General features: G+C 37.6%; 1 protein-coding gene across 1 annotated transcript; it reads right to left on the reverse strand.

Annotated features, from left to right (window-relative positions):
- Positions 1-26,533: 26,533 nt before the first annotated feature.
- Positions 26,534-93,321, reverse strand: LOC149192295 (uncharacterized). The gene is made up of 3 exons (XM_089404532.1): positions 92,389-93,321; positions 27,170-27,307; positions 26,534-27,079 (listed from the first exon to the last, which is right to left on the reverse strand). Exons 1-3 carry the CDS (start codon positions 92,966-92,968, stop codon positions 26,829-26,831), a joined length of 969 nt encoding a protein of 322 aa, XP_089260658.1. The 5' UTR covers positions 92,969-93,321; the 3' UTR covers positions 26,534-26,828.
- Positions 93,322-144,179: the final 50,858 nt, after the last annotated feature.

Raw genomic sequence — 144,179 nt, forward strand, 5'->3', positions numbered from 1 at the left:
TGATTTTCATCGTAAAGAATCCTTATATGATCATATAACTAGAATGGAACATGGATTTATGAGTCCTTAGTATACATCATATCAATGAGTTTGGAACAATCCTTGAAAGTCTTGTTTGTAAATGAAGGTTCGGGGGTTGTTATCTCCTTAAATGGATCAAATCTCATTTTTATAAATCAAGTGTTTTGACCAAATCTTTCTTTTTATACTACTTACACATTAATACCATGAGGGATTGCATTAATTCATTAGTATTGAACTATAAGCATAAGGTTTATCTTTCATGAAATATAATTGAAACTTTGGTAGAACTAGCTAGTCACAATCACAATCATGCATGAGACCTTCCTTTATCACCATACTACCTAAGAGATAGGAACTTATATTTTCTTGGGTGGGGCATGTTGGTATCTCTATCGGGGCTATAGATGCTCACTGGTAGTGGAGCAAGACTAGTGGCGCCAAATTAAAACCTAGTGTGTAATCCTCCCACTACTTCTATTTTAGGTAACTTCTGATGGGGTATGTTGACATCTCTGTCAAGGCTATGAACTCTCACTAGAAGCAGATAAGGGTCAGTAGTATTAGATTAAGTCCAGCGTGTAATCTTCCCATCCTGTAAAAGCACATATTTCTTAAAATAAAAGAAGGCCTCTAACACAAAGACTAAACAAGAATTTAGAAAGTTCCTTATCTCAGGATAGTGGATGACTCCGTCGGGACTATGGACGCTCATTGGAAACAGAGTGACTCCAATTATGGAAACTCATGTTATTCCAACGAAAAGGGAACCAAATCTCTCACGACTAGTCTCCTTAGTTTCAGTAAAACCTTATTCAAGAATGAAAGTCATTCTTATGAATCTTAATTAGTACTATGACTTATGCAATTTCTTAATCATTAATTGTAAGCATGTATGACTTATATATGATGTCGAAATGCTTACGAAGTGAGACATGTACCATCTATGATCAATGCCCCCTAATCATTGTCATAGTTACCCCAATACACTGAATATACAAACAAATGTCTTATATGTATGAATAATTATTGAACTCGTAAACCTTTAGGTACAAGGACCATCCTCGTCCTGATCCGAGTGATATATTGAACATGATGAGAATGTAGTCCTATCAAACTTACAAAAAAAATAATTACAGAAACATTTTAATTATAAGTTATAATTGTTATTATGTTAATAATTTAAAAATAAAAAACTAAATATAAAAATATTAAATAATTATAAATTAATTAAATATAAATAAAAAATAATATATATATATATATATAAAAATAAAATAAACTAAATCAAATAATTAAAAAACAAATATAATTAAATAAATAGTAAACAAATTAAAATTAATAAAAAAATTAAAGAAATAAAAAACATTAAATAACTAATCTGCCCTAACTAACCTTATAACAAAGAGGACATAAAGAGGGAATTAATATAGTTTTATGCTACCTCCTTTCCATAAAAACATTGGTCGGAATGTAACTAATCCAAACATGTGGTCGAATATAATATGTCTTTTTTAAATACTCTATGCCCCAATGGGATTATAACCATGCACTTTATTCATGTGTGACTCATCGAATCCAGCAAAACAATTCAACCAACCACCATATTTCGACCCAACGGCCATGCCATCGGGCCTAATTAAAAAGTTAACTATTGAGTGGGTTCCCACCCCATACCAACTCAAATCGTCTAATTAAAAAGTTTCAATGGTGAAGATATTTCAGGTTCTCTCTTCCATGGCCTACTGTATGAATTTTGTTCTACAAATTTTTAGCAAAAGTTTAAATATATATATATATATATATGCTATTTGAAATTTATCTTTATAATATATATTATTTCATATAATATAAAAGTTTATGTATATGTATAAAACTAAAAATTAATATATATGATATGTTAATAAATTTTTGAGAAGTTTATAAAGAGGTGAAGGTTTATTTAATCGTGATTTCATTTATGTTTGAACTGACTTTATTTATGTAGGCTTCAAAGAATTGTTGGAGAAATATTTTGAGCGGAATTTAATTGAAAAGATGGAATATATATTTTATTTAGTCAAATAATTATTATCAATGTAATTTTATTTGGTAGTTATGAGAATTAAATAGGAAATTAATTCTCATCAACATAAAAGAAGAAGGAAGCACTCATTTAAGAGGTTCTTGGAAGATAGATTGGAGAATGGCAGGATGGAGGTGAAGTCTTATTTTTTACAGCCATAATGCACTTGTTGCAGTGGCTCTTCGCATTGTGACTGTGAGGTTTCATTAGTAATATCATGATTTATTTCATTTCATTTTATTTCATGTCTTCCTTTTTCTTTAAAGTCTATAATTGTTGGTAGAATCATTCAAGGTTGTTGATTTAACTTAATTATACAACAATATTGAATGCATAATTGATTTAAATGTCTCTGAATACTTGATATTCAAGGTTTTGGATCATATTTGAGTTTATTTGTTGCGAGTTGAAATTCTAATGATACATGTTATCTAGGGTTACTTGCACATTGAACTTGAATTCTATAAATACAAGTTGTTTATTTCATTTCTCTTTTAATTCTTGTTCTTCATTGTATTTATTTCATTGGCTCATGTGATTGATTGGGAATAGTTTGACTTGATCAGAATTCTTTAATCTTGCACACATAAATCTGATTAAATATTTCTCCAATATTTATTATTTATAAATAATTAAATCATTTATTCTAATTATCATGTTACAGGGTAAATTGATAGTGATACTTGATATCATATTGTTTTAACTACACATTTCAGCTATTTGCTTTTAAGTCAGTTTGTTTTAATTTCTTTTTTTTCCCTTTTATTTTTTAATTTTAATTATCACTAACCCTTGTCATGTGTGAATTGTGATATATTATTTTAACTTCATTTGTCATAAATGATATTTTATTTAATGAGTTTCATACATTATGTTTCTACCACCTATATTTCCCCAAAACCTTATTTTATTTAAAACACTCTCATATTATTAACTTAACCCTATCTATTTGCCTTAATATAATATTTCTTTAATTAAAACTATTACCAAGGAATACCCATGGTGGTGAAAGGGAGGCCAGCCCTTGTCACCTAAATCAGGAGGATTCTTTGAATCCTTAGTAAATATCTTCTGGGGTTGTTCTCAGTTACCGGAACAATCTAAGAACCAACACCTTATCTAAATGATAAATCAAAACCTAAGCCACATTTTGTTCTATTTCCTCATACAAAACCAGGCTTCAAATCTAGTAGCTATCAGCACTAAGTAATGTCATAATTTTCTTTGTGATTTAATTTATAGGTGGATTCAATTGACTACTCCAAGGAGAATTGAAATATCGAGGGTGTGTTCATACAGCATACCTCGAGTCGTGCATGGTAGTCCTTTCCTTCTCTAAATGATAAAGAAAACCTTATCCACATTCTCTTATACTTCCTCATAAAAATATTTCCAATCTAGTAGTTAAAAGTATTGAGAAATATCATAGTTTTCCTTGCAATGGTTTCACATTTCTACAATGTTCAATGGGAATTCATTACATGTTTTTTATTGCACTTTAGGAAATATACTACCAAATCATTTGCAGCTTCCCCTTGCTTATTTTTTACTCAAAGAGTATTGAAGTGGCTACCAACGAATGTAATATGTTTTTCATGTATTTTAGTATATTTCAAATTTTGACCTTTGTTAATCTAGATGTTGTCTTAGATATCTGTGTAGTAATACATCTAATTTCATTGTTCTTTTTAGTAGCAACTCTTGAGTATTTTTTGCAAACTTCCCTTGTCTCATCATAATTGCATTTGGAAACATCTCTATATGCAATGAAATTTTTGGCTTCCATAAACTCATCCCTTACTCTTCTCAAGATAATTATTATAATAGAATCTTAGTCTATTGTGCAATTAAATGATCTCTTCTAACTAGGATGAAAACCCTCAAAATATTCCTCTAACAATTCATATTCTCCTTGACTAATTTGGATTAGTTCATCTTTTGAATCTCTTAATTTGCAATGTTCTTGATATTTTTTATAAATATATCCTTCATGGTTTCCCATGTATGAATATTATGTCCGTCGAGGCCCATGAACCACATGAAGGCTTTTTCCTTTGAAGTGGAAGGGAATAGTCTCATCTTTTGAGCATCATCTTTATAGTCATAGGTCTCGCAAAGGACTTTAAATTCAAAGAGGAAAGTTTCTAGTTCTATAGTGACCATTACATGAAATGGGAAATACTATTTAGATTGATGATTTTCATTCTTACTCACTTCTGTATTTCTAGGATAAGAAAAACAAACGTCTCTTATTCTTCTTCAACTCTTCATTTCTCTCTTCCCTCTACTAATTCTTCAACAATAATGAACAAAGAGGAAATTTTGAAATATGGAGATGAAGAAACTTCCCAATCATCAAATTCTTCATAATTTTGGTCTTGGTTCTCCTATCTAATAATTAATTTAGGACTCCATTCTTGTTATTACCTCACACTTCTTGTTGAATTTGCACTTTGGTTATAAAATTTTGGTAAAAGGCTTCCTAATGTATCCCCACTATGATGCATGTACTATTCTCAAAAACAACTTATTAAACATGGAAAAGAATACCAAATTCCAAAAGGAAGCTCTTGGGAATCTTGGTTCCTTCTCGCTTTCACAATGGGATCCCCATTCTTAGTATTTCCCCAATAATGGTGTCAAACAGTGGTGAGGTAAAATATTATTGCAATAATGGATGATAAATATTAGGTAATCACACTTAGATCGTCACCATGGAAGACATAGTACTATACAAACTTTATGAAACCTTTAAGTATAGATAAAAGCTATGGAATGAGATTTATATCTCGATAAAATCCCTCAACTTGAAACTTTAATAGGAAAATGTTCTACATAAAATTTTATATCATAGTGTCTTCCTCTAAGTCTTTTAATGTTAAATTTTTGTGAATGGTAGCAACGGCTCTAGCAAGGTCTTCAAAGAATGTGTCATATTTTTCATCCTTAATCCACAATAGTTATGTAGCTTCTAGGAATGCTTTGATTTGGGGATAAAATGTTGATTTTGTGTGGAACTTCTCTTATAAATTGTCTTTTCCCCTATTCTGTAAGCATCTCCAATATCCAGTCAACGCCTTCCAAGAATCAAAGTGTAGCTTTCTAATCCTGATTTTGTTTGCAATTTGTTGGATATTCCCACGAGTCTATTTAGGCAATGACATTTTCTAGCATTGCATTTAGCTTGATAGTGGAAATATTATCCATTTGAAGAACAAAATGGGTTTCTCTTAAGAGTTCGTAGAGCTCTAATCTTTTGAATATATCCTTTTACATGACATGTATGGTTTCTCTTAGGTCAATTAAGGTGTTTGTTATCAATGTATTAGCAGCATGAATACTATAATCAAGTTTCCTTGATTACAACATTTAAGAATAAGTACTTTCCAAGCATTAGATCAACAAGCTATCCCACGACATGGATGGTTTGTGGATCCTTCACATTTCTTCCTTGTTTCTTCAAGAATAATAATCTTATGGCTTTGCAATGAATTGGCACATCCTTAATGGCTTGGATCAAGGAATTTGACACATACATTTTTAATATTTTCTAGAAAGTCAAATTTTGGGTAGGTCATAGGTTGAGGTTGGTTTAATACTTTTGGAAAATGTGGGTTGTCTTTTAAATTTTGTGTTACATGCTTATGAGTGGAATGCTACATATGAGCTTCAAGAATCTCTAATTTCTCTTCATCAATGGGTTCAATAATGAATGGTCATCATTATAGTCTAAGAATTTTATAGAATGGATATTGTGAGTTACAGTCTCATTATTACCTATTTTTTTATTATACCTTGGGTTTCATGTAGGTTGAGTAGGTCACTAAGGAAATCTAGGGTGCTAGAGAGTGTTGGTTGGATAAGGAGATGGAAACAATGATTGTTTTTAGGAGTTGGTTTCCAACCTTGTTTTCTCTATCCAAGGTTGCTATTGAACATGCCATTGGTTTTTTCATGATTTCTAATAAGGGAAGTGCAATGGTTATTAGTTCTGGAAATTTAGATACTTCCAATGTTATTGAGGGGGAAATGCGTTTAGACAAAGTTGAGAATACCAATTTGTAGGTGGATGCAATTGACTACTCCAAATAGAATTAAAACATTGAGAATGGTGTTCATGTCATGTATTCAATCATTTGTGGTAGTCCTTCCCTTATCTAGTTGATAAATCAAACAATATTCCACATTTTTTTTGCTCCTTTACACAAAGCATTCAAACTTGTCAGTTGTGGACAATGAGTAATGTAATAATTTTCCTTGTTAATGCTATAGATTTATACATTGTTCTTGAGTAGTCATAATGAGCATTCTTTTCAGTGCTCTTTGGGAAAAAAATTGGTAAATCCTTCTCAGTGTCCTCTTTCTTCTTTTTGGTTTGAAAAATATCAAATTAGATTTCCAATCAACATAAAGTGTCTATTTTCATATTCTCCAATAGATTTTTAATTTCTACTATTGTTAATCAAATTGTGATCTTAGAAGCTTGTGCAATGGTTGCTCTTATTCTTTTGTTATTTTTAGTAGCAACTTTTGAGCAGTTTTCGTAAACTTCTCTTATCTCATTATAGTTGAATTTGGAAGTATTTCTAGATGTAATCAAGTTTAGGGGTTCCATACACTTATCTCTTACTACTCTCAAGAGAATCATTTCAATAGAATCTTTGTCTCTTGTGCAATTAACAAATCTCTTGTAACTAAAATAAAATATCTCAACATAGTTTTATAAAGATTCATCATTTCCATAAGTCATTTAGAATATTTCATCTCTTGAATCTCTTAATTTGCAATATTTTTGGTATTTCTTTAATAAGAGATCATTCATTGTTTCCCATGTATGAATGGTGTTTCCATTAAGGTCCATGAACCACCTAAGGGTTGCTACCTTCAAAGTGGAATGAAACAATCTTAGATTTTGAGTATCATTCTTGTAGTCATAGGTATTGCAAATAATTTCAAATTCAAAGAGAAAAGTGTCCAAGTCTTTAGTGACCATTCCATGAAAATGAGAAAGAGTAGTTGGATTGATGTTTTTCATTTTTACTTGCTCATCTATTTTCAAGATAGGAAACTCAAAAATATCTTGTTATTTTTAACTCTTCCTTTCACTTTTCCCTCTACTCCCTATTCATCCTTAATGAACAAAGAGGGAAATTTAAAAGATGAGTATGAAGAAATATCTCAATCATCAAAATTTCCAACACTTCCATCTAATACATCAGCACTTTGGTTTGGACTTTCTTGATTAGATATTAACTCAAGTCTCCTTTAAATATGGTTTGGACTTTATTGATTAGATATTAACTCAAGTCTCCTTTAAATATGATTAATTGATGCTACAAATATCTTATAATTAAACAGCATTACTAAAAACAAAGTGAAATGTAAAAGCTTTGAAGCTATAGAAAGGAGCTAGACATTGAAATATAAGTTTGATGCTTAAAAATAAACCTATTCTATAGTGCATTCACAACAAAAATTTCCTTTTGAACCATAGGTTTATGGTGTGTTCATAAATGAATCAATCACGTTAACAAAAATATTCTAATTACAAAAATGAAAAACCACACCATAAATTACACATGAAATGCAAAATAAAACTTAGGGTGCACTCACTAGCAAAGTCTCCACCTTTCCAAGCAAACTTAGTATGAGGAGGACTAGTAAATCCTTTCTCTATAGTTTAAACTAATTCAAAAGAATGTATAATTCTATTTCATCAAAAAATCAATATTAGAAACTATAATATGTAGATCAGTAATCCTAATTATAAGAAAAGTTCAAAACCTATAATTTTTATACAACAATTGAGTTGCATACAATTATATTTTTTCAAAGTGCGCCTTGTATTCACGTTCATGAATTCCATGCTAAGCGCTATAGTTTTATCTCTAAATTCATTTTTTTCTTCCTTATTAGTAGGGATGGCTCATCTAAGAACAAAATTTAGGCTTGCATAATCCTTCTTGGGTGCATAAATAAGTCAAATCTATTAGAGAGCCCTAAGGAATAGCTTAGTTGATCGAGTTCTTGTTGCAAAGTGCCTCGCTTAACGGTAGGTCACAGGGTCAAATCTCCTCGATGCCATTGTGGTTAGGCCTTGCTAGTTTGGCCGACGGGTAGATTCCTTTGGGTTGATCTACCTGGATTTTCTCATGGATGTATCAGCCACTCAGCATCCATGAACCACCCTTAAAAAATTCAAATCTATTAGAGAGCCCATGGCACCACTCCTTTTCTCAGTCTATTGCATTAAACAAGTTGTTATAAAGTGTGTATCTATCTCCCAGACTTTTGAGCTAGATAAGTTGGTCTATTAGAGCATCCATGGTGCCACTCTTCTGCCAAAAATTGGCAATCTTAAAGACTACAATGATAAAGGTTATTGAATCGTGAGAAATGAAAAAAATTATCAACCAAGGGAATCATAGAATTGTGAAGTATTATGCAAAGTTTTTGCAACCTTCAATTGTAGATAAGAGTTATGTTGTATTCTATTCTCTTTAAAGAATAAAAACTATATGAATTGTGTGCAACGACCTACCACAAATAGTTAGAACCTTATAGCAGAAACTTTCCAAGCATATAATTCGTTATGGCATACTAGTTGATGCTAGAAAACATTGCATCTCTCTTAGAATTAAATAATGTTGTTGAAGTAAAGTGAAATGCAAAAGTTTCAATGCTGCCAAAATGGAACTAGATAATGAAAGATAAATTCAACGCTGGAAAATAAGCCTATTCTATAGCACATTGAATCACAACCACCAATCACTTGAAAACCATATGGAAAATGAATTAACCACATTAAAAAAAAATATTCTAGCTACAAAAATGAAAATATCCACACCATAAATTATCCTTACAATTGAATACAACTATGAAGGTGTGTTCACAAATAACCTTCTTGAGTGGACCTTACCTAAGAAGGATTAGTAAGTCCTTTCTCTACAACTTGAATAAATTTAGACGAATGGTAGTCTTTTGTTTCATCAAAAAATCATAATTACAAACTCTAATCTACAACTCTCTAACTCTAAATATAATAAAGCTTTAAAACCTTAAATTTTATACCCGAACTAGGTTGTAGATGAGAATATTCATACTACTAGAGCCTTGGATTCCTCCTAAGGAATTCCATGATAAGCATTACAATATTACTGCTAAATTCACCATTTTCATCCTTATTATTAAAGGCAGATTGTTGAGGCACATGATCCCAGGGTGCATAATCCCTATTTGGCATTGAAACAAGTAATTTGTTAGAGAGTTCATGGCACCACTCTTCCATTTGCTCTATTACATTAGACAAGTTGCTATAAAGTATGCAACCACGTCCCTCCTTATTGAGTTAAAACAAGTGGTCTACTATACAATCTGTTGCCATTGTTTTCCTTTTTTTATTGCTTTAGAGGGGTTATTGTAGAATGCATGATCGTCTCTTCCTTTCTTTGGTTGGATTATTATGGATCGCATCTTTACAACCCACATTGCTTCCTTATTCAGATATCTAGGACAAGCCAATTGATGCCCTATTTTTTTTCCAACAAAGCATTTTCATCCTCATTGCATTGATGCTTATGTATCAATGCATACTTAGAAGGAAAACGGTCGTTGCTTCCCCTTTCTCCTAGTTATTATTAGGATGAGTGGCAAAGGAAAAACCAAGTTTGAAAAACAAACAACTAACTTTTTCCCCACAACCATAGGGGTTAAAGTTGCAAAACAAAAATCATTAGTAAGCACATCATACTTGTTAACAATAGGAAATTCAAGAATTTTCACATAATAATCTCAGAAAATGTGGCCAAAAAAAAACATTTCATTCTATTAATTAGCACACTATCATTAGCTACATAATCAATTAGTTTAGTAGATATCAGGTTGAATAAAGAATAAACTACAAGGTTTTGGTGGGTAATTAGGGACACAAAAACAAATATAATTTTGTCTAATTCAAGAACCCATCACCCTCTTACTCTTGAAGCATCTTGAAGAGTGTTTTGTCATAAATTATATGCCCCAATATCCATATACCATCCAACGCCTAACATGGTGTTAGAAGAAAAAATAAGAGACCATGGAAAAGGAAATCTCAAGATGGAATAATCCTTCATCCACTTCTGCTCCAATTCTAGTTGCAACCTACTTTTTCTTGGTCTTTCCCTTCTTCACCAAACACTAGCTAGCAATAATGTCCCAATGTCCCAATTGGTGCCACCTAAAACATTTCAACTTACTTAAATCTCTCTTTCCAAGATGTGAACCTTCATTATTACCCTTCTTGTATCATTTCTTGCTTCCCTTCTTCATCCTCTTAATGAAAGATACTTCCTATACTTCTTCTTATTGCACTAATTAAGGTTCCAACCTAATCTCTTTTTGCACCAAGTCATCCCAAAGGTTCATAAAATTTGGCAACTTCTCATGAGCACAGAGAACCATGGACAAAAAGCATCTAGGAAGGAACAAGTTCATTCCAAGCAATGGACACCAACTCCTTGTCTTCCACCAACTTCTCTATGATATCCAACTAATCTCTCAACTCTATGATTTTGGCTAGATAGCTCACCACTAAATTTGTCTTTCTCATGTAGATAATTAAAAGCTTATTTCACAAGAGAATCTATCTAGCGACATATTAACTTTAAAATAAACCAACCAAAGTTTTAAACATCTTTCCAATTCATTTGTACACAATGCCTCACCAAAGGCATGAAATCATACATCATTTCATATGGAGTCTTGTTCACAAGAGCATGATAGGGACATTTATTTCTCAAATATATTACACATAAAATTAGATTAGCCCAAGACATCAACTTCACATTCTTGAAAAATAGCATGGAAGATATCATATTCAAGAGTGTCATGTTCATTCTTTTTTTTGCACTATTTTACTAATGATTGTATGTACCATTAGTTTGATGCTTAATACCATGTTGAGAAAGATAGCTTTCAAACTCATTAAAAGTCTATCCCCTTCCATTATTAGTATGAAGAGCGCCAATATGAGATTATGCTTCATTTCTAATCCATACATGAAAATTTTTAAATGTTTCAAAATGATTGAGTTTTATGTTTCAACAAATAAACCTAACACATCTTGGTGTAATCATAAATATAAGTCATGATATATTTATGTCTAAAACTAGATGCAATGGGAATGCAGCCACATAAATTAGAGGGCATCAATTCTAGATTTTTATATGTTCTTGAAGTAGGATGGTGAAAAGGATACAAAAAACAAATTATCATGAAGCATATCATACTCATTAGCAGTAGGGAAATCCAAGCATTTTCATGCAACAATCTCATAAAATGCATTCAAAATAAATAAATAAAAATGGGAGTTTGTGAGTCCAAGCAACTTTTTGAACTTCTTAGACTTTTCTCTTTCGAGCACTTTGGTAAATATTGTTGGGTAATTTAATTGTTGATTAAATTACTTCATTAAATTATCGACCAGGGTTTGTGTACTTGTGAAGTGTATGTGCACAATATATGCTAGGATTTTGTTTTTAATCAAAAGATCAAATCTAAATACAAATTGTAAATCTAATCTATTCAAGACTAATTCTTATTAAGTGTACACACATGTTCTTTCTATAAGACTTTTTGAATTGAGATAAACTTGAAAACAACCTATGCTAGAATGCAAGTAATCAAAGCAAATTATTCTAAGAGCAGGAATTGAAAAGTTATTCTATTGAGCAGAATTAAAAATCTATGCTATTGAACTGAATTGAAGGCTATTCTATTAAACAAAATTGAAAGTCTATGTTATTGAACTTGAAATAAATTTATTCTATTTTACTAGAAATGAAACTACTTTAAGTGCTTTGAAATCAATTTTATTCTAAAAATGCATAAGGAAATCTAACTATGAAGCAGAACTGAAACTAACTTGAAAGGCAGTGATTAAATCGAAAAGAAGTGATCTAAATTGAAAGTATTTACAGATTACTAGTGTCTGAGACTTTAATGAGAACCAATCCAAGCATTACATTAAATCTGAGACTAAGCGAGGAATTTAAATAAGAAAACTAATAAAAGAAATGTTTTTGGTGTTTTTATTTTTAATGTTGAGCACCCAACCTGTTGCAATCAAACTTCAATGAGTAATCTATGTATGAAAACAAAGCATCATCCAAAGTAAAAGGTATCTAACTAATTGAAAACTCGATCAAAATAACTACCAAAGGAAGAATGAAATCAAACAATACTATACTATCTCACAACTCGTCAGGGGGGCCTCCTGGTGGGTGTGAGGCGTTAAAACTCAAATCAACAAATCATATCACCAACACATTCGTATAGGAACATAGTAATTGCATTTACTGGAAATAAAGTCTCAGAGAGTAATAATAATTACAGAGCTAAAATTTTATTGTCTTTGCTTCAGATCGAAGCAATTTATATTATTCTAACCAAAAACTCCTCAAGAAATTAATGTCGGGAGGCAGTTCTTCAATTGACACTTAAGTTTCCTAATTAGAACAGAAAATATATTCTTCGTGATTTGCTACGAGAACAAAAAATCATGAAGGTTCTCAATTAACACGTCATCAACTTCATATCTTAAATCGTGCTCGCTTGGTTCCACTCTCGCTTGATGATGACACTGTCTACCTTGAAACTCTGCTTGAGAATAGACTTTTATAACTAGAGTTTACTTTTGAGTTGACCAACCAGATTCTCAAATTCTATAGTCTTCTAAGTAAGCATGATAGGTGTGTATCCTTATACTTGACATTTGGTACTCATCTATGTATCTCGTTCGTCTTCAAATTATCTGAAATATGTTCAACCTTGGATCTAGCTGTAGAAACACTAGTTAGCTACGGAATGTGCACTTTTCAGTATTCATAGTGATGTTTTAATTAATTTTCACAATGAAATCATAGACTATGAGCTATGAATGAATGATACCTTATATTATGATTGAGCATGAGCTGGATGACCTTATAGCTTGTAAATGTAGCAAAAACATATATGGAATAAGTGAAAAGAAAGGGAAAAAGGGTGTCAAAATGAGGACAATTCGGGGATCTAACAAAGTTGTCTACAATTTGCTAACTTGTGGAACAATGTATCAGAATGGTCTTGGCCTCTACATGATGTCAAATCGTGTGTTATTGCATGTGATGTGCTTTGTTCAATCATGGAATCTATGATTCTTAGCCAACTTGATTGCAAAAGTGTTGTCAACCAAAAGTGGATTAGTATTCACCTATTGCTCCTGTAAATCCTCTAATATCTACTTAAGCCACACTATCTACATTTTTCATTCCCTTCTTTTCATGTTACATTCAATTTTTTTTTTAATGGAGTAGAGAGAGAATTACAATCAACCATTCCAAAATTTAGTCAACAACTCTCCAATGTAATTTTTTCGGAGATGAATATATACCTTAGATTCTAAGTTACTTCAATACCCAAGCAGTAGTGAAGATGCCCCATGTATGTCATCTCAAAATCCTTCTTTATTTGTTTCTTTATGGATGTAAGATATGCTTCGTTATTCCCTATTACCAAATATCCTCTACATAAACCACAAGATATACAACAATGTTTCCAATTTTCTTTGGCAAACAAAGTTGCATCTTCAAGAATAAAGTGCTTGAATTGATTTCTGAAATATGTTCAATTAGCTTTTCATACCATGCACAAGGTGTTTTCTTTAGGTGATACAAATACTTAATGATTTTGCATACCTTATGTTCTTGACCCTTCACAACAAATACTTTTAGTCGAGACATGTAGACATTCTCCTTCAAATCTCCATTCAAAAGAGTTATCTTCAGATCCATGTGATCAATCTTCCACCTATTTTGTATTTCCAAAACTAAGAAAACATGACCAATATCCCATTTTGCTACAAGGGAAAATTCCCCTCATAGTCAAGAGTTATTTCTATGCATATATTTTTGACATAAACATCTCCTTATGCTTGTCAAGTGAGCCATAAGATTTGTACTTTTTTTGTAGATCTACTTGTATCCAATTGGTTTGGTTAGAAATAGAGGATCCACCAACTTCCATGTCCCATTCTTGACAAGAGCATCACACTATTTTTGCGTAGCTTCTTTCCACTCATCATGAGAAACACCTTCTTCAAAAAAAAATGGTTCAAAGTTAGTAGATAAATTCAATATACAATCATATGAAACTTCAAGATCATTAAGATCACTTGAATTTGAATCATCAACATCACCTTTGTCGTCTTGTCTTACCAAACTACTAGTTCTTGTCTTACCAAACTACTAGTTCTTGTCTTTCCAACCTCATTAAGACAAACACTTTCAAGTGTCCTCATGACCCACTTTGGAAATTTCTATGATGGTCTAAGTTGCTCAACTAATTAAGATGGTGTTGCACTCCCATCAAAATTCAACATTTCAATCCACTCAATCACATCATCCATTTGAACCTCGTGGTTTGATGAAGTGGTTGGATTTTCTACATGAGGGGGAGATGGCACTTCAAAAAGAGATTCCAAATATTGATCCAAGATAAGGATCCCTCGTTCAATTTGTGGGATCTCATTATCAAACTCATATTATGTGTTTACATAGGTAAATATATCAAAATTATCAAGTTGCATCACAATAGCCTTGTCATTTTTAGTGGATTCAAGAAAAAATCGCATCTCTAGGAAGAATGGACTTTTCATCTACCCCATCATAAATATGATATGTTTTGGTGGTATTTGAGTACTCCAAGAAGACGCACTTTCAACTCCTTGCACATATTTCATTTATTTTCTCAGGAATTAAAACATGATAAGTGGAATCAATAACCCTGAAATACCTTACTAAAGGAATGTGGTCATATCACATATCATAAGGAGTATTGTTCCCAAGAGCATGAAATGGACTTCTATTTCTCAAATATATTAGACACAAAACTACAGTATCCCACTACATTAACTTCACATTCTTGAAAAATAGCATGGAATGTACCATATTCGTATGTCCTATTCATTCTTTATGCTACACCATCATGCTAAAGATTGTATGGAATAATGGTTTGACACTTAATCCTAGAAAATATAACTTTAAAACTCATTAGAAGTACATTCTCCTGTATTATCAATAAATAAAAGTTTCAACACAAAATTGTGCTTGATTTTTAAATCACAAAATTCTTGAGATTTGTGATTTAAAAAATAAACCCAACACATCTTGGTGTAATCATTAATAAAATTCATGGCATGTTTATTACATAAGCATATGCAACAGGAATGCGGCCACACAAATCAATGTGTGAACTATAGCCTTATACATGCTCTCGAAATGGAATTGTGTAAAGGATGTTTGCTATGTTTACCAAAGATACATAAATCACATTGTTTCAAATTCCTTGGAATGATAGGCAAACTAGAAACGCCATTTTTCTTCAATATATGAAGACTATCGTAATTGATGTGCCTAAATCTTGCATGCCATAGGAGACTAGATGACAATGTACCTTCAGCATGGTAAGAGGTGCACAATTATGTTCTCATGCAAATGTTCCTTTCAGTGTCAAAAATTTCCCATCCTCACATACTATCATGACAACCATGTTATTGAAATACCTCCTTATTTCAACTTTTTTGTCAAACATGTGAACAATATCAGCTCTCTAACAAATGTGTACAAGAGACAATAAGATCCTCCATGACTCAAGAAGATAGAGAACATCATGTGAAAGAAAATATAGGAATCCATGAAATTTGTATATGATGGTGCCATATCCTATGGATTTGAGAGAGGATATATTTACAAAGTATACTTCACCCTCTAGATTGTCATTCAATTTCTCAAAGAAATCACTTTAAAAATCCATGTGGCAAGTAGAATGAGTGTCAAACAACCATGCATCTCTCCAACAAGAAAATGAAGTTTTAAATAAATATTGGTTTACACCAATATTGTAATAAGCGATAACAAAATGAGTGGATTCAATATCTTTATCTTTTATTTTCCTTTTTTCCTATTTTCTTTTATCTTCTCCCATGGGATCCTACATGTCATTACATCATGTTCTTGCCACAACTATCACAATGAAGATTAGATATTTCACCTTGATTATGCCTACTCACCTTCCTCTGAGATACTTATTTCCATTCCATGTCCTCTCTTACTACCTTCTCCTCTTTTCCCTTTTTGACCAAAGCAAAATCTCTTCGGTGAGATGAAATTTTTCTTCTTGTAAGGTTTCTCACATTCAACAACTTTCTCCACCAAAAGCTCAAAATTGAGGGACTTAAATTGGCCACTAGCTTGAAATGATTCAAGATAGTGAGAATATATGGGGTAGAGGGCTTTGATGAAGTCCGCGAGAGCAATGTCTATCCCCACAATAGCAACATCAATGTTGCGCATGATGACTTTAATTTTGGATGTTAAGGCCATGGGATCATGAACCTTCAACTCTAGGGTGAAGAGCTCCATTCGCATTTAACTCCAATTATGAATGGGAATCATATAAATATTTCAATTTCTTCAAATAACCCCAAGAATCTTTGATATATCTAACGTGATGACTCAAGTATTCATTTATAAAAGCAACAAACAAGCATATGATTCCTTATATTTATTTTTCCATATTGCAATCTATTTATCTATTGTAGGTTTGGCATCACAAATGTCATCCCAAGGATCATTGAAGATTAGAATATGCTTGATCTTTCTTAACTATTCTAGATAATTTTATTTTCCACTCAACACCACACCAACAATTGAGACAATAAAATACATTTTCATAAACAAAATCACTTCAAAAACATAAGCAATGCCAAATACACATCTTTTCTTAAGAAAAAGTTACAAAGTTGACCTCCTTTATACAAATAAGAAATCAATAGATTTTTTCCACCCACTGCTACTACTTACCACAACATCCTCCTCCTTCCAAAGATAAAATAAAAAGTGTTATAAGGTGGATGGAGAATGTGGAGGAGCTAAGATGGGTCAACTTTGAAGATCATTGCATGAACGTTATCAACATTGTAGCTAGGCAATTACAAACATTGCTCAAGCTACTATATAGTTTAGATGCACTAAACCACCAGGAAGCATCAGCCATGGAAATTTTTTATTAGATGGGCAATGAAACTCCTTATGGCCAATAAGATAATAAGAACTTGGTGTTAGACCGCAATTGTGTTCATGAGATTATAAATTAGGCACTCATTTATGGGAGTCCAATAGATATTTGCTCCAAAATGCACTCTTTTAGCATTTTGTATTTTCCAACACTATTATATCTCCAAGATCACACATTAACTCAACAAATTAGGGTTTCCATGAAGCAATGGATAGTTGGAAAAGTGATAGGTGGATTAGGATTTCTCTACTAATGCAAGCACTATCACTTTGACATCCATGAGTTGTCCATTCCATCTCTTGAGCAAATTGATCATCCCTCTCATCAACAACATAATGTAGAAATTTTGAATAATGTGACACTTATTCACAGAGATTATCCTAATTATACACTATTTCGGAATACATGCATAATACATATCCTCCTCTATGTTGATCATCAATTTAGCAGCATTAAAAACAATGAAACATCAATCGCATGCGCACATTAACACAATATGTAACCCGGAGAAAGCATACAACTGAGAACCCCACACTATCTATATATTATATTGATTGAGAACATGTAACAATACATAGTACAATATTCCTCACAAGTACTCGGTACTATCTCCACCTGTTACACACAAAACTAGCTCAGATCTGAATCAATCACAGGTTCAAATCTCCTCCACTGCTTTGCCTGCCTCCACTGCACAATCCTGCAAGAGAATAATGATGAATGGTTGAAGCAAACTCGTATTTCCTTGGCTAAACCATGCAATCCTCATTGGCATTACTCAATCCCACTGATTGTGCAAGATCTCATGCACAACTATAGTCACAACTGATAGCAATCTCAACCTCTAACACCTGTCTCCACTGAATTGTCCATGCACTGAGTTAACTGATGTATTATTTAGTTGCTTTATGAGTTAATAATTAGTGAATTAATTAATAAGTAATTCACATCACGCATCACTAATGTATTCTGCAGTTAGACTAAATACAACTAGTTTAACCAAGTCAAACTGAACACAACTCCAACAACTCGACAATCAACTCAACCACTTGAGTTCTAATTGAAGTCCACCATACAATAGCTCAACTGACCCACAAGAAAAGCGTATTTCCTTATGACAGCTGCATGTGCCACATCTGTAGCTCAAATTGAAGTGCTCCAAGAGGATAAGATAATGTTTATAGTCCAAATATTATTATGAGCTAATAATATTCGACTGTTCTATTTTTAGCCTGGCAGTCTAAAAATAGAATCCGCCCATATGTCTAAAAATAGAAGTCCATCTATTTTTACCAACATGACCAATCATCCACAAATAGCATCCTGCAACTCATAGACCATGATCCATATGTCTAAAAATATACATAGTCTAAAAATAGACTTTGCGCCAAAAATGGCCTGCGGGCCCACTTAGTGAAGGCGACTCATTTCCACTAAGCTCCATCATCTTGTTGCATTTTCAACACTCCCTCTCAACAAGATATGGATTATCTGCAACCCCTATCCTGCAACTCTGGAATGTTCTGCATGCAACACATTTTCCCGGTCCACTTGCTCCAACAACAGTTAGAACAAAAACACTCCCAACTGACCACTTTGTTGGGCTAGGAACATACTCTAATGCTAAAGCTCTACCTGCTGCTGACAAGTGCTCCCTCTCTGACATCTACGCTACTGCAACATCTCCATGCATCTCGCACCATTGCACACTTCTCTGTGCCACCTAGCACTGTGCAAAACACTTGTGCCTCTCGCATTGTTGCAGCCTGCTAGCTATGCGTTGTCCTGGGATTCCCTACACTGTCGCTCTCTCTGCCGCTCCATTCGCATCTGTCTCTACCCAATCAATCAGTTCCTGCTACTCCACATCGGGGCTCCCGTAGCAAGGTCTCATCCAAGAGGTTGGGTACCTCAAGGATCCTGCCCCTCCTCCTTGGGACGATCACTCTATATCGCCCCACCTCCTACCTGGAGGTATGGTTGCATGTGATCCCTCAGCCCAACTGGCTCGAAGTTTCCCCCTACTGGAGGTCTCTGCATGAGTAGATGTCTCTACTCGATCTCCTCTCAGCTTCCCTTGTTGTGGCTGTTCCACAACCTCCTGAAGCTGCTACACCAATTGTGGCTCCTCCACAATCGTCTGAGACTTCTTCTGGCTCTGCATGTTGAGAGGTAATATACGCTCCCTCTCAACCACCAAATCTCCATCAGTTGCCTCGCTACTCAAGGCTTTGTATGCAACTTGAACCTCAAGAGCATACAGGTTCTTGACCCGTGAACCAATCTGCTTCACCTGTCTAGTGATGATGTGTCTAAGGAAAACCTTTCCCTTACTGAAGACTACATCATAGCCTCTGTCTTCCAACATCGCGATCGACACCAAGTTTCTCTTCAGTCCTGGTATATACTTGACATTGGTCAAGGTAAGGCGAGCTCCATGCTCCCTCTGAAAAATAACCGTGCCTACACCTGAGACATTATACTTCTCATCATTACCCATCCCTATGAGTATCTGGAGATCTTTCTCCTCCGAAGTACTGAACAAAATCTTGTCACCTGTCATGTGGAAAGAAGCTTCACTGTCAAGAAACCAACCACTTCCCACCATGGATGAAACCATGCATGCGAAGAGTGTAAAATCCAACTCAAATTGTGAAGCAAGTTCCTCACCTTCAGATCCTTCCCCGGATCCCTTCGTGGATTTCTTCTTTGGGCAATTAGTAGCATAATGGCCCAACTCATGACAACGAAAGCATCTCACCTTCGACTTGTCAACCTTCTTCCCATCATTGGAAGAACTGGATTCGGAAAGAGAACCATGCTCCTTCCCCTTCTTCACCTTACTCGCTAAGGTACAATTCTCCTCATCATGCATGGATGAAGAACTATCTCTGGTGCTCCGTCTGATCTCCTCTTGCACAAGATCTGACCAAAGTCTCTCCCATCCTAGAAATTTCTCCCGGCCATTGACAGAGTCCTGATAGGAATGCCAACTCTTCGGAACACCAAGGAGAGCCAAGCTCACCAAGTCCTCATCATCAACAGTCACCCCCACACTTCCCAGCTCATCCCGGCATTAGGTGAATTTCGTGAAATACCTGGGCATACTGTCTCCATTCTCACACTTAATGTTTCTGAGTTTATCCTTGAGCGCCAGCTTCCTCTGATCGCTCTTGCTTTGGAATAGATCTGTCAACGCTTTCCACATCAAGTATGGAGAAGCCTTTCCATGCAGGCTAGACACAATGTGATCCTTCACACCCTCCAACAAAATCCTTCGACACTTTGTTGTCTTCTTTTGCCAAACCACAGCTTCAGCAGCATCAGTAAGCTTTGGGACCTCAGCCTCTATGAACTCCTTCAGCCCATTATCATCTAACACCGCCTCCATCCTGTCTTTCCATGCAATATAATTTGAGTTGCCTTCAAGAGCATACTCCAATCGCAATCCGTTGAAAGACATTTCAACTTTGACACCAAGAAAACACTGCTGCAAATTCGAATTCCACCAGCTCAAAACTCAACCGCTTTTGATCTAAAAGTCGTGAGAACAAAGTATTTCTCGTACAGAGATTGACTGTATGGGTTTTTACCGGATATCTCACCTTCCAAAAGAAGGATGAATCCAGAGGCTACCTGAAGAAATAAAATGTAAACACTTTCTGAATAATAGATATGATGATCAACTCTGCTCTGAAACCATGTAGAAATTTTGAATAATGTGACACTTATTCACAGAGATTATCCTGATTATACACTATTGCGAAATATATGCATAATACATAACCTCCTCTACATTGATCATCAATTTAGCAGCATTAAAAACAATGAAACATCAATCGCATGCGCACATTAACACAGTATGTAACCCGGGGAAAGCATACAGCTGAAAACCCCACACTACCTGTATATTATATTGATTGATAACATGTAACAATACATAGTACAATACTCCTCACAAGTACTCAGTACTATCTCCACCTGTTACACACAAAACTAGCTCATATCTGAATCAATCACAGGTTCAAATCTCCTCCACTGCTTTGCATGCCTCCACTGCGCAATCCTGCAAGAGAATAATGATGAATCGCTGAAGCAAACTCGTATTTCCTTGGCTAAACCACGCAATCCTCATTGGCATTACTCAATCCCACTGATTGTGCAAGATCGCATGCACAACTATAGTCACAACTGACAGCAATCTCAACCTCTAACACCTGTCTCCACTGAACTGTCCATGCACTGAGTTAACTAATGTATTCTTTAGTTGCTTTATGAGTTAATAATTAGTGAATTAATTAATAATTAATTCACATCACTCATCACTAGTGTATTCTGCAGTTAGACTAAATACAACTAGTTTAACCAAGTCAAACTGAACACAACTCCATCAACTCCACAATCAACTCCACCAAAACTCAACCACTTGAGTTCTAACTGAAGTCCACCATGCAATAGCTCAACTGACCCACAAGAAAAGTGTATTTCCTTCTGACAGTTGCATGTGCCACATCTGTAGCTCAAACTGAAGTGCTCCAAGAGGATAAGATAATTTTTATAGTCCAAATATTATTATGAGCTAATAATATTCGACTGTTCTATTTTTAGCCTGGCAGTCTAAAAATAGAATCCGCCCATATGTCTAAAAATAGAAGTCCATCTATTTTTACCAACATGACCAATCATCCACAAATAGCATCCTGCAACTCATAGATCATGATCCATATGTCTAAAAATAGACTTTGCGCCAAAAATAGCCTGTGGGCCCACTTAGTGAAGGCGACTCCTTTCCACTAAGCTCCATCATCTTGTTGCATTTTCAACACATAAGACCATGCCTAGGAAAGAACAAGAACGAGAACAAGAATGAGGTTTACCCCAATGTCCATGTAATGTTTGTGAAAGAAAGCTTTCTAGATTTTTATATTATGCATACCCTAAGAAGTGTCATTTCAAATTTCATGTAATGTGTGCAATTCTTGCTAACAAGGTAAAACATCTTTGGCATTCACAACACAAGCTTCAACTATAGTATTCTCTAGAAATTTTAAATGTCCTACATGTGATGTATTCAAGGACATTGTACTCCTACGTAGTAGAGTTATAAATGTGACAATGATTATGACTTCTTTTTACACATTTCGTGTGCTAGATTACCTTTAGATATGTTTGAAGAGATGAGAATATCAATTCTAGTTAAAACTCACCAGCGCCAAGTTCAATTTGGGTCATTTGCAAACAAATATTAGTGCAAGGCCACATGAAGGAGAAGGGAGCAACAAACAAACTAGTGAGAAAGCAAGCAACAATCAAGCAATATCATGGAGTTATCTAAAAACACCAAGACTATGATACCATTGATAGGTCTTGAATAACTCCAAGCTTGAATGAATTTTATTAATATAAGCCACATATAAATACATTTGGATATGATTCTTGGTTTCATCTTCCAAAAGGTTAACAACTATTCCTATTCACTTATGACTCTTCATATTTCTCCTAAATGAATAATAATAATAATTTGTAATACACCATTATCCCCAGGGTTAAGTATCCAACAAATGGAAGTGATTAAAGAGGTTCAATCAATAAGAATGAAGTCAACTCATGAATTTGAAACTATGGAGTAAGCATCTTCCATGAATGATGGTATTGTATCTTCTAACTTACAAAACGTCTATGTGAAACCACCTTTAGGGGGTTCGATTGAGCTCAAGAATAAGGAAAAAAATGTCAAGATTGAATATTCTTTACATCCTTAGTTTTTGTCTTGTCATACTTTCATTTCATTTTTGTTTTTCCTTAAAACTAGTTGTTGCGTTTATGCCTATTTTTATGTTTTCTCGTCAATTGTAGGGAGGAACATTTACCAAATCTTATGAATTATTTTTTAGTATTGGTAGAAGGTAGCCTCTATTTTTATTATGAATAAGAAGTTATGATTTATTTACTATTATTTTAAAATATAAATCCTTTTTTTCGAGGAAAAACAAAATCAAGCTCTCAAAATCCCATAACTAGGGAAAACATAAAATATCCTAACCACCAACTCCTCATAACCACAATCATTACTACACTAGAGAGAACCTACACTTGCATCACAGTAGTGTAGAATGTCTCCTTTTCTCTAGGTTTTCATATGCCACATAATATTAATCTTCTTCTCTTACAAGAGTTGCAAGAAAAGATGTTCCTTTTGTCCCTATAGGGTTTATCACACCCCCTACTTCTTTGTCTTCCTAGGGTAAGACTAACCTTAGACATTCTTTTGAACTTCATCTTAGAAGATAGTGCCCCAGACAAAGAGAGAAAATACACATGAAAAAGAGTATATAAAAGAGGAACTAGTGCAGTCCACTCTAACATCTCTAGCACAAGTGTGTGTAATCAATAAATGAATGGAAATATTCTCTCCTCCCTCTATTTATATGAAAAGGGTAAATCAAGTCCACAAGTAACTAATAAATAGATCCACATGTGAAGCACTCTATCTACAAGTGGCACGTGTCAAGCTCTAAGGTAAGGATGTCCAACTAGCAAAGATCCAAGATTGAATGATCTTCAAGAGGGATCCCATGATCCACCTTTACAAGCCTCCAAATCTTCAATGCTCCTCCCAGTCCATGAGCTCATTTGAGGCCACCCCACCTACATGATCACCCCTCAATTTAAGTACAAGCTTCCATTCAAGTAAACAAGTATCCCCATGCCACCTTTGGCCCTCTTCTAAGATGTACAATGTTCCTACAATGCAAGCCACCCATTCTCCATGTATGTCACTCTCCAAGCAAGCCATCCACTCTCCCCATGCACATCATGAAGCATGTTATCATGTTGTCTAGATCTCCAATGTTCCAAGGAAGAATGTTGCAGAATCATCCATACAACCTTTCGTGATCAATGTGCACACCATCTCCCATGTATACGTCCATCATGGTACAAGCAAGGGTCAAACCATGCACCTCATATTACATGAAGCAACCTCAAGTTTGATGTCAATGACAATTGGAGTAACCTTAAAAGATTAAATAATAATCTTAAGCAAAATTCTACCAATTGAAATAGCATCACCATATGTTAATTTTTCAAAGGGAAACAAAAATCAAACTTCAAAAAAAAAAGTGACAACCAATTAACTTGATGTCATCATGCATCCACCTTTTATATTCTCTATACATGTGTTCCTAATAAAAAATTCTTATACCCCTTGTTAAGTAAACAAGCCACTGAATTTGTTGTTAATCATAAATATGCATGCCATTAGAGGGGAAACATAAATTTGTGATTAAAACCTAAATCTAACCTTGTGTGGTTCATTTGGAAAATGTGATATGAAATGACATGATGTTGTTCGCTGCGAGAGTATAAGAGAAAAGATTATTTTAAGAGATGAAGCTATGGCCATTTTACAATATAGGGATTCCTTTGATTGACTAAGTTAGTATCGACATTGATGGGATAGATGTCAACAACTCTAAATTAGTGAGTACTCTATAGAAGCACCTTTTGACACTACTACCATAAGAGCCACATTTTATCAAGGATATAAGAACATTAAAAATGGTAGAGACACTCCAGGTCATAATAATTTTTAGAACCCCATTGTAATATATAAACAAGTAATCTTTGGGACCTTATTGTAACATATAAATAACTAGAAGTCACATTTATGTGAAAGGATTTAATAAGTTTTGCAAATGTGTTAATGACAGTTTCATATAGACCCAAATATATGGTAAAGAGAGAAGGTAAAGAAAACCATAATTTCTACAAATCCTTGAAACAGGTAGGAAAAAACTGAATAAAAACTAATTATCTTGTGGTAGCAATCCTTGATAAGGATAATGAAAGTCAAACTGAAATCAATGATTTTTTCAAACCCTTTTTCTTTGTTCACCAAATCTCTATCTACCAAAATTCTATTTCATTAGTTGAAATATTGTCTACTTCATCGACATATATAAAAAATAAACATGTTTCATTAGTGAAAATCTTGTCTACTTGTATAATATGTTAAAGGATTTGGATTCTTATTACTATGATTATCATTGAGTGTAAGGCTTCAAGTCTCTATCTACCAAAATTATATTTCATTAGTTGAGATATTGTCTACTTTATACAAATATATAATAAATATAATCCTATTTCATCAGTGGAAATCTTGCCTAATTCAATTTATGTATATATAAAATAAAAATGTGCATGTGTGCTAGTTAAAAGGTTTAGATTCTTATTACTTTTTATTATCATTTTTATTAGTTTTACTCTAGAAAATTCATAAACATTTTCTTGTAAATTCTTATAAAAGATGAAGCATAATATGTTGGACTCACAATTAACATTAAACCAAAACCCAAAGGCATTAGTTTTCACTACAATTGCTAGAGTTAGGATCCACAAGAGGTGATTAATCTATATCACGAAACACACGGGAAGTGTTGAACCCAATGTCCAACAATCTCCCTTAGCGCAAGTTGAGCGAGTTTCGAATTCGAGACATGTCGCTCTAATACCACTTGTTGGACTCACGATTGTTGTTAGACCAAAACCAGAGGCATTAGTTTTCACTACAATTGCCAAAGTTAGGATCCATGAGAAACAATTAGTCCATATCGCGAAACACAGAAGCACTGAACCCAGTGTCCAACATAATATCCCCTAACAATCTCTTACCTAAAAACTTTTGTAGAAGATATGATCATAGATTTTTATAGTAGTAAAAACATTTTCAACAATCTCCTACCTAAAATTTTTTTTATAGAGAATATGATGATAGGTTTTTACAGCCGAAGAAACATTTTTTTTTGGACATCATTAATTCTTTAGGGCATTCCAGTTTTTATTGTTGAGCATCAAAAATGGTACTATAGAGCATTGCACAACATATTGGTCACATACCACCTAACGCAACACATCTTTTTCTACTGAAATACTTTTCTAAATAAACTAAATCAAACTCATTATTTTTCTTCAGTTGCACATGAACAAATAACTTCAAGAAAATCATTCAGTACGTCGGAGACCAGAGTTCCATGGTGCTAGCCTGTAAGAGCGAGCATAGCGGCACATATTGGCCAAATACAAGCTGACACCTTTTTTTCCCAAATATTTTTCTAAATAAACTAAATCCAACCCATTCTTTTTCTTGAGTTGTAAATGAACAAATAACTTCAAACAAAACATCCAGTATGACGAAGACCAAAGTTCCTTGGTGCTAGCCTGCAAGTATAAATTCATGAACTAGACGATTCCTAGAGGACATTGTTGCAATTTGGCAAGTGGATAAAAAATGTAGAAAGGAAACAATCAATGTAATTTGTCACAACAACTATTAAGACGTGTATGATGCCAATGGAATCAAAAAAAAAAAAAACATGACAATGCATGCTTTCCTTCTGAATCTAGATTACATACCTCTCCTAACAAAATAGTCCAAGTTCTTGCCATCTTGCGCATGGAAAGAGAGTATTCATGAATGAAATTTATTTGTGTTTGGGATCTAAAACTCAAATGGCAAGGTTTCAATGTCCTGATTGAACAGGACGGCAAGCCGTTACATTGATGGAAATAACCAGGAAGAGAAGAAAAGCAAACTTAATATACAGGCACAATTACAATTAAGATTCGTGCTAAACTTCAGAGGAGTTAGTTATTCTTTTTCCGATTGCTGTGATGTCTCATCCTGCCATGTTGCTTGCCATTGCTGATCATAAAAAGTTGATTCCTTTATTAGCTGCTTTACTGTCTCCAAATCTTCATTCTTTCGAATCAATAGAACTCCAACAACTGTAACAAATAATAAAAGTTTGCCGAAAAAACTGCTCGTTTGATCCACAATTCCAACCCCAGTCAAGCTATCAATGAAATAAGCCATGAAGAATCCTATCATTGCTGCACGACCTGCACCATGGAAACCAAGTCACAAAGAGTACCAAAGTATAGATAAATGAATTAGACCAATGTTAACGTCAGAGAAAAAATGGCACATACCATTCAGCAGTTCTGCCTGTGGCAAATGGAACCTCTTAACCCATGCCCACCATGGTACTATAGAAGTATCAAAGACAACAGGTTCCTTGTTGCTAGATGATTCAGGGTTATCTTCTAGCCATTTCCTCCTGCGCACCTCTATTAAACAGATACAGAAAAATAGTTCAAATCAGAACACACTACCAAAATCAGCACTAAGCCTTAAATGAACTGGAAATTAATTTCCAGTTCAACATCAAAACCAATCATAATTTAACATTACCAATGTGCATAGCTTGTAGAAATGTTATTAGCCACAGAAAATTGCAGAACTCTTTCATTTTCTAATGTCCAATGTAAACTTGTGTTCTTTTTATCACATTCTCATTTTTAATGGTACAACCTCTTGTCCTTTGTCCCCTGTGCTTGCTTACTAAGGCTTCCTCCTCTCTTCTCTGTGTGGCCTGTGTGCATGATAATAACCGAAATAACAGTAGAATGACCATATCTTGTGGCATCATGGAATAACTTCTAAAGTCCCCTTCCCTTCCTTTCTACAACTACCACAGGTTCCATTCTCAGGGCATTCCTATATGGAATCTACCTGAGCAATCCCAAAAATGACCCCAGTCCCAAGAGTTTAGATCTCACTGTTGCCAAAAATGGATGGCTTACGTCATAGATTGCATAATCATTACAGTCCATTGTAGGAAGATTACATGATTAATATTAGGCCAAATACTATATAATCAAGGCCATAATGATACAAAATATTGAAATCGAATATCAGGAGCTGATTGTTACAATAAAATACATAGGGTGTATACACATTTATACACCTGATTGAATAAGAATGACTAATAAATCATAACCTTCTAGTAATCACTAATAACTAGTACAACTGTCTAAATTAAATGGCTGATAAATGCCAATAGCCATTATAATATTTATGTGCCATGTGTAACACTGAGAATTTGTAATGTCAGTACAGGACTGGAGGTCAAAAAATGGTTGGAAACCCTTGATGCCATTCACTTGTGTATACGACAAAGAATATTCTCACACTATTAAATCTACTCCATCCATAATTTTTTATTTTTTAAAGAATGGAAATTCTAGAAGGCTTATTCCAAAGTCGATCACGCCTATCAGTGTGAAAATATGAAATTACGAACATATTAGGTACATAACATATCTTCACTTGTTAAAATGTTTTGACCTTGTCTCTTGAAATAGTCTTGCACACCACACCTGATGAGACTCAAACAACAGCTATCGTAATTCCCATCTCCATCTCGGTGAACCAATTCTCAAGTTTAAATGCCTCTGCCTGCAGCTTCAGCAGGTCCCATATTTCATATCTAATCTGAGGCATTCTTTCAACTTGAGTTAGAGGAAAACTTCCTAAATAACGGAGCTCCAACGAAAACCAATCACTTATTAGTGAGGCACAACCTCCTCCTCTCCTTAAAAATTGATTCCGGTAATATCGGAGAATCATGCTAATTAATTCTTGAATGTCATCAAAGTTGCCCCCAGATTTTTGACACCAGTGCTGCAAAGAGTGCAATAAAATCGCATAAATATTGCTGTATCACAATTTTTTTCAGCTGGGCGATATTTTCTTTCTTAACCAGAATGAGAATTTTCATATTTATATTAAAGTCTGTTCCTGGCTCGCAGCAAATACTTCAGGTATTACATGTCGGTATCAACAAAATTTCAGTATGTTCCCTCCTCTCTAAGAGCATTACTATCTTTTTCTGAGGGACATGATTGGTTTTGTAGATGAACACCTTACAAATTTGCCACAACAAAAAGTAAAATTTACATAACATTCAGCTACTGATTTATAATATAATCTCTCATAACAATGAACTTGCCCAAGTCTTGGGCAGGTTCATTTAAATCAGAACAATTGACTGTGGTTGGATTGCCTGAACTGGTCATATCCTGTGCATTATTCCTGTGCATTATAGGGCCGCTGTTCATAGACTTTATGAAGAAGTGAAAGTGGGTTTTGTAGATGAACACCTTACAAATTTGCCCCACCAAAAAGAAAAATTTACATAACATTCAGCTACTGATTTATAATATAATCTCTCATAACAATGAACTTGCCCAAGTCTTGGGCAGGTTCACTTAAATCAGAACAATTGACTGTGGTTGGATTGCCTGAACTGGTCATATCCTGTGCATTATAGGGCCGCTGTTCATAGACTTTATGAAGAAGTGAAAGTCAAAATTAGAACCTCAGCAGGTATTTCAGAAAGCTTTAGAAGTGACATTGGAGTCCAGCAAGGTTGCCCTCTACCCCCTACTCTTTTTGGTCTATATATTGATAAATTGGAAGAGTGGCTAGATCTGCAAGGTGGAGATGGTGTTCAGTTGGGGAATTTTCTGATAAAGCTTCTTTGATATGCTGATAATATTGTATTGATTTCTAAATCGGCCCATGGATTGTAAATGCACTTATATGCCCTTGAGCATTTTTGTAGAGCAGTGGGGATGCAAGTCAATACTAGCAAGACCAAAATAATGATTTTCTCTAATAAAAGGAAGCAGAGCCAGCATACTTTCTTCTTTGAAGACAACATTCTTGAAGAAGTAAATGAGTACAAGTACCTTGGGATTGATTTCAACAACAAACTCAATTGGGAGGACTGCAGAAAGAAGAGAATTTTAGGAGGGTGGAAAGCATTATATGCTCTTCAAAACAGATGTAGAGAGGCAGAGTTATGGGATTGGAAAACGATTAAAGTGTTTTTTTGGACTCCTAGTTTGTCCAGTGATGTTATATGGGTGTGAATTGTGAGCTAGCAGCACTCCCGTCTCAAAATGGAAACAAATTGAGAAAATCCAAAAATTCTTGATCATGAGCAAGTTCAAAATAAAAAGTTCAGTATATTATGAGATAATGTTGAGTGAAATAGGAGCAACTCCCATTGAAGCAATTGCTATGGTGAAGCTCATAACATATCTAAAAAGAAATGAGCAAATGAGAGTAAGTAGATGGCCTAATGTTATCTTCAATGAAGACATGAGTGAAAGAAAGAAAACATGGATGAAACAAAACTACACATGGATGCAAAAATGGAATATCTACCTCAATGTCTGTCTCACAAATAGCAAGGAGCTAAAAGATTTTGTTATGGAGAAGTTTCATAAAAAGGTATGGGGAAAAGAGTAGGGTAGAAAGAAGAAATATTACATTGAGGAATTCAACCCTACGTGTGATCTATAACAAAAAGAGTTCATTGGAGCTAGCATTTCGTGGAGGGCAAAGGTTCTTACTGCTCAATTAAGGACCAACTCACATCAACTTCGGTGTGAAACAGGACGGTGGGCCTAAAGAAGCTTGGGAAGAATGGGTGTGTACATTTTGCATGTCTGGGGCTGTGGAATCGGAAAAACATTTCATTTTGGAATGTGATGCATTCAAAGACATCAGAGAAAGTTATGAGAACATGTTAGCAATTAGCATCAATTTCGTGGCATTGTCTTTTTAGCGAGGGGATTGTTGGAAGGTTGGGCCAGCTCATCATCAATTTGAATTGAAAAAGGATTGAATTGAAAAAAGCGAAAAACAGGGAACTAATGGTCTCATAGACTATTTTTAGTCTCGTGGATCTTAAAATATCATTTCATATCATTCATGCTGAGGGTTAGGCTGTTTACCAAATCTTTGAACTCTTATATCTGCTGCCAAAGTGCATTCACTTCATCTTCATTTTTCTCTAATTTTTCTTTCACCTCTTGAAGATTATCCATAAGACAAGAAGTAGATGTTATATGCTCATTGTGCTTCAATTTTAACTTAAAGACATCTAATCGCAGTGAGTCCAGCCTCTTTGCAAACCGAGCAATACTGCCTTATGATTACAACCTATAGATGTCTCACTCTTGAAACCAACAGCTCTGTGAATGTCAAGGGGGTTTGTGTATATGTTAATTTGGCAGCTCAGGGACAAATTCCCTCCTTTGGACAGCCTTCCTCATCCAGAGAAGACCCTCTTTGCCCTTGGAAGAATTTAATTTTGTCAAGGAAAAATATTTTTTAAATGAAAACCCACAAGAACACAAAAATACAGGTCGGCCTAAAGTCAAAATTGGGTCTCCAGAGAAGCATATAAATACACATCAAGGCAACCTCATTTGGACATCACATCAACACATCTTCTCTTCTCTCTCCTCTTGTGATTGGTTCATACAGGTCTGCAATCAAGGAAGCCAAGCTCACACGTGGGAAGGAAAGAAGGGCAATCTGAAATTTCTGCATTGACTTTTGTTTGGGCAAGCTGTTGACCAAGTTGGACCTTGCTATTTTACTCACTTTGACTTGGAAAATTTCGATCTTGGGAGACCGTGCTTTTCTGTGGAGGAGCTGAAATTTTCTGGGCTACTTTGAATGCTGCTGACCGTTGACTTTGACCACAGAAATCTGAAGTTGACTGCAGGGTTTTTCTCTCCTTCGACCAAGTTGTTTTGGGGCTGCTTTGACTTGACTTTGACCAGCAAAAGAGGCCGAATTTCTGCTGCCGAGATCAAACCTTTTGGAGGCTCTTTGACTGCTGAACATTGACTGGTTAGGGCATCATTTGCTGCTGTTGGCTTTGACCAGATTTGACTTTTGGGCTCATTTCTTGTATATTAGTTAGTGAGTTGTTGGATAAATCAAAGGAGTGACTTTGACTCATTTGCTGATGATTTGGAACATTGTATCTCTCTGCTGAACATTTGATAACAATCTAATAGAAGAAGAATTTGAAAGGGTTTCCCCCTTGTGGGGTTTTTCCCTAGTCTTTGACCAAATCTTGTGCCTCATGTCATTGATCTTGATTGTCTTTTATTGCATCTAGGATTTTACTTTTCTATCTACAATTGCTCATTGTTATTGGAAGATGACATTTGTTTAAAAATGATTGTTAATTGAAGAAAGAACTGGGCTAAGTGATTGTAATAGCATAGAACAATAGAAAATTGACATGGAGTCAAAGTTGAGGTGAAGACAAGCCCAAGAAGACAAGAGACCAAAGCAATCATCTTTGGAAGAAGCTAAAGGAGCCTATTTGACTTGGTCAAGATGTCCACCTCTTACTTAGAGGATTATGAGTTGGGTGACTCATCAAATTTTGTTGCTTGGAAGACCAAGTTGGAAGTATTATTGGATGAAAATGATGCCTTGGAATATGTGGAAGGCAAAGTACCTAATCCACCGGAAAATGCTCCCATTGCTGCCAAGTGCAAGTATAAGAAAGGTGAGATCAAAACCAAGAAAATTCTTATTGATTCCTTGAAAAATCATTTGCTTACATATGTTGGAAAATTGAAGAAATCGAAGAAGTCTAAGGACATCTATGATAAGTTGGTTGAGATGTATGAGGTCAACAATTTGAATCGTATCCTCGCCTTGAAGAATCAACTCAAGGACATGAAGATGAACAAAAGGAGAATTTGTACAATCCTATGTCATTAGGATATACCAACTAAGGGATCAATTGCATACTGTTGGTGAGCCTATATCTGATAGAGAGCTAGTGTTAGTCACTTTTCAAGGCCTTCCTCTTGTTTGGAAAACTTTCATCACTACTCTAAGCAACAATGACAAATTTTCGATATTTGACGAGCTCGTTGGCAAGTGCACTCAAGAAGAAATCAAGATGATATCTAGAGGTAGGATTCAAAAGCATGAAGAAGGAGAGCCCTCTATATTTGTTGCTCAAGACAAGAAAAGGAAAAGAAGAGGAGGTCCATCTAACTCAAGGAAGCCAGCGTCTAAGGACTCCCAAAGAAGATTTAAGAAGGACAAAGTTAAGTGTTTCAAGTGCCATAGGTATGGAAACTTTACTAGAGATTGCCCGGAAAATGAAAATGTTCCAAGGTCCAATAACAACAACAATCGTGGCTTCAACAACAGCAGGTCCAATGATAGAAGAAGAGGAGATGATAGAAGGAGAGGCGATGATAGAAGAAGAAGAAATGCTCTTGATCATCGAGAAGAAGACCATCATCCTCAAAAGAGGTCAAAGAACTCCAGGTATGAAAATAATGGAGTTGCTACTCAAGCTAAATATATTCTCATTTCTACTTTTTCTAGTTCTTCTCCTCCGAATTCGTGTGATGGTTGGTAAATAGTGGGGCCTCTAAGAAAATTCTTTGGATACCGTGAAGTCCCTCAAATCTAGTTGAGAGGGACGCAAATCTAAAGATCATCCTTGGAGACAACTCCTCTTATCCAGTGAAGGGCTTTGGTTCTGTTAAGTTTCATTTGGACTCTAGGGAATCTGTTCTTCTTCATGATGTTATGTATGTTCTGGGACAAAAGAAGAACCTACTATCTATATCTGCCTTGGAAGACGGAGGGATGAGAGTAGCCTTCATAAGAGGAAAGGTCCTCACCTGGCCTATGGAATCTCGCATGAGGTATGATTTTACCTTGGGATCTAGAATTGAAGGACTCTATAGAGTCAATGGAATACCACTGTGAGCAATGGTCCACGATATCAATGATCAAAGTGAGCTATGGCACCGAAGGTTAGAACATCTACATTATGAAGCCCTGCCTAAAGTAAGAGAGATGGTTTCTAGGATGCCTAATGTTTAATCTAGCCATGATGGAGTATTTCCAAGATGTGCCAATGGAAAGAAGTCAAGGTGACCATTCCCCTTTAGCAAAACCAAGACCAATGATATTCTACAACTCATTCATTCTGACCTATGTGGACCCATGCATGTGTACTCCCTTGGTGGCTACCACTACTATATAATCTTTATTGATGACTTCTCTAAGAAAACATTGATATTCTATTTGAAACACAAGGACGAAGCATTTGACATATTCAAAGATTTCAAAAGCATTGATAGAGAATCAAACAGGGAAGAGAATCAAAGTTTTCAGGTCCAACAATGGTGGAGAATATACTTCAAATGAGTTCATTGACTTTGCAAGAAGGTTGGAATCAAGAAGAAGACTATTGTACTATATAAACCTGAGCAAAATGGTGTGGTTGAAAGAAAGAATAGCTCCATCATGGAAGTTATCCAAGCTATGTTGCATGATCAAAAATTGTCGAAGTTCCTTTGGGGAGAAGCTACAAATACAACAGTCTATGTTCAAAACACGATTCCTCATCAAGCCCTGGGTGACAAGACTCTCGAAGAAGCGTTCATTGGCGTGAAGCCTGATGTTGGTCATTTGAGAGTTTTTGGCTGCCCCATATGCTTTTATGTGCCAAAGGACAAGAGGAACAAGCTAGAAGCCACCGGAAAGAAAGGTGTGTTTGTTGGATATTGTGAAAATTCTAAAGCCTTTAGAATATGTGTCTGGTCAAAGAAAAATTGAGTTTAGCAGGAATGTAACTTTTGATGAAGATGTTGCCCTTGGACAAACAAGGGGACTTCCTATGCCTCCTCCCGTTGAGAAGGATGATGACATGGACATACTAGAAGGTCCTTCTATGCTGGAATCTAAGAAGGATATTGTTGATAATCCCATGGAGCCTATGGACCCTTTGGATGCTCCTCCATGTGATCCCCCTGCCAGGAAGAGACCACTTTGTCTTCAAGATACTTTACAAAATGCTAAAAGACATGTCGCTGCCAGAGGAACCCTTAGAGAAAGCAAGAAGCCATATTGATACCAGGGATATGTTGCAGCTATGAGCTCCATCATACAGGTTGAGCCTCCCACTTTAGAAGAAGCAATGAAAGAGAGGTTTGGAAGGATGTTATGGCCAAAGAGTATAAATCCATTATGAAGAATGATGTGTAAGATATTGTTCCAAGACCCAAAGGAAAGTTTGTTGTGACTTCAAAATGGCTATACAAGTTCAAGCATGGAGTTGATAGAAGTATTGAGAAATAGGCGAGATTCGTGGCTAGAGGTTTCTCCCAAAAAGAGGGAGAAGACTATGATGACATCTTTGCACCTGTTGCCCACTACACCACTATTTGATCAGTTGTTGCCCTTGCTGCCAGTCAAGGATGGACACTTCACCAGATGCGATGTGAAGACTGCATTTATTCATGGCATACTATAGGAGGAAGTATATGTTGAGCAACCATAGGGCTTTCAAGTACATGACAGGAAGACTTACATTTGCAGGTTGAAGAAGGCACTATATGGTTTGAAGCAAACCCCCAAAGCCTGGTATGCATGTATTGATAGTTACCTGGTGAAGCTTGGATTCACAAGAAGCAATGCTAACCCAAACTTATACTTCAAAGTGGTCCAAGGTATGCCTTTGATGTTGGTTGTATATGTTGACGATTTATTCTTGATAGGTAGTGATCCTTTAATGCTCGAGTGTAAGAGGGAGCTGGCCTCTGAATTCGAAATGAAAGATCTTGGTTCGATGCATTACTTCCTGGCTAAGTCACCTAACACGAGGATTCAGGATTCGTAGGATTCGGGATTCGTAGTGTCGGATTCGGACACGTTGACCCCCCGGAACAGGACACGTAGTATTCGTTATATATTATTTTATTAAAATATATATATTAAAAATTAGATATTTCTTACACAAATTTTAATTAATGATACAAATTTATTGATTTCAAACATAGATCTTCATCTATAGCATGCATAGTACATACAAAATTCAAATACATGTCAGTGGTCACATAAATCATGATTCATAATTCATAAATGAAAGACAACTTACAACTACAAGATAGTAAGATAAACACACTGACAACTGTAGTTTTCTCATTAAGTCATCAAATCAAAATGTGTTACATAGGTAGTGCTGGTGCAATGCCAATGGCAAATAGAAATAGAAAATATAAAACAAATACAGGTATACAAGCCTCAAGGCAACAATCCTCATCATCAGCATCAGAATCAGCATCAATGTCCTCATCATCATGGTCCCCACTGCTCTCCTTTGCATCCTCCTCCTCCCCTGTATCCATAGTCGCCTCTGCATCTGCTGGTGTGGACGATGACCCCTCTAAGTCATCAAATCTAACAGGCTCTAGCACTGGATCATTGAGATCCATATTGGCCAATGCCAACTCAACACTGGTGTCCAGACCCATATCATCAGGAAAGACATCCCACATCTTTGTCTTTCCCCTCAACCACTCTTCCCTCTGCCTGTAAATAAGATGAAGGTTGGTGTGCACATACACCATTGTCTCTGCCCTGGACTGCTCAAACCTGCTCTTCTTCACACTATATAAATTCCCATATGTGCTCCAATTCCTCTCGCAACATGAGGATGAAGTCACCCGAGAGAGGAGCCTCATGGCTAACTGCTGAAGAGGAGAGCTTGTTGTCCCATGATTTGCCCACCAAGAATAGGGCTTCTTAGCCCCATGTCTCTAATCACATCATAACCTCCAAATCGACCACTGCCAGTGGAAAACTCTGCAAAGGCATCCTCCACCTCATCAAGCAATGCACTATCCTGAAAAATCCGCCTGAATGCCTCTTTCCTCCCCTGTGAGATTTCACCATCCATGTGAGGAGGGAATCTGCGGGAAGGTCCACCATTCAGCCACTCATGGCTGTAGTATTTGGGGTTCAATGAGTGAGCCAAACAATGTAAAGGTGTACAATTCTTGTCCCATCTGCTGACAAGAATATTCTGTATAGTATCACAGAAGGCCTCTGGTGATGTCTCATACTCGGGGCACTCACTCTGTAGAATAATGCTCCTCACAGACTCAATCATGGAATCCCATCCCTCATAAACCTCTCCTAGGATGGGTTTGTCTGTATCTGCAAATCGAAGCAAAGAAATGATAGGGTCCATGATCCGAATAATTAGATCTACCCTCTCCCACCAAGCATCATCTAGCACTGTGTCCTTCACTCTTTTAGAGGCTACCTGATCTGTCTTTCTCCAAAAAGACCAAAACTCAGAAATAACCATGGACCCAAGAGCGGTCTTGACCTCCCTCAACCTCTTCAACATCATGAATGAAGAGGCAAATCGTGTATCAGCAATCTTCAACAATGATAGATTGGTGTACTCCTTGTAGATAGTGAGGGCATTTGTATGATTTTGCACAAAGTTACGGATATGTCGTGCATCCTCAATAATGTTACCAATCCAAAGCACATCAGAAGCAATGGATTTCAGTGCTAAGTTCAATGAATGGACAATGCAAGGTGTTCAAAACACTTGTGGATATTTAGCTTCCACAATCATGCCAGCAGCCTTGCAAACAGGTGCATTATCTGTAATGATTTGCACATAAGAATTAACACCTACATCTTCAATAACTTTAATAAATAACTCACCAATAAATTGTGCATCCTTGTATTCTCCAAGTGTATCCACTGCTTTCATGAAAACTGGACCAGTCAAGGAAGACACCATGAAGTTGATGATTGGGTGTCGTGTTGGATTTGTCCATCCATCAGAAACAATTCTAACCGCAGATGTTGGCCATGATGCTACAATAGGCTCAAGCATTTTTTGCACCTCTTTTTTTGCCTTCGTCAACAATGTGGTTCTCAGCTTCTCTGACCCAGGAGCCACATACCCTGATGGAGCCCCTTGAGTTAGAACTCGGCACATCTCAATAAATAGAGGTGAGCGTGCAACATTAAATGATATGAAGTTTTGATAGAAGAAGGCAATGGTGAGATCAAGCTCTTCCCGTCTCTTTTTTTGGAAAATCTTGTCCATTGGACCAAGTGCAATTGCTCTTCTTTTTGCTGATTGTCCCCCAATAAAACTCTCAAATGGAAATTTGGTGGTGGCTTTCCTCAAAAATGGAAGGGGGTCTTCATTCTTGGGTTTTCTTGATTTTGAAGCCACATTTTCCATACCAACAATGGACTCCTTTTCCAATTCTTTTCTCTTTTGTAAAGGAACAACTTTACAAGCTCCAATCCCACAACCCGGTAAAGCCAACAAATGTGCTTTCACACAGAAATATGTGATTTTGAAAGCAATGTGACAAAAGTTGCATCTCCATTGCACATTGCCTCCTCCCTTCCCCTTGGTGCTTGTCCCATCCTCTCTTGTGACATATTTCCACAATGGATATTTATCAATGTTGTCTCTAGGTCCTCCTCTTCCCTCAACATTACCTGCAGCAAACTATGATGATATTGGGGGAGGAGGGGCATCTCCAATGGAGACATTCTTGCCCTTCCTTTGCCCCCTAACTGCTGCCATTGATTGAGCCATGAATACTGTAAAAGAAATGAACAAAACATGCACAAATTTGTAAACAAAAAATCATATACAAACTGCTGTAATAGAATAAGAAATGCAAAAAAATGGAGCTGAAATGCACTTACCTAGTGCTTGAATCTCCTTGCCGAACACTCTACTCCCTTAGCTCCTTGCTCCAAACCCTTATCTCCTTGCAAACAGCTCAAACAATGCAGATACAAATGACAAACAGCATGAAAGAATAGAAGAAATGCATCCTTTTTAACCCGCGGCAGTTACTTTTCTGGGATACGAATCCTAAAATCGGGATTCGCTGGCCATGCACGGGATTCGTACAGGATTCGTACGAATCCTAATAGGACACATCGAATCCGATTTTAGGGTGCAATTTTCAAGAGAATCGTATCGGACACGCGGGATTCGGGTTCGCCAGGCTATATGAACGAATCTGGTTACTTAGCTTCCTGGGATTCGAAGTGTGGCAAAAGCCCAGAGAGATTTTCCTCTCTCAAGGAAAATATGTTGTGAAACTGTTGGAAAGATTTGGAATGGTAGAATGCAAGTCCCTAGCCACACCGATGGAAATGAACTTCAAGAAGTTATGTGGAGATGTTGTTGGACCTGACTTGGTGAACCCCTCTGAGTATCGACAATTGATTGGGGCATTGATGTTCCTTGTGAACACCCGTCCAAACATATATTTTGCAGATAACACTTTGAGTCAGTTCATGATTGAGCCTCTTCATGCACACTAGATTGTTGCCAAGCATGCGCTAAGATATTTGCATGGGCCGATTACCTTGGTCTAAGATATATCGCCGAAGATGTGAGATTTCATGGGTACACTAATGCTCACTAGGCTAGAAATGTTATTGACAGGAAGAGCACATCAGGGTGCTACTTTAGTTTGGGGTCTACCATGATATCTTGGTTGAGCAAGAAACAAAAATTTGTAGCTTTGAGCACCGTCGAGGCAAAGTATATTGTTGTTAGCATGGATAGCTGTGAGGCAGTATGGTTGAGGAAGCTCTTTGGAGAATTGTTTGAACAATTCCTAGATACGATGGTGATATATTGCGACAACAAGAGTGGGATCCGATTAGGAGAGAATCTCGTGTTTCATGACAAGTCCAAGCACATTAAGATCAGGGATCATTATATAGGAGGCATGGTGCAAAGAGGAATTGTGAGACTCCATCATATTTTGACCGACGAGCAAATAGAAAACATACTCACCAAGGCTTTGCCGAAAGGGAAGTTCTTGGTCTTTAGAGAGCAGCTTGGACTGATGAATATGACCCTCTTGGGTAAGGGTCCCGGCTAATAAAGGATGCTGAGGTATGCTCTTCCCCCCTGTTTAAGCTCCCAGGGTGAGAAATCGAGCCATTAGAGCTCCTGGGGTTGAGGGACTTAAGCAAGTTGGGCTATCCTTCCTATTGTCACCACAGGTTATTTGTGATCCTTGTCATTTATGACAAGTTGGGCTATCCTCCCCTACCATAGAAAGAGTATACTCCATTTCGCATCCTACCCACAAATAGGGTTTGTTGGGATTATCCTTCCCATTTGGCCAATGGGCAAGAAGACTTGGGCGTTTATGATCCTTACCACTGGTAAGTTGGGCTATCCTCCCCAAGTGATAGGATGCACGTGTTCTACCACTTGATTCTTAAGGGTCAAGGTGGGAAGATCAGCAGGCAATAGGATTTGTGATCTTTGTCTCTCTTGACAAGTTGGGTTATCCTGCCTATTGCCCTTGGATAGAGGTTGGTAGCTTCAACTTCCCTATGATGTCAAATTCTTCTTCTTTTGATCCGAGAGTGTTCAATAGATGCGCAGAGACGGCATTTGACTTGATGATGACGAGACATTTCAGTCGGAAATTTCCCCCTAGCTGAGAGGGAGTGTTAATTTGGCAGCTCAGGGACATTCCCTCGTTTGGACAGCCTTCCTCATCCAGAAAAGACCCTCTTTGCCCTTGGAAGAATTTAATTTGGTCAAGGAAAAATATTATTTTTAATGGAAAACCCACAAGTACACAAAAGTACAGGTCGGCCTAAAGTCAAAATTGGGTCTCCAAAGAAGCATATAGATACACATCAAGGCAACCGCATTTGGACACCACATCAACACGTCTTCTCTTCTTTCTCCTCTTGTGATTGGTTCATACAGGGCTGCAATCAAGGAAGTTGAGCTCACACGTGCTAAGGAAAAAAGGGCAATCTGAAAATTTTGCGTTGACTTTTGTTTGGGCAAGCCATTGCCCAAGTTTGACCTTGCATTTTGACTCAATTTGACTTGGAAAATTTCAATCTTGGGAGGCCGTGTTTTTCTATTTAGGAGCCAAAAAAATTTGACCTACTTTGTCTGCTGTTGACCGTTGACTTTGACCACAGAAATCTGAAGTTGACAGTGGGGTTTTTATCTCTTTTGACCAAGTTGTTTGGGGTTGTTTTGACTTGACTTTGAACAGCAAAAGAGGCTGAATTTCAGCTGCCAAGATTGAACCTTTTGGAGGCTCTTTCACTGCTAAAGGTTGACTGGTTAGGGCATCATTTGTTGTTGTTAACTGTTATTGACTTTGACCAGATTTGACTTTTGGGCTCATATCTTGGATATTAGTTAGTGAATTGTTGGATAAGTCAAAGGATTAACTTTGACTCATTTGTTGATGATTTGGAACATTGTATCTCTCTGCTGAACATTTGATGACAATCTAATAGAAGAAGAATTTGAAAGGGTTTTCTCCTTTGTGGGGTTTTTCCCTGGTCTTTGACCAAATCTTGTGTCTCGTCATTGATCTTGACTGTCTTCTATTGCATCTTGGATTTATTGTTCTATCTACAATTGCTCATCATTATTGGAAGATAAAATTTGTTTAAAAGTGATTGCTAATTGAAGAAAGAATTGGCCTGAGTGATTGTAATAGCATATAACAGTGCAAAATTAACACTGTAACCGAGGCCCTCTATTGTGTTTAACAAACTGAGAAAAGGCAATTGAATCCCAGAAATATCCAAAAATTTTATTTCAAATCTCTTAGTGATTTTGAACTGGTCACAAGTTCCCCTGTTTATTACAAAACACTGGTTAAGGTTAACGGCAAGAACACACCAAAACACAGTAGTTGCAGAGTGAGAATTCCAACCACAATTCTCCACAAAAACAGACAGAATTGACCAATTTTCAAATTGTTTAAAACTCCTATCACCCAACAAGAGACTCACAATAATTTTCCTACACCGCTTCCAACCAGAATTCCAGAATTCACCACAATGATAGACAGGACATTCCCATATACAAACTCCAGCACACATCAATCGCTAAACAAAGCACTGGGGTCGCAACATGAAGGTACTCTATATGTTATTTAAATAAAATTTGCCAATTTTTCGCACTAAACTTTACAGTATGCAAACCCAATTAAGAACCAATCACCAACCTAGAATGAGTGCTCTCTATGCTTCAGTTGAACCAGGATTCAAGGCAGAGGAGAATTGCATGACTCCCACTAGTCACAACTAAATCCTTTCCTTGTTTCAAAAAGAAAATGTATTCCCTCCCTCCAAAAATCACAACTTAGAGAGGAAACTTGCCAATTCTTGGAGTGTTCACTACTCCTCGCTTCCATTATGATTTGCTCTCGGTAATCATGTATAGAGATGGGTGGCGACAAGATTGACATGAGGCATCCCTTCACAAAAGTACCACACTCACTGACAAGCCATTCACCATTACTATCCATAAGTGGCAAACAATGCAGATTGATATCAGCCCATTAGAGCATGATCTAAGAATTGAAGAACTTTGTACTTGTTTGCATAGAAAGGATGTCCATTTTGTACTCCTCAGCTTGTGAAAGGATATTGATATGAATGTTGGGTTTGTTTGCATGTGATAACTTCAATGAGGTGGCCACGTTGTTCCAAGGGCCCCCTATATAATTTTTGAATAAAAATTCTTTTCGGATTAAAAATAAATAAATCCATCATCTTATTAGGTATTAGAGAGGGCCTCATATTGCCATTTACTTTTAAATCCCCCATTTGCAATTTACACCCTTCATTGGCACAAAGATTTGCTTCTTTATTAAGGTCTCTTAGGACATGAAATAATGCTAAGAAGGGGATTGCTTTTGCAAGTTTTTTTATTCTCCTTGTAAGGTTTTCTATAGATTTATCCTTCAAGAAGGAGCCCTTGACCATAAGCTAAGGAATTAGGAGAGAATCTCACAAAACAGTGAGTGAATTGGCATGATTTTCCTTAGCCAGCAAAAGACCTTGATAGAGTCCATAGCATTTTGCCCGATTATGCATCAGGTGGCTTAATCCCCATGAATACTCTAGAACATTAACTTCCTCGAGATCATCAAGAACCCCTCCCCTTCTTTCCACCCCTAGCTGGGCAATATTATCAGCCAAAAAAAATGGCGATTTTTAGTTGGCCGAAAAAGTCATGTAAATATCATTAACATCGCGATTTTATGCAACACAACAAGAACCGCCACACTGTACCTAGGTCCGGATTTAAGTGATTTCTTTTTGCAAATAGAGAACACGAGTTTGCGAGTAGAGGAGGATGGGAACACCAATTATTTTGGCCAATCACATGATCTTTTGCAGTGGGGATCAATTTCCATCAACAATGGGTGCACTTGCAGGTATGGGCATCAATTTCCAGCCTATATTTTGGTTTTCTTTTTTTAATATTTTTCTTGGGGTCCCAACCACCCATTCTTTTCCCATGATTTTGCTAGGGAGATTGTTTTTTTTGCCATTATCAATTCATTGAGTGGAGAGGGTTTCCCAACTAGTGGCCAACTTCCCACAGTTCTCAATGTATTTACCACTTGGCAATTTGCAGTGAGTAGCAAGTATGTCCCATATTATTGCAAATCTTTTTGTAGTTAAATGTCTTTTTAATGCATTTTTTTTTAAATTTTAAATCTTGATTGTAAAAATGCTAATTTTTATTTTTTTCAGTTTTTTCTTACCCTAGGTTCCATCATTACATTGAAGACTAAAAATGCCAAGAGCTTTGGACCCTATGTGCGAATATGGTGAACCCAAGGGAGCGTTCAATAGATAAAATTTGAATTGCAAGTTGTGTGGGAAGCATATGATAGGGGGAATCTCTAAATTGAAATACCACCTTGCTCAAATCACGGGACATGATATAGAACTTTGCCAAGGTGCAACTCCAGAAATCATCCATATTGCCACCAAATTATTGCAAGATAAAGATTTTGCCAAAGGTAACAGAGCAGTTGTGAGAAGTCAAATTGCAAGGAGAGGAGTGGGGGAGAGTGAGAGCGGTTCTTTAGCATGACCTTCCACAATGGCCAGCCCCACATCTACCTCATCATTTTTTGTTCCTAGGACTACACCTAGTGCACAACCTTCTATCAAGTCAATGCTTAAAAGAAAAGAGGAGTAAAACGCTGACAAGCTAGTGGGTAGGTGTTTTTTATGGAGTGACATTCCTTTCAACATTGCCAAGAACGATCCATTCTACCAACCTATGTTTGATGTGTTGGAAAATAACATAGCCATGGTCGGTATTTTCATCTTAAAATAAGAATGGAAATTTGAATTTTTAAATTTGCCTCCAAATTTATCAGGTCAGTTAAGCCCCTAAGAGGCACCCCTTCAACCCTCCACTTGAAGACTATATAAAGGAGATCATTTCTCCTCATTCGGATATATCAACTTGGTCTCATGCATCTTTGATCCAGCGAAATTACAAGCGGGCCGAAATTTTAAGAGGCTGAAATTCTAGGGAGGGTTGAAATTTCAGAGACTTGGATTTTGACATGGCACTTGATCATGATTTTGGTTATTGGTTTGCCTATTATTCTGCTATTTGTTATTTACGATGTATTGATAAATCTAAAAACTCTCTCTCTCATAAGTAAGAACTTTTACTGGGTTTTTCCCTAGCTATGTGCCTAATTTTTTGTGTCTTTTGTCTCCTTGTTTCATGGTTACTTTACTGCTCTTTCATGTTTATTAGTTGATGTTTTTCTTCTATATAATTGCCTAAATGATATTGAATTTAATGTTATGTGAAACTAATGTTTAATTGATCATTGAAGTAGTTATCAGGTGAAAAAAAACCTAATTCTAGCAGGTGCCCTAGAAAATCAACATGGTATCATAGTGGGTTCGATTCAAGAGCAATCTAGGGTTGGAAGGCTAAGTTCAAGCAAATTGCAAGGCCGACTTTGGAGGACTATTCTGGACAGAATCTATAATGTTAGCTCTATGTTAAACCTGGATGGAGCTTATGTGATCAATGCTTGGGCGATATAATAAGGCCAAGTCTCTTCTAAGCCCCCTACACTGAGATCCAAAGTTCTATAAGTTTTGTGCTTAACCTCTCTGTTCAAAAATTTGTGGCATCATTTATGCCTTTTCTTGCGAAGGTCTCTAAGAAGGGTTCAGTCTAGAGAGCAAGGCTAAATGTCTATGCAAGTTTTCTTATTGTTTTTAGTATGCAAGTAAACCATATGCAAGTTCTGTGGCAGTATATTGTACTATGCATGTTCCACTATGGTAAGATTTGAACTGTGACAGAGGATTGAATGCCTAAATCCAAATCCGATCATCATATTTCTTGAGAACCAAATTATATAGCCTTTTTGTAACATAAATCCGAAGTTTTAAGGCTTAGTATTCATGTAACATATGTGAACCTTATGGCATAGTACTCTTGCAACAGATGCGAGTTCTTGACATAATATTTCTGTGACAGATGCGAGTTATGTGTGAGTTTTATGGCTCAACTGTGTGAGTTTCATGGAAGGATTAGTATCTAAGTCTGAGTAGCATTCATGTATCTAGATGACATCAAATCACCTACTCTCTTGCGGACCCGAGACCCGAGATCTATGATCTGCCATACTGCGATGATCTAAACCTAGGTCGAATCCTATAATGATTCATTCGAGCTTAAATGTGCTAGTAAATTTTGTGGCGTAATTCTTTGTTCGTGCGAATTTCTAAAACATTCAAACTTCAATGGCACCTCATGATTATGCGAGATATGTTCATGTGAAGCTCCGTGGCTCATTTTGTGGCTACCTTACGCGAATGGCACTATATACCTCTATATATGTTCGTTTTGTGTCTACAAACATGCGTGGTCCTAAGAAAAAGTGCTTTGCGTCAAATATAAAAGGGCAAAGGTCTGTGACATATGCGAAGCATCCTGTAACTCGAAATTTTGAAGCCTAAGATTATAAATGTGATTTAAGATGATGAGCAAGGAATGTGAATCATGAAGATAGGTGAAGGAAGACACTATGAGTTAAATCAGTGCAAACCTAAGTTTTAATTTCCTATGAATTTTATGCAATAAGCACAAATTCTCAGGGACTAACCAAGTAGATATGCGAGTTGATCCTTTTGATCCGAATTAATGATGAAAATTCAAGTTTGCTTGCCTATTATTGCTGATCGCTTGAAATCATTAATACAAAAGATTCTCTATGGACAAATTGATGATTGAGTTGTCTTATACATAAAAGATGGACATCATTCAGTACCAAATAGGGCTGACCAAGATCAATTTGGAAGCAAGGAAGCCTGAAGTCATGTCAAAGGCGATCGAAAAGAGTTCAATATTTAAAGGTGACAATGCTAATCCAAATGCTCCTTGAAGTCAGATCAAAACCGAAGCATGAGATGATATCCAGGAAGCCTATGTTCAAAGGATGCGTAAGAAAAGATGAAGCCTCTCAAAAAAACTACAGTCATCCTGACTTATCTGACTCACATATTGAAAATTAGAAATTGTGCAAAGGACTCGTGATCTTGAATTGCAACAACGTGTGTTGAAGGATCTTCAGTTTATATGACCCCAGTGAAATTTGAAGATTCAATGGCCTCTAAAGAATTTAGGGTTTGAAAGTTTAACCAGATTCTTGAAATATGTTGACCTATTTTAGATTTATAAACCCTAGTAAGGGTTTGATCTCGGAAACCCTAGGATTGATAGCAAGAATGATGGAGATGAAATAGAATGCAAGGATGTTGATCGAGAAAGATAAGCGTTAGGGTTTGGGATTAAAACCCTATCAAGTTAAAAAGGGGTTGCAAATGAAAAACCCTGGGCATGTGGATCGTTGCTTCCCTAGTTCCTAGATGAGTTGACATCTTGGTAATGAGGTTGATTTGCAAGATGGATTCAAAGATCAAGAGGGAGTTGTCACGATCTCAAAAATATAAGTATCTTGTATTTCTTTGTTTTAATTATTATTGACATTGGATTGTTTTGTAAACCTTGGGTAGGGTTTTGGAGAAGAAAGCCTAGGGCTTATGAATCAAACCCTGGACCTGATTTCTTCCGCTTAAGAAGATTTGACATCTTGTGTGTGAATGTAAAAGGACTAAAGATCAAAAGGGAGATGAAAAGATAAGTATCTTGTGTTTTTCGTTTTACTTTTAAATCGTTACTAAAGATGTGAACTCTTTACAAGGACTCAGTGTTGATGTTATGGACTCGACGATAATGATGTGGACTTGTTGATAATGTGGACTTATTGATAATGATAATGATGTGAGCTTGTTGATGATGTTGACTCATTGATGATGTAGATGATGTGAACTCATTGATGATGAACTCTGTGGATGTGAACTCATTGATGATGAACTTGGTGGATGTGAACCCTTTGTTGATGATGATGTGAACTCCTTGATGATGTGGATGATGCACTCCTTGATGATATGGATTCATTGATGATGAACTCCTTGATGATGTGAACACCTTCATAATGTGGATGTGAACTCTTTGTTGATGTTGATGTGAAGATGTAGATGACGGTCTCCTTGTGAACTCTTTGATGTTGATGTGAAGATGTGGATGATATGGATGATGATATGGACTCCTTAATGATGATGAAGAGGACTCGTTGTTGTGGAATTTTTGATGATGATTCAACTCCTTGAATGAATTTCTCAATAATGATATAGACAAGGTCAACGAGATTCCTTGATGAAGATGAAGTTATGGACTCAGTGAAAATGTAGACTCCCTGATGATGATAATGATGTGGACTCATTGATGACGTAGACTCCATGATGATGATGATTATATGGACTCCTTGATGACTTGGACTCTACAAATTTTTTGTTGATGATGAGAACTCCTTAATGATGATGCGAACTCTTTCATGACGGTATGGACTCCTTGATGATGTGATGAGGATCTATCTAATGATGTTTATTTCTGCTGAAATCTATTTTTATTCATTGGATTCGATTATCGTTTGTTGGATTCTACTATGGTTGTTGATGTCTGCTTCTGTATCTGTTGGATTCAGTTATGCCCTGCTAGATTCTGCTATGGTTGTTGATGCCTGCTTCTGTGAGAAGCCACTTGTTATCTGTTGGATTCGATCATGGTCTGCTAGATTCTACTATGGTTGTTGATGCCTGCTTCTGTGAGAAGCCACTTGTTATCTGTTGGATTCGATCATGGTCTGCTAGCTTCTACTATGGTTGTTGATGCCTGCTTCTGTGAGAAGCCACTTGTTATCTATTGGATTTGATTATGGTCTATTGGATTCTACTATAGTTGTTGATGCCTGCTTCTGTGACAAGCCACTTGTTATTTGTTGGATTCAATTATGGTCTGCAAGATTCTACTATGGTTGTTGATGCCTGCCTCTGAGAGAAGCCATTTATTATCTGCTAGATTCGACTATGGATAATGATATTCACTTCTATGGTTGTTGATGACTGCTTCTGTGAGAAGCCACTACTAAAATCTATTATTGTCTATTGATAGTTGTTAATGTTTGCTTCTGTGAGAAGCCTCGGTTGACGCTGGATGAACAACTGAATGTTATTGTTTGCTGAAATATTTGAGATCCACCATGGATACATTTATGATGATGAATTGGTTGTTGATGTTTATGTGAAGAAACAGGAATGACTAAGAATCCCCTTGAAGAGCGAGCACTAGTTACATAACATCATATTATGGACCATCTCCTGTAGGTTGTGTGCCATGAGACCCTGTGGTCCAAGAGATGTATTGGTGATTCCTCCTGTAGGTTGTGTGTTGTGAGACCTCATGGTCCGAGAGATGAATTGTTGATTCTTCCTATAGGGATGTGTGACATGAAACCTTGTAGTCTGAGAGATGTATTGTTGATTCCTCTTGTAGGTTGTGTGTCGTGAGACCTTGTGGTCCGAGAGATGTATTGTTGATTCCTCCTGTAGGCTGTGTCGTGAAATCTATGGTCCAGGAAATGTATTGTTGGTTCCTCCCTTAGGCTGTGTGTTGTGAGACCTCATGGTTAAGGAGATCATTTGAGATGGATGCTATGTATCTTTCCTTATGATGAGAAAGATGATCTTTCCCTTAAGCTGTGGGTTGTGAGACCTATGATTGGTCGAAGAGATTGATCATGACAGAGAAAAAGATTTGTATTTGCGATCTCTTCCTTAGGTTGAGGGATGTGAGAACTATGATTGGTCAGGAAGATTGATCTTGAGAGAGAGAATGAAAAGTATCTCCCTGGCTAAGAGGGAGTGTTGGAAAGTATGGTAGCCATGGTCAATATTTTCATCTTTAAAAAAGTGGAAATTTGAATTTTTAAATTTGCCACCAAATTTATCAGGTTGGTTGGGCCCCTAAGAGGCACCCATTCGACCCCCACTTGAAGATTATATAAAGGAGATCATTTCTCTTCATTCAGATATATCAGCTTGGTCTCATGCATCTCTGATCCAGCGAAATTACAGTAGGGATAAAATTTTAGGAGGATGCCAAAATTTCAGGAGGTGGCCAAAATTCTAGGGAGGGCTGAAATTTCAGGAGGAGGCCAAAATTCTAGGGAGGACCGAAATTTTAGGGACTTGGATTTTGACATGGCACTTGATCATGATTTTGGTTACTAGTTTGGATATTATTTTGCTATTCGTTATTTATGATGTATTGATAAATTTGGAAACTCTCTCTCTCTCATAAACAAGAACTTTTACTAGGTTTTCCCCTTGTGGATTTTGCCCTGGTTGTGTGCCTAGTTTTTTGTGTCTCTTGTCTCTTTGTTTCATGGTTACTTTATTGCTCTTTCATGTTTATTAATTGATGTTTTTCTTCTATATAACTGCCTAAATGATATTGAATTGAATGTTATGTGAAACTAATGTTTAATTGATAATTGAAGTAGTTATCAAGTGAAGAAAAACCTAATTCTAGTAGGTGCCCTAGAAAATCAACATGATGTTATTACTAATGTTGCCCTGGGGTACAAAGCCCCTTCTTATGATGAGTTGAGAGGGCCTATTCTTCAAAATGAAAAGGTTGATTGCACTACTAGATTGAAGGAGTTTAGGGCACCATGGAAACACATTGGATGCATTGTGATATCTAATGGTTGGACTGATCAAAAAGGTAGAACCCTTATTAACTTATTGGTTAATTGTCCCAAGAGGGAAATGTTTATAAAATATGTTGATGCATCTACACATATTAAAGATGCGCAATTATTGTGTGATTTGTTGGAAATGCTCATTCAGAAGGTAGGTCCACAGAATGTTGTCCAAGGCATAATGGACAATGAAGCAAATTATGTTGTCGCTGGCACGTCTCTTATGGAGAGGTATCCTAACTTATTATTGACACCTTGTGATGCACAGTGTATTGATTTGATGTTATAGGATATAGGGAAAATTCCTTATGTCAAGGATATTGTTGAATCATCCAAGAGCATAACAAAATTTATATATAATCATGCATTTGTGTTTAGCTTGATGAGCAGATTCACCAATGACAAGGAATTGGTGCATCTTTCCATTACACAGTTTGCCACTAACTTCATATATATTTAATCTCTTATGAATCCTATGTGAGATGTGAAGAGAATGTTTCTTTCAGAGGAGTGGCCTGTCTTATCTTTTAGCAGCAAATCAGAGGGAGAGGCCATATGCGGGCTAGTTTCATATTAGGAGTTCTTTTTGGCAGGAGTGGCTAGTTTCATATCAAAAGAGCCACAATGATATTGCACACAACTTCAATTGCACCATTCTTTCTAGCTCATTCATTCGTATTGAAGATAGAACATTGAGCAACCTAGTGTTTTGGTTCGTTATCTATTTGGGGATTGTATTCTAGTTTATTGTTGTCATGTTATGTGATGATGGTTACATACTTAACTCCTTAAGCCATCAACACACTTTTTCCTATTTGGGTTTTATTGTTTACAAAATACTACCAAATCCTCATACACATAAAGATCATTCCAACAGTCGTAATTGTTAGATCCATATCAGCTTTCACTTAGCAAGACTATTGATTACAATGATCATGCCCCTATCATGTTCTTCCATTATGACTTGCTTGGTTTCCTTGGCTTAGCACAACCAAGTCATTGCTAGTTTAGCAACAAACTGAAGAATAACACATAGCTAAGGACCCAAACCTACACTAGCACTATTTACTCTTGAGGTATGAAAGCACAACAACTTGAATAAGGTTTAGTGGTATTGGTTCAACCACTTTGTTCGCCATGATTTTTGAAGATGTCAAAGATTTGTCCAACATTTTTTAGGCTCAATAGATCAAGCGAAATTGAATTCCTACCTAGTCAATCTTGAGTACCAAAAGTCGATTAGAGTTATCTCGGGTGGTTAGGAGGAAGCAATGGAATCCTCCCCACCCAGGTTCAATTCCTGCAAGTGACATGACAAATGTTGACAGTATTGAGAGTATACGTATATTCATCATATGGAATATGTAGCATTGTACCTGTGGATCAAAAAAAAAAATCGAGTACCAAGGACATGGAGTTGATCCTACTCCCCCTAATCACCCTTTAAGACTCTAATCAAACTCGAGGATGACGTCAGAAAATCCAATCGATTCTACCACTCATAATGCTAATGTTGTGTAGTCCATGATCAAAGAAGCTTTTCGAAAACAACATGAGGAAGTGTTGAATCAATTTGCAAGTATATTTGGAATAAGTGTGCCCCATATTGTCCTTGGATCATCCAATTACCACAGATTGGGTTCATTTGGCAATCAAAACCCTTGAAGGTGAAGATCAACTATACCATTCCTTTGCCTAAAGGGAATATTGACACAAAAGCACTATGATTCGTTTAGCATGTTGCTGACCTATTTTGATGCCAAACCTTCAATGATGTAGAGAAGATCAAGCTTCTAACCATGAAGATATATTTGATCACCAAAGCTTCATGGGAAATTGTTGGATGTCTTTCTACACCAAGGGTTAAGAATTTGACCTTCCCCAAAGGTTTCGTGAGAATGTCTGCAACTTACTCATCTGTCCTGATGTGTTGGATCCTTATTGCTCCGCGTTGTACCATATCTTAGATAAAGTGGTACCTGATATCAATGTGCTTAGAGCGATCATGGAACACGGGATTCTCTGATAGACGAATCCCACTCTGGTTGTTGCAGAATATCACGGTGGTATCTAGCACGTGCTCAAATAGCTCACTGAAGAGCTTCCTCAACCAAATAGCTTCACAACAAGCCATACTCGCAACAATGTATTCGGCCTCAGCGGTGCTTAAAGAAACCGATTTTTGCTTCCTGCTCATCCAAGATATTGAAGCAAACCCCAAAGAGAAGCAACACCCAGACGTGCTCTTACGATCCACCACACTGCCAACCCAGTCAGCATCTGAATATCCATGTAGCCTCAAGTTCCCGGCAGTGTATCTCAGTCCATAGTGGATTGTGCCCCGAAGATATCTCAAGAGATTCTTAGCAGCAATCCAATGAATGTGATGAGGCTCGACCATAAATTGACTCAATGTGTTCACAGCGAAGCATATGTCAAGACAGGAGTTTACCAAGAACATCAAGGCCCCCACAAGTTGACGATACTCGGAAGAGTTCGCTAATCTAGGCCCAGCATCGCTTCCACATAACTTCTTGAAGTTGTGTTCCATCGAAGTAAACACAAACTTGCAATCCACCATCCCACATCTCTCAAGTAACTTCACAATGTATTTTCCTTGAGAAAGGAAATATCACCTGGCTTTTGCGAGACCTCTAGTTCTAGGAAGTAGTGCATCAATCCTAGGTCCTTCATTTCGAATTTGGAAGCCAACTCCCTCTTGCATTGATGAATGAGAGGGTCATCACCTGTCAGAAAGAGATCATCCACATAAAGGACCAGAATGAGAGGCATGTCCTTTTCCACCTTGAAGTATAGGTTTGGGTCAACATCGCTCCTTGTAAATCCCAGCTTCATAAGATAGCTATCAATCCTCTCATACCAAGCCCTAGGGGATTGCTTCAACCGGTAGAGGGCTTTCTTCAACCTGCATACATGTGTCTTTCAATCTTGAACTTCGAACCCCTCGGGTTGTTCTACATAAACTTCCCCCTTAAGCAATCCATGCAAGAAGGTAGTTTTGACATCCATTGGGTGAAGCTCCATCCTTGCGAGGCAGCAAGGGCTATGATCAAACGGATGGTGGTATATCGAGCAACCGGTTCAAATATCTCATCATAGTCTACTCCTTCCTTTTGAGAGAAGCCTTGAGCAACAAATTAGGCCTTGAACTTTTCAGCACTCCCATCAGCTCCATGTTTGATCTTGTAGAGCCATTTTAAAGTGACCGTTGACTTGTCCTTAAGTCTAGGAACCACATCCCAAATATCATTCTTCATGATCGATTCATACTCCTCGTTCATCGTATCCTTCCAAACTTGGTGTTTCATGGCTTCTTAGAATGTACAAGGCTCAGATTATACAATGGTACTCATGACAACTAAGTACCCTTGGTACCTGCTCGACTTCTTTCTCTCATGAAATGTCCCCCTCAATGCAATATGTTTCTCAGCATCTTCAAGAGTATCTTTGAGCCACAAAGGTCTTTTTCTTGAAGTAGAGGGCTCACTAGGAGGTGGATCAATGGGATCCTTCGAACCATTAACATCGAGCATTGAGTAATCAGTCAAAGGTTCATCCTGTTTTCCTGCATCATCATCATCATTGTCCTTCCTAGGGATAGGAAGATCTCGGACTTTCCTAAGGGAAGAATCTTCATCGAAAGTGACATCATGACTTATTTCTACTTCCCTTTGACCAGGCACATAGATTCTATATGCCTTCGAAGTTTCACTGTAGCCCACAAACGTTCCTTTCTTCTCAAATGCATCTAGTTTGTTTCTTTTCTCTTTCAGCGCATCAAAATATATGGGACAACCAAAAATTATAAAATGAGAAACATCAGGTTTCTTACCGGTGAATAATTCTTCAATTGTCTTAAAGTCCAATGCTTGATGTGGGCATCTATTTTGAACATACATAGCGGTGTTGGCAACTTCTCCCCATAAGAACTTCGGTAGGCCTTGGTCATGAAGCATGGCACGGGTGGCTTCTATGATAGTTCGATTCTTCCTTTCGGCAACTCTATTTTGCTCAAGAGTATATGTAGTAGTGGTCTCCCTCTTAATCCCAGCTTCTCTACAATAGTCAATGAATTCATTTGACTCATATTCGGTCCCATTATCAATTCTCAATATTTTGATCTTCTTCCCTATTTAATTCTCGACCAAGGCTTTGAAAGAGCAGAACCATTTGAACACTTTGTCCTTCTTCTTTAAGAAATAGATCCATGTTTTGTGAGAAAAACCATCCACAAAAATTGCATAGAACAAATATCCACCCAAAGATGTCATGGGCAACATACCTAATAGATCAGAATGGATCAACTGAAGAATATCGGTAGTTTGACTTTGACTTGAGGGGAATGGTCCCCTTATATGTTTTCCAGTTGCACAACCCTGACACACACCTTCATGATCTAAGTTGAATTCGGGCATACCTGTGACCATCTTTCTTACATCAGGTAAGGCTTTGTAATGAAGGTGAGCAAATCTTCGGTGCCATAATTCGGATTGAAGAGAAGTATCACAAATCATTGCTTCCAACAGACTTCCTCCAACCTGATAAAGACCTTCAACCCTGAATCCAAGAGTGAATGCATCTCTTGGGTTCCTTTGCCAAACACAAACCTTCCCATCAATGAATGTCACCTTGAAACCTTTATCTTCCATCGCAGAAATAGAGACCAAATTCTTTTTCAAATCAGGTACATACAACACTTCTTGTAAATGAAGGGTTTGAACTTGATTTAAGTGAAGAGTAACAGTCCCAATTCCTTTCATGGGATAAGTGGCATTATCCCCAAGTATAATCTCCATATTTGTCTTCTTTTCAATCAAGTTTGAGAGAGCCTCTTTGTACCCAATGAAGTGCCTTGAGGCACCACTATCAATCAACCAATGATCCAAGGTATCCAAAGGAGAGGTAGTGGTGAGGGCAGAAATAAGATAAAATTGTTTTTGCTTTTCACCAACATTAATTTCTTCATACTTGGAGTTTCTTGACTTCTTGGGAGAACGACCATTTCCATTTCGAGTAGCGGGAGCATTCCTCTTTCCTTTGTTGTTGACCCTGTTGTTCCTTTGATTGCCATTGCCCTTGTTGTTGTTGTTATGGTTATCATCATCTCTTGGAGTATCCTTCTTGTGAGGACACTCTCTACCGAAGTGGCCAAACCTGTTGCAATTGAAGCATCTCCCTTTTCTTCCTTCTTTGAATCCAGGCTTGAATCCTTGACCTTGTCTTCTTGGACCAGCATTGTTCTTCCTCTTGGCATGAGCGGAGAAGGCAGTAGGATTGTTTTCGTTTGAGGGCTTGTCTCTTTCCATCATCCTTATTTCTTCTTGAGTGCATCTAGCCAATAATTCATCAAATTCCGAAATCTTGTCATTGTTGAGGATGGTAGTGTTAAACACATCCCATTCTCTTGTAAGGCCTCCAAGTGCAATAAGAATGAACTCCTTGTCACTAATGACTTCTCCAATAGATAGGAGATCATTCTTGAACTCAGTAATCCTCATGAAGTACGATTGAATGGATTCTCCTCTATCCATCTTAATGTCTTTCAACTTGTTCTGGAGAAAGAGAACTTGATTTGCATTATTTTCTTTGAATATCCCAACCAGCTTGTCATACATCTCCTTAGATGTTTCCAAATCAGAAATATAGGCAACCAAAGGCTTGTGAATAGAATCAACAATAATTTTCATAGCTTTAACCTCACATTTCTTGTACTTTGTTTGTGCAGTTGCGGATGCATTTGAAGGAGACTCCACTACTCTTCCTTTGACATAGTCCATGGCATCATTTTCTTCCAATGTCAAATCTAGAGACATCTTCCATGCACGATAGTTGGACTTGTCCTGAAGCTTGTCCTCGGATTTGAAGTAAGATGTAGTCGTCATTAGGACTAGTTCCAAGCTCTTGTCCAACAACTTCCCTTAGTGATTACTTTTCCTCACTCTTTCTTGGGCTTTGTCTTCACCTGAGCTGTGATACCATGCTAATTTTAGTTAACAATGGTATGTTTTATGCTTTAGCACAATTTACTTCAATGTTCCTTATCAACCCAATGACAATTTCCAATTTTCAGTAGCAATCGCATTAACGTAAACACATTGACAGTAAATGCGGATATAACATAAAAACATGTGCAGAAGACAAGCTAAGACAAGAGGACACAAGATTTCTCAGATGCCAGGGAAAAACCCCAATGTGGGGAAAACCCTTTAATCAAATCTTCTTATTATTATTCAATAGTTCAGCAGAGAGAGTACATAGATCAAATTCACTTGCCCAATACATAGTCAAAACAACCCTGTCAAAATCAGCAGTCAACAACAGTCAACTGCAACCCTAACCAGAAAGTCAATGTTGGTCAAATCAGCACCAAAATGTCCTCCAAGCAATTCGGTCAACAATAGTCTAATTCGCCTTGAAAGAGAGTCAAAGTCAGCCCTAAAAAAGTTTGGTCAAACCCAGTGAAAGGAGGGATAAACAATATTGTAATTTCTGTAGTCAATTTTGAAGTCAACCTGCCCAAAACACCTTGGTATCTGTGCCCAACAACTCAACCTAGGAAAACGAATTTTTGCCCTGGAAACCGAAGTCAAACTTGGTCAAATGAGCCCTGGTCAACACTGGTTTGTTTTTCTGAAATTCGGCCTGTCCTTGTCCTGAAATTTTCGGCCTCCTGCCACGTGCGAAGAAGAAATAGAGGTTGCCCAGCTGTATGAACCAATCAAGAGAAGAGAGAGAGATGAAATGATGTGATGAGTGATGTCCAAATGAGGAGAGAGGTCACTCCTATATATACAATTCGTTGAGGGTGAGGAGACACATCCATTGGATTTCTTGAGCCTACATTTAACTGAGGTCATCCTTGACAATTTGTGCATGAGAAGGAATAAATTCAAAATTCCACTTCTGCTTGTCTAGCCGTTATATAGCGGTTGATGGTAAACCTAGCCGTTTGAAGATCTGCTCTCCCTATTTATTTTGCAGCCTTGATCTGACTCCTCAACTTGTCCTGACGATGTACCACACTGGTTGGTTCAAAACGCGTCAACAAAGGTTTTCTTCATGTGATTTTCGCCGAAACTCTTCTTATAAATGATATGGATCACAGAAGCCTCAATTCAATAAATGAGATGATCTTTATATCAAAATTTAGCCTCTCGAAAAGAGGAATCCAATGCAATTATCATCTCCGTCATATGAGTTGTCCTAAGGTGGAATTTTCACCTAAGTGGGTAAAATTATGATAATAGCATAAAATTAATGAATTTATGGGTTATTCTCAAATAAATAGGTTAATTAAAGGAAATAACTTAGGAAAAGTTGTTTTCTTATGCTATTTCATGAGGTGAAAGTGGGTTTCAATGTGTAAAACCCATACTAACAAGGCATATTTTGACCCAGCTAATGATTTTGGATAGGTTGTCACTTTTTGTGTGATAACAGAAGTGCATGGTCAATAGTTTGAAAGGTATGGTGAGCCAATGATTTTGTATGGTGGTTTTAGGGAAGTGATACACAACAGATTTTATCCATTGAAGTATTGTGAAGATTGATACATGAAGTGGCAACAACTTGGCTAGCTAGCATCATGCTCACTTTGTTGATGACTATAAGAACAAGTTCCACACCGTCATTACTTCTTTAAACATTAGAAAGAAGGAACCCAAACTTGTTCTCATGTACTAGAGTGAGATAAACAAGTTCATTAATTAGACGCTAGAATTTTCAACAACAAACATACTTCAAGATACCTTTAGGCTAGGATAGATCCATCTTAACCCTAAATCTATTACGCACCAAGAGAGATCAAAAAATTCAACCTCGGTGTTTTTGCACTCTAAAATACTATTTGACATAGATTAAGGTTAGCAACTCCCCTTTCTCACTGCTCTAAATGCATAATAGATCCAAGGTTAAGATGTGCCTATCCTAGCTTATTTATAGTTATTGCTGAAATATGGTAAGATAAATAATATGTCAATTTTTTATCATGGTAATTTACAAAAGTAAGACATCGGCTCTTATTTTGATTTTCTTTTATTGGCATTATCTACATACACATGCACATCTCACCCCACTTGGGTTGTAAAGAAATTAGTTTCTCTCAAAGCAATTAGCAACCAAGATTGAGCAAAAGCACATGCACAAACAATAAGCCAACTCTTTTGGTGATAGTGCAACCAACACATAGTCCCACCAATTCCAACAAACAATGTAAGAAGAAGCAAGCTTTTCATAGCCTAGATAAAATGGTGCAACCTAAAGAACAAGGCCATATGAGTCATTGTCAACAAAAGAAGCATAAGAACACAATAAGTGGTGTGATACTCATAAGACTTCCAATCATGACAAAATAGGATGTCACTTTGCCAAACTCTTTTAGCACAGTGTAACAATCCTCCTGCATGGGATCACAAAAGAAAGTAAATTGCATTTTCCACATTTGAACCTTCCTACTCTATTTTGACTACAAACACAAACTTGGCACCCTCATCAAGCACAATTAAACTAAAGGAAGAAGACGAGAAAATGCTCCACTAAATGTGGGATCATCAATAGCCTTTGTGTTTTATTGTCTACAATGGAAGTTAGAAGCATTTATCTCCTTGGCCATTGTTCAACAGCTTGAATTGACCCAAAATGGATCTACACAAGCATTATATGAGTTTATTGATGCCTATAGATTGGGAGATAGTAGACTTTGGGGGCATCTTAAAGATGATGTTGATTTTGTAAAAATTGCATCATCAATGTCTAACAGATTTTTGAGGTCCTAAACATCATTTTTAGGGCTAGTGTTAAATGAGGCTTGTCGTAGGTTTTCCTCATCCAAGTGGAAATTCTTCTCATTTAAGTATTTGCAACAAACTAGCATGCATCTAAAGCATATTTCTTATGCAAAATTTTTGGCCTCAATAAGGTAGTGTATGTCTAGGCACCACGACAATAGCTTAGATCGGGGGTTGTCACCCTGATCCCCAATCTCTTTGTTTAAGATGTCTCCTTACAGCAGGCTAAGAGGGGTAGACCCTACGGAAATGGAATGAAGAAGAACTAGTTGGGAACCAACTAGTTTGGGAGACACAATGAAGTGACCAAGTACTTGATTAAGATTTAGCAAGACTTATAGGATTTGATTAAATTTAAACGATTGATACCAGTGCCTTATGGAGTCAACGATCTTGCTAGGGAAATTAAGACCAAGTAATTGATTAGCAATTGCTGCTTGAATGAGTGACTATCTTATATGAAATGCAGATCCTAAAACTAATGTGAGATGCAGGAATCTTGGTTAATTTTAGTTAAATGTCTATCTAAGTTTAAACCCTTCAATCCTTTCTATATTGAACCTGATTTCGTAGTAATTGGCAGAGAGAAGATAAGGTGAAGCACACTAAGGTGTGATTAACGATACCTCTCCTGAAAATCTAACATACCTAGTGCCTCTGGCGCTGCAAAGAGTTGTGGCTCTGACGACTGCAAGGTCACCGTTTTAAGTACTATTAAAAGCAGGCTTCTCAAGCAAAGATGGATGGGTACCTATCTCTCTATCGACCAAGCTTATGCTTGGAAGTAAATTTTAATTATGCAGAACTAACTTGATATGCAAATGCACGAGATGAGGAGATGAAGCTAGATTCGAGGATTAGAAACGCTTATGTCGCAAAAGCCCTTTAATCACCAAAATGAAATTTTCACTTCACTAGACAAAGATTTAAAGATAAACCCCTTAAAATATTACAATTAAACCACAAGCTTACTTCAAATCTTTTTGATACAATTATAGCTCAAAGAGAACAAAAACTTCTTTACAATTTAATATCAATGCCAACAGATGCTTAAAAAATACTCAACTTAGGAAACAAAAGATATGCAATTTATCACAATTCCACGACAGAGTACTTTAATAATTACTCGAAATATTCGCAAAATATTTAACATGCAATAAACATTGAATGATTTAAGTAATTAGATTACACTTAGAGCTAATTTAAAACAATGAGCAATCTAAATAGATGTTCAAAACATAAGAAAATGCTCAAAATAACTTTAGCATGCAAAATATTTTAGCAATTAAATTTCGAAAAATTTAAATACCATGAAGAACTATGAAATTTAGATGCTACAACACTTAACAATTCCAGAATTAAAATGATTTTTCTTTAGTGACCCAAATCTAGAAAAATTGTCATTCTCCTATAGTCAATCTTTAGAGACACTTTTAAAAATATCTAAGCGTGTTTGACTATAGAGAAATAAAAAATTTCAATACCACAAAATTTTCCTTTTAAATTTTACCCCTAACACAAAAAGACACCAAGAAGGAACTTTAGATTAAAAATTTAATTATTCCTTAGGAAAAAAATTTAATGTGTTAAGTTTTATGAAACAAATTTAATGTGGCAACTGATTAATTAAGTTTCTTAATGTGACAAACATAAAAAATCAGAAGGGGTTTAATAATTTAAAATTTTTAATGGGCCAAAGGCCACATAAAAATTAAAATAAAAATTAATGTGAAAGTGCAAAGTCTTCTTTTGATTTAAATCAAAGTCACATAAAACGGAAATGAAATTTTATTTTTTATTTTATTTGAATGCAAACAAAATCCAAATGTCAAAAAAAATCAACATCAAAAAGGAAAAGTAAGGATTAAAAAATGAAATTCAATTTCTAAAAGAAATCAAACTCATAAAAAAAATTTAAATCAAAATGTTTTAAGTTTTCCCTTTAAAATAAAAAAGAATCAAAACAAAAATTAAATGAAAAAGCAATAAAACAAAATCGAATTGTATAAAAAAAACTAACCCTAATGAAACTAAAACATAAGAAACATAATATAGAATGAAATCGTTTTGTTTTGGGTGCAGGCAGACTCGATGGCAGCAACGAAGGAGGAGTTGGAATGGCAGCAAGGGATTGCAGCGCCAAGGGGAATGGAAATATGCAGAAGCAGGCAGTAAAGAGGAGAAGTGAGATGAGACTGGAAGGCTGGGACGCGGAGGAAGAAGGAAAACGCGTGAAACAGTCAAAGGCAAGGAGTTGCAAGGAACGCAACGCAAAGGGAGAAGAGCTCGTGCAGGGGAAAGGATGCACAGCAACAAGGAAAAGAAGAATGAAGGGACGCAGATATGGCAGCGGGCAGAGAAGAAGATAAGGCGAGGAAGTAGCGAGTCGATGGATAGAGGATAACAGGGACACGTAGAGATGAGACGAGCTCGGATTTCGAAAGGAAAGGGAGCTGCTAGCTGGTAATACACAGAGGAGGGAGGAACCCCAAAATGCAGGTAGAAAGAATCGAAAATTTGCAGAAAGGAGAAAACGCAGCAGCAGTAGAATGAGGAAATAAAAAACAATTTTGAATTTTTCCAAAGAAAGGAAAAAACGTAGCAGAAAAATGCTAGCCCAAAAAAACTTTAAAAAATTCCCATAAATTTTTAATTAAAATGATATATTCTTCTACTTCAGATTTGTCCTCGAAACACTTATAAAATCCTCATATCTAAATTTTGAAACCCTCAAACTGAAAATAATTTGGAATAATGCCCCTGAAAAATGATATTGAGGCCAGATCTTACCCCCGAGCACCTAGATCTAGCTTCAAATAAAAAATTTCTTTCAGATCTGCACCTGCAAAACGAAAACAAAATACCCAGAACCCAGATATACAAAAATAAAAATAAAACCCCAGAAACCCAAGTCAGAAAACTAAAAAAATTTACAGATTTATGCACAAAGATGATAGATCTATCAAATCTGAGGAGTATGAGTCCAACTCCGCTCCCAGATCCGATAATCTAAGGCTCTCAACAGCCAGATCTATCAATTTTCCACAAATATTTAAAAATAAATTTTGAAAATTTTGGAGAGGTACTAGCCCAGAAACACCCTGCAGGAAAAATAATTTAATCTTAAGATAAGTCTCGGAGCTTATGTGAAGTAGGCTCTTCAGAAAATATACACTGAGAGTTGGCTAGTCCAATCGAGAACTATCCCTAAACGCTCAACGAAAGCTTGAAAGATATCCTGCAAACACTAGATCAACCATCAAACCAAGTAGAGAAATAGAACAACAACGAAATTCTGAAGAAATAGAGATATCTGCTACTTCGATCAAAATTAAGAATGTTACCCTAGATCCAACAAACTGAATAAGATACATGTATTCAGATTATTCTAAAAGAGCTATTGATTGATAGTTTTCACATAACATTTAGCAGAAATTAAAACAATGTTACCATAAATTCGTGAAGAGGAACACCACAACACGTTGAAACCCCAAAGACTTTTGCATTAATTCAAAAAAGTATACAAGAGAGCTTGAGAGCTTAGTACATGATTCAGAGATCGGATGAAAAGACAGACTGACACTGACCTCCAATTTATATGTAAAATCTCCAATCGCTGATTGGCTTGATCCTTGTCAAATTAATCTCAATTGTTCATAAAGATTTAACTAATCTTTAATCATCGCCGTCGGAATTATTTAATTTTAGAGAAAAAATCGAATTTATCATTTAATTGATTTTTAATTAACTCAAAATAAATTATTTTGAGTTAATTTCCTCAAAAATTGACTTTGACTTAACCACCAAGGCCCAAGGGTCCAAAATTTCTTGATTTCCTCAATAATCCCTTGGTCAGAGAGCTCCAAAAATTAACTTCTTTAAAACCCACAAATTTCACCTTTGGAGAAATTAATTTTACCTAGGACACAAAATTAATTAAATTTCTGGCTTAGTATTTAATTTTGCCAAAAAATTTAATTAATTGACTTATGAGGTGAATAATATTTTTTCCAACCCGTGAATATTTAACCATGGTGTCTTACTATGAGGGACCATGCACTAAATATTTTTTACATCAAGATTTTACAATTTAATACATAAGGGGGGAAACACCCGTTCATTATAGACCCTCAACATTTACCCACTTTTGCGACACAAAATATGACCTAGTAGACCAAGTAATCTATAATAAAATAATCTAGCCAATTAGCTAGGATTATTCCCAAATTACTTTTACAAAGACTCAATAAAAAAACATTAGGACTCAATATCTTGTCGACAAAATCCACCCTAGCTTTGGGGTGAGGTTGGAGGGAAAAACTTTGTCGATCATTTGTGTCTAGAAACACAGATGAATCAGTGAGACAAAAATCCTCCTAAAGTAGAAATCGTCGTCAAAATATTATGCTTACCTAGGTCGTTACATACATGATGATCTTACTAAGATCATTTACATTATAACCTTGTAGAATGGGTTTACATCTTTAACAAATTGTCGGTTGATGATGAAATTTGAAAGGCGCAAACACTCGAACATGATAAGTTCCTTTTGCGAAAAAATGGGTGTACTGCTATGGGGTCGTTGACACAGAGAGGTCAACAGGTAGCGATCAAAATATTCCCATGTCCAAGTGGTGACCATATAAGCTCACCATAATTCGAATATGGGGAGTTAGTAACATGTGGGAATCTACTAAAGACTTATAGAAGCATCATGTATTTGGTGCCCAAAGGGTTTCGAAACCCTAATTCTAAAACTAATTTTAGCTATCAAATACCTAGTAGATGGAGAAAATGCTTCAATTTTTCACTAATGACCAATTATTCCATAGTATGAATAGAAGTATGAAGAAGATACTAATAAAGTTGACAGTCAAAAGCATATTTTAGAGGATTCTAGAAGACAATTGTGTCCCATAGCTTCACAATGAGCTTGGATGACTTTCAAATTTGTATTGTAATCTCCACAATATAAGAAGATGGAAGGCACAATACTTCATTGAATATTGGTTTTCCCATATGGCTTTAAAGGGAAAATATTGTGTTCCATTGTGTGGTTTTTCAATTGTAATCAATTTCATATGTTGTCATATTTAAAGCTCCAAATGGTGTGTTTTTGTTTTTGTTAAAGCATTAAAAATACAAAAGGTAGTTGCAAAGTCAAGCACATACTCACTATAGTTGTTTTAAGTTTAGATATATTTTGATGACCCGTTCATTAGAATATCCAAGGCAATTTACAAATCACCAATTAGCAACGCAACCCTACCTACATGTATACAACATTTGATGGCTCAATTCAAGGAAAGAATTGTGTATCATGCACCAATGCATTTTTCAATATACCATCTACTTTCGGGAGAACAAAGCAATGTGTGGCGCTCCACCTCTAGAAATTTGCAACATTGTATTAGATAGCCTTATATGTGAGAAAGACATGGAGTTTAGGAAATCACACCCTCAAGCATTGCACTTGATATCAAAGGGAAACTATTTTGTGTTCTTCATGTAAAACATTGTTACTATGTATCCCTAATTTCTACAAACCAATGTCACAACTTAATAAGTCATACACAAAAATTCCTTTAATAAGGCATACACTGAAATTCCTTATGTTGACGATCCACCTAACATTGCACACGAGACTATTGCCCCTGTACAAGTTTCCTTTGTTGTGTAGCTTATACTAAATAAATGATTCTTTGTACTTTTGGAGAAATATATTGATATTCAACAAACTTCAAGAGTTCTAATCTACTACAAGGTCCAACATAGGATTGACTTACTTCTTGGAGTGTCATTTCCCAATGGATTGTTGTATAGTTGATCATTAATAGAGAATGCAAAATAATGAAGAGACTCTATGGAAGGGACATGTCAAGTCAAATACATTACCCATTGGTAATATGATTGTGCTCATGCCAAAGAAATATGGTTCTTGGCACCAAAATATTTACTATTGTGACTTCAAAAATATCACAACAAAGAGCCAAACACCCCATTCCCCAAATCGATGACCTTCTTGACACTTTAAGGGAGTGAAGTATTTCACCACAATTGACTTAAATCTAGCTACAACCAAGTCCTTGTTGACCCTTAGGATGTTGGGAAGAGTGCATTCAAAGCTAAGAATGGCTTGTATGCGTGGTCAATTATGCCTTTTATCTTAACCAAATCTCCTACAACATTCATGTGCCTCATATATTATTCAAAAAGAAATTAACTATGGTTTATCTTGACGATGTGTTGATTTGTATGTAACAATAGTTATGAAGACTATGCACAATCACGGGCTCTTTGTGTGGGGCATTGGATAATCTAGTGCTCCCCGTGTGTTTCATGACAAGTGCTTAACCACCTCTCGGGGATCTGTTAACTCTGGCAATGAATCCATTTACAAACACCTGCGGGATTTGGTGTAATGGAAATCGTGATTCCAACAAGTGGTGTTAGAGCCAAAGGTCTCGAGTTCGAAACACCCCCGGCTCACGTCGAGGGGAGATTGTTAGGCATTGAATAAACCAGCACTCCTAGTGTGTTTCGTGACATGTGCTTAACCACCTCTCATGGATTTGTTAACTCTGGCAATGAATACATTTACGAACACCTGCGGGGTTTTGGTGTAACGGAAATCGTGATTCCAACAAGTGGTGTCAGAGCTAAAGGTCTCGAGTTCAAAACACCCTCGGCTGACGCTGGGGGGAGATTGTTGGGCATTGGATAATCCAGCGCTCCTAGTTTGTTTCGTGACGTGCTTAACCACCTCTCATGGATCCGTTAACTCTGGAAACTGTCCATTTACTAACACCTGCGAGTTTTGGTGTAACGACAATCGTGATTCCGACACTTGGCGTTGGGTAAACCTAGAGAAATATGACTTCATCATGAAGTATGTCAAGTAACTTGGTTTCACTATTGATGATATCAAGGGGCTCCATATCCATGTCCAATCATGTGTGCCACTTCAATGATAAGTCAACATAAAATCATGCATGTCACTTTAGCCGCAGCTCATCAAGGCACACCATTAACATCTAGCAATTGAGAGGAATAGCAAACCCACCATTCAGGGTGATCAAAGTTGACCAAGCCTACTCTAGCATCAGCGATCAATTAGATCCATTCTCAGTGTGCCTAATCAACTTGCTTCCTACATTTGAGTGATCATGTCTCCCCATCTAATATGTTTGAACCCAACCTTGTAACTACCTCATTAATGCCATTTGATCACTTCAACTTATATAAATATGCATCATGTCAATGGTTAATGGTTCCACAATTTTGGGTTTGAAGTTCTTATTGTTTTGCAAGATCGACATCTACCCAGTCATCCTTAAGGCTCGAGCCACGAGAATAATGCATACAACTTCAATTTTGCCATTCTTTGTGGCTCATTGATTTTTACCAACAATAGATGTACAATCGAGCAACTAGGTGTTCCAATATATTATTTGTTTGGGGATTGTTCCCTAATTTATTGTTGTCCCATTATGTGATGGTTCACACTTAAATCCTTCGGTCATCAGCGCAGTTTGTTCTCTTATTTGGAGTTTATTGTTTGCAAGTCACTGTTAAATCCCCTCACACATAAGATTCCTTCTGCACTCTTAATTGTTAAATCCATATAAGCTTCCACCTAGCAAGATTGTTGTTAGTCTATGTAGCTCGGACAGGTGCTCTAGTCTCAAGTGGTGTCTATGAGGCTAGGAACACAATTGGATTAATTATCTCCAAGCCCAGTTTATTTTATGAAGGGAAACTGTCTTAGTTAGATTTATTAACCAGTTTTAATTATTTTCCTAAGTCTAACCGAGGGAAATGGGTTAATTAATCAGCATTAACTAAGACAAGTCGATTTCTCTCTAATGACTTCTAGAAGAGTGACTTGATGAGGTCAAGTTGATATTAGCCATCAAGTGTGATTAGATTGTGGTCGTTGATTGCACAATGAGAGATTATAAGAATAAATCGATGGGGCTCTTGGAGACACAATTCTAGTCAACAAGGGCATAGTGATAGCATGGAAGACACCAACAATAGAGTTCAGAAGTGATTGAGATCGATTTGCCGAAGAGAATTTCTTCAAAGTGATTTCCAGTTTCTTAGTGACAGAGGGAGATCAAATTATTTTACAAAGGCCGAGTTTCTCCATGTGGCACGAATTGAAAGAGAGAGGCCAATTTGCTAGAGAGAGGTTGAGTTCCCAAAGGAAGAGCAAAATTTCCAGAGTGATCGATTTGCAAGAGAAAAGTCGAGTTTGCCAAAGAGATCGATTTTCCAGTGGAGACCGAATTTCTCTGCCAAAGAGTGCAAGTTGCCAGTGGATTCTCCGGGTCAAACGTATGGGTCAATTTTGGGCCATATAGGAGGTCTGAATTCATTCAAAGGGGTTGAATAGCTTCCCAGAGGTCAAAGTTGCTTGCAAAAGTGAAGAAAAATAATTTGTCGGTGCTTTGCTTATTGACGGTAAGTAGTTTATGTATTAGTTCAATTACAGATTTGTTGAAGATTAATAAAACCCTCATTTGCAAAACTAGTTTTCCCCACCTTGGAGTTTTTCCAGGGACAGTTTGTCCAAAAATATTGGTGCTGAATTTATGTGTGATGTTTTCTTAGTCCCTGTGGTCTATTTAATTAGTAAAATTTGTAGTTGTGTTTTTATTAAGTGTTTGTAGTAAATAATTTAATGAAACAAATAATCTAAAAGATTGGTGAATAATTACCAGATTAACTGCAATAGAATTTCCACATGGTACCGGAGAAGATCTATGGGAAGAAGAAGCCCAACGCAAGGTACAAGAAAAGAAAAACAAGGGCTTATAAAACTGTTAATTTTAGGCAACAATGGTATGTTCTATGCTTTAGAGCAATTTTACTTCAATTTCTTTATTAGTCCAGTATCAATATTTAGATTAGCAATCACATCAACATGATAGTAAAACGCAGATAGAACATAAACATAAATAGTCGAAGACAAGCCAAGACAAGAGGACACAAGATGTGGCACCAGCCAGCGACAAACCCTAATGTGGGGAAACCCTTGATCAAATCTTCTTTTAGTCTTCAATAGTTCAGCAGAGAGAGATAGTACAATTTATAAATATGATAATTTATAATAGCAGCAAAAGAGCCCTAACCAGAAAAGTTAACGCTAATCAACAGGGCAGATTTGACCCTTAGCAAATTGGTCAACTTCAGTGAACTTCGACCTCCAAACAGCAAGATGAAACAACCCTCAAAACAGTCAAATTTAGCCCAGTCAAAGTCTGGTCAAACAGCCCACCTGCAATCAGTGCTAGCTGTAGCCAACGTTGGTCAACAGTCAACATTTAGCCTCAATTTCTGTGCCCAGAAATGTGGCCTGCCCAAACAAAGATATCCCTCACAAAAACGCAGTTAAAGGAGGTCAACGCTTGGTCAAAACTGTCTAAAAATTTGTTCTCCTAAAATTTCGGCCTCCTGAAATTTCGCTCTCCTGAAATTTCGACATCCTGAAATTTCGTTCTCCTAAAATTTCGTACGTGTGGAGAGAGAGAGGGGCCCAGAAATCCATACCCAATCAATGAGGAGAGAGAGAAGTGTGAAGATGAGTGTGTCCAAATGAGGCTAAGTCACTTTCTATTTATATGCAACGTTGAGGATGAATAGACATGACTGTTGGGCTTCTGAGCCTACATAAGTTTGTTGGCCGACCTTGACAATTTGACCATAATCAAAATAAATTCATAACTTCATTTGTACATGTCAAACTCGGATTATCTTTAGAGCAATCCTACACCTCTTGGAGAGAGGAATCTAAGAAAAATATCAGTGGTCATAAATAAGATGACCCATGTAGATTTTGGCCCTAGTTGCCAATTTTAGCACTGCCTCTCAACTAGGGAGAACTCCATCTGCTAATCCATCTGCCAATCTGTACTATCTCTGCCATCAATGCACTACTCTGCTCTATTGAACTATGAAGAAGAAGAAGTGATCGACGATGTATCATACCATTCTCTACTGACCCAAAGTCAATTCCAATCAAAAGAGAGTGTCTCATACCACTCTTACTGACACGAAATTAGTTCCAATCAAAAGAGAGTGCCTCATACCACTCTTACTGACCCGAAGTCAGTTCCAATTGATCCCAGATCAATATCGGTCATCCTAGCATAGGGAATATGGTAGTACACGATGCGTCCATCAGTAGTACTATAGTCCCTATTCTCATTGGCCAGATGAAAGGTACTTCCCATTAGTTCCAAACTGCATGGGAAGGATGTCTCAGCAGAAGAAGGATGAACCACTCATCCTGCCTACATGTTGCCAAGGGGTATCACAGGGGGAGGCTGAACCACTCACCCTATGGTTGCTCATCGCTCCAAGAAGTACCCCAAGCCCTTAAAAGCTCCGAGAGCTCAATGTTCATCTCATACAGGACCCTCATAAAAGGGTCTCTCCAGGACTCCAAGTTGTTCTCCAAAGGCCAATTTGACCTTCCCAGGGGCTTTGTCAGAATATCGGCGACCTACTCATCAGTCCCAATGTGATGAAGCCTTATTGCTCCTTGTTGTACCATATCCTGGATAAAGTGGTTGTTATGAACTAGCTCACAAAAAGATAGATCAACAACTTCAAAATTAGCCTCTTTGAGGGGGCAACCTCCTTTACATTACACAAATGAACAATTCTTGGATGATACAAATGACAAAACTTCTTTTCTATATATAGGAGTCTAAGGAGTCACAATATAATCAAAGTCGACATAACAATAATAATATAAGGGCATAACAATAACAATAGTGGGCTTCTATGGGGCACACTAAGAACAATATGGGGACAATAAGGGCACAATAATAACAATAAAGGCTACAATGACAATAGTGATGGGGGAATGACTAGTATTATAGGGACCTAACATGCCCCTCCCCTTCAAAAAAGTGTTGTCCTCAACGCTTGAGTAGTTCTGGATGCTTCTGTATAAAATTCTCATCCTCCCATGTGGAAGCTTCAGCGGGTAAGTTCTTCCACTTGAAGAGATACTCCGAAATGATCGATTTCGTAGCTGTCGAGTTTTTGTTTTTGTGACTGCTTCAGGTTCCAATATGATTTTTCCTTCCTTGTCAAGTTCCACCAATATTGTTTGAACTGGGAGTTTGTCATCTATAACCTTCTTTAAACATGAAACATGGAAAACTGGGTGCACTCGGGAAGCTACAGGAAGCTCCAATTTGTATGCGATAGTACCAATCCTTTGCAACACCTTGTATGGACCATAATACTTTGGTGATAATTTATTATCCTTCTTAGCTTGCTTGAGGCACATTTATTTATATGGTTGTAGCCGCAGGAATGCCCAGTCACCTACATCAAAACTTCTTCGTTGCGATGTTGATCTGCCTGTTGTTTCATTCTATTCTGGGCCAAAGTGAGGTTATCCTTTAAGAGTTGGAGAACTTGTTGTCAATGCTCCATGTGATCTTCCACTGCTTGAACCTTAAAATTTTCTCTTAAATATGATGTGATGAATGGTGGATGATATCCATAAAGTGCCATAAATGGGGTCATTTTTGTTGCAGTATAGAATGAAGTGTTATACCACCATTCAGCCAAAGGCAACCATTTGACCTGTTGCGTCTGTTTATCAAAGACAAAGTAACGAAGATATCCTTCCAAACATTTGTTTACTATCTCAGTTTGCCCATTTGATTGAGGATGCTAAGATGAGCTATGAGCTAACTGAGTACCGAGGCAAGAAAATAATTCTATCCAAAAATTTCCAGTGAAAATGAGATCTCTGTCACTTACAATAATCATTGGGTTTCCATAAATGCAGTAGAAATTGTATTGGCTTTAAATGGATGAGATAATGCACAAAAGTGTGCATACTTGGTAAGTCTGTCAACTACCACCATGATGACACTCTTTCCTTCGGACTTGGATAAACCTGTGATAAAATCCATTGAAACCTCCTCCCAACGTTGGCTTGGAATGGATAAAGGTTGTAAATTGTAATAGACTTGGGGCCTTAATTGTTTCAACTTTATTTCGTTGGCAAACCAAACATTCCACCACAAACTTTTGAATATCCGATTTAAGGCCATCCCCAAAAAATCCTTCTTAACCTTGTGGTAAGTTTTTAAAAATCATGAGTGCCTTCCTAAGAGAGAAGTGTGCAATTCCATAAGAATCTTTTGTTTGAGTTGGGAATTCTTACATAGGTATAAACGATCTTTGTACCATAATGAATCATTTTTCCAGCTAAATGTATCAGATACACTAGGATCTTATTGTAACTTTTGAATGAGTGCCCACACTTCTTCATCATTCTTCCATTCATCTCTCATTTCGGTTATCCAATCTGGTTGGATAATACTAAAAAGAAATGGCGCAAAGCAATGCTTCCACATCCTCATCCTTTCTTGAGAGTGCATCCGCCACAACAATTTGCTTCCCTTTTTTGTAGATGATTTCAAAGTGATAACCCAACATCTTTGTGACCCATTTTTGCTACTCTTCTGAAGATAATCTTTGTTCTAAAAAGTATTTAAGACTATCATGATCCGTTTTTATCTTGAAGTGTCTACCCATTAGGTAGGGTTGCCATTTCTTAAGTGCACGTAGTATTGCCAACATTTCCTTCTCATAAATAGCTTTGTGTAAATACTTTTCTTTTATTGGATGACTTTCAAAAGCAATGGATCTTTCTTCTTACATTAAAACAGCACCAATTCCATTTCCTGAGGCATCACATTCCACAATAAAGGTTTTTGTGAAGTCCGGCGTAGCTAAGACCGGTGCTTGGCACATTGCCTCTTTAAGATGTTCAAAGGCCTCTGTTGCTTCTGGAGTCCATGAAAATGCATCTTTCTTCAATAATGTTGTTAGAGGTGCTGCTATTCTCCCATAATTCTTAACAAACTTGTGATAATACACTGTCAACCCGAGAAATTCTCGCTGATGCTTTATGGATGTAGGGATTTTCCATTTCTTAATGGCTTTAATTTTGCTAGGATCTACCTTAACACCTTCATGAAATACAATATGACCCAGATATTCCACCTCTTGTACTCCAAAGAAACATTTGGAGCTTTTTGCATATAATTGTTTCTCCTCCAATAGATTGAACATCCTGTCAACATGTTGAACATGATCCTTCCAAGACTTGTTGTAGATTAGTATATCATCAAAAATACTAACACAAATTTTCTAAGGAAGGGTTTGAAAATGGAATTCATCAAACCTTGAAATGTAGAAGGTGTATTGGTAAGGCCAAAAGGCATGACCAAAAATTCATAATGACCCTCATGAGTTCTAAATGTTGTTTTCGGAATGTCTTCAGTCTTCATTATGATTTGATGATATCCTGAACGAAGATCCAACGTGGTGAAGTAAATTGATCCATGCAATTCATCCAATAACTCATCAATGACAGGAATGAGAAATTTATCTTTAATAGTGAGCTTGTTGAGCTCCCTATAATCCGGGCACATGCGCCATGATCCATCCTTCTTGTGCACCAATACTACTGGAGCAGAGAAATGACTTTGACTAGGTTGAATTATACCAGCCTCTAGCATTTCTACAACCATACGTTCAATTTCACTCTTTTGGGCATAGGGATGTCTGTAAGGCCTGATGTTTGGAGGAACACTTCCTAGAATCAAATGAACAGCATGATCATGATCACGAATAGGTGGGAGGCCTTTGGGAGTCTCAAATACCTTGGAATGAGTGTCCAAGACTTTTTGGAGATCTGGAGAAATAGATGATTTCAATGTGGGGAACCCCTAGCGAACATAATTGTGCAATTACGCCTCGTTGTTCTTTCTTTAGAAGCTTTGTCATTCCGTTAGAGTTGATTATCTTTCCCGGTTTCCCTGTGATACCCCTTAATTCAACTTCCTTTCCTTCCGAACAAAATTTCATGAAAAGTTCTTGAAAATTAAAAATGGGCTATTCAATACATATTCTCCCATGGATAGCTTGATATTATGACACTTTCCAGAGCAATCTATGGTTCCTCCACTTGCAACCATCACTTGACACTCTAATGCTGGATATAAGAAGCAATTCAATTCCTTGGCTATCTTACAATGAATAAAATTATGGGTGTTGCCCAAATCAATCAACACTATTACCTTTTTCTTCTTGATATGTCCTTCTATCTTGGTAGTTTGAGGAGTGGTAATTCCAGTCAATGCATTACAAGGTATGGTCAGATTCATTTATTCTTTCTCTAGGGTTTGTTCCTGGTGTATATCCTCTTCTTTTGACATCTCTTGTTCTTTTTGTTCATCCTCTTCACAATCTATGTAAAATAATTTATTCTCAGCACACTTATGACCTTTAGTGTATTTGTTATCACAACTGTAACACAACCCTTTTGCTCTTTTTTCTTCCAATTGTTGTGGTGTCAACCTTGTAGGTTGTGGAAGGCTAGGGGCAACAACACTTCCATCTTTATAATTGTGAGTGGTAGGCTTCCTGGTTGCCATAATTTTGCTTTCCATTTTTCTTGCCAACCTGAATGCCTTCTCCAATGAATCAAGTTCCCAAAGGCGAACCTCATGTTGGATGTTATCCTTTAATGTCCCTATGAACACATCAATCCTATGCTCCTCTGGGATATCTTTTACCCTTATATTCAATTTTTGGAAGTCCTCAATATGCTCCATCATTGAACCCTTTTGTTTGAGATTTATCAATTGGCTAAAAAATGTGTTGTTTTTTGTATCCTCATAATGTGCTATCATTTCTTCCGTAAAAATTGCCCAAGTGACAATTTGTTTACGAGAGCAAAGTCATCGATACCATACAAACTGATTTGGTTCCAAATATAAAGTTGCAATGCATACCTTTTGTGTGTTTTGCACATTATGGAGATCGAAATATTGCTCCATCTGTAGTATCCATGTTACAGGATCCTTGTCATAAAACTTCCTCATATCGATCTTTAGAACATAGTGGGTCTTCAATCCAACGTTAGAGTCTATGAAATCATGATTAACATTTATTTTGTTCTCATCATGAGTTTCCTTTACTACCCTTTCACCATTAGTAAACATTTCTTGTAGCAACTTTGTCAAATTTGTCTTCAAATCTTCCATTTTTCCTTCCATCTTAGCTTCCACGTCATTCATCTTAGCTTCCAAGCCTTTCTTTAAACCATCTATCTTAGCTTCCACGTCTTTCTTTAAACCATCCATCTTAGCTTCCACATCATTCATCTTAGTTTCCATGCCTTTCTTTAAACCATCCATCTTATCTTCCATACCAGCCATCTTAGCTTCCACGCATTTCTTTAAACCATCCATCTTAGCTTCTGTTACTTTTTGTGAGATTGAATTTTGTTGCACTTGGTCTCGTTATTTTGATATATCATGTTGCATTTCTTCATCTTCTTCATGAGTCATGCTAGAGCTTTCAGGTTGCTTACTAGGTGTTTCCATTTTCTTTCTTCAGGGCATCAATTAATGATAAACATGTTTCACTATGCTCTTTGAATTCCTTCAAACTAATTTTTCCAACCAAACTTATGCAAAATTTTGAAAAAACTACACACCTTTTTTCACTTTGTAGGAGCTCGATATTGAATCTGATGTATCTCTGAAATTTCGAATCTCCAAGGTCTGAAATTGCAAATTGTGGTAGCCCTCTGAGTCCTCTTTCCAACGCTACTAGTCTTATCGAAATTGGATTCTCCAAGAAAGAGTTATGCCCAATCTACCGGTAGATGACCTGATTATACACTTTTTCAATAGAGCGAACTTGTACGAAATTCCACGTGTCACTGTTTCAACCTTCAAACCTGAAAACATTGCACAGAAAACTACATTCCGTCTTGTTTCTGTAACTTCTTACGAAATTTCAATCTAATACTCAAAGAGAGTTATGGCAATTTTTCCAAGGTCACTTGTTTTGGATGTAATTCGGGAGCTTACAAAAACCTTAACTTCCTTAGATTATATCTCTGGAAATATAGCGAGACAAGATCTAAAATTCGAACCCAAGGATCATCGAGATTTCAACTCAAATGGGTTTTTTTTTAGCTTTTAAAACGTCGCGGAAAAAAGTTATAGCAAAAATGCCACGATGACCTGTTTGGAGAAATGAAATCCTAGAATCCAAGCTCTGATACCAAATGTTATGAACCAACTCACAAAAAGATAGAAAAAATAGATCAACGACTTCAAAATCGGCCTCTTTGAGGGGGCAACCTCCTTTACATAACACAAATGAACAATTCTTGGATGATACAAATTACTAAACCTCATTTTTAATATATAGGAGTCTAAGGGGTCACAATATAATCAAAGCCAACATAACAATAATAATATAAGAGCACAACAATAACAATAGTAGGCTTCTATGGGGCACACTAATAATAATATGGAGACAACAGGGGCACAATAATAACAATAAGGGCTACAATGACAATAGTAATGAGGGAATCACTAGTATTATAGGGACCTAACAATGGTACCTAATAACAGGATTCTCTGATAATCGGATCCCACTCTGGTTTTCGCAGAGGATCAAGGTGGTATCCAACACATGTCCAAACAACTCACTGAAGAGCTTCCTCAACCACACAGTTTCACAGGAGGTCATACTAGCAGTTATGTATTCGGCCTCAGTAATGCTTAAGGAAACCGATTTCTGCTTCCTGCTCATACAGGATATCGAAGCAGAACCTAAGGAAAAAAACAACGTCCAAAAGTGCTCTTGCGATCCACCAAACTGCCAGCACAATCAACATCAGAATAACCATGCAACCTCACATTTCCGGCAGTGTATCTCAGTCCATGAGTGATTGTGCCCTGAAGATATCTCAGAATATTCTTGGCAGCGATCCAATGTATATGATGAGGCTCAACCATGTATTGGTTCAATGTGTTAACTTCAAAACATATCTCCGGACGGGAGTTCACCAAGAACATCAGTGCTCCTATGAGTTGACAATACTCAAAAGCATTTCCCAATTCAGGTCCAGCAGCACTACCACATAACTTCTTAAAGTTAAATTCTATCGGAGTAGTCACAGGCTTGCAGTCCACCATCCCAAATCTTTCCAAAATCTTCACAACATATTTTCCTTGAGAGAGTAAAATTTCACCTGGCTTTTGCCAGACCTCCAACCCTAGGAAATAGTGCATCGGTCCTAGGTCCTTCATCTCAAATTCAAAAGCCAACGCCCTCTTACATTTGTGAATGAGAGGGTCTGCACCTGTCAAAAAGAGGTCATCCACATAAAGTACCAGAATGAGAGGTTTATCATTTTCAACCTTAAAGTAAAGGTTTGGATCGACTTCACTTCTAGTGAATCCCAGCTTCATCAGATAGCTATCGATCCTCTCATACCAAGCCCGAGGTGCTTGCTTCAATCCATAGAGAGCTTTCTTCAACCTGCATACATGAGATTCCCAATCATGAACCTCAAACCCCTCGAGTTATTCCACATAGACTTCCTCTTTGATTGAACCATGCAAGAAAGCGATCTTGACATCCATCTGATGTAGGTTCCATCCTTGCGAGGCAGCAAGAGCTATGATCAAGCGGATGGTGGTGTATCGGGCAAAAGGTGCAAATATCTCATCGTAGTCTACACCTTCCTTTTGAGAGAAGCCTTGAACAATAAAGTGAGCCTTGAACTTTTCTGCACTTCCATCAACTCCATGCTTGATTTTGTAGAGCCACTTAGAGGTGACAACCGATTTGTCCTAGGGTCTAGGGACCACATCCCAGACATCATTCTTCATAATTGACTCGTATTCTTCATTCATAGCATCCTTCATATTTGATGCTTCACGACTTCTTCAAATGATGAAGGCTCATTTTGAATGATAGTGCTCATGGCGGTCAAATATCTTGATACATGTTCAGCTCCCTCTTGGTCCAATGTGTCTCTCGGCATCTTCGAGAGTCTCCCTAAGCCATGAGGGTCTCCTTTTGGAAGAGGGGGGCTCACGAGGAGGAGGAGGATCAATAGGATCCATAGGTTCATCAACATCAGGGATCGTTTCATCCTCTTTTTCACCCTGATTTCCGGTGTCAGCTCCTTTGTCCTTTCTTAGGATGGGAAGATTGTTGATCTTCCTAAGGGCTATATTCCTCTTTCGGCACATGAAAATATACGAGACTTCCGAAAATTCTAAAATGAGAGACATCAGATTTCTTACCAGTGAACATTTCTTCGGGAGTCTTGGAGTCCAATGCATGATGAGGGCATCAATTTTGAACATACATGGCAATATTTGCAGCTTCAGCCCATAGGAACTTCGGAAGGCCTTGATCATGAAGCATGGCATGAACGGCTTCTACAATAGAGCGATTCTTCCTTTTAGCCACACCATTCTACTCGGGAGTGTATGTCGTTGTAGTCTCCCTCTTAATGCTAGCTTCTCTGCAATAATCTTGGAATTCATTGGATTTGTACTCGGCCCCATTATCAATCCTCAATATCTTGATTTTCTTCTCAAATTGATTTTCCATCAAGGGTTTGAAGCGTCAGAACCAGGTGCACACTTCATCCTTCTTCTTCAAGAAGTAGATCCAGGTCTTGCGAGAATAATCATTCGTAAAGGTGAGATAATATAAGTATCCTCCCAAAGAGTTTACGGGCATCATACCAGATATGTCAGAGTGGATCAATTGCAATATATCTGTGGTCTTTCTATTACTTGAGGGGAATGGTCCCCTTGTAAGTTTTCCTTCGGCACATCCCAGACATATACCTTCATGCTCTACTTTGAACTCGGGCATACCTGTCACCATCTGCGTCACATCGGGAAGGGCCTTATAATGAATATGGGCAAACCTCCGGTGCCATAGTTCAGATTGTGGAGATGTGTCACAAGACATGGCTCCTAATGGACTTCCTCCAACTTGATACAAAGTGTCAACCCTGAACCCAAGAGTAAAAGCATCTTTAAAATTTCTTTTCCAAACACATACATTTCCATCGATAAATGCCATCTTGAATCCTTTGTCCTCCATCGCTGAAATGGACACTAGGTTCTTCTTGAAATCAAATACATATAGTACTTCTTGCAAATGAATAGTGTTACCTTGATTCAATTGAAGGGTAACATTCCCTACTCCCTTCATAGGATAGGTGGCATCGTCTCCAAAGATGATCTCCAAGTTTGTCTCATTTTCTATCAAATTAGAGAGGGCTTCCTTGTATCTGGTGAAGTGCCTTGAGGCACCACTATCAATCAGCCAATTTCCCAAAGTGTCTGGAGGAGAGGCAGTGGAGAGGGTCGATATAAGATAGTACTCTTTTTGCTTATTGTTAACAATATTTAATTCTTCATACTTGAAGTGCCTTGATTTCTTGGAGGGTCGGCCATTTCCTTGATGTCCCACATTCCTTTTTCCTTTGCCATTGGACTTGTCATTCCTTTGATCGTTGTTGGTAAAGTTGCCCCTAGAATGATTGTGATCATCATCATGCGATGTGTCCCTTCTATTTGGACACTCCCGTGCTTAGTGGCCAAACTTATTGCAAACAAAGCACCTGCCCTTCCTCCCTTAGATCCAGGCTTTTCATGGAAATGACCTTTAGACCCTACATTATTTCTCCTTTTGGCATGAGCAGAGAATGCAATGGGGTTGCTTCTATTAGAAGGCATTTCTTGCTCCACCATTCTTGTTTCTTCTTGAATGCATCTCGACATCAATTCTTCAAACCCTGGAATTTGTTCATTGTTAAGGACGGTGGTTCTAAATACATACCACTCAGGTGGGAGTGCTCCAAGGGTGGTGAGAGTAAGTTCCCTGTCAGGAATGACTTCTCCAATCGAGGGTAGATCATTCTTGATCTCAGTAATCCTCAAGAAATAGGATTGAATATCCTCGTCCTTGCCCTTTAATATCCTTCAACTTATTCTTGAGAAATAGAATTTGATTAGCATTACTAACCTTGAACATGCTGACCAACCTGTCGTAGATCTCCTTGGAGGTCTTCAATTCGGAGATGTAGGCCACTAGATGCTTGTCAATGGAATCCCTGATAATCTTCTTTGCTTTGACTTCAGCCCTATTGTACTTTGTCTTCAGTTGGTGCATTTAAAGGAGGTTTAGGGATTTTACCCTGCACATAGTCCATCACTTATTTTTCTTCCAAGGTCAAATCAAGAGACATCTTCCATCCATGATAGTCAGATTTATCATGAAGCTTGTCTTCAGTCGAGAAGTAGGATGAGGAACCCATTGAACCTTTTGTCCTTGTCCAACTACCTTTGGTGATTGCTCTTTCACTCTTGCTTGGGCTTTGTCTTCACCTCAGCTCTGATACCATGTTAATTTTAGGCAACAATGGTATGTTCTATGCTTTAGAGCAATTTTACTTCAATTTCTTTATTAGCTCAGTGTCAATATTCAGATTAGCAATCACATCAACATGATAGTAAAACGCGGATAGAACATAAACATAAACAGTAGAAGACAAGCCAAGACACAAGATGTGGCACCAGCCAGGGACAAACCCCAATGTGGGAAAACCCTTGATCAAATCTTCTTTTTAGTCTTCAATAGTTCAATAGAGAGAGATAGTACAATTTACAAATCTGATAATTTATAACAGCAGCGAAAGAGCCCTAACTAGAAAAGTCAACATTGGTCAACAGGGAAAATTTGACCCTCAACAAATCAGTCAACTTCGGCCTCCAAATAGCAAGATAAAACAGCCCTCAAAACAGTGAAATTCAGCCTAGTCAAAGTCTAGTCAAACAACCCACCTACAGTCAACCCTAGCTATAGTCAACGCTAGTCAACAATCAACGTTTAGCCTCAATTTATGTGCCCATAAATGCGGCCTATCCAAACAAAGATAGCCCTCACAAAAACACAGTCAAAGGAGGTCAACATGCTGGTCAACACTTGGTCAAAACTGTCCAAAAATTCGATCTCCTGAAATTCCGACCTCCTGAAATTTCGCTCTCCTGAAATTTTGACCTCCTGAAATTTCACTCTCCTGAAATTTCGAACATGTGGAGAGAAAGAGGCCCAGAAATCCGTACCCAATCAATGAGTAGAGAGAGAGAAGTGTGAAGATGAGTGTGTCCAAATGAGGCTAAGTCACCTTCTATTTATATGCAACGTTGAGGATGAATAGACATGACTATTGGGCTTGTTGTCACACAAAATGTCTAGGCACCGCGACAACGGCACAGATCGGGAGATGTCACTCTGATCCCCAATCTCTCCGTTTAAGTTGTCTCCCTACAGCAGGCTAAGGGGGGTAGACCCTACGAAAATGGAATGAAGGAGAACTAGTTGGAAATCAACCAGTTCGGGAGATAGTGAAGCGATCAAGTACTTGATTTAGATTTAGCAAGATTTATAGGATTTGATTAGATTTTAAGCAATTGATGCCAATGCCTTATGGATTCAACTATCTTGCTAGGAAATTTAGGACCAAGTAATTGATTTGCAACTGTTGCTTGGATGAATGGCTATCTTATATGAAGTGTAGATCCTAAAGCTAATATGAGATGCAAGAATCTTGGTTAATTTTAGTTAAATGTCTATCTAAGTTTTAACCCTTCGATCCTTTCTATGTTGAGCCTGATTTCGTAGTAATTGGCAGAAAGAAGATAAGGTGAAGCACACTAAGGTGTAATTAACGATACCTTTCCTGAAAATATAACATACCCGGTGCCTCTGGCACTGTAAAGAGCTGTGGCTCTGACCACTGCAAGGTCACCATTTTAAGTACTATTAAAAGAAGGTTTCTCAAGCAAAGATGGATGGATACCTATCTCTCTATCAACCATGCTTATGCTTGGAAGTAAATTTTATTTATGCAAAACTACTTATATGCAAATGCACCAGATGATGAGAAGAAGTTAGAACCGAGGATTAGAAACACTTGTGTCGCAAAAGCCCTTAATCACCAAAATAAATTGCTCGCTTTACTAGACAAAGATTGAAAGATAAACTTCTTAACAATATCATAATTAGACCACAAGCTTACTTCAAATCTTCTAGATTCTTTCAAATGCAATTATAGCTCAAAGAGAACAAAAGCGTCTTCACAAATTAATATCAAATGCTTTAAAAATACTTAGTTTATGAAACAAAAGATATGCATTTTATCACAATTCCATGACAGAGTACTTAATTTTCAGAAATTAGTTTTTAGGACAGCAGTAAAAAAAACTTTATGACAGCAATATGACAATGAAAACAATAAGCTCTCAATGATATCTTTATGCCAAAAATTAACCGAAATTTTTCCAAACTTGCCCACATGAATTATAAAAAAATTTCAACCTGTTATGATGTGATTTCTAGAATTATATCAGATCTGATATACTTATTATAGCCAGTGATTAAAACATGAAATAAGCCTAATGATGAATACCCAACTCAAGAAATTAATTCCTTAATATATTAGACAACCTAGGCACTGATTTTAGGCTAACCCACATGAAACTTTGCCACTGTTATATTTCAGATTTCAAAAACAGAATTATTCAGAAATAACAATCACCCAAAATGTAGATATATGCCAAATTTTTGATACACATCAAACATAAATGACTTATTAATGTATTTAGCAATTTTTTTGGTTAATTTCAAAACATTTAGATGTGTTTTCACCACTATTAGAAAGTTATATGACTATTGAAGCAAACAGCGAGAAAAAAGAAGGTTTAGAGATTAAACCCTTAGGCTCTAGGCCTTGAAGATCACTTGCCCAAGTTGCCAGAAAAAATTCAACACCTGAAACACAAATTTTTACCAAATTTTCTGCAAAAACCCACAAATGATTAGCTTCAAAAAATTAAATATTCAAATCAAAAATGGAGCAAGGGGAATCTAGGGCCAATGAGAACTAGCACAAGGCCAATAGAACTAGCGTTGGGCTAAGAAAAGGAAGATCTGAGCTTAGGAGCCCCAAAACTTGAAACCTTTGTTCTGAAAAAATAAAAAATTTAAAAAAATAATAAAAATAAAAAATAAAAAATTGCTTCAGATCTTCAGATTTATTGCAAAATCTTTAATGGCTAGCCTTGCAAAAATATTTGGGACAAGATATTGCCCTCCAGAGCCTAGATCTATCTCAAAACTCCCATATATGCTTGAAAAAATCTCAGATCTGAAGATTTACTTGGCTAATTTCCCAGATCTATCCTGCAAACAATCTTTGAGCCCAGATCTTGCCCTCTAGAGTCTAGATATAGCTCAAATCTGAAGATTTTCTTGGCTGATTTCTCAAATCTATTCCTGCAAACAATCTTTGAGCCCAGATCTTGCCCTCTAAGGTCTAGATCTAACTCAGATCTAAAGATTTTCTTGGCTGATTTCTCAGATCTATTCCTGCACAAATGAAAAGAGAAAAACCCAATACCCAATATGTACAAAAATAGAGAAAATCTCAAAAACCCAAGTGTTAAAATTCAAAATTATGTTACAAAATTTCAGATCTACACAAGTAAATAACAGATCTATACAAATAATTTACAGATCTATACAAATAATTTACAGATCTATCAAATCTGAGGAGTATGAGTCCAACTCCGCTCCCAGATCTGATAATCTAAGGCTCTTAATAGCCAGATCTATCAAAATTTCCACAAAATATTTAAAAGATTTTGAAATTTTAGAGAGGTACTAGCCCAAAAACACCCTGCAGAAAAAATATTATCGTTAGATAAATCTCGAGGTTTATATGAAGTAGGCTCTTCAAAAAATATGTGTTGAGAGTTGGCTAGTCCAACCGAAAACTATCCCCAAACGCTCAATGAGAACCTGAGAGATCTTCTACAAACACTAGATCAACCATCAAATCAAGTAGAGAAATAGAACAACAATAAAATTCTGAAAAAATAGAGATACCTGCTACTTCAATAAAAATTAAAAATGTTACCCTAGATCCAACAAACTGAATAAGATATCTGTATTTAGATTATTCTAAGAGAGTTATAGATTGATAGTTTTCGCATAATATTAAGCAGAAAATAAAACAATGTTACGATAAATTCCTGAAGAGGAACACTACAGCGTGTTGAAACCCCAAAGACTTTTGCATTAATTCAAAAAAGTATACAAGAGAGCTTGAGATCGTAGTACACAATCCAGAGATCGAATGAATTGACTGACAAATGACTTCCTATTTAAAGATAAATTTTCCAACGGCTAATTCGAGCGATCCTCGTCAAAGCAATCTCGATCGTTGATTAAGATCAAAATTTCTTTTAATCTCATCCGTCGAAATTTTAAATTCTTGAGGAAATTCAAATTTTTCAAATTCAAAAATTAAATTTTTGAATTAATTTCCTCAAAATATTGACTTTGACTTAACCCCAGGGACCAAAGGCTTAAAATTTAGCAAAATAATTAATTTACCTTAATCCCGGGACCTTTTAAAATTTGAATTTTAAGGACCGACGTATTTTGCCTTTGGAGAATTTAAATTTACCTAGAACCTAGAATTAATTAAATTTCTGGCTTGGGATTTTAATTAATTTTTTGACCAAAAATTTTAATTAATTAACCTATGAGGGGATAAATTATTTTTTCCAACCCTCAAGACACTTTACATCATAATTTTCATATTTTTTACATCTCAAAGGGGAAAACCCATTTGTGGTAAACCCTCACAGACTACCCACTTCTGCGACACAAATATAATCCAGCAGACCAAGCAATTTGTAATAAAATAACTTAACCAAATAGTTAAGATTATTCCCAAATCACTTTTACATAGACTCGATCTAGAACACTAGGACTCGCCTAAGATTCCAGTCACAAAATCCATTCCGACTTTGGGGTAAGACTGAAGAAAAACTCTGTCAACCATCCGAGAATGGATCAGTGAGACAAAAAAACCTTTCGGAATGTAGATCGTCACCAGAAAAGTAGGTTTACCTAGGCAATTACATACACGACATGGATCTGCTAAGATTATTTACATTTTACACATGCAGAATGGGTTTACATTATAACATGATAATCAGGTTGATGATGATAGCTGGACGGCACGAACACATTGATCAGGGGCTATCCCTTTTGAGAAAAAAGTGGGTGTACTGCTATAGGCCATTGACACGTAGTGGTCAACAGGGCTTCTGAGCCTACATAAGTTTGTTGGCCGGCTTTGACAATTTGACCATAATCAAAATAAATTCATAACTTCATTTGTACATGCCAGAATCGGATGATCTTTAGATCAATCCTACACCTCTCGGAGAGAGGAATCCAAGAAAAATATCAACTGTCATAAATAAGATGACCCATGTGGAGTTTGGCCCTAATTGCCAATTTTAACAAAAACCTAAATTGATTTCTTCAGATTTATTTGGGGTTTGCTTATATTTTTCGAGGGTTTATAAAAAAAATGGCTTCAGCTGGATTGGGAGATCAGGACAGATTGGATGGTGCTTCTAACTTTGGTGTTTGGAAAGCCAAGATTCTACTGTTGCTAGAAAATAATGGTCTTAGGGAATATGCAACCAGTGTTGTAGTCGTGCCGACAAAAGTAGCACAACTTCTTGCAAACAGGAAGGAAGATGCCAAGGCGCGCGAATAATCCTAGACAGGGTCAAGGATCATATTGTTCCACATATCGCAAATTTGGATATGACAAAGAAGATGTGGGATGCCATCCTAATTTGTTCCAAAATGCTACCATGAATAGGAAGTCGATTCTCAGAGAGAAGCTGAGAAATACCCGGAAGAACAAGGGCGAAGGCATAGTTAGTTACCTCACCAGAGTTTGACTTGTCAAGGACGAGTTAGCAACTGACACAGAGAAATTAAAAGATGACAAGCTCGTGAGAACAACCTTGAACGGGTTCTCAAAGCAGTGGGATGTATTCGTTCAAGTGATTAATGGACAAGGTACCGTACCAAGCCGGGATCGTTTGTGGAGTGATTTCACTCAGGAGGAGCATACGATGAGTTTTGCCAGTGGCAGCAGCAATAAGATCCAAAAAGTGAGGAAGAATAGGAAAACGTCGCTCTAGCAAGAAATGGAAAAGCAAAGAAAGGTTCTAGCAGAGGGCCTAACCCCAGAGGAGAAAAGAAGAAGAAGGAAGTTTCAAAGGTCAAGTGCTACGACTGTCACAAGTTTGGCCACTATGTTAGCAATTGCCTGCAGAGGAAGAAAGGTGAAAAGAAGGCAAGAAGCAAACGAAAACTTCAACAAGTGTAGACGAGCTTTCTAGCAAGATGGAATAGGAGTTCGCACTCATAGCTTGCTTGACTAGCTCAATCTCATAGGATGTTTGGTACATAGACAATGGGGCATCATTTCATATGACAAGAGTTAAGGAGTACTTCTCCAGCTATAAGGAGGAGTACATTAGATTATAGATTGAGATGGGGAACAAGTCCAAGTGAAACCCAATTGGGAGGGTATTGTTCTATTTCAGAGGGAGTCTGGCAAGCCAATTCCTATCCATGATGTGTTGCATGTGCCAGGAATGGGGACGAACCTGATTTCCACATCTATTCTTCAGGATAAGGGATACAAAGTACTCTTTAGAGAGGCATAGGTGTTGATTAAGCGCCAGAAGTGGAAGTCACCCATAGTTATTGGAGTCAGGAGTGGTAGACTTTACATATTGCAGTTAGATACTCCAAAGGAACTAGTGAGTAGCAATGACCCTAGAGATCAAGGAGAGTTATGGCATAGGAGGATGGGCCACATTCATCACAGGGCACTTAGATTGCTTTGGGAGACAAAGACAGGTGTTCCTGAGGTGAGCACGCAGCACGATGATGTGTGCAAGGGATGTGTATTGGGGAAGTTTGCCAAGACAGTTTTTCCAAGGAGTGACACCAGATCCAAAGGTGTTTTTGATCTAGTACATTCCAATATATGTGGTCCGATGTCAATGAAGTCTCTTAGAGGGTGCGAGTACTTCATAACCTTTATTGATGATTACTCCAGGAAGACCTAGATATACTTCTTGAAGACCAAGGATGAGGTCTTCAGTCGCTTCCAAGAGTTCAAAGCTCTTGTGGAGAATTCGACAAGCAAGAAGGTGAAGGTTCTTCGGTCGGATAACGGAGGCGAGTACACAGGGAAAGCTTTCGACACATTATGTACTAGGGAGGGCACCAAGAGAGAGTGGACAGTTCCTTACAACCCACAACATAATGGGTTTGGTGAGAGGAAGAATTGTTCAATATCAAAGGCAACAAGGGCCATGTTGTATGACTAGGATATGCCACGATACTTATGGGCAGAGGCATGCAGTACAGTTTTATATATTCAAAACAAGGGCCACATAAGGTGTTGGGAAAGATGACATTTAAGGAAGCATTTACTAGGAAGAAGCTAGATGTCAACCACTTCAGGATATTTGGCAGCATAGCATTTTGTCACATTCCAGGAGATACACATTCCAAGTTGGATCAAACTATAGAGAAGGGGTACTTTGTTGGGTACAGTGAGACTTCTAAGGCGTATCGGATATTCATTCCAGGGGCCAAGAGGATTGTTGTCAGGAGAGATGTTCGATTCATGGAGAACAAGGCATATCGTAGGTCTAGAGATTTTCCAACAGCAATTGATCAAAGTGAACAACCAGTAAAAGCTCCAAGGGTAGAACAACAAGTTTAAGGACAGGATAGTACAAGTATTGTTACTAGTATGAACACTAAGTCAAGTACAATTATTAATGAGAGTTCGCAGAGTATGGAGCAGCAAATTCGTAATATGCATAAGGAACATGTGGAAGTGCGAATTCCACACTCTATAGGCAACAGGAGGAACAGAGAGGTTCAATAGACACTCGGGGATGCTCAGAAGTTTGTGCGGACTCTTAGGATGGGTAGGAGAGAGCAAATACGACTAGACAGGCACACTAGCTACATGTCATTGGTGATTCAGATCGCGGATAGCAAGCCTTCCAGCTATCAAGAGGCCACACAGTAGCAAGTGTGGCGGGATGCAATGGTTGAGTACACCTCAATCATGTAGAACGATGTTTGGGAGGTGGTGCCTAGACTGACACAAGGCGGTGGTTGGATCACGTTGGATCTACAAGATCAAGCACGCTGTAGATGGCAGCATAGAAAGGGGAATTTAGCTATAGTATATACCTATAGATCAACATGTAGCAGACATTCTAATGAAGGCCTTGGGGAAGGTTAGATTCACCTTCTTCATAGATAAGATAGGTATTGTGCAGAACACATTCCTTGCTAAAGGGAGTGTTAGGTTGTGTAGTTTGTTAGTTAGTTTGTTCTAGTCTCAAGGGGTGCCTATAAGGCTAGGAACACAATTGAATTAATTATCTCCAAGTCTAGTTTATTGTATGAAGGGAAAATGTCTTAATTAGATCTATTAATTATTTTCCTAAGTCTAACTTAGGGAAATGGGTTAATTAATCAGTGTTAATTAAAACAAGTCGATTTCTCTCCAACGACTTCTAGAAAAGTGATTTGATGAGGTCAAGTCGATCTTAGTCGTCGATTGTGATTAGATTGTTGGAAATAGTGAATTACTCGCATATGCATGCAATGCATGGAGAGTTGAGTTTAGATAGTTTGAGTCCAATCTATATTTTGTGAAGTCTAGTTTAGTGTGATTTTGCATGAGCATTTAGCTAGAGTTGAGTCGATTCAAGTTAGAAATAGCATGATCCATATTTAGTAAGTTTGGGCTCTATATACCCGTAATTGGATCATTGTAGTGTGTGTCAAAGTATGAGGCTAGAAGAGCCAAGAGTCGCAGCTCGGTAATTGTGTATGTGAGAAAGTTTGATTAATAGAAGTTGTTATTGAGTGTGAATTTTGTTTTCCTCCTCTACCTTTCCATTAAATTGGTATCAGAGCTAAAGGATCTAATTGATATGTTGTTATTTGGTGAGAGAAGCCCACTTGCATCTAGAAGCCAAGTGGGAGACAACATGTTTGCAGCAGCAGAGGTTTGTAAAGGAGTGGAAGAGAAGGAAGTTCTCAATGTAGAGCATAATGAAGATGTTTTTAACATTGTTTTTGTTAAATTTGGCAACTAGGGCCAAAGTTCACCTTGGACAGCTCATATGAGGCAGCCGATATTTTTATTGGATTCCTCTCTCCAAGAGGTATAAGATTGATCTAAAGATCATCCCATTCTGACATGTACAAATGGAATTATGAATTTATTTTGATTATGGACAAATTGTCAAGGTCGGCCAGCCATCAAATTAGCACCCTCAAGCCTTCAACATTGCATATAAATACAAGAAGCCTCCTCCTCATTTTGGCATCTCACACATTAATTCTTCTCTCTCCTTCATTGTTTGGGTACGGATCTTTTGAGGCTTCTCTCTCTCCACAGTTGCGAAGAAGGGACTGTTCTTTTATTGTCCCTGCGTTGACCAGCGTTGACCGAAAGTTGTTGGAAGTTGTTTTGACCAACGTTGACCATCTCTGACTACGGTTTTGTGTGGGGTATATATGTTTCGGCAGGCTTGCTAATGCGTTGACTTCGATATTTCTGTTTGGGCAGGCTTGCCGATGCGTTGACTTTCATTGACCAGGTTTGACTGGATATTTTCAGATTGTTTTTGGGCTGATTTGACTAGCTGTTGGAGGCCAAGTTGACCGAGTTTGACTGATCTGTTTTATAGGTCAAAATCTACCCCGTTGACCAGCGTTGACTTTCTGGTTAGGGCTTTCTGTTTTTGTTGTTTGACTAATCAAATTTCACTGTGATTGGGCAAGTGAATATTGTATATTGTACTCTCTCTCTCTCTCTGCTGAACTATTGAAGAATTATAAGAAGAATTGATCAAGAGTTTCCCCACATTGGGGTTTGTCCCTGGCTGGTTCCATATCTTGTGCCCTCTTATCTTGGCTTGTCTTCTACAGTTATTGTTTATGTTCTATCTGCATTTTACCATCATGATGATGTGATTGTTAAATTGAATATTGATATTAGGCTAATAAAGAAATTAAAGTAAAATTGCTAAGCATAGAACATACCATTGTTATCCAAAAATTAACATGGTATCAGAGCTGAGGTGAAGACAAAGCCCAAGCAAGAGTGAAAAGAGAAATCACTAAGAGGAGAAATCACTAATCAGGGACAAGATTCAATGGCCTCCACATCCTACTTCAAGTCTGATGACAAGCTTCATGATAAGTCTGATTATGATGCATGGAAGATGTCTCTTGATTTGACTTTAGAAGAGCAAGATGTTATGGATTATGTGCAGGGAAAGATTTCGGAACCTCCTTCAAATGCACCAGTTGCTGCTAAAACAAAGTATAAGAAGGGTGAGGTAGAATGAGAGAATCTAGGGTAATTACCTGGAAGTGGTCAAAGGCAAAGTTGCTCGGCTTGATGAGGATGCAGTAACAGTAGCAGGTTCACTGTCGCAAGATTTGCAACGGGATCGCAGAAAGAAAGCTGACTGAACGGGGTTTTGGTTCGCTTATTGGCAATATCAATTACCGTTGACAATTATCCATTTATTGCAGCAGATTCATTAATCAAAGAACGATTATGTCTTTAATGGGTATTAACAGTTGCATGACAAGCAGGGATGCGACAAGAGCGGGGGCGGAATGGGAAGGGGAAGTGCCATGTGGCGGGAGCATATTGGAATGGAGGGGGAAGGACGTGCCACTTGGCAGGAGAGGAGTGGAGCGGAAATAGCGAGTTAACGGTTATATTTTAGGTGGGAGGAAGGAAAAGTGGATTTCGGAGGGGGAGGTGAGCGGTAAGTAGTTTTAGGCGAGGGGGGTCTGAAGTCCACCAGGGAGCGCCACGTTGCAAAAGTTAGATTTGGAGAATCAGCTTTTCGGACCCCCCCCTTGATTAATTATCGGAGGGGCGGGGGAGGTCCGAAGCGATCGTCCGCCATTGATCTGGGCGAGTTAGATTGTGGTCATTGACTTCAGCTCGAACATTATTACATAACGAAAAAATTCATCGCATCAAAACAACTTTATTAACATTTGATTAATCGTGATTTGTAATATCCCTTATCAAGGATAACCCTCAAACACAAGCAACTCCAACCCAATACATGCAAATGATACAATAACCGGGAAAAGAAAATAACAGTAATGCAACATATAATAATATAAACACGGAATACAAGCAGATACTCAAGAAATGCTGAGAGAAATGCTAAGCCATTTTATTATACTAAGCAATGGAATGAGTACAGGAGGCGATCAGAAAGATGGCGCCTCGACTTGCACCAGGCAAGTGAAGAAATACACTCAGAATAGCAAAGGAATGGCCTCTCTCTGAACTGCGTCCAAGCTGCTAGAGAACTGCCACGTTGTTGGCTGGAAATCAAATGAGGATTTGGAGTTGTTCCCCTCCTCAGAAAATGCTGAAACTCTGGAATCAGACTCTACTCAAGAAACCCAGAAAAATCTAGAAAGCTTTTCTAAAATAGTCGACCTCCGAAAATCACCCCCTTGGGTATCTACGCTGTCCCTCAAGGCTCTGCATTGCCACTGAATCGAATCCACCAAAACTCAGTGTGAAACTTTGCCAAAATCCTCCAATATGCAAGAGCTGACCCCTTGCTCAATCTCCCAGCTCAAATCCTCCGCAAAACCCTCAATCTGGAACTCCCACCAAATGAACTGCGTCCCTCTCTCAAGACTGCGCAGTTATCCAAAATGCATAGTTCCTCCTCACTCCAAAGATCAATCCTCCTGCAAAATACTGTTGAAAACTACCTTGCCCGAGCAGGCACTCGAAGTCCCCCAGGGCTAAGGTTGAGATCTCCGAACGGAGACACTCTATGCACTAAACAGTGTTGCAGACTAGCCACACAGCGAGCGTGCTCTAAGTCGAAGTGACTAGCTCAAATGCACATAATCGAATGACAAAATGAGGAGGCTCCCCTCCTTTATAGCGTTGGCCTCTCTCAATCCCAAGGCCCAACTCCTCCAACGCAGTCCCTTTCTTGCCATGTGTTCCTTTCCATCTACACAGTCCCTCCAAGTGTCTGCATAAGCCCCCATCTCTGCGTGGTCCTTTGACCCCTTTGGCTCCCCTTTAAGTCACAACGTTGTGCTACTACGAAGTGATTTTATTCTAAAGGTGAGTTATGTCCCCCTTTTCCTCACCTTTTTATTTATAAATAACTATAGAAGGCAAAATTGAGCAAAATCGAATATTCCAATTAGCCATGGCTAATTAGGAATATTACATGATTACATTGTGCAATTAAACTAATTAAACTCCATTATTAAACAACTAATGCGGCATTTCAACTAGCAATGCATATTTTTATTTTCTAGGGGGTTTTCCATCATATTTTTTATTTTTTGAATATTTATCCATTTTTTTCTTTTATTTTTTCATACATATATCATTTTTTTTATATACTTTTTCATTTTCTTCTTTCTTTTCTTTTCCTTTTCTTTTTTCTATATTTCTTCTTTTTCTATTTTTTTTCTTTGGAAATAATTTGCAAAATAAAATATTATTTACAACCACTCATAACATGAAAATCAATTGATAATCATCAAATGACCCTATAAATTATAGGACCCCAACATAACCATAAACCAAAGAATAACAGATAACTAGCCACCTAATTTTGTCTTAGCGCTGCTCAAGATACCCCACTCAGGGCATCTAATTCAAAGATAGGTTTCTAACTTTCTATTGTAATAATGATATGCATGTGCAAGAGGAGCCCACACTCAAGACAAAGGGCCATTTTTTAATTAATAAAAGAAAAAGAAGGAGAAGAAAGAATGGATAGCTTCAACATACCAATTAATATGAATCAGAAAAATTCCGGGAACTAGGGAATGTCTTGTGGACTAAGATATTTGGTGTAAGTATATAAACTTCGATAATTTCTGAATTTTGATTGTGAGAAAGATAGCCACTTTGCAATAAATAGCCCCCAAGATTTTAAGTTCTCTAAATTGCACGAAAGTTCTTAATGTCCATACTCAACTGATTTTGGAGAATTGAAAAGAACCAAACCACACAACCATTTTATATACAAGGAACATGCCCCAATGAAATCACTCTTAGCTTCCATAAAAAGGCAAGCTTCTTCAAAACTACAACGATGAGTGGATCCTCAATGTGTAAAGGGTTAAATGAGAGAATGAGCATAAGCATAAGTGCAAGTAACTGGGTCCTGTCAATCTATGATCATGCATATCATAGAAGTTAAAAACTGATTCAGTGTGCGACCAGTGCCTCTAAGAACCTTGAATTTCATCAGCTCAAGAAGCTGCAGCTTCTTATTTTACTTGTCAAAAGCCTGAGCTATGAGCTACAGATGAGATCACCGAGCAAAACTCTCAAGTATTATCAGACGAAAAAAACCTCCCTCCAACTGTGACGGAAAGGCAATAGTTGCCAGAGAGAATTTAGACCTGGCATGCTCTCACACGGTTAAGCCGCAACAAACTTGAGTAGCATCTCCTCAGTAAGGGGTTGTACTACAGTATATAGGATGTTTATTGGACCAAGAAAAGGATGTTTACTGGACCAACAAAAACCAGAGAAGCATATGTGCATTTTACAGCTTAATAGTAGAAAAATGTGTAATGTCCAAGCTAAAGGTTGCTGCGAGAAGTGATATGTAAAGTCCAAGGTTAAGGCTGCTGCGGCAAGTGGCATGAATAGGTTCAATATAACCTTTTAAAGAATATAATAAAATAACAAACCCAATATGGATCATTAATCATTACATATATACACTAGCATAGATCTTTTTTTTATCTCAGACCAAGACATTTGCATCACAATTTCTTTTCTAAAGTCAATTGTTGCCAGGAAAAATTCAGATCTAGGCCTCTGGCACCTCTCCACCTATGTCAGCGTGTAAGAATCACAAAGAGACTCTCCTCGACCAGGGTTCTACAATATCTCACCATTCTTTCAATTAGCTCTCCACCTAAATGTCTAGTTCGGGAGGTTTGTTAATAAAGATCAAAAAAACAAATCAGGCTATTCAAGTAAATAAATGAGTAAAAAGAGGATCATACCAGCATCAATTACAGCATCCCAATCCACTTTGCCTTCTGTGATAAATTGCTGAAGATTCCATGTACCATTCTCCCACCTGGGATCTTCAAACCTTCCATTGACATTAGAAAAGGAGGATGATGAATTTGTTCCAAGTATTGCAGCAGGACTAGGGTCCTTTCCCTTAGCCTCGGCCCCTGAGAGTGTCCCCCCTCTCTCCAAAGGAGAAGGCTTCCTGCCCTTGCTGGCCTCTTGTTCCTTTTCTGCGAAGCTTGCCCCTGTTATTCCATTGCCATCACCGGAGCTTTCCCCGGATTCACTAGCCTTCACCTCCATTACAGCGTTTGCTCCTCCTGTTCCATTATCTTCTGCTTTTACAGCAGAACTCACCCCCCCGCTTTCACTTTGCTCTGCCTTCACCACAATTCGGGGCCTTGTCGTGACAAAACTCAAGTGCCCAAAAGTCCTGAACAAGTCCTCAGCCCCTGAACCTCTTGAAGGGATTCCAGAGAGGCATGAAGGAAGAGAACTCAGTGTGGGTTTTCTGCATGTGGCTTGTTGCAGAAAGAAAGCAGTTGGTTGTGGTAGCATACAAGCCATGGATTCTATTGTACCAAGACACTATGTGGCATGTACCCAATTATACAAAGCCTGAAATGGGTTCCAGAAGAAAATGTAAACAGCCAAAGAAAACTACTTGACTGTATTCTCAGGAGCAATGACTAATGTAATCGATGCACAGTGAGAAAAGTACAGAATGGTGTCCGGCAAAATTTGAGTGGTCAGTCCTCCTGGCCTTCCCTCCACATGCCAAGTCGAGCAGTTGATTTCGGCTTCCAAATCCAGTCCGGTCACTACCACAGATATCTGTGGAGTGTGGATATATATACGTCACGCGCTGCTACTTATCTGTTACCTCCTCCATATTATCATGACAGACACTCCATTTTGTTTCGATTAGTTTAAACATATGTTTTTCAATTTTATATATATATATATATATACGTGTTTTTTAATGTATTTGAAAGTACAAATTTAATAAAAAAAACTGTAATTGTTGATTAAATTTGTAATTTCATCCACAATTAAATAAATATTTGGGAAAAAAATATAAATATATATTTATACTTATACATATAAAATGTGATATCTACATATATTGAATGAATTTTCTTGGACAAAAAAAAATATAAATTGTTTGCATCTGTTTTTTAATTTTCTAAATAATTTCCATTTAAATATCAAATATAATCATTATAACTTTATAATTACATTTACAAATAAATAATATTTCTTATCTGATTATATTTTTTATTTCTAAACAAATAACTTTGATTGGTATATCTCAATCATCTTTGCTTTTTAATCATGTCGTTGCGATAAAAATCAAAATAAAAAATTAACTATTTAAATTTATAAATTTATTTTATTTTTATTTTTAAATAATTTACATCTAAATATTAAATATAATTATTTTATCTGTTTTTTTAAATAATTTGCAATCTAAATAGTAAATATAATCATCACGACTCTAAGATTACAGGAAAGAGCAGATAATATTTGTTAATTGATTATATTTTTTATTTATTTTATCAAATGACTTATAAAAACTTTTAATCATGTAGTTGCAATAAATGTTTTTTTAATTATTTAAATTTATAAATTTATTTTATCTGTTTTTTTAATAATTTGCATCTAAATATTAAATATAATCACTATATGATTACAGGGAGGAGTAAATAATATAAGTTAATTGATCATATTTTTTTATCTATTTTATCAAATGACTTTAATTTTTTTATGCGAATTATCTTTCACTTATTAATTATGTAGTTCTGTTAATTTGTAATTTATGTTTATTCATATCATTATTATAATTATAAATTAAATATCAATATAAATAAGAATAATAATAATATATTTTATTTTATTTTATTATAATTAATTTAAGTTAATAATTTATGATTATCTTTAATTAATTATTGTTAATATTGATTTATCATGTTTAATCATGATGTAATTGAATATGGGATTTATGGTTTGATCATGGTTGACTATGACTTATTGTAATTGATCATGGTTCACTATAATTGACTATAGTTGATTAGGGTTATTTAGGTTTGACTATGCTTATGATCATATTTATGATGGGTATGAAATGGAATATAGATTTATAGCAAAAAGATAGAGATACCGTTAATCTTGCTTTCTATTAGTAAATGGAATGAATTCAAACTATAAAAAATGTGGAATGAAATAAACTCACTCGAATGGTTGTAGCTTATCTCTGAGAAGAGATGTGATGGTTATGCACATTTGCCAAAGCGCATTACAATGAGGTTGAAAAGGTCGTTTTTAACATAAAGCAGCTATGAGGAAACCCCAAACATCCAAAAACCTAACCCTAAGAGATGAAACACCAAAAGATTTGTGGCCTTGATGGGGTTAGTTGGTATGTCAACTTCCCAGGGTTGTAACTTTTCGATAATATCTATGTTTGGTGCATTTGGTAGACCTTTGGAAAGGTCTAGCCAAGAAGTACACATTGTGACCAGACCTTGGAAAAAGCTTATGGCTAATTATTGGGCCCCTGCCACATCAAAAAAAAATCATTAAGGGCCTCAAAACAACCCTAAAAGTATAGGACCTTAAAAATTGTAAAAAAAATCCAAGTTAGAGGACTATGCTTTGAGATAGTGGAATAGGGGGTGACCACCGATATCCACCTATATCAATCCTACCCACTTAGGAAGAAATGATCTCCATTGCATTGAGTGTCCCCATCAAATGGGAAAAATTTTGGTAAACTTGGCCTTGGGTGAGCCACTTTCCTTGGTGTAGTAGCTTACATGCTTTGACAACACGATAAAGATGGATCCTCTATTTGTGAGTGCCCTTAACCTGTGTGTCCATGATCTAATCAATGGTTTCTTGTTCCTTGTTGTTGGGGTTGAACTCTATCGATGTCGACTGCTCTATTATCTCATATGTGTCCAATAATGGTGGAAAGTATGGCCAAAGGAGGTCCACATTGAACATTGGGTGTAACCCATGGAAGGGAGGAATATTCATCTCCAAAGCATTGTCATGCATAGCCTTGGTGATGATGTAAGGTCCATAGCAAAGTGGACAAAGATTATGATGGGGTCCTGTAAGGCATTCCTTCTGCAAATGCAACCAAACCTTATCTTCCACTTGGAATTTTTTTGGCACCTAATGTTCATCACAGCACTGTTTGTACTTAGTATTAGCTTTCTGTAAAATATCATGGACCTGTTAATAGATGTGTTGAATCCATTCAAAGAAATTGGTGGTTTTGTTAACCTCGGAGTGAGCATGGGAAGATTCCACCTGTTTGGATGCAAGTGGGTTGTGCTACATTAACAGGATTTGATGTTTGAAATCCCATACCCACTTGGAAAGGGTTATGTTCAATTGAGCTATGGAGGGTTTTGTTGTAGTTGTGTTGAACATAGGGGAGACTTTCATTCGATGTTCATGGATGCTTGGAGTTGTGCATGTGCAAGATACGCACGATCATCTTATTTACAACCTATGTCTAGCCATCATTTTGGGGGTGGAAGGTAGTGCATTTAGTGAGCTTTTTATCCAATAGTGACCAAAAGCTCTACTAGAATGTGCTTAAGAACCTACTATCCTAATCTAATATGATGGTCTGTAGTATCCCAAAATGTACCCACATTCATTCAAAAAAGAGCTTTGTTGTGGCCTCTGCTATGATATTCTTCTTGGAGCCTGTCAAAATGGTCATCTTAAAAAATTAATCAACAACCACGAAGAGACAGTCAATGCCTTCCTTGGTTGAAGGAAACTAGATATGTAATTTATCAAAATGGGTTCCCAGGGCTTGTTAGGACTAGGGAGATAGGTGTACATGCCTTGCTTCTTAATGGTTGGTTTGGAAATGGCACACGTAGTGCAAGACCCAATATACTTGCTAACATCATGTAGAAGTTTGGCCAATAGAAACACTTTTGTAGCACAATCATTATCTTTTCCACACCAAAGTGTCCTACCATTTGATTATAGTGAGCTTCCCAAATCAACTTTGCACATTTGCTTGAAGGAGCACAAAGATGGCACATATGGCATAATAGTTCATCCTGAAGATACAATTCAATGACAATCATACTTATGCTCAGCATTTGGCAGGTGGTAGCAAAGCCAAGATCACTTTCATAGAGTTGGGGCCACCTAAAGGCCTTATGTCCATAGGAGTGGAGCATTGTGGTTAGTGTTGCAACTGGAGGTTGACTGAGGCAGTTAGCAACACGATTGGTGCTCCTTGTTTTATATTTGATATTAAGATGAAAATGTTGTATGTCAACCACTTTTGATGGCAATTGTTTTGCAATTTTACTTATGTCCACAAAATTGTTTAGGTTTGTGATAAGTGTAGATGATTGTCTCCTTCTTGATAATGTAATACTTCCATTGGCGGCAAGCTTGTACAATGGAATACATTTCTTTATCAAAGAGGAGTATTTATAGATGGTGCCTGATAGTGTCTCACTATGGTAGGCCACCAGATGAGTGTGTTGAGTGATAATTATGCCCATAACATAGTCTTAAGCATATGTCTCAATCTCAAGGGCTTGTTCCAGATCGAGCAAGGAGAACATTAGGGTTGAGCAAAAATGATGTTTTTTTATCATTAAAAGCTTTCTATTGTGACTTAACCCAAATGAATTTTACTTTTCCACCACCCTTGGTCACTTGTCTAAGGGCCCATGCAATGTGGGAGAATCCCAACATGAACCTATGATAGAATTTGGCAAGGACTAAGAAACTTTTAAACTCAGTTAGTATGGTTGGGGCTAGCCAGTGACAAATGATCTGAATTTTGGCTGGATCCACATGCACACCATGCTCAACAACAATGTAGCCTAGGTATTGGAACGTGTTCATTCAAAAGGGGCATTTTTCCAAGTTAGCATATAGCTTGTGTTGTCTCATAATATGAAGAACCTACTAAATATGCTACAAGTGTTTTTCCCAACTCATCTTGAAGATAAGGATATCATCTAGCATAAAAACCACTACAAAAGAATTGATGAAAGGTTGCAAGATATCATCCGTCAGCCTCATGAAATTTGTTGGGGAATTCATCAAACTAAAGGGCATGACCAACCATTCAAAAAGACCTTGTTTGGACTTGAAATCAATCTTCCATAAATCAGTGTGTTCTATTGGTACTTGGTGGTAGTCGAACTTCATATCAATCTTATTAAAATACTTAGACCTTGTCTTTCTTCTACATGAGTACAGTTGGGCTTCCATAGGGTGAGGATCTCAGTTAGATCTACCCTTTTGAGCATCTCTTGTATATTGCGCTAGATTTTTTCATTTTCTAAAGAGAACCATGATATATCGGCCCACTGGGTAGAGGTGCACTAGGGGTCATATTGAATGAATGCTTGACCTGACAATGCAGAGATGGCCCAATTAGTGAGCAGAAGATGTGTTTGTATACTTCCATGACCATTCCCACTTCCTTTCGCTGCATGAAAAGGCCCTATGTGGAGGCCATGGATGTGACTACGATCTTCTATTGTTTTTGAGAGTGAATCATGAAGAAGACAAATTTCCTCGTCTAGGAGATGACCTTCCTGCATTTCTTAGCGGAGATCAAAAAAATGGTGGTATCCGGAGTTGCCTATGGTATCATGTATGGTTATATGGCCGAAGTAATAATAACACTATAAGGTATAGACTTATATACAACATGACACTTCCACAAGTATGGTTGGCCTAAAAGAATATCACAAAACTCTAGGGGAGTAATATCACACAATACTTCATCCTTTAAGGGTTTAATGTCGTAGGGGTGGCAACACTATTGGATGACTCAGAGATCTCACCCTTGGTGGATCCACCTGATGGTGTCTGGCTACAATGTGGTGTTGTTGACAAGTCTAGCCTTTTGACGACATATGTTGAGATGAGGTTTTTTGACTTCCATTGTTGATAATGAAGTGCATCGAAGCACCCTTTACCCACATTTGCAAGTGAAAAAGTCACTGACCTTCCCTTGGTTCTTAGGGTTCACTTGGCCAGACCTTGGTGTTAGCAATGGTGGCACTATGTTCTACATCAATTATCCACTTTCCCTTGTCTAGATCTATTTCAAAGTCAGAACATGCATCTGACTTTGAGGCTTTCACCTTGGACACCAATGATTTCTTTGAGTGATATTTATTAGTGTTATGCCAAGGGCTCTCATGGAACTTGCACCACTTTCCCATGTATTTCGTTGTCTTCTCGTTACCCTTCTTTCTTTGTGGCTTAGACAGGTTGTCCTAGGGTGGTCCATCTTGACTCTGTCCTTTGTTCTATGGGTTGGGGCTATCTTTTCCCTTCGTTTGTTGCAAGGAAGTTGCAAATCCAAACCATCACTTCTTCTATTTAAATTTATGCTTAATATTGATGGCATATTGGTACACCATACCTAATGAGGATATGTCCAAAACTCCATCTCTTTCTCGATGTATCTATGTAGACTATTGTGGTACTTGAGCACATATGTCAATCAAATTTTTTGATATTGTTGTCGCTGCTACAACACCCTCCAAATTTTGGCCTATATTCAAATTTTGAAGCCTCCCTTTGATCATGTGAACTATTGTTTCTAGTTGCTAGAGTCATCCCATACTTGATTCCTAAGTTTCTAAGTCCCTTTTTGAAGGAATACGAAGTGTTGTCTTTTGTTAAGGAAAGTGTCATTCTTTGTGAAAGGAATTTATGGCACACCTTTAAAAGGCAACTCCGATGCTTTCTCCTGTATTAATGGATTCTATTTATCATATGGACAAGCATTGGACTCATCCTCAAGGTATTGTGCACTTTATTGTTATAGTCAACAGTTGTGTCAAAAAGTATATCTTAAGTGTCGCATTTGGAGGTAAGTGTCGCCTTGATGTCATCTCAATGGATACATGTTGATTTTGGGTGTTGAGTGTCTCATTGTCATGGGGTTGGTTGATTATGAGTGTTCGACCATTTTCAAGTCTTGTTACATGCTTTTGCTCTCATCTTTCTACCTTATTGATCCTAAACTTAGTCAATTTTGGAGTTTTCTTTGTCTTCGTAACCTACCCGACCAAGCACTTATCTTTTGGCCTCCTTGAATTGTGCACTATGTAGTCACAAGCCCCAGTGAAGCATCCTCTACCTCTTGGAACTGTGCACTACACAGTCACAGAGAACTACCTCCATCAACAATGCACTGCACAATCTTAGTACTCAGTCAATGTCAATTACACTTGTCCACTACGCAGTCCTTGACCAACCTTACCTTCAGTGCACACTATGCACTTTCAGTCAGTAGTTGGGTCATGTCCCAGTTGTTGCAGTGCTCAACTGTGTAGTACATTGAACCTCTCCTTTTAGAATTATGCACTACGCAGTCACAGTGAGAAGGCCTATCATCTCGCCTCCCTAATTTCCTCAACTATATAATCATGTCTCTAACTACTCATAGTGCCTAGTCCCTCATCCCTTGCCTCTTGCTCCTACACATTTCGCACAAGAAGGCTTCTCTCTTCAACCTTTCATATTGTCCCTACCCATTTAATATGTTGCATGAGAAACACGAGACTAGGGGATTTTAGGACTGATGTTGTCTTGTCATGAGTGAACTCTATCTGTAGGTCTTATTATATTGACATGGCAAGATGATGCTCAAGGATGATAACAAGGAGATAATACAAGAAGACACTTGTGAAGTCATAATACAAAGATAACATCAAGCAAAGAGATAAAGGGACATTATATCATGACAAAAGCATTAAGATCAAGATCACATGGAAGACTCTATATTCTAACCAACCTCCTGGAGGATGAAGATGAAGTACATGCAAGACCTATCATTAAGATGTGAAGATAGCAGAAAGGAGAACTTGGGATTGATACTCTACAATGAAGTTCCATGTCACCATAGCCAATTCTTAGCTTCTCAATGTGTCACTATAAGAGTCATATGCTGTCAATGTATTTTGCCACAAATTTGTGGAAATGTAATATTGTATTTTTCGAAAATTAGAAAATGTAAAATGTGTGGAAGCCCAAGGTTCACACATCGAATGTGAAGGGTCATTTAGAAGCTCAAAGGTCTCGTAAGTCACATGAGGGAAGCTCAAGTGTCACAAGGGAAGCTCAAGAGTCACAAGGGAGCTGGATAGTCACCTAATTTGTTATAAATACGCCCTCATATCTCAAGCAAATGACTTTTCACCTTGGCTTCTCAAGCTAGGCATAAGAGAGAAGATAAGTCTTTTGAGGAGTAAGCAGTAGCTTAACGTTTCATTATTGGAACTAGCATTGTATCATTGTAATGGTGTATCTTGGGACTTTCACTTAATTTGAAGCTCTTTGAGTCTACACACTTTCATGCATATGTCTTGAATGATTGTAAGACTATTATTTCATTGTTTGCAGTGTATGTTTATGTTTCTACATGCTAATGAAAATGAACTATTTTGTTTACTTTAATATGCATCTTTGAATTTTATGTCTCCTTTGCTTTCATGATCATTATTTCTTTGTGAACTATTTTGCAAGATAACTAATGATTCTTTTAGATATATGTGTGTCTCTTTACTAGAACAATACTATTACTTTCTTTCAAATACTCACTTTCTCTCCGCTATCGGGAAAGAACCTTTATACAATTTGCAATTAAATATCGAAAGTACATGTGTTTCTCTTGTGTCATTTATTGCAACCAAGGAAAATCATTAAGAATATGGTAGTCATGCCTATTTCCTAGATGGGGCTCCTACTCCATACAATGTGAGGTCTAATTGGATATTTATATCGGGGAGACCCTCTAATTGTTGGCATTATCCATCACCGTCAACAATTATGGTGCTAGATGGAGGGCAACCTTTTTAAGGCTGATAATTCACCACATTCACATAAAGAACCTTTTGTGCAAGGTAGAAATTGTCTGAAGTAACATCCCATCCCACATTTATCTTCTTTCATAAGCTCATGGGATATATATGAGTTGAGAGTTACTATGCATGACCCAATCTCCAAAATTCAGTTATGGAAATGGGGTCCATTACCAGCTTACTGAAACCATCTAGAGACATGTGATCACACTATCATCATCCTAACTTGACTCAACATTAATTCCTTTCAGTTTCGTTTCCTTAAATTTAACACAACTTCCTATTTTTGGAATTTTTTGGGTCCTAAACTTCTAAGGCCATTTTGAGGGCCTAAATGACATTTTCAAGGAAAGGGGAGATACTAGTAAAATATCAAAATCTATTTCACAGATTCTTTTTCAAACTCCTCATGGAGATCTTCGAAACGTGGTATTAAGATAGTCAAATAGAGATCATATGCCAAAGTTACAACCCTTGGAAATTGGCAGTCCAAATTATTCATTTATACAAACACTATGTGAATATGGTACCTATATGTCGTGAATGTGTAGTTTGTTCATTGTTTTCATCAATTCATCAAATATTCATCAAGAAGACTTGCTACCCTCTCAAGCTAGCTACATCAAACACTAGTTAGCCCATGCATTCATATAATAGTTCAATAACTTATCAAATCATGAACAACATCCATAGTAAGAGCATATCATATAACCATGCATATGACCAACATATAACCAAAATAATACCCATGACAACCAACCATAAGATCAACACAATAACCAGTAGATGTGCTCATTGATCACAATAAGAATTACTCATATTAATCATATGTAAAGCTAGCCAAATCAGGGACTTCCACGTACCACCCGACCATAGATTGGGATGAACCAAATCTCTTTTTCAACCAATCACCCCCGTGCCATATTCCAAGCATGAATGTGGGATCATATGGGTTAAACCAAAATGAAACCAACCAAGGCTTCCAGAGGCCAAACCAACTCAACACCCAACCAGATAACCGGTCCAGAAGTCACCAACACCAAACCAGATTGGTCTCTTCCCAAGTTGTCGAGGGCTCAAGGGACTACTATCTCAACCCACAACCTCCAGGGAACCCAAGTTGTTACAAGGATCCAAATAACTACCATATCAACCCACCACCTCTAGGGAATCCAAGTTGTTATAGGGCTCCAAGATTCTATCCCAACCCATAACAACTACGGAACCTGAGAACCAATCAAGAATCGAGACAGAGAACCCACTACACCATGGTTATCCAGGAAATGGAAAGAAAAGGTTGAAACCACTGTTAATCTAGGCAAATCTCCATGCCAATGACAACCAATAACCCAAGAACCACATGCATGTACCATGAATTCAATTCTCAATAAGGAAACAACACATGCAACTTGTTACATGCGATGTACACTTGTTGTAGCTGTTGATCGAACCTTCTTTTCTGTTGCCATCAAATTCCTTTGCTTGCTTGTTTGCTTCTTGATTGTTCTTTGCTTCCTTTACTTGTCCCTTGCTTGCTCTCTCTCTCCTCTTGGAGCTCTCTTCTGAAATTGATCCAGAGCTAAAATTGATAAAAGATGTGAATTATTTCTCTGATGTATTTTTATCATTGATCTCTAGTCCCTTTCTTTCCTTTTCTCCTATTTTCCTTTATTTCTTTTATTAAATGTCATTTATTGCCTCTTTTTCTTTGCTAACGCCTATGCCAATTTGCGTAGCCATTAATAAACCACAAGTGATACCCACTATAATGTTTTCCCACCATTTAGTTTGGAATACATGTCCTATGACCTTGGTTTTATTTTAGTTACATGGAAAATCAATCAGGGGTTGTTATAAATCCATCCCCCTTAGGGAACACCATCCTTGGTGTTTTATGACGCTTATGAACAGGAAAAAATACTGCTTATGGAGCTTTATAAACACAACTCAATGCAATATTTACAATAAACCAAACACATATGCTCAAATAGTAAAAAGAAAGGATACAACGCCCACATATGATTAACCATATCCCATGTAGCTTCATCGAGACCAAAGTGCTTCCACTACACTTTAACTTTCTATATTGCTCGATTTCATAACATGAGTTGCTTTCATTGCAGAATGCATTGTTTCTCTCACTATAACTCTCCCTCTGGTTACAGTGACCTACAATACAGACCAATCAATCACATGATCAATATCCTGGATATATCTCTTAAGCAATGAAACATGGAAAACATCATGGAAATTCATTGTCGGTGGTAGTGCAAGTCTGTAGGCCACTCATCCAATCCTCTCAAGGATCTCAGAAGGTCCGCAATACCAAGGTTCCAACTTGGCACATGACCCAATCCTCAAGGATCTCCTCTTAGGCTTGATGTGTGAGTACACATGCTCTCCAACTTGAAACTCCTTGAATGCTCTATGTTGATCCACATAATTCTTCTACCTATCCTATGTTGCCTTTAAACTCCTTTTAATAACCTGTATCTCCTACCCCATCTCATCCAACATATCAAGTCCAATTCGCACCATGTTCACTAGATCACTCTAGCTGATAGGAGTACTACAACTCCACCAATATAGATCCTCAAATGGACTCGTCTTCAAGGATTCGTGATACCCATTATTATATGCAAACTCTACCAGGGGAATATACTCCTCCCACTTCCTCTGTTGATGCATGACATACATCCTCAACATATCCTCAGGAATCCTTTTAACTCTCTTTGTCTGTCCATATGTCTGTGGATGGTAAGTTATACTAAAGGCTAACTCTATCCCCAAGCCTGTAAAGAACTCCTTCCAAAACTGGAAGTGAACTTGACATCTCTATCTGACACAATCTTATTGGGAAATCCATGCAACCTCACTATCTCCCTGATGAAGATATGAGTTGCTTCACTAGATTAATTATTAGACTTCACTACAATGAAGTGAGCTACCTTGCTCAACCTATTGACGAGACCCAGTATTCCAACAAGAATGTTGCAACTCCTGAGGCTATCGACTTAAATTATCAACCTGAGGTTTGTACAAACTTAAGAGGGGTCGATACTGTATGTGCAAAAACACCTTCCTCTTACTACTCTGACTCCCTTTTATGAAAGTGAAAGAAGGAAATGAAACAACTCCAAACGAGCAAAGATATAGGTAAGCTGCCAATCCTAAGTTGCAAAAGGTAAATAACAATAAGAAAATCTATTCTACTTTTGCTGGAAAGTAAATCTAGACTAACTATAGAAATCAAAATTCAAGAAGCAAACAATGTAAGAGCCAAACGACGACCTAACCCAAGCTCAGTTCAACCAAAGTGGCCTCAGAGCATTCATAGGATATAAATCTACTTCTACCATGAATTTAGAGTGAATTTGGGCAAGGAAGATCTCGAAAGCAAACTGTTAAAAGATTGCTACAAGATGTTTGTCTCTCAAGTTAACTTGCCAAATGACAAAGAAAAGCAAATGCGAATGAGATATGATAATTTTTTTATTAAATAGGATGTCCTAGAAATCCAATCCAAGTGGAATCAACCAAAAATACCCTTGTTAACATGTGCTAAAAAATCGCAGAAAATTACTACTCTAAAAACAAGAAATTCTAGAACTAGTGAGCTAGTTAACGTACCAAATGCCTAATTTGATCTAGTGCAAATGATATGGGGTAAATTTTGTTATTAATTAGAATTCTTTTAGGACTTGATCCAAGTGGAATAAACTTAAAAGAGCCTCGTTAACATGTGCTAAAAAATAGCAGAAAATTACTATTGTTTTGTTACAGGATTGTTGGGAATGACTGTCTATCTACTTTATTAACCAAAGAAAAGTTCCTACTAGGTATTTGAATCCATTTTATTCATATTTATGGTCTTATGATCATTATGGAGTGCCTAGGGGTGGTCAGGAGTGTTGTGGGGCAAATCAAAATGCATTTGGAGGCTTTTTTCATAGTGTTGCATGATAGACTGTAAGTGCTACTATTTGAGCGTAGAAAAGGATGGAAATAGGAGTTTTGGTGGTTGCGGTAGGTCAACAAGGGATTAAAGAGCCTACTTCAATCCTCAGAGGAATCAAATAGCCTATCCTGTCGCATAAAAGACAAATTCTCCTTTCCTTGTAGAAAAATTGTGTATGTCAACATACTATAGAATGTTGGAACATAAGGGAGAGAAGGGATATTTGGGGCACCTGGAACATTCAAAGATGTTTATTAAAGACACATAACAATCCTATTTTACTACGATCATATATATAATAATGCTAACTTCACCAAAGTCATTAACCAATTGCAAACAAGCTAATATGTAGGATTTAGAAATGAAAGTGCAAAGAAGCAAATGGATGAAAACTAAGCTATAAATGATGCATGCATCAACATAGATATTTTTGTTAGCCTTGAACCAAAGAAACCATGTGGAGAATGGAAAGATAAATCTCGAAACAACTCTACAATCAAGACTGTTTTTAAATGGAAATAACCAGAAAACGAAACTACACTAAATGCATAAAGGAAAGAACAAAATACAAAGGGACATGAGTACCCAGGGTTGGGCCCTAACCCTAGGGAGCTCAAGCCCCTATGAAGGCAACTCAAACTAAAAAGAAGTTGGATTTCATTAGTTGGAAATAGTGTTCATACATCAACAATCAAAATGCTCAATACAAAGGACTTGCTCTTAGCTCAAGAACTCTAATCTCTAATTTGAATCCCGCTTGGGCTGCTAGGCCTTCTTATTTATACAAAAGACTTGTGGAGCAGCTTTCTTGAATAGGGTGACTATTTCCCTCCAATTTCCTGAAATTGTGGATCTGGTTCCTTGATTGATTTCAAATGCCAAGGAGGATAGATCCTCTGTAAGCCAGCCAAGCTCAAGATCCTCTTTTGTTGGGGAAAACATCCCTACATTTTCTCAATCAATGAAGCTCCAGAATTTGTTCAATAAATTCATAATATTCCATTCATTTATTGGTAGGGAACAAGTCCCTAGATTCTCTTGTTCTGCAGATCTTTTAGAGTTCACTCAATATTCTCTTAATATTCTACAAAAAATAATAATATTAGGCACGTAATAAGCAAGGGGAAATCAAATTCCTAGGGAACTTTTAATACTATGAATTAATTCTTTAATGTGCAAGTAAAGGGGTTAAATAAATGTTTTAGGTGTGTAAGAAAGACCAAATGGGCCTTATAAAATATCCAATTCTGCGGCCCATCATCTCCCCCTATTGAAATTATTGCTTACCCCTCAGCAACTCAATCCTTCTACTTGTCCTCCATGTGCCTTTATTGTTGTGGTGTCATTGGCTTGCTTATTCCCTTCTTTATATATTGGTATACTCCTTATTATTGTTATTTCTCTACTATCTGCACATCCATTTCTTTCTGCTCACCAAAAAATCAACTCTGATTATTGCCTCTGTTTTTTGAAGTTTGGGGCAGATTCAGCCTCTTATAGTACCCTGTACAAAATCCTGTAGCATCATATTTTATCACAAAAATAAGGTTTTCTTGGCTGTCTTGCCCCATTTCTTGATCCTTTGTCCTAGTGCACTTGTGTGGGTAAAATAGTGATCTTTCTTATGTCATTTTCATTGAAATGGATCTCCAATTCTCTTGTTGTTGTCACAAACTCTTGGTCAACTTTTCAAAGAATCTCATCTAGCTGTAAATTTGGAAAATGGTGAGCACCTCAGGGTGTTGATGGATCCTTGAGGGATTTGTAGGTTCCCTTCGGTTAAAACCCCTTCCCATGGCTAAAAAAGAACTCTAACAAGTCAAAATTAGCGCTAGTTAGCTCTGCTACAAGATCCAAAAAATTCACCACCAATGACAAAGTTATGGGCTTAGAGTGATCTAAAGGGTGTTTCAAACTTTAGAGGTGAAGGATAAAACACAAAACACCCTCTTCATATAGTTATTCTCAAAATAAGGGTTTCACTTCAAATCAAATAACAGGAAAACATAGACTGGTGTACATTAAAAACTCTTCCTGTAGCTTTTTGTGCCAGAGAAAATAGAATTGGGTACAACTTCCCCCTTCCAATGGTATAGGCTTGATGCTTCCTTAATTTTGCACTTTTTCTCCTTCCTGTAGCATTTTGGTCACTCCCGTCGCACATCTATTCTCCTCCTTGATTATGGGTGGCCAGAAATTTGGTCTTTCTTGGCTTCATATAGTGACCCCCAATACTTTTCCCCCTAGGAAAAATCATAATTTTATTAATGAAAACAAAATTACATGTTGTATATGCTCAAAAAGCATTCTGTCAAGCCAGTCAAATACTGGTGATCACATATCCAATAAATAAAAATTGTAACATGTAGAGACATTGGTTACCCTTTTCTCCATTTCTTCTTTTCTACTTTCCACTATTCTCCTTGAGTTGGAGTGTTTGCTACAATTTCTAGCTGATTCTTAGTATCTTTTATTGGATTTTCCTTATCTGAGTCTGATCTTTCCGATGCATGATGACGTTTGTAACTCCCTAGCTCCTTTACTTCTGTAATCCTCTCCATTTGCATTGATGGTTATGAGAGTGTGATACTGCATGATTTGATTCCTCCTTTCTTGTATTTTCATGTGGATGTTGGACTTCTTCATTGGTAAAGGGTTCAGTTTCTTCTTCATCCTCCTCGTCATCGGGCAAATGCTGAGGAAATGGCCATCCTTTGGTTTGTTTTCCTAGTTTCTCCTTCCTTCATGACTCTTTCTTGGCATCGGGGCATGTTGATTGAAGATGAATTGTTTGTCGACATATTCGACATCTAAATGTCATGTTCTCAAAATCAAGAAACTGTGTCCAACACTGATTGTTGTGATTCAATATGATGTGATTTGGGAGACCCTTGCTGAGATCTATTTCCATGCAAATTGTGGCGAAAGTGTAGATCCTTTCTTCGACTCTTTGTGTATCTGTTTTGATATATCACCCTAAGAGGTTCCCAATGCTTTCTAGTAATTTGAGATGCCAGAAGTGTAGGGGAAGATTATGCAGCCTGACCCATACTGGCATTCTTGAGACTACAATTGTATATTGATCGAATTATGGGAACCATGTGGTAATAAAAAGTCCTATAGATCCCCAAAAACAAGGGCCTTCTCGCAATATATATTCTCGTTCTTCCAATTATGTGAACCTTACTATGACAAAACCTTTGGAGCAGAGATGGATCTCACAATTTATTGTCCAAGTTGTGAAGATGCAATGAAAGAGATCCATAGGATTTGGCCAGAAACTATTGAATCTGCATATAATGGTTTGGGCTTCATATAATGAGCATAGATCATTTGTTTCTATTAGATCTACAGTCAGTGCTGGAACTTGTGTTTGCTACTCCACAATATAGGGTCTAGGAATGTTGTGTGTCTGAACATGATTTGTGGGGGAAACTGATTTTCCTTTAAGGATGTATTTGAATGATGGACCTCCATTGTTTTTCCTTGATTTAATTATGTTTCCTTTGGAAGGCTCGATCCAGAAGCATCCCTTGCTCCCTTTAATTTGATCGATCCAACAGATCCTCTCCTTAATCTCATATTCAAAATTATGGTGGATGACCAGGAGAAGACGTATTCTTGAATGCTTCGCTCGTCCTGCATCGCTTTGCCACCGCATATCAGATTTTGTAGGCATGTTGAATAACCCAAGATATGAAAGATATTTTGCTTCAAATTTAATAACTGATCAGATGCTTGGATCCATATGAGATGGGATTTCCCATTTGGGGATTCAATAAAAACTTGAAAGGGTGGTTTTGGATTCGGATCTGGTCTCCTTTGAGGACAGACCTGTATGTCGAGAACCAGATTTTAGTAGAAAATATGTTTTGAGGGGAAAAAAATGTGTCACGATAGCATAGGAAAGAGACATGCCTTGTTTATCCTTAGATCCGTTGAGCCAGCGATTCGACCCATCATAGGCTGGATCATGTGGCTCTCTTCCAACTTCAATTCACATATTCGACAGCACAGGGTCCTTTATGGGAGGATAGACTCTTCATTCGCTGATTTTGGCCTTAGATCTTCTGTTGGGTCCTCTCCAAGGGAGTAAGTCTCAACTGCTATCACTAACTGATTCCCCAGTCTAAGGATTTCTTCTCCTACAATGTAGGGCGGACGAGATAACTTTTTTATATCAGGATAGGCTGTAGCTTTAGTCAGATCCTAGCCCCGCACAAAATGGTGATGCCCTTATTCCTCGATTGAACCATCTAGCACAAGAGGAAATAGAGCCTCTGCGATACCGAACCTCGAAACCCTTGTCGTCACTTACATCGTTGAATTCCCTTTCAGTGACCCCCAATACTTAGTCACACACACAAGCAACTACATGGTACTTCCTGGAATCCAAATGGTTTGATTTGCATATCTTTATTACTTTTGGAGCTATTTGATGGTACTTTGGAGCTGAAGAATGTTTGTAAGTGTTGTTGGAGGTTTGCTTCATTCATTTATGACTGCATGGAGATCTACTTCTCTTTTGACTAAATGGAGATCTGCTTCTTCATTTTTGGGTTATGTTTATGGTCAAGATGATGATGCCAAGGCCCTTTCTTCATGTAGGTTCTCTTTGGATCAGATGTTGTTTCTTGTTGGGTGACCAAGAATTATGTAGTAGGTAATAGAGGGTCTTTTAGCTGCTCCATACCAAAGTAGTGACCCTCCAATACCTTCATGTTGATTTCCCTTTCAATCTAGTGCTCCAACTGTGGTTCTGTAGGGTTTGTGCAGACTGTTGCAGGATTGGATTCTTTCCTGTAGAAGTCACACAGACCCCTCCAAGATCACAAAAATCTTCATGAAATACATTCAGAAGCTCTGATAATTCATGGTGAGCTCATGGATAGGGACTAGAAACTCTAGTGGTGGTGAAAATTGTGGAAGAAGGGGTGAAAATGGGTTCTTTTCATGGACATAGATGAATTTTTGGATGGAGAAGTGACTAAATGGTGTGGAGGATGGATGATGGAGGTTTGGTAGAATTATTTTTCATTTCCAAAAAGAAATCATAAGATCTGACCCTTTTCTCAATGTCAATCACAATCCTGTAGCAAATCTGGCAATTCTGTAGCAATACAGACAATCCTATAGCAAACTTGTTTAATCCATATCTCTCAAACGGTAGATTGGATTCACCTGGAATTTTTTGGGCATGTTTCCATCATCCTTATGCATTCCCAATGAAAAATCTTGGCCAATGGATGCAAAAATCTCAATAAAAATTAAAAATGGTTGTACGTGATGGCAGTCTATTTCTCAAAAAATATGCACTGGAATTTGCTAAAAATTATTAATAATGTTACTATCATCCTTATGCATCTCCCCATGAAACAGATCAACAAAATGATGCATGGTTTTTGAGATATGGTAAATACAATTTATGCCTTTTGTATTTTGGAAATCGTGTAGCAAAACAAAACTTTCATGTAGCAACTACAGAACAACAAGGAAAATGAATGGGAAAGGTGTGGGAATAATGGGTGAATTTTGGAAATGGGCGAGGGTGATGGATTGACATGGCCTTGGTCCCATTGGAGAATTTGGGAAAAGGAGGTGACAACTTAAGTTTGAATTCCCTTCATTAGATTTTTTATCATTTTTTTCTCATGGTGCTAGTTTGTTCTTGTTGCTTTCAAAGGTTGGAGAGCACCTGCATTCATTAGAGAGAGATACCTGCAATGAGGTTTTCAACTATTAGGTCTTCCTAGGCGCCTTAGAAGAGGTTTTCACCTACGATCTTATTTATTTTCTTTATTTTTGTCTTTTTTCCAACCCATTGACCACCTCATGGAGGTTTTCAATCAGTGAGCTAATCTCAAGCGCCTCAAAGGAGGTTTTCACCTGAGATTTTATTTTTCCTCTTATTTTTCCGCTTTTTCCTTTTTTTTTTATTCCTCTATCCTACTCTACTTGAAAAAATAAAATATCTTTCAAGTATATGAATACTTCCAATGGATCCATGTGCATAACAAGATGGCAGATAAAACCATGTGTTGGCTTGAAACATATGTTTTGACATGTACCTGAATATGAGAGACCAATTGCTTTGACTTTGATGATGCCAAACACTGTTGAAGAGAGTGGTGCTCCGACTTAGTGATTTTTAAGAACCAAAGTTAAATATAGTTGTGATGCCCTTGGTTCACTTTCTCATCTTAATAATTCTTCATGTCTTAATTTTTCATGTCATTCAAATCTTCTAGTATTTGTTGGTTAGCCCCTTGAACACATAGAGGATCTAATGATAAGCATTGTAGAAACTCTTCAATCTCAGGCTCTAATGGCTGCTCTCCATCAAATGTGGTCTATGATTCTTTAGTCTCCTCTGGATATTCTACTTTTGGATGTTGTTCTTCAATATGAGCAAGAGAATATCTACTTTGCAATACTCTTCCCGGTCCAAGATGAATATCATTTGGATCAAGATGATTTGTTTTTCAGATTTTGTATCTTAGCATTATAAGTGGGCTAAGTTACTTTATTGCTTGGGTTTGGAAATGGTTGTGCAGGTAGTTGAGTAAGAGTGGGTCTTTGAAATGGTTGTGGTGGAGGAGGATGGGATGGATAACATTGAGCTTGAAAAGGAGGATATTGAGGATATTGAGGGAAATATGGATCACCCCATTGAGGAGGCTGGTGTGAACATGGGAAATATGGATCGCCCCACTGAGAAGGATGGTAATTATGTAAAGGAGGAATGACAGGTTGGGTAGGATAAGGCCATGAATATTGAGGAAAATATAGATCAGCCCATTGAGGAGGTTGGTGTTGATATGGATGAAAAGAGGGAATGGCATAAGACCCCTGATATGGTTGAAAAGGTTGGAGAGGATAAGACCCTTGTTGATATGAGTTGATAGAGTAGAGTTGCTCCATGCCTCATTCTAACTTATTTTCCACATCTTCTTCTTCTTCTACCTGCAAAAGTGAATGGTGGGGCGTTTGTGGTATTGAATAAATAAATAAATAAATAAATATATATATATATATATATATATATATATATATAACTTGAATGTGAATGTTAATGCAATGAGATATGCCTAATGCAATTTTTTATTTTATTTTTTGCAGAAAAATATGCATGCAAAAAAGAAGGAAGGAATAATTCCAAGAATGAGAGTGCTTGTTTTGACACCATCTTCAGCAACAACGTGCCCAATATTGCAACAAGAATGTTGCAACTCCTCAGGTTATCGATTTAAATTATCAACTCGGGGTTCATACAAATTTAAGAGGCGCTGACACTATATGTGCAACAAACACCTTCCTCTTCCTACTCTGACTCCCTTTGATGCAAGCAAAAGAAGGAAATTAAAAAATTTCAAATGAGTAAATATTTAGGTAAGTCACCAAACTTAAGTTGCAAAAAGTAAATAACAATAAGCAAATCTATTCTACTTTTGTTAGAAAGTAAGTCTAAACTAATAGCAGAAATCAACATTCAAGAAGCACACAATGTAAGAGCTAAATGGCGACCTAACCAAGCCGTAGTTCAACCAAAGTGGTCTCTGAGCAATCATAGGCTATAAATCTACTTCTACTGTGAATTTAGAGTGAATCTGGGCAAGGAAAATCTCAAAAGCAAACTACTACAAGATGCTTGTCTCTCGAGTTGACTTTCCAAATGCCCAAGAAAATCAAATGAAAATTAGATGGAGTAATTTTTTTTATTAAATAGGTTGTCCCTAAACTCCAATCCAAATGGAATCACCCAAAAATACCCTTGTTAACATGTGCTAAAAAATAGCAGAAAATTACTACTCTAAAAACCAAAAAATTCTAGAACTAGTGAACTAGATAACCTACCAAATGCCTAATTTGATCAAGTGCAAATGATATGGGGTAAATTTTATTATTAAGTATAATTTTTTTAGGACTCGATTCAAGTGGAATAAACTTAAAAGATCCTCATTAACATGTGCTAAAAAATAGCAGAAATTTACTATTGTTTTGCTATAGGATTGCCAGGAATAACTGTCTATCTAATTTATTAAGCAAATAAAAGTTCTGACTAGGTCTCTTAATCCATTTTATTCATATTTATGGTCTTATGGTCATTTCGGAGTGCCTATGGGTGGTCATGAGTGTTGTGGGGCAAATTAGAATGCATTTGGAGGCTTTTTCATAGTGCTACAAGATAACATGTAATTGTTGGTGGTTGGGGTAAGTCAACAAGGGATGAAAGATCTTGCTTCAATCCTTACTGGAATCAAATAGCCTATATTGTAGCAGAAAAGACAAATTGTCCTATTCTTGTAGCAAAAATGCGTATGTTGGCAGACTATAGAATGTTGGAACAGAAGTGAGAGAAGGGATCTCTGGGGCACTTGGAGCATTCAAAGATGTTTATTAAAGACACATAACAATCCTATTTTACCAAGAGAAGATATATACTAATGCTAACTTCACCAAAGTCATTAACCAATTGCAAACTAGCTAATATGCAGGATTTAGAAATAAAAGTGCAGAGAAGCAAATGGATGAAAACTAAGCTATAAATGATGCATGCATGAACATAGATATTTTTGTTAGTCTTGAACCAAAGAAACCATGTAGACAATGGAAAGATAAATTTGGAACCAACTTTGTAATCAAGACTATTTTTAAATGGAAATAACCAGAAAATGAAACTACACTAAATGTATAAAGGAAAGAAAAATTTCAAAGGGACTTGAGTACGGAGGGCTTGGACCTAACCATAGGGATATCGGGCCCCTATGAAGACAACTCAAACTAAAAAGATGTTGGATTTCAATAACTAGAAATAGTGTTCATACATCAACAATCAAAATGCTCAATACAAAGGACTTGCTCCTAGCTCAAGAACTCTAATCTCTAAATCAAATCCCCTATGGACTGGTAGGCCCTCTTCTTTACACAAAAAGACTTGAGGGGTAGCCTCCTTGAAGAGGTGGATTGTTTCCCTCCAATTCCCTAAAGTTGTGGATATGGTTCCCTGATTGATTTCGAATGCCAAGGAGGATGTATCCTCTGTAATCCTGCCAAAATCAAGATCCTCTTTTGGTGGGGAACACATCCCTACATTTTTGCAATCAATGGAGCTCTATAATTTATTCAATAACTTCATAATATTACATTCATTTATTGGCAGGGAACAAGTCCCTAGATTCTCTCATTTTGCAAATCTTTTAGAGTTCACTCAATATTCTGCAAAAATTAATAATATAAGGCACATAACAAGCAAGGGGAAATTAAATTCCGAGGGACCCATTAATACTATGAATTAACTCTATAATGTGCAAGTAAAGGGGTTAAATAAATGTTTTAGGTGTCTAAGATAGACCAAATGGGCCTTGTAAAATATCCAATTCTGGGGCCCTTCATCTCCCCACTACTGAAATTGTTGCTCACCCATGAGAAATTCAATCCTTCTACTTGTCCTCCATGTTCCTTCATTGTTGTAGTGTCATTAGCTTGCTTATTTCCTGCTATGTACACTGTCCTACTCCATGTTCTTCTTGTTGCTCCATTATCTGCACATCCATTTCTTTCTTCTCACTGCAACATCAACTCTAATTATTGCCCGTGTTCTTTGAAGTTTTGGGCAAATTCAACCTCTTGTAGCACCATGTACAAGATCTTGTAGCATCATATTTTGACTAAAAAAGAAGGCTTTCTTGGCACTGATTGCCTCATTTCTTGATCCTTTGTCCTATTGCACTTGTGTGGGTAAGGTATTGATCTTGCTTATGTCATTTTCATTGAATTAATGGAGCTCCAATTCTCTTGTCGTTGTCACAAACTCTTGGTCAACTTTTCAAAGAATACCATCCAGCTGTAATTTTTGAAAATGGTGAGCACCTCAGGGTGTTAAGGATCCTTGAGGGATTTGTAGGTTCCTTTCGGTTAAAAACCCTTCCCATGGCTCCAAAAGAACTTTGATAGGTCAAAATTAGTGCGCATTAGCTCTGCTACAAGATCCAAAAAATCCACCACTAGTGACAGAGTTATGGGCTTAGAGTGGTCTAAAGGGTGTTTCAAACTCTCAAGGTGAAGGATAAAACTTAAAACACCTTCTTCATATCGTTATTCTCAAAATAAGGGTTTCACTTCAACTCAAATTGTAGGAAAACATAAACTGGTGTGCATTAAACCCTTCCTGTATATTTTTGTGCTAGAGAAAATAGGAATGGGTACAACTTCGTTCTTCCAATTGTATAGGCTTGATGCTTCCTTAATTCTGCACTTTTTCTCCTTCTTGTAGCATTTTGGTCACTCATGTAGCACATCTATTCTCTTCCTTGATTCTGGGTGGCCAATAATTTGGTCTTTCTTGGCTTCCTACAACGACCCCCAATACTTAGACACATATAGGAGCAATTACATAGTACTTCATGGAATCAAAGGGGTTTGATTTGCATATCTTACTTACTTGTGGAGCCATTTGATGGTACTTTGGAGATGAAGAATGTTGGCAGGTGTTGTTGGAGGTTTTCTTCTTTCATTTATGACTGCCTGGAGATCTACTTCTCTTTTGACTAAATGGAGTTCTGCTTCTTCATTTTTGGGTTTTCTTTATAGTCAAGATGATGATGCCAAGGCCCTTTCTTCATGTAGGTGATCTTTGGATCAGATGTTGTTGCTTGTTGGGTGATCAAGAATCCTATAGTAGCTGATAGAGGGTCATGTAGCTTCTCCAGACCAAAGTAGTGACCCTCTAATACCTTCATGTTGGTTTCCCTTTCAATCGAGTGCTCCAACTATGGTTTTGTAGGGTTTGTGCTTGTTGCTACAGGATTGGATTCTTTCCTGTAACAGTCACACAGATCCCTCCAATATCAAAAAAATCTTCATGAAATGCATTCAGAAGCTTTGATAATTCATGGTGAGCTCATGGATAGGACTAGAAACTCTAGTGGTGGCGAAAACTGTGGAAGAAGGGGTGAAAATGGGTTCTTTTCATGGACAAAGATGATTTTTTGGATGGAGAAATGACTAAATGGTATGAAGGATGGATGATGGAGGTTTGGTAGACTTATTTTTCATTCCCAAAAAGAAATCATAAGATCTGACCCTTTTCTTAATGTCGATCACAATCCTGTAGCAAATCTGGGAATCCTGTAGCAATACATACAATCCTGTAGCAAACTTGTTTAATCCATATCTCTCAAACAATAGATTGGATTCACCTGGAATTTTTTGAGCATCTTTCCATCATCCTTATGCATCTCCTGATTTTAAATGTTGGCCAATGGATGCACGAATCTTGAGAAACATTAAAAATGGTTGTAATTGGTGGCGGTCGATTTCTAAAAAAATATGCACTGGAATTTGCTAAAATTTCTTGAGCATGTTAACATCATCCCTATGCATCTCCCCATGAAATAAATCAACAAAATTATGCATGGTTTTTGAGACATGGTCAAAACAATTTATGCGTTGTGTATTTTGGCAATCCTGTAGAAAAACAAAACTTTCCTTTAATACTTATAGGACAACGGGGAAAATGAATGGGAAAGGTGTGGGAATGATGGGTGAATATTGAAAATGGGTGAGGGTGATGCATTGACATGGTCATGGCCTTGGTCTCGTTGGATCATTTGGGCAGAGGAGGTTAAAGCTTAAGTTTGACTTCCATTGACTAGATTTTTGATCAGTCTTTTCTCATGGTACTAGCTTGTTCTTGTTGCTTGCAGAGGTTGGAGAGCACTTGCACTCACTAGAGAGATAAACCTTGGGTAAATAATATGTTTTATTTTCATTTTTTTCTTTTTCCTAGACCTACTAGCTGCCTCAATGAGGTTTTCAACCAGTAGGTCTTCCTAGGCACCTCAGAAGAGGTTTTCGCCTAGGATCTTATTTTTTTTTCTTTTATCTCTTTTTTCTAACCCATTGACCACCTCATGGAGATTTTCAATTAGTGAGCCAATATCAAGCGTCTCAAAGGAGGTTTTCACCTGAAATTTTATATTTTCCTCTTATTTTTTCTCCTTTTCCTTTTCTTTTTTTAAATCCCTCTATCCTACTCTACTTGAAAAAAAGATAAAAAATCTCTTTCAAGTATAGGAATACTTCCAATGGAGCCATGTGCATAATAATATGATAGATAAAATCATGTGTGGGCTTGAAACATATGTTTTGACATGTACCCGAATATGAGAGACCAACTGCTTTGATTATGATGATGCCAAACACTGCTAAAGGGTGTGGTTCTCTTGCTTAGTGTTTGTCAGAAACCAACGTTCAATATAGTTTTGGGTGTGGAGCTTGATTATCTTCCTGATTAAGAGCTCTTGTTTTAGCCAGGTGTATACCTCAAGAAGACTGTACACCTCTCCACACGGGGGGTGTGCGGGGGTTCGAGGGAAACGCTCCCGAAGCTAAAAATAAATGAAAATTTTCCTTGTAAAGTACTGTAATTTCGTAGTCAATTTGGATCTTCATTAGGTAGATGAACTGCCGGTAGAAGTTATGTTAATTTAGGTTTTTTTTCCTAGAAGGCAACCTTTAGTTTATATGAGGGAATTATTTTACGATCACGTATTATTATTCTAAGTGAGAAAGAGAGAGGATATTGTGTGAGAGCGAAGAGGAAATTATAACAAATCTGCAGTAGGTTGCATCTCTTCATTTTACTGGATAATATAAAAGTAAGGATTGGTTGCTTCTTTGTGGACATAGCCCAAATTGGGTGAACAACGTATATCTATGTCTCTCTTGTTTTATGTGTTTCTATGTTTTTGTTTCCATAATATTTTATGTGTTCCATTGATTTGTTATTTAATTTTTTAACAACGGGTATTAGAGTCGAAGGTATATTTGGTCAATAAACTCATAGGAGAGAAGGGTTCCTAGTTTGAGTGGGAGTAATGGCAGAAGATGGTAGGTTTAGGGCCAAGAAATTTAATGGCCAAAATTACCAGCTGTGGAATATGCAAATGGAAGATTATTTGTATCAAAAAGATTTGTACCTACCATTGAGCGGAAAATCAAAGAAGTCGACGAGTATGATGAACGAAGAATGGGGTCTTCTCAACGGAAATGCACTAGGAACAATACAATTGTGTCTGGTAGCATTGGTGGAATTCAACATTTCAAAGGAAATGACAACAAAAGGTTTAATGACAACATTGGCCAAACTATATGAAAAATCCTCGGCCTCAAATAAGGTATTTCTTATGAAGCGTCTATTTAATATGAAGATGTCAGAAGGTGGATCTATTGTTGATCATTTAAATGAATTTAACATAGTTACCCATTAGTTAAGTTCTGTAGGGGTAAATTTTGATGATGAATTTAGGGCTTTGTTATTTTTGTGCTCATTGCCAGAAAGTTGGAATGGCTTAGTTATGGCTATTAGTAACTCTGTCTCTAGATTTAGTACTTTAAAGTTTGATGTTGTTGTTGGTGCCATCCTTAGTGAGGAAATGCAGCGGAAAAGCTCCGATGAAACATCTATTAATGCTTTGACTGCAAATACTAAGGGAAGAAAAATGGAAAGAGGATAATGTGCTGGAAACGTGGGAGGAAAGGACACCTGAAGAAAGACCGCAAATCTTGGAAGGGAAAAGAAGGAGATGGACAACAAGAGAATGATCATGAAGTGAATGTGATAGCTGATGTGTTGTAAGATGCTTTAATTATTTCATTAGATAATATTATTGATGCCTGGGTGGTAGATCCAGGGGCTTCATTCCATGCCACACCTAATAGGAAACATTTTCATGACTTTGTTCAATGAGATTTTGGACAGGTTTGTTTAGGTGGTGATAAACCCTGTAAAATCATTGGAATGGGTAAGGTTTTTATAAAGAAACAAAATGGAAACCATTGGATATTGAAGGAGTAAGGCATGTTCCAAATCTAAAGAAAAATCTAATTTCAACAGGGCAATTAGGTGGTGAAGACTATATAACTCCATTCGCAGAAAAAACCTGGAAGGTCACTAAAGGAGCCTTGCTAATAGCAAAAGGAAAAATGCTGGTACATTGATTTATGCAATGGTATTTCTAATTTTGTTAATGCTTTAACCTCCAGAGGAGTAGGTACGAAATTGTGGCATCATAGGATCGGGCACACGAGGGAGAAAGGGCTGCAAATTCTTCACTCAAGAAATTTGTTGCTAGGTTTGAAGCATGTTGGTTTGGATTTTTGTGAAAATTGTGTTTATGGAAAACAAAAGAGAGTCATATTTCTCAAAGTTGGGAAGGAAAAGAAGAGTGAAAAATTAGAGCTTGTGCATACAAATGTATGGGGACCTTCTCAAGCATCATATCTTGGTGGATATCGCTATTATGCTACTTTTATTGATGATATAACTAGGAAAACCTAGATTTATCGTATTCGAAATAAATATTATGTATTTGACACTTTCAAGGAATGGAAAGATTTGGTTGAGAGTGAAACAGGAAAGAAGTTGAAGTGTTTCAAATCAGGCAATGGAGGTGAATACTGCAACAAAGAGTTTGATAACTATTGTTCACAGCAAGGAATTCACAGAGAGAAGACAGTTCCAGGAACACCACAAGAAAATTATGTGTTAGAAAGGATGAACAGGACAATCATGGAGCGTGTAAGGTGGATGAGATTGCATGTAGGATTTCCCTTACAATTTTGGGCAGATGTTGTAGATAATGTTGTTTATCTAATAAATAGAGGGCCTTCAAGTTCCTTGGATGGTGGTATTCCAGAGGAGACATGGACAAGTAAAAAGGTAAACTATTCATTTTTAAAGACTTTCGGTTGTATAACCTTTGTCTACATCAATAAAGAAAATAAAACTGTAGCTTGGGGGAAAATCAAAGAAATGTACCTTTATTGGATATGGTGTTAATGATTTTGTTTATCGCTTATCTGATTATGAAAATAAAAAAAATCATTAGGAGTAGAGATGTCATATTCAATTAAAAGGTCTTGTATAAGGATCAGATGCAGGAAAAGAAATAGGAAAAGGAAAACAAAGAATACACAATGCTTGATGAGATCACAGAAAAAGTAAAGGTGTTTGGAAACCATAATGATCAACAACGACAACAATAATAACGACAACCACAACAACAACATGCATCTCAAACACCTGAAAGTGGTGTTAGAAGATCTACCAGGATAAGTAGACCCCCTAAACGATACTTTCCTTAATTATATTGTGTATCGTTGATTGATTCTGGTGAACCAGAAAGATATGAAGAAGCAATGCAGATAGAAACCAGGAAGAAGTGGGAGCAATCCATGCAAGAAGATATGGACTCCTTGATGCATAAACATACTTGGGAATTAGTCAAGTTGCTTGCAGGTAAAACAACATTGCAAAATAAATGGGTTTACAGGTTGAAGGAAGAAGATGGAGGTAAACACAAGTATAAGGCTAGACTTGTGGTGAAGGGGTTTGCACAAAAGAAAGATATATACTTTGATGATTTTTTTCTCCCGTTGTTAAAATGACTTCAATCAAAACTATTTTAAGTCTAGCGACAACAAAATATTTGCAACTTGAGTAGTTAGATGTAAAGACAACCTTTCTCCATGATTTGGAGGAAGAAATATATATGTAACAACCACAAGGTTATGAGGTCAAAGGGAAAGAGAAATTAGTGTGCAAATTGAAGAAGAGCTTGTATGGCTTAAAACAAACTCCAAGGCAGTGGTATCTAAAATTTGACAGGTTTATGTAAGAACATGGTTATACTAGATGTCACTTTGACCATTGTATTTATCTTAAAACAAAAAATTGTGGCGACTTTATTATATTACTATTATATGTAGATTACATGCTTGTTGCAGGATCTAACATACAGGATATAAATGTGCTCAAAGGAAAATTAGCAAATTCATTTGCGATGAAGGATTTGGGTGCTACAAAACAAATCCTTGGTATGAGAATAACTAGAGACAAGAAAAATTGCAAATTAACATTCTCCCAAAGTGAGTACATAGAAAATGTGTTGGAACATTTAATATGCATAATGCAAAACCAGTGAGTACACCTTTGGCTAGCCATTTCAAACTAAGGAGATGTGTCTCAAGACTCTAGAAGAGATGGATTATATGTGTAAAGTTCCATATGCATCTGCAGTTGGAAGCTTAATGTATGCAATGGTATGCACAAGGCCTGATATTGCACATGCAGTGGGAGTTATAAGCAGGTATATGAAAAAGATGGGAAACGAGCATTGGATGGCAGTGAAGTGGATTCTCAGGTATTTGAGAGGTACGACAAATCAAGCATTATGCTTTGGTGGTTCAAACATATCTCTATAGGGATATGTTGATGCAAATATGGTAGCTGATAAAGATAATAGGAGGAGCACCAAAAGGTATGTGTTTACTGTAGGTGGAACAACTGTCAATTGGGTTTCAAAATTGCAAAACATTGTTGCACTATCAACAACTAAAGCAGAGTATGTTGCTCCTACAAAGGCTAGTAAAGAAATGATTTGGTTACGAAGGTTTATGGATGAATTGGGAAAGAAGCGGGAGATTGGCAAGTTATACAGTGATAGCCAGAGTGCCATTCATCTTGCAAAGAACTCAAAATTTCATTCTAAGACTAAACACATAGAACTCAGGTACCATTACATGCGGTCAATTTTGGAAGATGGACAATTGAGGCTGGAAAAGATATGCACTAGCCAAAATCTTGCAAATATGTTAACAAAGGTTGTAAGTAGGGAGAAACTGAGTTTATGCTCAGTTTCAATTGGTCTTCAAGTATGATAATGAAGATGAGAAACATCTAGGTCCAAAGTCGAAGCATTTTCCAACAAGTGAAGTAGTGGTGGGGTTTTTATAATCAATCTCCAAGTGGGAGATTGTTGGGTGTGGACCCTGATTAGCTTCCTGATTTAAAGGTCTTGTTTTATCCGGGTGTATACCCTAGGAAGACTGTACACTTGTCCAAATCCCCCCCGCCCTCATGGGGGTTGGGGGGTAGCACCCCCGAAGCTAAAAATAGATGAAAAATTGCATTGTAAAATTATAATTTCGTAGTCAATCTAGGTTGTTCATTAGGCGAATGATTTGATGATAGAAATTCTATTAATTAAAGGTATTTTTCCCTAGAAGGTAACCTTCAGTTTATATGAGGGAATTGTATTGCAACTGTGTATTATTATTCTGAGCAAGAAAGAGAGAGGAGAATGTGTGTGAGCGAAGAGGAAATTACAACAGATCTGTTGTAGGTTGTATCTCTTCATTTTTCTAGAGAATATAAAATGAAGGACTGGTTGTTTCTCCATGTATGTAGCCCAAATTGGGTGAACCACATATAATTGTCTCTCTCTTGTTTTATGCATTTCTGCGTTTTTGTTTCCACAATATTTTATTTGTTCCATTGCTTTGTTTTTTTTTTTAACATATAGGTGTAATGCCCTTGGTTCACTTTCTCATCTGGATCATTCTTCATGTCTTATTTTTCCATGTCATTTAAATCGTCTAGTATTTGTTAGTTAGCCCCTTCAACACATAAAGGATCTGATGATAAGCATTGTAGACATTCTTCAATCTCAGACTCCAATGGTTGCTCTCCATAAAATGTGGTCCATGATTCTTTATTCTCCTCTAGATCTTCTTCTTTTGGATGTTGTTCTTCAATAGGAGCAAGAGAATCTATTATTCGCAATACTCTTCCTGATCCAAGATGAATGCCATTTGGATCAAGAGGATTTGTTTAGAGATTTTGTATCTCAACATTGTAAGTGGGTTGAGTTACTTTATTGCTTGGGTTTGGAAATGGTTGTGCAGATAGTTGAGTGAGAGTGGGTCTTTGAAATGGTTGTGGTGGAGGTGGATAACATTGAGTTTGGTATGGAGGATATTGAGGGAAATATGGATCGCTCCATTGAGGAGGCTAGTGTGAACATGGTAATTAAGGATATTGAGGGAAATATGGATCAACCCATCGACAAGGTTAGGAATGATGTAAAGGAGGAATGACAGGTTGGGGAGGATAAGACCATGAATATTGAGGAAAATATAGATCACCCCATTGAGGAGGTTGGTGATGATATGGATGAAAAGAGGGAATGGCATAAGACCCCTAATATGGTTGAAAAGGTTGTAGAGGATAAGACCCTTGTTGATACGAGTTGATAGAATAGAGTTTCTCCATGCATCCTTCTAACTTCTTTGCCACATCTTCTTCTTCTACCTGCAAAAGTGAATGGTGGGGGTTTGCGGTATCGAAGAAATATTTGTTTCGTTTTTATAAAAAAAAAAAACTTGAGAATGCTAATGCAATGAGAGATACCTAATGTATTTTTTTTTGTTTTTGCAGAAAATATGAATGCAAAAAAGAAGGAAGGAATCATTCCAATAAAAAGAGAGTGCTTGCTTCTCCCCATCAACGGTGCTAAAAGGTGATGAGCCCCAGTATTGCAACTCCTGAGGCTATCGACTTAAATTATAAATCCTGGGTTCGTACAAACTTAAGAGGGGTCGGCACTGTATATGCATCAAGTACCTTCCTCTTCCTACCATGACTCCCTTTGATGCAAGTGAAGAAGGAAATGAAACAACTTCAAATGAGCAAATATCTAGGTAAGCCACCAATCATAAGTTGCAAAAGGTAAATAAAAATAAGGAAAATTATTCTACTTTTCCTGGAAAGTAAATCTAGACTAATTGTAGAAATCAACATTCAAGAAGCAAACAATGTAAGAGCTAAGTGGCGACTTAACCAAGCCTCAGTTCAAACAAAGTAGTGTGAGAGCATTCATAGGCTATAAATCTACATGCCAAAGAAATCAAATGAAAATGATATGGGGTAAATTTTTTCATTAAGTAGGATGTCCTAGAGCTCCAATCCAAGTGGAATCACCCAAAAATACGCCTGTTAAGATGTGCTAAAAAATAGCATAAAATTACTACTCTAAAAACCAAAAATTCTAGAACTAGTGAGCCAATTAACCTACCAAATGTCTAATTTGATCAAATGCAAATGACATGGGGTAATTTTTTCTATTACGTATAATGTTTTCAGGATTCAATCCAAGTGGAATAAACTCAAAAGAGCCTCGTTAACATGTGCTAAAAAATAGCAGAAAATTACTATTGTTTTGCTATAGGATTGTTGGGAATGATTGTCTATCTACTTTATTAACTAAATCAAAGTTACTACTAGGTCTTTGAATCCATTTTATTCATATTTATGGTCTTATGATCATTATGGAGTTTGTACGGGTGGTTAGGAGTGTTGTGGGGAAAGAATGCATTTGGAGGTTTTTTCCATAGAGGTACAAGATAGTCTATATATGCTACAAGATAGGGCCGAGAGCTATTTGAGCATAGAAAAGGGTGGAAATAGGAGTCCCGGTGGTTGGGGTAGGTCAAAAGGGGGTTAAAGAGCCTACTTAAATCATTAGAGGAATCAAACATCCTATCCTGTAGCAGAAAAGACGAATTCTCTTCTTTCAACAAAACTACATATGCTGGCAGACTATACAATGTTGGAACAAAAGTGAGAGAAGGGATCTTTGGGTCACCTAGAGCATTCAAACATGTTTATTAAAGACACATAAAAACACATTTTACCAAGATAAGATATATACTAATGCTAACTTCACCAAAGTCATTAACTAATTACAAATAACTAATATGCAGGATTTAGAAATAAAAGTGCAAAGAAGCAAATGGATGGAAATTAAGCTATAAATGATGCATGCATGAACATAAATATTTTTGTTAGTCTTAAACCAAATAAACCATGTAGACAATGGCAAGATAAATCTGGAACCAACTCTGAAATCAAGACTATTTTTAAATAAAAATAACCAGAAAATGAAACTACACTAAATGCATAAAGGAAAGAAAAAAATACAAAAGGACTTGACTACCCAGAGTTAGGCCTTAACCCTAGGCAACTCAGGCCCTTGTAAAGATAACTCAAACTGAAAAGAAGTTGGACTTCATTAACTAGAAATAGTGCTCATACATCAACAATCAAAATGATCAATACAAAGGACTCTCTCCTAGCTCTAGAACTCTAATCTCTAATTTGAATCCCTTGTTGGTTGTTAGGCCCTCTTATTTACACAAAAATACTTGAGGGGTAGCCTCCTTAAAGAGGGGGATTGTTTCCCTCCAATTCCATAAAATTGTGGATCTAGTTCCCTGATTGATTTCGAATGCCAAGGAGGATAGATCCTCTGTAAGCCAACCAAGCTCAAGATCCTCTTTTGGTGGGGAACACATCCCTACATTTTCTCAATCAATGGAGCTCCATAATTTGTTCAATAACTTCATAATATTCCATTCATTTATTGGTAGGGAACAAGTCCCTAGATTCTCTCATTCTACAGATCTTTTAGAGTTCACTCAATATTCTCTCAATATTTTGCAAAAATTAATAATATTAGGCACATAATAAGCAAGGAGAAATCGAATTCCTAGGGACCCATTAATACTATGAATTAACTCTATAGTGTGCAAGAAAAGGGGTTAAATAAATGTTTTAGTTGTCTAGGAAAGACCAAATGGGCCTTATAAAATATCAAATTATGAGATCCAACACCTATCAACCATAACCATGATGGAATCACGTTGTTTTTGTAGGTTTTAACCCCGTACAAAAATTACCTGCATATGAATTGTAAAACACAGAAAATAAACAATGCGAGAGCATAACACATAAAACACATATACACAGAGATTTTCCCCTGGATCCCAAAACCGGGACTACCAGCTTGATTTTTCATTATGTTCCTTTCAATGTTGCAATACATTTATACATGCCGAAGCATCTAATACCATGGACTGAAAACCATCGCGTCCAAAACCAAGGATCGAAAACCATCGCGTCCAGAACTATGGACCGAAAACCATCGCATCCAAAGCCATGGACTGAAAACCATCGCATCCAAAATCATGTGCGAAAACCATAGGTAGGTCTGCCCAACTTAATATAGGGTCCAAAAAAAATTTCCTCGAGGTGCTGCCCTAAACCCCGTTAAAACCCCTGTGACCCCCCCGTTGTGCAATCAACGCAACGAAGGGGGGGCTCCACCCCCCCTCTAACCCCCTGGTTAACTACATAGGCTAGTCATGGAAAGAATATAACACGACCCAACATTAGGGATTGTTTCCCTCCAATTCCATAAAATTGTGGATCTAGTTCCCTGATTGATTTCAAATGCCAAGGAGGATAGATCCTCTGTATGCTAGCCAAGCTCAAGATCCTCTTTTGGTGGGGAACACATCAATACATCTTCTCAATCAGTGGAGCTCTGTAATTTGTTCAATAAATTCATAATATTCCATTCATTTATTGGTAGGGAACAAGTCCCTAGATTCTCTCATTCTACATATCATTTAGAGTTCACTCAATATTCTCTCAATATTTTGCAAAAAATAATAATATTAGGCACATAATAAGAAATGGGAAATCGAATTCCTAGGGACCCATTAATACTATGAATTAACTCTATACTGTGCAAGTAAAGGGGTTAAATAAATGTTTTAGTTGTCTAGGAAAGACCAAATGGGCCTTATAAAATATCCAATAATGAGATCCATCACCTATCAACCATAACCATGATGGAATCATGTTGTTTCGATGTTATCAAAAATCCTATAATGAAGTCCATGGAAATGGCTTCCCATTTCGATTCTGGAATCGAAATAGTCTGCATCAAACCAGTTGGATGCTTACATTATGCTTTTACTTGCTAACAATCCAAACACCTTGCAATAGACTCAACCACCTATTTCTTTAGATTCGACCAATAATAGAACTTATTATCAACTGTCAAATTCATCTAGTATCCTAGGTGGCCTGAATATGGCTTGACATGAAACTCGCTCAAGATAAGGTTCTTCAACTCACTGTTATCAAGCACATAAATCCTATTCCTGAATGTCACCAAGCCATCCATTGTGAGGTGATACTCCTCATCCTTATCGCCTTACTATTGTTATCTCTGCTTTAACTGCTAGTACTTCTCACCATGTTGCCCTGCATGCAAGATTCGCTCGTGTAAATATGTCCCTTAAGAACTCACAACTGAAATATGATTCACTTGCACTCTCGTACTGAGAGAATCTGCAACCTTGTTCTCCTTGCCTTTAATGTAACTGATCTCAAAATGAAACTCACTAAGAGTAGTCAACCATCTAGCTTGCCTTGCATTCAAATTGGGTTGGTCAAATAATTACCTCAGTTCATTGTGATCACTCATTAAGACGAACCTTTTTCCAAGGAGATAATGTCTCCACATCTTCAATGCATGAATGATAGCTTCCAACTCAAGATCATGAGTCACATAGTTTTGCTCATGCTCATTCAACTTTCTTGACTCATAGAAAACCGCCTGCCCCTTCTGCATCAGGACTCCACCAAGTCCTTCCTTGCAAGCATCTGTACAAACCACAAACTCCTTATCAGGATCTGTAATCTTCACAACTGGAGCATTTGTAAGCAAATGCTTCAAATAATCAACGTTAGCTTCATAACTCATCAGTCCATTCAAACTTACTAATGCTCTCTCAACAATCTCAACACTGCTACCAGGTGCTCTGCATGCTCCTCTTCATTCATTGAATATACCAGCATATCATCAACAAAGACTATCACAAAATTGTCGAGGTAAGGACACAACACATTGTTCATAAAACACATCAAGGTGGTTGGAGCATTGGTAAGACCAAAAGTAACCACCGCAAACTCATAGTGCCCATACCTCATGTGAAATGTAATCTTGTAGATGTATTCATCTTTGATACGTACCTGATGATATCTTGATCTCAGATCAATCTTTGAGAATACTGCTACTCCCATTAGTTGATCAAACAAATTATCAATCCTCAACAATGGATACATGTTCTTGATAGTCACCTTATTCAATTGCATGTAATCGATGCACAATCTGAGAGTGCCATGTTTTTTCCTTACAAACAACACTAGTGCACCCGAAGGTGACACACTTAGCCTTATGTATCCCTTATCAAGCATCTCTTTAAGCTAAATTTAGTTCTACCAACTCAAGCATTCTCATCCTATAAAAATTCCTTGTAGATTCAAACTCCTCATTGTAATTTACTAAAACAATAGACTTGAATCTACTCTACTCATCAGCAAAAACAATTAAACGATCATGAAATCATGAAGCATACAAGAGAAAGAATTCAATCAACACATTATACAATGATTTCTTGGGGAAAGCCACAGCTAAAAACCCCTACCATCCGTATATTGCATTAGTAAGAAAATATGAGAAGATTACAATGCTTTGCTCAAGCCCGAGCAACCTCTACACTATCTCTATCTATCTTATAGCTTCCTACACAAGCCTAGGCCAATACTTAACCAATTTATCACTTGCCCAAGTCCCTATTTCCTTGCGTTGTTTCCTTTGGATTAGCCCCTATTAATTAGGGAATTTCCTCAATTGGAATTGCGCAATCCTCGTAGGTCTTCCTCTGAATGCATTCACCACCTGTATAATTTAGATGATTATACAACTGATAGTACACTATCCCTGAACTCCAATCTCGATTAGGTAACTCTCAGATATGACATGCATGAGTTATTTATTAGTGAATCATCAATTAACTTGTTGATCACTGCAGGCACACCACACTACTGACCTCCCACTAGTTCCTCCAACAACTGGAACTAGTTTATCTGACTTTAACTTAGTTAAATTGAATTAATTAATTACAACTCAAAATAAATCAACTAGGGCTCCTATAATGTAGGAGACACTATACATGACTCTAGTTAGACCCTCAACTCGAATTAACTGAGCCAACTAAGTGAAATTAACTTAGTTAACTAATACAAGTTGTCATGTGATGTGGAATTATAATTTTATTCCTAATTTAATTCAAGGACAAAATTAAATTAGTATTTTTTGGTTGCGTTTTCAACACTCCCTTTCAACAAGAAAGGGATTATCTGCCACCCCAGTCCTGCCTCTATGGAACTTGAATTTGCCTCTTGACAGTTCCTTTGTCAATATGTATGCATCTTGCTCCTCTGTAGGAATGTATTCCAGCAACATGATTCTCCTTTGCACACAATCTCGTAGATGGCGATACCGGATGTCGACATGCTTAGAATGGTCATGAAAAACTAGATTCTCAAAGAGTTTGATTCAATTTTGATTATCACAGTAAATCATTGTAGGATCCATCTACTGACCAAATATCCCAACAAAGATCTTCCTCATCCAGATAACCTTATAAGTTGCTTGACCAGTAGCCATGTACTATGCTTCTGCCACACTGAGTGCAGCTGATCTCTGCTTCTTGTTGTACCAAGAAACTGTTGCTGACCCAATACCGAAGATTCCCCTTGATATGCTCTTCCTGTCAGATGGAATCCCTTCCCAATATGCATCTGTGAAGCCTCGCAACTTCACTCCCTCTCTCTATTTGTACCAAAGACCAAATTGAGTGGTGCCTCTGAGGTATCTCAACACATGTTTAGTTGCCTTCCACTAGAGTTTGGTTGGATTAACCATTGTTTGACTAAGATGGTTAACTGCAAAACATATGTCTAGTCATGTGTTCACCAAATACATAAGTGAACCCACAAGCTGCCTGTAAATAGTATCCTCCACTACTTCACCTGAAGTGGCATCTTCCTTCTTCCAATTTCATGCTAAAGGAGTCTCTATGGGTTTGATGCTCTTCATGTGCAACTTATTCAATATCTTTTCGGCATACTTCCCCTGAGAGACAAACAGTTCCTCATCTCCTTGCCATACTTCCATAAAATGGAAATAATGCATGAGCCCCAAGTCCTTCATCTCAAATTCTCTTGCAAGATCCTCTTTGCAAGATTTTAACAGCTTTTCATCACCTATTAGAATTAAATAATCGACATATAATACTATAATCAACAATTTACCTTCAACCACAATATGGTAAAGGTTTGCATACACTATTGGTGAAGCCCAACCTGGTGAAATAACTATCAATCTTGGTGTACCAAGCATAGGGTGGTTGTTTCAATCCATATAGTGCTCGCTTGAGTCTGCACACATGCGATTCTCTCGTGAAGGTCTCAAATCCTTCCTCAATCACACGGTTGATGAATGTTGTCTTCACATCCATATTATGTATTTTCCATCCCATCTACGCCGAATGTGCTAGAATATATCTGATTAAAGAGTACCTTGATACTGGAGCAAAAGTATCCTCATAATCAATCCCTCCACCTAAGAGAACCCTCTAGCCACAAATATGGCCTTATGTTTCTCCACACTCCTATATGCTGCTTGCTTTACCTTGTAAAGCCATTTGGAACTCGCCACTGACTTGTCTGCTAGTCTTGGGACCACTTCCTAAACATTGTTTCTAATAATGGAGTCATACTCCTCTACCATAGCAACAACCCATATTGGTTGTTGCACTTCTTCCTTAAATGAGGATGGTTTAATCTCTACACTCTCGCTCATGAGAGCCATGTAGACAGTGTACCAATTTGGTGACCTCCTCTGCTTGCGCTGTGATGTGGGTACTCCCACATTCTCTCTAGCATCATGCATCAATATGTCAGCCTTTGTGGTGCACTTCCTTCCATATTTGGAAGTCTCTGCATGAGTGGGTGCTTCCACTCTCTGCTCCTTTGCATGTGGTTGCTCCATATCATCCTTAGGTTCTTCCTTTGGAGCTAAAAGTTCCTCATCTTCATGAAAATGAAGATCCCTCTCAAGGGAACATCTCATGGCCTTCTCTACATCAAAATTCACATCTTTATGAACCACTATCATATTGTGAGATGACAGGTACACCCGATCGTTGTGAGGTGTATTAGTGTACCCCACAAATATGCCCAACTCAGCTGTTGGCTCTAGATTTTTCCTTCTCCTTGGTAACATGATAGTAAACTAGCGAACCAAAGATCTTGAAGTGTGCCACATATGGTTTCTTACCTGAAAAAACTTCTTTTGGTGTACTCATCCTAAGAATCTGATCAGGACTCTTGTTCTACACATATACAACTGTGTTTCATGATTCATCCCACAAGTGCAACGACAGGCCATGTGTCATGCGGAAAGAGTCAATTTTGCGGACAAAACCGACCTCCCTAGAAGCTAAGGCTTTCTAGTGACAAACAAGACAATTAAGAACTATCTTTCCCTAAATATGCGTTTAGAATATAAGCAATCAGGTGTTTATAACATACCTTTAGTCCAACGCTTTGTAGCAGTCCAGCCTCTCCGATCCGGATGAGCTCCTCCTTCTCTTCGAAACCTGCATTCACTAACAAGCAAACGATTACATAACACTTGAATAACTCATAAAATAAAACATATTCATCATAAAGACCAAGGAGTATATGAAACAAATTATGTATAACAACTTGTTGAGAAAAATGAGCTTAATTGTATTAAGTGGAAACAAAAGAAACCATTACAACCAGTGCCTTGGTGTTGTGCAGGTCCTTCCCAGGGTCCAGCAAGAGTTCTCCTTTACTTTGATCAGCTCACCCACTTCCAAATGAAGCTAAGAAAGGATGGGAATCTCTCCTCTCAAGCTCTATAAGGGAGTCCTAATTTCAGCAGCATCTACCCTTAGGAATGTTCAGCTTTCAACCTCCCCTCCCTCTGGCCCAATGCCTGTATTTATAATGCTTTGGAGGAAGTTAATCAGGTCCACCATCAATGGGATAAGCCCCTCTTTGAATGGGATAGCTCCCCTTTTGATGGGATAAGTTCCTCCTTCATAGGGATACATGAACCATCTGGAGGCGCTCAATACACGTCAAACAAACTTCTAGAATGCTCTAGAATCGACCACAAGTAACTTTTTTGAAGTAAAACTCATGCCTTTTAACCTTTACAGGAGTACGCACCCACCCTTTTACAGACAGAGCGTACAAGTACGCAGGTATTGTGAACTTGAGGTGCGTACACGCAGGTAAGGTTAAGAGAAACTGCGTACCCAGAGTTATATAGATTTTTAAAGACTTTCTCTCTTTCTTGGAGTTTGACATGAAGAGCAGAGGTATAAGACTTGCCAAGGAGGATAGTATGACAGTTGATGGAGCCATAATAACTGCAAATAGTCATGGTGACAAATTTTAGTGTAACAGATTGCCCCCTAAAGTGCGAAGCCTGTAGTAGATTAGGGTTTCATATCATCTAGGAAGGGTGAAGTACTTTATCATTTCAAGGATTATCTTGTGGAGATCCTAGTCGAAACCTGCAAATATTCAACACAAAATACATATATAAGATCATATCATCGCTGAGGTAGGCATTCCCATACTCAGATTGAAAACTTTAACTAACAAACTAACTACTGCTCTGATATAGGAATGATTTCGCAGTACATCATAATCATAGACTCTTGTAGACACAGTATGGACGCAGCCATCTGTTTATGATTAGTCTACTGTACAATGAATACAAAACTCCTCGCAGCCTGGATGGTGGAAACTAGATCCAGGGTCTTCATTTCTACTTCCCGAAAAGGTACGATTCTATCCATGCGAATAAATGAGTTGATGTCGAACATGGTAGAAACCACTTGATTACCAGTCGATGATGTAAACTGTTAACAAGTGTGAGAGAGACCACTAGTGATGTCAATGGTTCTCAAAGTACCCAGTACAATCCATGAGATGTGAATGAATGAGTTGATGTCGAACATTTCACGGAATCCTTTGATCGAAAGTCAATGATGTAAACCGTCGTCAAAGGCGAGAAATCTGCCATTGATGCATGCAGATTTCAAAGTACTGACGATTTCTAGGTCATCTTTCTAGATAATGTGCTGATGTCGATAGAAAGCGACCCGTTGCAGGCAAGCCCACAACACGAAATCATAGATCAAGTTGAAGAAATGTAGCTGTAAGGACTGACTCAGGGATGGTCGAGATGGATGACGGGTATTTTGCAGATGAATGGTTTATTTGCAGTGACCTCTTGAACACATAACGACACGACAAATGGTTTGGTGACAATTGACCCATAGTTAATACCCGGAACCGGTTGAAGATTTTCAATGTGGTTTGATCAAACTGTTAGGCAAAGGATTTCCCAACCTAGGTGAATGAAAAGTGTCGTGTTCAAGAGTGGTGATAAGGTTTCTTCTGAGACAAAGGATAACAACTAGGCTCATTTTTCTCTCTTTTCCCCCACCATTTCTGGCAAGTACCTCTTTATTTTTTACAAGCTTGAGGAGGATAACATATGCTTGATTATAAGCTCATCCTTCGGATAAGTCCAACTTAGTTTAGATTCGAACCCTAAGAAGGAGTGGTCCGTTCCTGTTTGTAATCGAACAGGTCCTTTACTGTGAAATTTTAACGAGTCCAGTATAGGAGAAACTTGGCGTTTTTCAATTTTAGAGTCTCAAAAAACTTAAGAAGACTCCAGGGTTGAACTTTTTCGTAAATTTGTGTCTCCCAAGCCCGAAAAAATATAAAATAATACTTGAGAGAACCGCTTGATCTTTTACGACCAAGGAGTACTTTCATAGTTAGTGTCTTTGACCTGAAAAGTGAAAAGCGATCAAGGACACGTCATTTTATTTCCAGTATCGAATTTGAAACGACAAAAATCCGGCAATCTTTTCCTGTTTTTACGGTCAGAAAAGGGCTATAAGGGGACCGTCTTTTAATTCCGTTTTAACGAGTGTAAAAGAAACGCTCGGCAATCTTTCATGTTTTAGGAGTCAGAAAAGGGCTTAAAAGATGACTCTGATGTTTTTGTTTGTGAAAAATGACAATTTTCCCTGAAAATCCTTTTATCCTGCACAAAAACCAACACATTACTCATACCTGTTTAAGATAGATAAAAATACTTTGAAAAATACCTTTTCATGGTGAAAAATAAACAAATTTATCATTTATTTACCCAAAAAACCTATAAAAAGGGCTTTTACCATTTTATTTTTACCATTTTACTGTTGAGGAGAGAAAAAGGGCTTTTGGCAAGAAACTTCCCGTGGACATTGCGGAGAATCCGACCGTCGAAATCAAACGCCGTCTCATCAGGTATTCTACAACATCCTCCTCTTCATTTCCATCCGTTTAGAATTTGTTTTTAGGCCCTAGTTTCATTTTTTGGAGGCTTTGGGGTTTCAAGGTCCGCTTTTCGGGGTACGCAGGTGCTCCACTGGTGACCCGCGTACCCCGACATTTTCTCAGTTGGGAAAATGCCGGGTGTACGCACCTTGCCTTAAGGGAACCTGCGTACGCACGCCCTGTTCCTAAAGGCGGGGTGCGTACCCCGCAAAACGAATTTTTAAACCCCAATTTCTTCAAAATGGACCAATTTTTTTTGATTTCATTGATTCTAACAGATGTTTTTTGGTGTGTAGATTTCCCACCATGCTTGATTGGCGCGAGAGAGAGCACGAAGATGTTGATTTGGCTGCCATTAATCATCAACAGTCCATTGATGCTTTGAAGGCATGCGGCCTTTACAAATACTGGGCCATACCTGGCATGAGGGCCCAGGTGCGCTTTCTAGAGTGGCTCGTAGAGAGATGGAACGTCCAGGACCAGTGCTTTTACATAGAGCTCTCAGATATTTACTTTCTCACTGGTTTGACCAAGAGGGGCGAACACTTGACTCTGTCGGGGACTAGGCCGGGTGGCCAGTCCATTGCTAGTCTCCGACTAGAGTGGTGCAACACGCAGAACCAAGAGAAGGGGATAGAGATCAAAACTATATCCTGCCCTGAACTTATGGTCATTGCTTTTACAATTACCAGACTTTGCGGGGCTACCGCTTTGCACATTGCCACTGGATCCCAGATGCGGATGGCGATTGATTGCTATCGAGGCACCATTTTCAACTGGTGTGATGCTGTGTTGGCTAACGTAAAAAGCCAACTGACTAAAACCAAAAACGGACAGCTGAAGACCTTTGGTTATGGGGCTTTAGTTGTGAGTTTTGCTTTAGAAAGGGTTCCGATGCTGATCCCACAGCATCTCACTGTTGAGGCTAGGCTTCCCCGAGAGCCCAAATTGACATGATGGGTTGCGGTTATGGCCCGTCATCCTGACAAGGACACGGAGGTTGTCCGATTTAGACCGGAGTACTTTCACTGGTTAGAGAACCAGGTCTTTTCGATACAGGATTTTCCTTATGCCGGAGTTGATTTTCATGGAGATCCGGACATGGTTCTTCCACCGGGAGAACAATGGGATGACACAGGTACTTCATTTTTCACAAGTTTTTAAATTATCTATTTTTTTTGTTTTTTATATCGTCTCAAAACTGACAGTAATAATTTTCAAAATGCAGATGTAGGCCCACGTCGTCCAGCCAATCTTCGACCTTTCGAGAGGAGACAACCAGTTGCAGCGGCGCCGGCCCCACAGGACGAGGCCACAGAGACCTTAGCTGAGTTGGAACAAGACCTAGAGCGTCTGACGACAGATATACCAGAGACTACTATAGACGATATTCCTATCAGGCTTCAGCGCTACGTAGTCGCAGTCCCAGGACCTTTTAGAAGGTTCTTGTGTAGAGTAGCTCGTGTAGTGGTGTCGTATAGAGAGCATCACTAGTGATTGGATGGTCGTTTTTGTAGACACATATGACATTTTGGTTTTTTGTACTTATCATTTTTGCCGATCATAAGGTGTTTTTCAACCTATGATCGAAGACGATGTATTTTTTGACACACTCCTATCTATATATATCATTATTACCGGCTTATCTTGTTAAACATGTGTGATTAAATGTTTTTAAATTTACTTGTATGATTATCACAAATGTCTATTTAACATTCGAGAAGCAATTGCATCTGCTAATGTATTTAAAGACCTTGGAATATGCTGATATTCAATGTAATCAAATTCACGTTCCAAGAGACGCACTCTCAAAAATAACCTTAATAACACTGGATTTCTAATGGCATACACTCTATTAAGCTGTAATACAACGAGTTCAGAATCTAACCTCACTATCAAACTCCGAATCCCAAATGAAATAGATTCAGACAATAACTCAATCACTGCACTGTACTCTGCAATGTTGTTTGTTGTTTGACCGAGGCTCACCCCATGCATAGAAACTAACTCGTCAGAGGGCAAATAGATAACCCAAGCTGCGGAAGAGATATTCCGTGTATTACGACAAGCACCATCAGCAAATCTAATGTATGTTTGGAGAGGCATCGACATCTGCAAACATCAAGCGTAAAACCAAGATAAGCAGAATAACGACGAAAAACACACTTTCTAAGCTAAGCACATTGTCTAAACTAACAAACACACCAGCTAGAAAGAAAAACCTAACCTAACTAAAATCTCCATACCCATCATTTAAGCATAATACCTCTTTAGGTAAAGTCCATTTCTGGGTTTACCCAAAGAGTCCCCATCAAAGTCAACCAGCTCATAGGCCCCTTTTGCTAGCTTTCGCTTGACAATATAGGGCCCATGCCACATAGGAACGAATTTTCTAGCACCTAATTTATCGTTAGCTTGATCATATAATAGCACTATGTCTCCTTCCGAAAAATTTCGAGGGGTCACATTTCGATCATACTGAGCTTTCATACGTTTTGCATGAGTCTCGATTGCCAATGCAGCATCATGTCGAGTCTCATCTAATTGAGCTAAGTATAATAAACGCTTCTCCTATTCGGAAGTAGCTGGAAGTAATTCGACAGCCATTTTAAGTGACGGGATTTCGCATTCAATGGGCAGCACAACTTCCAAACCATAAAATAGTTAGAAAGGAGTGAACCCTGTTGATGTTTTCACTGAGGTTCGGTACGCCCAAAGCGCGGAAAATAACATGTTGTGCCAATTCGACCGATGAATACCAATAATTCCTCGGATCATGATAACTAAAACTTTGTTGATGGACTCAACCAGACCATTCGCTTGTGGATAATAAGGAGTTGAGCTATCGTGACGCAAACCAAGCTGGCCTGTAAGTTCTGTCATCATAACGTTTCGAAAATGGCACCCATGGTCAGTGATTATCGCTTGTGGGACACCAAACCTAGCAATAATGTGATTGAATACGAAAATTGCAGCTGTCTTGCCGTCTGCCTCGAATGTAGGCATCACCTCGGCCCACTTAGTAAAATAATCAACCGCAAGGATGATATACGCATGCCCTCTGGCCGAGTGAGGGTTACATGTAATAAAATCGATACCCCATTTGGCAAAAGGACCAACGGCAATTATAGGGTGGAGAGGAGCAGGTGGTGCACGCATCTTGCGATCAAACACTTGACAGTTGTGGCATTTCCGGACCGCAATAATACAGTCTTTAAACAAGGACGACCAGAAGTAGCCAGCGCGCAATATCTTTTGGGTTGTGGCATACCCAGACATATGACAACCACACACTCCAGAGTGACAGTCATTCAGAACCCTTTCAGCTTCCTCGTGAGTTAAACAACGTTGAAAAACCAAGTCCGCCCCACGACGATAAAGAGTATCTCCAATAATTTTGTACTGTTGGGACTGGAATCGAATTTTCCGACGTTCCGACTTTGAAACTTCAGGCCGAAAGGATTGGTTCTGGAGATAGACGATTATATCTCCATACCACGGATCTAAAGTGCTGATGAGAAACAAAGATTCGTCCGCAATGGGCTCCTCTGCCACAGTTTCTGTGTCAGCACGCGGGAAGTCACACATTAACTTGGAAAAAACTAAAGATTTCTTAGACTTAGATTTTTCAAACTCCAAGTCGAACTCTTGCAGGATAATGATCCATTTAGAGTACTTGCCCCCTAGCAATTGTTTAGTTAAAATGTAGATCATAGGGTTGCAATCCGAAATGACTGTAGTTTTACGGAGAAGAATGTAGTGACGAAAACGTTGGACAGCTTGAACGGCTGCCAATGCCAATTTCTCCACATGTGAATATTTGAGCTCAGTTGGGTTTAAAGTCCGACTAAGGTAATATATCACATGTTCCGTTCCGAATTCGTCTTCCTGAACTAAGACCGTTCCAAAGGTGGAATGAGCAGTGGCGAGGTACAAAAAGTAATCCTGGTTGTAGTTGGGAGGATGCAGCAACGGTGCATGGGTCAACGCGTGCTTGAGTGCATCAAAAGATGTCTGAGCTATCTCATCCCAAGAGAATTGAGCGTTCTGTTTCAGCAACCGGGTAAAACCCTTTGTAATCTCAGTGTAGTTAGGAATGAATCAGCGTAAAAAGTTTGCTTTCCCCTGCAAACTTTGGAGTTGGCGAAGACTCGAAGGAGGAGGCAATTTGATGATAGCTTCTACCTTCGAGGGATCGACGCGAATGCCGGCTTTTGAAACTACAAATCCCAGCAATCGTCCCACTTCTATACAGAAGACACATTTGTGTGGGTTCAACCAAATACGATAATGCCTACACCTCATGAAGATTGCTCGTAAATGGACAAGGTGATCAGCTCGATGTAATGAATGAGCGGGCAAATCATCGAGATACGGTTGCACAATGTGTTTGATGTCATGAAACGCATAAGACATCGCCCTTTGAAAAGTGGCTCCGGCATTCTTAAGTCCAAAAGGTAATTTGCAATAACCAAATGTCCCCCATGGACAAATGAAAGCCGTTTTTGGTTGATCGGCAGGTAGAATATTGATTTGGTTGTAACCGGAAAAACCGTCCATAAAGGAAAATATTTCACTGCCGGCACAATCATCAATTATTTGATCGATATAGGGTGTTGGGTAGTTGTCCTTGGGACAAGCTCGATTGATATCCCTATAGTCGATACATATTCTTATTGTTCCCTGTTTTTTGTTAACCGGAACAATATTCGATACCCAATCCGTTAACGGGATCGGATAAATGAAACCTGCTTTCAACAGCTTCTCAACTTCTGCTTTAATTGCAGCCGCTTTTCTTGGGTGAATCTGACGCAAACGTTGTCAGACAGTTTAGCGTCCAGGTAATTCTTAATCTCATGGACAACAATCGCGGGATCAATTCCTGGCATTTCCTCATAGGACCAGGCAAACACCTCGCGGAATTCTTGAAATAGGGCCTTGTATGTCTGAATTTCGTCATCTGAGCACGAGGCACCTATATGAATGTGCTCAACAATTCCGGGCTTGACTGAAATGTCAATGGGAATAGTGCGAGAAATGTTTCCCAAATTCAGCTCTGAATTAGGATGTTTCATGGGATTCTGAGCTTCCTTGACATATTCAGCTGTAAAGATTGATGAGAAATCGTTTTCAAAACGATCATCCTCAGGTAAAAACGAAGATCTGTGATGGAGATCTTCCCATGGTAAATCGTCTACACACAGGACTTCACAAAGTTGTTCGTCAGATGACACAACTTCGGGAAACGTTATTAACTCCGAGGGTGAGGTGAAAAGTGATTCCTCACGGACCACATTCATTTGGTCGATTTTGGTTGAACTCGGGTCGGTAAACGACTGCACGTCTTCATAGGCAATTTCATATGGACCCAAAGGCATAGCATCACCAAATGAGTCTATCTCAGATTCAAAAGGAACGATCCAAGGATCGTCATAAACAATAGTGTCTGAAGTAATCATATGAATGGATGCAAATGAAGACACGACGTTGATTGGAGGAAAAGGAAAAGTTCCCAGTAAACCGGCATCTTTAACTAATCCTACTCCAACATCCTTATAAGGGATAGTCGTTTTACCGACATGTTGGATACTCTCTGAAGAGGCTGGGTTGGATGAAAAGTAATCCAGCTGGTCTATTGTTATGATCTTGCCATTATGTGGAAACTTTATTACTCTGAAGACCGATGAAACGACCGCTGTCATAGCGTAAGACCAACTTCGACCCAAAAGAAGGTTGTAGTCTAGAGGGGCATCAACCACCTCTACATCTAGACTAACGGTTTTTCCTTCAACCCCTATGGGCAAATCCTGTAGAATGCCAAACGGATGGAACCCACGGCCATCGAAGGCCTTAAGAATTGTCGGGGATTGATTTAGTGAAGGAGAACCAAGCGATCTCCAGCACTGTATCGACATAATACACGTGGAAGCTCCCTCATCAACTACAGTCCGATGAATAGGCCTGTTTTTGACTATCACTGGGATCTGGAAAGCCATTTGATGAGGTAAACGCGGTGTAGTATTTTCTAGATCAAAGATTATTAGGTTCGGGTCCTGGACATCAACAGCTCCGATAGCCGAAAAAAGTAATTTACGTTGTGCTGGGCATGATTGCAGCACTTCCAAAGCCGACATTGCTGAGGGTGAAACAGCTAAATCCTCAACAATGTTGTAATTCTGGGCCGCTCTCACATGTGGATTGAAAGCAGACCTTCGAAGTACACCCTTGGCGGGCAGTTTGATTACTAAGTCCGGGTTAGGCTTCTCGATCTGTAGTGGATCGGAACCGGGAGCTGAGGTTGATGGATTAGAATGAGAAGATTCTGCTTCTTTGCCATCAACAGGACTTTTACTACCATAATCTTGCGATTGAGTCGCAATCCTTACATGAGACATCATCAATATGGGTTCTTCACTGGCACTCGAGGAAGAACCTATCATCTTACTCTCCTGCTTTGGAAATGGATCTTTCAAAACAACAGGAGTTGGGGAACCCTTGACGATTTTCACAACCTCGGCCCGATGAGGGCAATCTCTTGTAAAATGATCCTCTTCACAAATAAGACAAGGATATCGAGGTTTGCGCTTTTCATCATTGGTTTCCGACTTTTCAGTTTTCTCCTTTGGAGTTTTGTCTGTTTTATTCTTCTTCTTACCTTTCTTTTTCCAACCGGATTTTGATTTCGCCGTAGATGACTCCACAGCGTGAATATCAGCGGAAACTTCAGCAGAAGATTCTTCTGTCGGGGAGTCTGGTAAGGTTATAATGGGCGAAGAATTCTTTGAAGACTTCTTCTTGCTTTTAGTGTTCACTGTACCAATCATGCTATCAGCGGCATGAGACCCCGAAGGAGCAGCAGCGATTTGATTCGACTTAGGAAGATCTGGGATCTTTTCGTGTAACGTACCTGACTGAGTATAAACTAAGTCAAGGTACTGCGCCTGAGAAATCACTTGCTCCTCAGTAACTACTCCGGCCTTAGCTACGTCTTCAGTAATCTTCGGTAATAATGATTTAACAAACCATTCAGCTAAGATTTGGTCCGGGATAAAAACTTTCACTAATCGCCTTCGACGTCTCCATTCATGAATATGATCGGAAATATAAGTGGACGTCGATTGTTTTAATGAAGTTAGTAACTCCGTGCCATTATCATATCTGACCGGCAACTGAAAATGAGTTAAGAACGAGGTAGCTAACTGGCTAAAATTATAAAAAGAGGCCCGTGGTAACTCAATGTACCACTTGGCCGCGAGACCAATGAGAGTACGCTGGAAAAGACGTAAGCAGATCGAATCATCCGAGATGGAATTAGAGGCACACCAGAGGTGGTAAGTCATCACATGATTCGACGGGTCCTCTCCAGGCTTACCTTCGAACTTGGGTATGTCACTGGGCAACTTATTTGGCATTGACGGCCAAAACGGAAGATAATTTATTGGATCGTTCGTTAGGCGCGACAAGTCTGGTAAATCCAAAGTTGCAATAAACGGTAATTGCCGATTAGGATCCCTAAAAATCTGGGTCACAAGACCAGTCCCAGGAGGAGGATATCCGGGATAACTTGGAATAGGAATCGCATTCGGGATATTGTATCCTCTCGGAAAACCAGGATTAACCGGACCGTACTGGGGTTGTTGAGGTTGTTGATAAGTGTACCCAGGATACGGTTGATACTGGTAAACTGGCTGCTGGACAACAGGCCCGTATTGGTACTGTCCCTGGTACGGTTGATAAGTGAATTGTGGTTGACTAGTGACAACCGTACTTAAACCAGGTTGTCCTACAGGCATCTGAACCGTAGTTTGAATCGTGGATCCAAACAATGGTAAAGATGTCTGAGGAGTAGTTACAGAGACAGTAGAAATCAGAGATGTCGATACTCCAGAAGTAAGTGTGGTAGACTGCACAGATGTTGCGGTAGTTGCAGCAGTCGTTTGAGATGGAGTATTAGGGGCGATAGGTCCAGACTGAGAAACTACCGAAGGTACAGAAGTTTGAACATTAGACTGGACTGGTTGCTGGGGTGAACCAGAAACTAAGGGTTGTCCAGCTTGAGATGACAACTGTACACTTGGCTGCAATACCTGTTGAACTTGCGATGGATCCCACACTATGTTCATTCCGGGGTATTGACCCATGACAGGTTGAGGATATTGAGATCCATAACCGGATTGAGGGTAGGATTGATAATTGAAAGGTACATTTCCCGTACCTTGAATATAAGATTGACCTTGGGGTGGTTGATAACCTTGACTCGAGTACTGACCTTGGGGTAGATACCCTTGAGGTAAGTACTGATACTGGGGTTGACCTTGAGGTATAAATTGATACTGGGGTTGACCTTGGGGTACATATTGAGGCTGGGGTTGACCTTGAGGAATGTATTGCACCACAGGTACATACTGTCCTTGAGGTTGCCCCCCAGACGCAATTTGTGTACCTTGAGGTTGCCCCCCAGGCGGTAACTGGCCACCTTGAGGTTGAGAACTGGGAATTTAACCTGACATCATGTAAATGTCTCCTACACCCAACGGTTTATTACCATTGTTTCCAGTTAATGACCCATGTTCAATGGGTTGAGGAGATGCTCCCGCAAAAGTACCAGAAAGTGACTGATACTCAGAGGGAACAGAAGGACCGCCGTACAAGAAAGATTCAGGAGATTGAGTAAACATAGATGACTGACCTGACATATTTACAGGAGTATAAATACCTCTAGGTGGATAAGGAGTATGAGGTGGAGAAAAACTTGACCCTGAGTTGTCCAAATAATTAGTTAACGAAAGATACCAAGTAGTACTTCTGGGTGGACTGTAAAAAATGGATTCACGGTCCCTTAGATCAATAGTAGGTTGATCTTTAGGGATAGGGACGCCTATTTCTTCTTCTGGAGCAAGTTCTTCAATAGCTATCAAACCATAAGGAAGATTTTCAGTGATGACTCTTTCTACCCTAGGTGAATCAGGAGCACTAGAAGTTGGAGTAACAGGTTCAGATATCTCAGGTTCTTCACCTATATCACTAGTAGATGAAAAACTACCAGCAAGCTCGGAAACTGCAATAGCTTCGGGATTATAACCTGTTTCTAGACTTTGGTAATCAGGATGAACTACCAACGAAGACTCTCCTTATTCAGGTGAACCTACTTTACTGCCACTAGGAGTTACAAGGACTTTCAAACCTTCGTAATGACTCGGGACGTCTTCAGGAGGTTGGCCCCGAAGTCTACGGGACTTCCTCAACAAATCGGCCATGGTTACAATCTCAGGTGACTGGCCCCGAAGTCTACGAGACTGTCTCGGTAATTCAACCACAGTTAAAAACTTTTAACTACTGCACACGCAAACAAAGTAAAATCTCAAAGCAAATCACCTAAAGTCTCTAAAGAACCAAACAAATTCGAATCACACGCCTAATGAATCTAGGGCGTCAAACCATACACAAACAGTAGCCTTCCGGACCGAAAACACTAGTTGGTGATGAAGCCCAACATCGTCGAATTCAGTACCGAAGTGGCGGGTGGAACAGTTACCCCGGCAACCTGCTTAATGAATAAACCGGCACAAGTTCCTTCACTATAACCGTCTCGAGTGAAGTGAACCCTCCGGAAAATCCAAGTGAGTCTAGCCGACGTCTACTCCAGGTACAATGGGATCTTCCCTCCACCGTCACCTTGGGTAGAACCCTAAAGATAATGGTCACTAAGGTCACCAACAGCAACAAATACACCTGGGGGAACAGTCTACGATCCGATAGCACGCAAGGGCAGAGTATCAAGCTCAATCCCCTTGCCGGCTCCTTGACAATAATCCAAGGTTTACCGACAAGTGACCCCAGGCTCCTCGACAATAATCTGAGGTTTACCGTTTGTAGTACGTGTGTATCTGGCGTCGTTCCCAATGAAGGAGGATTGATCCCCTCACTGGTTCGGACACGATCTCGTGCTTCTCCTTT

This window comes from Pinus tabuliformis, chromosome 2_2 (assembly GCF_031772625.1).
Source record: "Pinus tabuliformis cultivar Carrire ecotype Pingquan chromosome 2_2, CPIR1, whole genome shotgun sequence".
In the NCBI taxonomy this organism is placed as follows: Eukaryota; Viridiplantae; Streptophyta; class Pinopsida; order Pinales; family Pinaceae; genus Pinus; species Pinus tabuliformis.

What these genes read in the sequence shown, in the direction of transcription:
- LOC149192295 (XM_089404532.1), bottom strand. Translation starts at nt 92,968, where the DNA reads ATGGCTTGTATGCTACCACAACCAACTGCTTTCTTTCTGCAACAAGCC. An exon ending in GGATGCTGTAATTGATGCTG is followed by an intron (nt 27,308 to 92,388) that starts GTATGATCCTCT and finishes TCTGTTTAATAG; the next exon opens with AGGTGCGCAGGAGGAAATGG. An exon ending in ACAGGCAGAACTGCTGAATG is followed by an intron (nt 27,080 to 27,169) that starts GTATGTGCCATT and finishes TCCATGGTGCAG; the next exon opens with GTCGTGCAGCAATGATAGGA.